At 38.7% G+C, this 113977-nt stretch overlaps 1 protein-coding gene and 1 long non-coding RNA gene across 5 annotated transcripts; one reads left to right on the top strand and one right to left on the bottom strand.

Annotated features, from left to right (window-relative positions):
* Positions 1–7614: 7614 nt before the first annotated feature.
* Positions 7615–25402, bottom strand: LOC126298387 (uncharacterized). Of its 3 annotated transcripts, none has more exons than XR_007552602.1 (3): positions 25216–25402; positions 10875–11062; positions 7615–7914 (listed from the first exon to the last, which is right to left on the bottom strand). It is a non-coding gene; the product is annotated as an uncharacterized LOC126298387 (long non-coding RNA). The 3 variants fall into 3 exon arrangements; XR_007552601.1 differs by having other exon boundaries at positions 10875–11057; XR_007552603.1 differs by having other exon boundaries at positions 10979–11057; positions 25216–25401.
* Positions 23905–87829, top strand: LOC126298385 (inactive phospholipase C-like protein 1). Of its 2 annotated transcripts, XM_049989692.1 has the most exons (7): positions 23905–24149; positions 29948–30045; positions 45772–45864; positions 62520–62606; positions 72463–72648; positions 80072–80386; positions 84532–87829. In XM_049989692.1, the coding sequence occupies exons 1-7, from the start codon at positions 23957–23959 to the stop codon at positions 84841–84843; spliced, it is 1284 nt and encodes a 427-aa protein (XP_049845649.1). In that variant the 5' UTR covers positions 23905–23956; the 3' UTR covers positions 84844–87829. The 2 variants fall into 2 exon arrangements, with proteins under 2 accessions (XP_049845649.1, XP_049845650.1); XM_049989693.1 differs by lacking the exon at positions 45772–45864.
* The last annotated feature ends 26148 nt before the right edge of the window (positions 87830–113977 follow it).

The following is a 113977-nucleotide window of genomic DNA, read 5'->3' as shown; positions in this document are numbered from 1 at the left end:
AAAAGAAGTATTAATGTTAATTTACTGCTTGCAAAAGGGAGAGCTTTGGGCTCAAGTCTTAGTCGGAGACAGAATTTGAACTTGGTATAGGTGTTCATCAGACTAGAGCCTACGCAGTTTTAGTTTTCTTTCTTTTTGTAGGCTGATGCTGTTTGTTAGCACCCCAGTGCCACTCAGCTGGTACATCTGTTAACAGTTGCCAATGAGATTTTATGAGACAGTCTTGATGATTGATTTCCATTCAAAATGATACATATTAAAGTATGAGCAAATGGTGCAGTTATACTGAATGAAGAACAGTTGCTGTCATAAATTGTGACACAGTGTCATAGATTCTTGTATTTATGTAAATTTTGAAACAATTCCTTACTGTTGATTTAGTTTTGCTTATTATAAATATATTCACTTTATGAAGACCGAAATGACCAGCATAATCACTATCGAAACTCTCTTTATCTTAAAAATGGTGTGCTATGGTGCTTCAGACCTGTCTGGTTCACACTGTGTGATGTCCATTGTCATTATTATCTTTGCCAAATGTCTTGCATTTGGGCTGTTGCTTGGTGTTCATTTAGCTGCATCTTCTGTCTCATCCTCATCTGAAAGCTTTCTGGAATGCTGGTAGTGGCGACTCCTTCTGTTAAATAATATATAAATATTGAGGGTGTATATTATTCAGATACTTATTCCTAACTTTGAAGCTCCTCTGAAATGATTTATGATACTGGCAAACCCAAATGGATGTTACAATGGCTTCTCGACCAAGAATTACATCTTTTTTCAATAATGATGTTTTTAATATTCAACAACAAAAGATATGTGTCACTTCTGTTTCACCTCAGTTGTTTGCTGTTTCTTCTTAAATAAATGTACAAAATAACAAAATACATGCTGTTCTCTATGTGTTGGTCAATAAATTAAATCAAGAAATGAAAAAAGTCTGTTAGTAGTTAAACACATACATTTGGGCCACATACTGCGGATAATTATTTGATTCTGAAACTTCAGCATCCACTGTAATAACTATTCACTCTGTTTCAAGCAAATCCATTTTATGAGAGTTGTTTGAGAACTTCATGTACAATTCTTCCTTAGACTTCTGTACACTGACTGCTGAGTCACAGAGACATGGTGCAGTATTACACTATGGAGCAGCGGAACACTAGCATACCTTTCATCAATCTTTTTGGTATCATATCAACATGTATGTTTAATTTTGAACAATTTTTTGTGGACTTCAAATTAACAAATGAGTAGTTTTCATGGAATGATGGTTAACTTCAGTACTTTTATGAATTTATAAAGTGAATGTTGTAGACTCTCAAATGTCCAACCTGTCTTGCCTATCTGCAAGCACAATAGCACTTCCTTAGACAATCTTCAGAAACAATACTTCACTGTGAATAAAATTTTTGGAAGTGTACCGCTACATATTGTGCTCATAAGCCTAATAAACTGTGCTTAAGCAGCCTTCAAGACCAAAAAAGAAAACAATATTTGAGAATACAACTTTTTTCTGCCAAAATAATACTGTATCAGAAAGGTAATATTTATTTAACACAAGGTAGGCTGTGTCTTTAAGTTTTTGTACTTCACATACAATGTATATTACAACATCTGAAACATACAGTTTTTCAGTTTATTAGCTCAGTAATTCATCTGGATATAATGTTAAGAGTCAGAAAATTTAATTTTGTACATACTTTTTCACATTTATCAAAGAATCACTACAGATCCCTACAGACAAGAAAAAAATCTTTTTGTTTTTTGGCCAAAATTGGTGTTACTTTTTGTGAAATTTGACGTTTTTTGTCAAGTTAGTTTTATTTTTACCAAATCAGTTGTATTTTTGCCAAGCTTGTCGTAATTTCATTGACAGATCTGTTATTTTTCCCAAATTAGTTATATTTGTGCCAATTCTGTTATTTTCTGGCAAATTGTTTCTTTCCTTTAACGCACCAATTTTTTGCCAAAGCAGTGATATCTTTTACGCTAAAGCCTGTTTTATTTGTTGCCAAATTCCTTGTTTTTTTTCCAAATTCACTCTTATTTTTTGTCAAGTTTAGTGTCCTTTTCACAAATTCTGTGTTGCCTTTGCTCACAAAACCATTGATTTCGCATTATTTCGCTAAAAACTGTACAATTTGTGTTACCATTTTCATGAAATTTTTCTTCCCCTACAGATCTCCTATAAAAATAAGTATAATTAAATAATTGCTTTATATTATATACACCAATGGACTTGCAACAGTGGTAGCACTGGTTCTCATTAAGCATTTTCGGTCTTGGCTAACACATGGATAGGTGACCGTTCAGGTCTGTTGAGTACTGTTGGCAATCAGGGTGCCCTAGGCCCTGATGAGGCCAATTGAGGAGCTTCTTGACCAAGAAATAACGCCTCCAGTCACAAAAAAAAAGAAAAACAATGGCTGTGACAGTTGTGTGGTGTCCCTATGCATCTCCATACCTGCATCCAGTGACGTCTAAGGGCTGAGGATGATACGGTGGTCAGTTGGTTCCACTGGACCTTCAAGGCCTGTTCAGAAAGTTTGCTTTTTATACTATAGACTAGTAAAGATGCCTAGTACGAATAGGTGATACATGTTTGGCATACAAAAATAAAACATTCTGTTACAAAAGACAGATTTTTTTTTAGTTATATGATAAATTATACTGTGTATAGGTATGTAAAATCCATCTTTGCAACACCAGTAATTGCAAAGATAGATTTTAAACACCTTTAATAACTGTAAAACAAATAAGTATACTGTGTCCCCATGAATGAAGAACTTAATCACACTTCATTTCCAGTTATTTTCCCCCGGTCTTTAGAACTCTGCTCATAAAATCATAAAAATATTTTTCTTTTGTTTTTGTTCCTTATAAAGTTGTTTCCCTTTAAACATTGTTTAGGGAAGTGTTTCTTTCATTTAATTGTTCCTGAGCAATAGCCCATCATTAATAATTCTTTGTGAAATTAAATCTAAAAAAAAATGGTGCAGTCCATTTTTTGCATTCACAACTGGTTTCTTGGCACACTTTCTGTTTCAAGCAAAACAGTCATCTGTGCTGTAGCATATCATTCTTGGAGTGCTCTCTTACAATGGCATTTGAAAATTTCACCCTGTAAATAGTACAGGTTTGTTGCAGTCAGAGCATAATGCTCTCCCAGACTTCTTGGTTTTTGTTACATGAATTCCTACAGGTTCTCGTACCAGAAATTGATGAAACCCCACCAGTGATATACTGCATTCAGCTTGCACCCTGTGGAAAGTGTGAGGCAATAAAACATACATATTCAGAAAGTGAAAAATAAACTTTCTGTACCATTTCTCAGACTTGTGCAATGATCCAACTGAACTGAATAGAATTTCAAAACAGTCAACTTCTCACTTAGTTGGGTTTTAGCATACATAACAATGTGGCTTTTTGACGTTTCATTCATGTTAGTTTTTTCTTGTGCAAGAATTTCTGTTTTGTTACAGGTAATTAGCATTGCAAACAGGCTTTCTGTTACATCACTTTCTGTAAGGTGACTTCGCTGAATTTACATTGTAATTTTGGTATGTTGCACCTGATTGCAATCATACAACATGCATTCATTTTATGATACTGAAGCTACAACAACATTATTGCACTTCAGTAACAATTATTGATTTTCTGTCCTACTCCACATATGTAGAACACAGTTTATGGTCACTCACACTGCCATTGATGTAGAGACTGGTAGCACAAAGAGGCCTTTCCTTTAGTCAATCACATGGAGTTCATGAAGTGAATAGTTAGCCAGAAGCAAAGTCCAGAGCAAATTGAGAGTCACCATAAGCACGTGAAAAACAGTCCAGAGGGAACTGAATGAAAAACATCAACCCAGGAAGGTCAATCACTCTGCTATTAAATCACACTTATCATAGGCATCAGAGTATAGCAAGAAACGCTGGACAAATGTGGGGTCACATTAGTGACACATACTCTTGAGTCAGTGGATGGGCCCATGTGACGTGACCCTGATGCTACCATCCATGGGAGCAAGTTTCAGCCAAGCTACAAAGCCTGAATATATCTGATGTTACTTCCGTGTTGATACTCAGGCTTGGTGGAGAATCAAAATCGTTGTCAGATGCTCACCTCCTTCGCTCTTTAAACAGCATGTTGGGCTGGAAATGGCCTGGCCTGTGTTAACTTCATCAGCATCTACGTGATTACTCTGCTATTTACAATAAAGTGCCTTGCAGAGGGTTCAATGAGCCACCTTCGAGCTATCTGTCTACTGTTACACTCTCAAACAGCACGCGGGAAAAACAAGAACTTAAATTTTTCTGTGCAAGCTCTGATTTCTCTTATTTTATCATGATGATCATATCTCCCTATGTAGGTGAGTGCCAACAGAATGTTTTCGCAATTCGAGGAGAAAATTGGCATTTGAAATTTCATGAAGAGAACTTGTCACTACAAAAAATGCCTTTGTTTTAATGATAGCCACTCCAATTTTATTATCATGTCTGTGGCACTATCTACCGTATTTCACGATACTACAGAACGTGTTGCCCCTCTTTGTACTTTTTCAATGTCATCCATCAGTCCCATCTGATGCGGATCCCACACCGCACAGCAGTACTCCAGAATAGGGCAGACAAGCGTGGTGTAAGCAGTCTCTTTAGTCGACCTGTTGCACCTTCTAAGTGTTATGACAATGAATCACAATCTTTCATTGGCTCAACCCACAACATTATCTATGCAATCATTCCAGTTTGGGGTATCTGTTATTGTAATCCCTAACTATTTATTGAATTACATCCTTCAGATTTGTGTGACTTATTGCGTAATCGAAGGATGAGGAGAAAGTGGCTCCCACAGTATTTTGTCATCATGATCAGCCAGGTTCGATGTCAATTCTGTTTGTGGAATTGTCAGCAGATTGACGGTTTCTGGGGTAATGCTCTGTCCTGCCTGCAGGGGAATGTGTGTCAGCCATGGTTCAGGTAGGAAGAACCATTTGGCCTATGTGGGCATCTCAATACGGGAGCTCAACCTCTGCCAATTGTTTGGTGAGCCATCTCTGGTGCTAGGGGGAGCCTTACGTGCCTTAATGGGTAAAAATGGTTCCACCTCTATTGGTTCCCATTGCTGGTCATTATCCCCCACCTCCTTCTCCCTGTTGGTGCCCGAAAAGAGAGCAGAAATTGTAGTGGTGGCAGGCAAGCTGTTGGGTATGTTTGTCCCAGGCATGGTTGTGTCAAGTCATGCCCCGACAGCTGCTGAGGGAGAGGGGCTGCACTATGTCTCATTGTGGCTGGAGCTGATTTTAATGCCTGTCTATCTGCTTCTGGCTGGGCATAACCTCAAACATTTGCTATCTTGTTGCTGATGGTGACACCTTGGGTCCATGCATTGGAGCCCATGTGGTAATAAGACTGTTTGCATGGGTGATGGTTAACTGAGTCAGGTGCAGTCGATCACTATGACAGTGTTTATGTGGATGGACCCATAGGTTGCAAGGAGGGCGATGAGTGAGTGTTCTTAGGGTTGTCTGTTGTCATCATCTGGCATGTATGCATTTTGAAGGTCCTGGCCATTTGCTCAGCTTCAGAATCAGATGCTGTATTGAATGGGGCAGTGGTCAGGTGCTCAATACCATTGCAAATACAAAAATCCTGAAACAAACATGCCACAAAATGAAGGCCATTGTCATAAACCATAGTGGAAGATATAGTAACCAGAACTGGACATGGCCAGGAGATGCTGGCCTACTGGGCATCGATGGTAAGCTGTCAAAAACCACAAAAGACTACAACAAAGAGAGCAAGACAACATGACAAAATGATAAGCCCTGGGTGTAAACTAAATTTTGAGCCAAGACATAGCAATACCAAGAACCAAGCAACAACGAATACTAGGAACAGTACAAGAGCACAGTCAGAACATGACCAAGGTCAATGCTCCTGGATTGCTAGCTTTATAGAGCAGCCACAGGCAACATTAGTCTGGTACATGGGTTCTGGTCCAGGCCAAGCGCTGAGGCAGTGACAGCAACACTCGCAAATATTAGAAGCTGTTGTCTGAGTCCATGCATTCCAATAGGCTTTCCAACTCATCGAGCCGGGATACCTGAGAAGGTGCCACCTCAATTGAAAATACGGTGGAGAGGGCATGGGTGATAACTGCTGTGGTAGTGGTAGCACTCTGTGCTACATATGGAGAGTTAGAGAGGATGTCAACAGTTAGCTACCACATCACTCCTCAAAATGTTCCAACAATATAAATATGTATTCTTTGCCAAGGGTGGTGAGGGTGGAGCCAAGGGTTTAAATGCTGCACCAGGGTGATGGATTGTGGGTGAAAGCCAGGCAGCTGCAGACCACAAGTTCCATTGCAGCCTCAACATCAGGGCAGTACCCATGACACCATACTATTGCCTTCATTATGCACAGTCTGCTCCATTTATTTCCAGCAGCAGCATGAGCTTCTGCACCCTATTTGTTATTGCTGTTGGCATTGGGAAGATATAGTGTACACTGGCAGCTATTGTTGTTATCTTTCACTGGCCAAAACAGACATTTGTTAGATGCCCCAGTTTGTGGCATGAAAAACAGGTGACGTCACGGAACAGTCATGATATCCTTGATACCTTGGCCTGTGATGTGGACTTCATTTCATATCCTGGGACTCTTAGACAATCACATGGAGGATACTCATTTATGAGCTTCCACTCACTTTGGGACATACCTACAGTGAACAAAGCACTTTTTTTTGTGCGTGTCTACCAATGAAGATAGTAGTGGATTTCTAACTACTGAATCCCACTTTGTAAGTCTGCTAGATGGTCAGGTGCTTAGAAAATCAGATGATAACATTGACTAGTTGTCATCAGTTTACTGTACCATTAAACATAGCTTGTGCTGCTGCTTTTACTTCTTGAGCTTTGTCAGTGTTTAGCACATCATGTAGGGCTGGAACAAATGACTCTAAAGCCTTTGCACTAACTTCATTATTGAGAGACGGAGAGAGAGAGACATACTGTAATGTTTTAGACAGAATCAAGTCAAAATATGAAAGAATCATCATCACTGAAGTACCATATTTTGTACTGAAATCATGTTTATTACAAACACCAACTAACAGCCAGAGCCGAACAGAATAGTAATTCTGAACGGAGAGTACAGCTATTTATGCAAGCCCGTACACATCTTCCATACAGTTCTGATTTCTTCCCATGTGATTTCAAGATTATTGGAGCCCCAAAGAAAAACATATGTGGTTGTTGGTTTACTTCAGATGAAGAGGTCCATGCCTGGGTATGGTCATGGTTCCATATGCAGCGGCAAACATTTTTACATGATGGCGTTGACCATCTTGTCTCAGAGTGGGATAAATGCTTTGAAAGTTATGGTGATTACCTTTTAACTAGTGACCAGTTTACTTACTTTTTTCCATCTGTATCATTTTCATTTCACTGCCCTTTATAAGATAATAAAGTAATCTTTGATAACTGAAACTGCAGCAAAGGAGGAAATGAGATAGTTTTAAATCTAAAAATAAATAAATGAATACATAAAGGAATAGCTGGGATAATAGTGTTCAAGGGGAAAATCAGAAATAACCTGACAACAACACTGAAACAGTCAAATGAAGTCTGCACACTGTGCTAAGGCTTTTCTTTTTTCAGAAATTAAAAGGTAACCTACATTCATTGGCTACAGTGTTACAAACTACATTCATTGTTGTTAATGTCTGCCTTAGCATTAAAATACTGAGCAGGAAAACGTCCAGGAAGGTAATCATATAGACGTCTAAATAAGCATTTAACGGAGAAGAGGACTGGGTGGAGGTGAGAAGCTTACAGCCTTAAAGGGTGGAAACGGTTCCACCTCTATCAGTTCCCATTGTTGGTCATTGTTGACCCACTGTTGGAGCCTGAAAAGAGAGAAGAATATGAATTATATGTAAGGAACCTTTTACTGCATGAAAAGTGGCTAGCTCTACATAAAAATACCCAGTCACAATAGTATGAAAACTAAAAAACAACAATGATTGTTTTGGGGCCTTCATTAACTTAGTACAATTTGGATGATTTTGGAAACATTTTTTTACATAACCAATACTAAAATAAGTATTCATTTCAGTGTATGTTAATGGGATCATTATAATTCAACTCCTGCCATGTTAGCACCTTCTTTAGCTATGAGAAACTGTTTGACTGACATCATAGCAGAAATCATTATTAATTATTTATAAATAAAAATAATTTGCTTATCATTATTTAACTGATAACTATGAGCACAATAAATATGTTGTGTTATCATGGTGTTCAGTGAGAGAAAGAATGTAATTAATAAAATCTTTAATGAAGTTACTGTCATACACCCTAAGATAGAATTTACTATGAAACACGAAAACAACAATTCACAGTATTTTTTGGACATACCCATAACACAGAATAGTGGAAACTACTTTGTTCAGAAATTGTCAATGAGAAATCATGTCATTCACCACAGCACAAGCAAACTTTTTCTGTTGTATCATTTAAAGACCTTTGAAAATCTCTTTGGATAGAAATTAAGTGAAGAGCAAATGGAAAGTAACAAATCATGAAATGGCAATATAACTGAGTTATACAGGGTGTTACAAAAAGGTACGGCCAAACTTTCAGGAAACATTCCTCACACACAAATAAAGAAAAGATGTTATGTGGACATGTGCCAGGAAACACTTAATTTCCATGTTAGAGCTCATTTTAGTTTCGTCCACCTACACTCAATGGAGCACGTTATCATGATTTCATATGGGATACTCTATGTGTGCTGCTAGAACATGTGCCTTTACAAGTACGGCACAACATGTGGTTCATACACGATGGAGCTCCTGCACTTCTCAACAACAGATTCGGTGACCAATGGTTTGGTAGAGGCGGACCAATTCCATGGCCTCCACGCTCTTCTGATCTCAACCCTCTTGACTTTTCATTTGTGGGGGCGTTTGAAAGCTCTTGTCTACACAATCCCGGTACCAAATGTAGAGACTATTCACGCTCGTATTGTTGACGGCTATGATACAATACGCCACTCTCCAGGGCTGCATTAGCGCATCAGGGATTCCATGCGACGGAGGGTGGATGCATGTATCCTCACTAACGGAGGAGATTTTGAACATTTCCTGTAACAAAGTGTTTGAAGCCACGCTGATATGTTCTGTTGCTGTGTGTTTCCATTCCATGATTAATGTGATTTGAAGAGAAGTAGTAAAATGAGCTCTAACATGGAAAGTAAGCGTTTCCGGACACATGTCCACATAACATATTTCTTTCTTTGTGTGCGAGGAATGTTTCCTGAAAGTTTGGCCGTACCTTTTTGTAACACCCTGTATAAAACACTTAACAATGAATGTGCCATGGAAAAAATGTGAATAGCACGTTGGTAGCGCAAAAATAAAAACAAAACAGAATTTGATATAACACACTAAAATATGACGGTAATATTTCTCACAAGATGACGCTATGTTTTAAGAATTCAAAAGCAAAACTTAGTTGTAGATGAACAGTGTAGTAAGATACAAGTTTAGGCATAAAGCTAACCTCATTAAAGCAAAATTCACTCACTCTGATATGTGCAGCATATTGTGGTTGATGTAAAATATAGATGTGGGGCAGGCAGGTAGGAATTATCACATACACTTCAAAGAATATACTCAATCAAGAAGCTATAAAAACTCCCTCTGATGTTTCCTTCAGACATGAATACACTATACTAATAGCATTTATCAGCATATGGAAGAATTTCATGGGGGCACCTACAACTTATATTTTGAATGCAGAGATATCGTGCTGAACAAGTAAAACAAATATATCCATCACACCGATTTCAAGGATACTGATGAATTCCTTGAGTGATCTGCTTGTATGCATTCTGAATATAAGGTTACACCCTGTATTACTTGTTTGTTTCATTGTGATGTGCTTTGCATTCAATGATTGTGGCTCATGGAGGACATAATATGTGAGTGATGGTTCTTCCCCATTAAAGCATCATCATAATTGATCTTTTTTTTTTTGTTAATTTATGTGAGGCTGCTACACAATGTTGGAATTTTTGTTTTTGTTTTTTCATACTATTAAAAAAGGGTATTTTTAACATTGAATTAGTGAGTCTGTATGTAATAAATGTTCTCTATATTCAGCACTGGCTAATTATTAACTTAGGTACTTACCTCCCCTGGATGCAATCTCCTCCCCCCCCCCCCCCCCCTCCGAGTTTTTTATGCTTTTATAATGGGCACTTTATATCAGTCACGATTCCGTGAATCACTTCAGAACTGTGACAGAAATAAATAATTAGTTTTAAGTCATTAACAGTTTCTGTATCTCTGAAAGACAACATGCCTGGTCTCATCAAAAACATATGCTGTACGAAGGTTTTTAAATTTTACCATTAATTACAAGGGCTATTTGTTTTGAAAGATCCATTAGTAAGGAGACTGTATTTCCAATTGTCGTGATACAGTATTTAGTACTGTCTTTGTTGGCCACCAGTTCAGCAGATGTGAACATCTTCATGAATGAATGGAAAAAGGACTGAAAGTAAGTGTTTCTGTTAATCTACTCATAGCCTCTATTCCATTGTTCACCACACTGTTCAGCCTACATATTCATAAAATCAAGAATGATCTGTCTAGTTTTGTTCTTTCATTGTGTGTCCTATACAATTATTACATATTTAATTAGATCTCTGTATAGTAGTGATCTATGTGTGCATGTACATGGATGTTGTAAAATGAAAGTCAGTGAAAAAACAAAGCATTCAGTCAAGAGATATAAGTTGTTACCAACTACATACTTAAGTCAGCAATAATATTACATAAACAGATTGTATGTAGATTACCAGATTGTACGTAGATTACCATGAATTGACATGGATTCCTGTAGTTTTGAGTAATATTAACACTTCATGATGTTTCCTCTAGATTATAAGTGCACAACATTTACCAAGGCCTCGAAGATCTTCAGCGAAGGGTGATGTTATAGATCCATATGTCATCGTTCAAGTACACGGAACGCCATCAGACTGTGCTTGTAAGAAGAATATTTATTATGTTTCATTCATATTTCCATTATGTAGTTAATCATGTTAATGATTCAACTGCTGTAATCATTGTGAATTTGTAAGATATGTGATTATTTTAAGTCACGAGAGAGAGAGAGAGAGAGAGAGAGAGAGAGAGAGAGAGAGAGAGAGAGAGAGAGAGAGGTATGACGCTGCAGATAGAAATCCCATTTCTCAGTGTGATGTATACACTACTTTTACTCTTCACAGTTGACTATTGCATATGACTAATGCAGAGTATTGCCCATTTCACTCACACATCCTTGTATGAGGAATAGTTTGCTTTCTGATTTCACTATAGGTTACATTATTGGTAATATGTTAGATTATTAGTGGATACTTTCACTTCCCATCTTGGAACAATTTCCTATTACTGCCAATGTTTTATTGAGATTTATTATCATGAGAGAATACTGCCTTGCAGTGAACAGGGGAAATAACTTTTATTTAGTTATTTCTCCTATTGCTTGTAGACTATGTTTATACAGCAGTTCATCATGCATTGACTGTCAAGAAATGCACCTGGCAAAGCAAACGTTTCATTTGTTTCTCTCTCTGTAAGCTCCTTAATTATTGTCAAGCTATCTGACTATCTTTGCAACTAATCTGTTCTTTACATTGCTCAAGTTACATTCAGTTATCCAAAAGTGAATTACAAGAACTGCAAATGCGAACTGCTGCAGTACTATCATTGATTTTGAGATACATGTATTCAAAAACCTACTCACTTGCACAAGAGCACAAAATTGTGTAATCATTCCCTACAACTGTTCCTCTCACACTGAGTGAAGTGTGCTATGTCCAGGGACATTAGTGTCCAAAACCCTATGTGGCTGTCTAGATTTAGGTGTTGTGTGCTGCCTGAAAGTTGATTAATGGGAATACCAGTACAATAACACAGCTGATTTCCTTGTCCATCCTCATCTTTTCAGACCTTGTGCTTCTTTACATCAAGAGTGTGAACATCACTCTTCATTTCCCCCTCCCTCATCTCTCTCTCATTCCCCCCCCCCCCCCCCCCCCCGATCTCTCTCTCTCTCTCTCTCTCTCTCTCTCTCTCTCTCTCTCTCTCTCTCTCTCTCTGCCTATTTGTCTTTTACATAATGCATACATTTTAAACTAAGGGTAGCTTTCATTGTGTTACATAAGTCTTTTGCAAATGTCACTTCTCCCTCTCTCTGCCTCTCTCTTCCATGATACATGCAATGCAAAACTTACCATCTGACAGTTATTAACTGTGTTGTTATTTACTTTTTCCCCTCTGTAATACCAATAATTTCATTATTCTTAAATGGACAACAATGTACATATTACACATCACTTATAGACCACATAGCCATGTGTGTTAAGAGCATTCCTTCTGGGATGGGGAAGTGTGTCAGCCAGCCTAGATGTGATTTATAGATCATTTTTCACATCCCATTCAGTGAATATTGGGCTGATACCCAAGTTACACCTCAGTTACAAGGTTTTCAAACATTTAGAAAACTCTTACTCACTTTCACATAAATAACACCATCACCAGACAATTGGGGTACACACATTCCGTCCTGGAAGGGAATGGAGTGGTGATATGATGGGCAATTAGACAAGCTGCAAACTAACAGTACCAAATAATTAATATTCATGCCAATCCTATGACAATGCGGAAGAAAGAAACAAGAAAAGGAAGATTACACACCACTTACAGAGTTGTTAACATACAGGTGAAATTAGTTTCAAATAATAGATATCTCATTCCTTACACACCATTTCTGTGTATCATCTTTTATCCACTTAAACTGGAGACAGTGCTTTACTAGTGGTACATTTTGCACTGGACTTGATCCCAAAGATGACCTTGCTGTCTGGTCTCCTTCTCCAAACAACCAACAAGTTAGTCCCAAAGATTATGTTAATGTTACAGGCCAGTAAGTGTAAGCTTCATGTGATCTCATAAGCATATTACCTGATGGAACAATCATCCAGCTTCCTGATATGTTACTGCTAGGTCTGCTCTACTTATGGTATTGTATGTTATTGGTATACAGTTTCAGTGTATGACCACTCATTGTATGACCACTCATTTTTACTCTCAGAAGAGAAAGTTGAATGGAAACTGCAAATATATTTCTATGCAAATGAACATCGGTTGTACTGGTTGTGAAATATATCCTCCTTCCCTCTTATTACTACAACAGGACTTGGTGTTTAGCTTCACCTTTCCCACTATTTTTCCTTTACTATCCCCGCTACTTTCTTATTCCATTGTCTCAGTCCCTTCCTATTTTTGATTTCTACTACTGTTGTGTTTAGTATTCTACAAAGTTTTTCATGTTTTATCCTTTTGCTCTTTGCATTTTGTGTCCTTACTGCTTTAATACCAGTATCTCTCACAAATTTCACACTTTGCTCTTGTTTGTTTGTTGTTGATGTCTTCAATCCTGAGACTGGTTTGATGCAGCTTTCCATGCTACTCTATCTTGTGCAAGCTTCTTCATCTCCCAGTACTTACTGCGACCTACATCCTTCTGAATCTGCTTAATGTATTCATCTCTTGGTCTCCCTCTACGATTTTTACCCTCCACACTGCCCTCCAATATTAAATTTGTGATCCCTTGATGCCTCGGAACATGTCCTACCAACCGGTCCTTTCTTCTTGTCAAGTTGTGCCACAAACTCCTCTTCACCCCAATTCTATTCAGACCACCTCATTAGTTATGTGATCTACCCATCTAATCTTCAGCATTCTTCTGTAGCACCACATTTCGAAAGCTTCTATTCTCTTCTTGTCTAAACTATTTATCGTCCACGTTTTACTTCCATACATGGCTACACTCCATACAAATACTTTCAGAAACGACTTCCTGGCACTTAAATCTATACTCGATGTTAACAAATTTCTCTTCTTCAGAAACGTTTTACTTGCCATTGCCAGTCTACATTTTATATCGTCTCTACTTCGACTATCATCAGTTATTTTGCTCCCCAAATAGCAAAACTCCTTTACTACTTTAAGTGTCTCATTTCCCAATCTAATTCCCTCAGAATCACCCAACTTAATTCGACTACATTCCATTATCCTTGTTTTGCTTTTGTTGATGTTCATCTTATATCCTCCTTTCAAGACACTGTCCATTCCTTTCAACTGTGCTTCCAAGTCCTTTGCTGTCTCTGACAGAATTACAATGTCATCGGCGAACCTCAACGTTTTTATTTCTTCTCCATGAACTTTAATACCTACTCTGAATTTTTCTTCTGTTTCCTTTACTGCTTGCTCAATATACAGATTGAATAACATCGGGGAGAGGCTACAACCCTGTCTCACTCCCTTCCCAGCCACCGCTTCCCTTTCATGCTCCTCGACTCATATAACTGCCATCTGGTTTCTGTACAAATTGAAAATAGCCTTTCGCTCCCTGTATTTTACCCCTGCCACCTTTAGAATTTGAAAGAGAGTATTCCAGTCAACATTGTCAAAAGCTTTCTCTAAGTTTACAAATGCTAGAAATGTAGGTTTGCCTTTCCTTGATCTTTCTTCTAAGATAAGTCGTAAGGTCAGTATTGCCTCACGTGTTCCAGTATTTCTACGGAATCCAAACTGATCTTCTCCGAGGTCGGCTTCTACTAGTTTTTCCATTCGCCTCTAAAGAATTCGTGTTAGTATTTTGCAGCTATGGCTTATTAAACTGATCGTTCGGTAATTTTCACATCTGTCAACACCTGCTTTCTTTGGAATTGGAATTATTGTATTCTTCTTGAAGTCTGAGGGTATTTCATCTGTCTCATACATTTTGCTCACCAGATGGTAGAGTTTTGTCAGGACTGGCTCTCCCAAGGCCGTCAGTAGTTCCAATGGAATGTTGTCTACTCCCGGGGCCTTGTTTTGACTCAGGTCTTTCAGTGCTCTGTCAAACTCTTCACGCAGTATCGTATCTCCCATTTCATCTTCATCTACATCTTCTTCCATTTCCATAATATAACCTTCTGTTATACAGCATTACAAATAGTGTTTAAAAAGGTTTTTTTTCACTCAAAAACAAGTTCAGAGATGTTCAATATGGCCCCCTCCAGACACTCGAGCAATATCAATCCGATACTCCAACTCGTTCCACACTCTCTGTAGCATATCAGGCGTAACAGTTTGGATAGCTGCTGTTATTTCTCGTTTCAAATCATCAATGGTGGCTGGGAGAGGTGGCTGAAACACCATATCCTTAACATACCCCCATAAGAAAAAATCACAGGGGGTAAGATCAGGGCTTCTTGGAGGCCAGTGATGAAGTGCTCTGTCACGGGCTGCCTGGCGGCTGATCCGTCGCCTCCGGTAATTGACGTTCAGGTAGTTATGGATAGATAAGTGCCTTTGTGGTGGTGCTCCATCCTGCTGAAATATGAATTGTTGTGCTTCTTGTTCGAGCTGAGGGAACAGCCAATTCTCTAACATCTCCAGATACTGTAGTCCAGTTACAGTAGCACCTTTGAAGAAAAAGGGGCCAAAAACTTTATTGGCTGAAATGGCACAGAAAACGTTCACCTTAGGCAAGTCACGTTCATACTGAGTTGTTTCCAGCGGATTCTCAGTGCCCCATATACAGACATTGTGATGGTTGACTTTCCCATTAGTGTGGAAAGTTCCTTCGTCACTAAACACAATCTTTGAAACGAAAGATTCATCTGTTTCCATTTGAGCAAGGATAAAATCACAGAAATCGATTCTTTTAATCTTATCAGCTGCAGACAGTGCTTGAACCAATTTCAGACGATAAGGTTTCATAACTAACCTTTTTCGTAGGACTCTCCATACAGTTGATTGTGGAATTTGCAGCTCTCTGCAAGCTCTGCGAGTTGATTTTCCTGGGCTGCGAACAAATGCTTGCTGCTTGTGTGCTACATTTTCATGACTCGTTCTTAGCCTTTTCCCTTTGCACAAACACCCATTCTCTGTAAACTGTTTATACCAATGTTTAATACACCACCTATCAGGAGGTTTAACACCATACTTCGTTCGAAATGCATGCTGAACAACTGTCGTCGATTCACTTCTGCCGTACTCAATAACACAAAAAGATTTCTGTTGAGCAGTCGCCATCTTAGCATCAACTGACGCTGACACCTAGTCAACAGCGCCTCAAACGAACAAATGTACAACTAAATGAAACTTTATAGCTCCCTTAATTTGCCGACAGATAGTGCTTAGCTCTGCCTTTTGTAGTTGCAGAGTTTTAAATTCCTAAAGTTGTGGTATTCTTTTTGAATCACCCTGTATTGTCCTCAAGTACACCGCTCTTGTATAGACCCTCTATATACTCCTTCCACCTTTCTTTTTTCCCTTCTTTGCTTAGAACTGGGTTTCCATCTGGGCTCTTGATATTCATGCAAGTGGCTCTCTTTTCTCCAAATGTCTCTTTAGTTTTCCTGTAGGCAGTATCTATCTTACCCCTAGTGAGACAAGCCTCTACATCCTTACATTTGCCCTCTAGCCATCCCTGCGTAGCCATTTTGCACTTCCTGTCATCCTCATTTTTGAGATGTTTGTATTCCCTTTTGCCTGCTTCATTTACTGCGTTTTTATGTTTTCTCCTTTCATCAATTAAATTCAATATTTCTTCTGTTACCCAAGGATTTCTACTAGCCCTACTTGATCCTCTGCTGCCTTCACTACTTCATCCCTCAGAGCTACCCATTCTTCTACTGTATTTCTTTCCCCCATTCCTGTCAATTGTTCCCTTATGCTCTCTCTGAAACTCTGTACAACCTCTGGTTCTTTCAGTTTATCCAGGTCCCATCTCCTTAAACTCCCACCTTCTTGCAGTTTCTTCAGTTTTAATCTACAGTTCATAACCTCTTTTGTTTCTGCTCAAACTTATTTCTTCTTTTCCCAGTGTCTCACCACCTCATCTATTTCTTGTTGTTTCCTTTTATGCCATACTCCTCTTATTATCTGTCTAAGGTTTAAATTGCATGTAGCGTACTCAATTTCTTATTTCCATTCCATTCTGCTCTTTATCCAGAGAATGCACTAGTCACACCCATGTACAATAAGGGTAGGAGATTTGATCCACAAAACTACTGCCCATTGTTACTGACATCCATCTGTTGTACTGTAGAACCTTAAAACATATTCTTAGCTCAAACATAATGAGGGACCCAAAACAGAATGACGTCTCCATGCTAACCAGCATGGACTCCAAAATCTGCCTGTGTAACCTACCTCATGCTTTTCTCACATGGCATAAGGTTTTAAAGTGATGGAAAGGTCAACAAATTGCTTTAAATGTTCAGAAATGTAAAACTCTGTCCTCAAAATGCAAAAATGATAGTATCCTACGATTACAATATCAGCGAGTCATGACTGGAATTAGTCGGCTTATATGAGTAAGTGGGTGTCACAACGTATGGGAACATAAAGTATAAATGTCACATAGTGCAGCAGCCTATAAAGGGTACTGCTACAGAATGCTGATGCAACCCATCTCATCACAGAATATTTCTCAAGTGGGTGTAAGCGATATAAAAAAAGTCTAACATGGGCTATTGAATGTATACAAAGAAGGTGGGCATAAATTGTTAAAGATTTAACTGAATCACAGGAGAATGTCATGTAGATCCTTAAAAACCTGAACTGGCAGACCCTTTAAGATAGAGACCAACAATCCTATGAAAAGCCACTTGCAAAATGTTAAGAAACGGCATTGGATGAGGAGTCTGTGAGTAAACTACAACCTCCTATGTATCCTTATGATAGCCATGTGCAATGTGGTTACTGTACACTCTTACACACCCTGAAGCACTCATTCTGAATGAATTATGAACTTGTGCAAACACACCTGACTTTCCACAGATTTTATCACATGTGAAAGACCCATGCTTCCCTAACATGTACACACTGCTGATGGGTGTGACCTGCACCAATGCCTTTCAGTGTGTCTACAGCCAGAAACAAAGAGTATTAAGATCAGGTGATTGGAGAAGCTGTGCTATTGGACCTCATCAACCAATCAATTGCACATTACACATCTGCGTTAGGTGCAGCTGTATGCGGCACATAAATTGGGTGGCACTACATCAAATGACTTCATGCAAAGATAACATTGTACAGTAAAGTAGGTAATTAGTTGCAAAAAAAAAAAAAAAAAAAAAACTGGTGGTAAACAGTACCTGTAAATTTTTCTGACAAAAGTGCGTGACCATATGAGGCTGTCTCTGTCACCCAAAATTCCTGCCCACCCATTGATGCTAAACTGAACCTGATGCAATGCTTTGATAAGGCTCAAGGATCTGTATCTGCCCACAAATGGTTATTTTATTAATTTATTACGAGTGTAATCTCGTCTTCTTCTTCATCACTCACACAGTGTGAATCCCATCTCTTACTTAAAAAATGCAAGCTATAAACTGTAGATCTTTACTGTTCAAATTTAGATTCCATTAGCAGAACTGTAATCTGGTATGGTGGTCCGCTGACGTGAGAGATTGTTGTAAGGAATACAGATAAAGTAATTGATCATACAAGAATATGGTTTATGCCTTAGGAACTCCAATTTTTCACAGAACTACAAGAAGTACAATTTTCTACTCTTACTACTTGTTCCTCCATATCTGGTAGGCAACCTGTCCAAGGTCTACCATATTGAGAATGATGGCAAGTGTGCAAGTTATCGAGACACACTGCTGAACATTTTTCCAGATGGAACGTGTCATTCAGGATTTCATGTGGGGCAAACCTGATCCATCCGCCCATGAACCATGAATCTGGCTACACTTTGGGTGGCTTGCAAGCCTCGATGGTACAGATAGCCAAACAATACATGAAACCATATTGGAGGGGTATCAGTTGAGAGGCTAGGCTAAAATATGGTTCCTGAAGAGGCGCAACAACCTTTTCAGTATTTGCAGGGTAACAGTCTGGATGGCCTCGTACCATTATCCAACATGACATTGCAATGGAACGCTACAGCCATTACATTACCGGAGGAGGAGGAGGAGAAGAAGAAGAAGAAGAAGAAGAAATGAATTGGTTGAAGTTAGATACAGTGGCAATTAGTGAAATGCAGTGGCAGGAAGAACAGGATTTCTGGTCAGATGAATACAGGCTTATCAACACAAAATCTAATAGGGGTACTGCAGGAGTAGGGTACTGCATGAAAAAAAAGAATGTGGATGAGCTACCATGAAGAGCATATTGAATGTATAATTGTAGTCAAGACTGATACAAACCCAAGACCCAACATAGTACTGCAGATTTGTATTCCTACTAGCTCCCCATATGTTGAAGAGGCTGAAAGAATGTGTAATGGGATAAAATGAATTATTTTGATAGTTAAAGAAAACAAAAATTCAATCATAATGGTGAATGGTACTAAATACTAGGTAAGTGAAGAGAAGGAAAAATAGCAAGTGAGCATAGATTGGGGGAGACATGGAGATGGAAAGCTAGCAGAATTTTGTGCAGAGCATAATGACAGGTTGCATATGTGGAAGACCCGGAGGCACCAGAAGGTTTCAGATATAATCATAATGGTAAGACAGTTCTAAACCAGATTTAGAACTGTGAAACATATCCAGGGACTGATGTCGTTTCTGGCCATAATTTAATTATTATGCACTACAGCACTACAGATTGTAATCGGAGAAATTGCAGAAACTTAGGAAATTAGAGTTGGGACCTGGATAAGTTAAAAGAACCAGAGGGGGCTGAGAGATACAAAGTTAATGTTGTACAACAATAGACAAACAGGAAAAAGAAAGACAACAGACCATGAATGAGTAGCTTTGAGAGATGAAATCTGAAGGCAGCAGATGGTCAAAGAGGAAAAAAGAGCATGTCCAGTAGAAATCCTAACATAAAACAGGAGATAGTGAATTTAATTTATGAAAGAAGGGAATATAAAATGCAGCTAATGAAACAGGGAAAACAGGATACAGACAATGAAAAATACGATTGACTGAAAGTGTAAAATACCACAACAGGAATTGTTAGCTGTAGAAGCATGCATAACAATGGGAAAGATACATGCCACATACAGGAAAATTAATGATACATTTGAAGAAAAGAGAAGCACCTACATGAATAGGGCCTACTAAGAGTTCAGATGGCAAGCAAATGCTAAGCAAAGAAGGGAAAGCAAGAATGTGCAAGGGGTATACAAAAGGGCTACACGAGAGAACCAAACTTCAAACTGGGGATGAGGAAGAAGATGAAGATGAGTTGGGAGATGTGATGCTGCAAGAAAAATATGACAGAGCACTGAGGCACCTAAAAACAGTGCACCTGGAGTGGACGAGATTCCATCAAGATTATTGATAACTTTGGAAATGCTAGCCACGACGAAACTACTGACGATGATAACAACAATGATGATGTCATTGATGATTAGTGTTTTAGGGTGCCAAACAGAGAGGACATCAGTGACCTATCCAGTATGCAAGTATATGAAACAGATGGAAAAAAACCCATATTTCAAGAATGATGTTTTAATTCCAGTTCCAAAGAAGGCAAATGCCAGAAAGTATGAATGCCACAGAGCCATCAGTTTAGTAATTTCCAGTTGCAGGATAATGACATGGGTTATTTCAGGAGAATAGAAAAACTTGCAGAAGCCTACCTCAGGGAAGATTAGTTTGTGTTATATGGTTAACTGTAAGTGAAAAAAGGTAAGTTTAAACTTATAGCATTTGTAGGGTTAGAGTAAGCTGTTTACAATGTAGTCTACAACATACTCCTTGAAATTCAGAAGATAGCAGAGATAAAATACAGGGAGCAAATGATTATCTACAATTTGTATGGAAGTAGACTGTAGTTGTAAGTGTTGAAGGGCATGCAAAGGAAGCAGTAGTTGAGAAGGGAATGAGACAGGTTTGCAACCTCTCCCCAGTGTTGTTTACTCTATGCATTGACCAAGCAGTAAGGGACACTGTGGAGATATTTATGCAAGGAATTACATTTCTGGGAGGATAAATAAAAATTCTGACATTTGCTGAAGATATTGTAATTCTGTTGGAGATTGCTAAGGATGTGGAAGAGCAGCTGAACTGAATGGATGGCGTCTTGAAAAGAAGTTGTAAGATGCATGTCAACAAAGGTAAAAAAAGAGTAATAGAACATTGTTGAATTAAATCAGGCATTGCTGAGTGAATTAAATAAGGAAATGAGACACTAAGAGTGGTACATGAGAGTTTTAGTATGTTGCCATAAAAAAATATGATGGCTGAAGTAGCGAGTATATACATTGACGACTCCAAAACAAGAAAAGCATTTCAGGCAAAGATGAATTTATTAACATTTCATATAAATTTAAGTGTTAGGAAATCTTTACTGAAAGTATTGAACCTTGTATGAAAGTGAAATATTGTCAATAAACAGCTTAGAAAAGAAAGACAATATCAAATTTTGGAACGCAGTGCTACAGAAGAGTGTCGAAAAGTAGATGGGAAGAATGGATAATTCATGAATAGGTATTGAACTGAACAGGGGATAAAAGAATTTTATGGTGCAGCTTGACTAAAATATGGGTTCAGTTGATAACAGACATCATAAGGCATCAATAAATAGTAATTTGGTAATGAATGGAAGGGTATGGGATAAAAATTGAAGAGAGTGACTAAAAGTTGACTACCATCAGTACATCACTATTAATGTTGTTCATACTCCATTGAGTCAGAGGCATTCATCCAGTTGTGGTACCTACACAACATCCACATGGTACATATACAATGAGTTATAGAGGAGACTGTTGTAAGTGCCTTGTCTGATAAGTGTCATGTTCAGATGGCTAAGCATAGAGAATAACAAAATCTATAACAAATAGACAATGCACATCAGCAAGAAGGCATTGTGCAACACTCAGAACTGACTGTTCTCACTACTAGTAAAATTTCTCACAGCTCAATAAGTGTTCTTTTTTATTTTTAGACTGATGTTTTAGGACATTTCAGTTTTGACCATTATTATCTCCTGTAATATAGTACAGTTTCATAACCATTAAGTGTAGATGTAATGTTGGAAAATAATACTTTGAAGTATACCATGTGATATGAAGTATCTCATCATAATTACATCAAGTGTATTGTGCAGACACTGCTAAAGCTATGTTCAAAACACTGTGTTTACCTCCCAGAGACAGCAGATGTCACTTGTGTGCCATGTTCGGTACAACATAAATTATTGGTCAATTCCTTAATTTTTCACAAGTTCATGTATGATATATTTGTCCTCTGCAGTCCTCGTGGATGAGAAATACTGCATTTCTTACACTCACTCACTTTTTACAAACAGTATAAATTCACTCCACTGGCCTCCAAGTTAAAGCCACACAGTAACGGCCACTTCTCGTATAATGAGTGTAAGACTTTCATACATGTACAAGGCATCACCGAAGTACAATAGTAATTGCAAGTCAACAGTAAGTCTTTGTATCAATGTCAAAATGTCCCTCATCTATCGTGTAGGTTCCCATGAATGCAGATATTTTCTTATTGTGTATCTTTAAGTAAATACACTAGTGGAAAAGTAACATTTGTAGGACTGATGTAGTTATTTCATACTTGCATGGGGCACTAATACCTGGTGGTAAAGGCAAACATTTACATTTCTAAGCTGTGAGTTGAGTAGAAACCACACCCAAAGTATTAAAGTGCTAAGCACATAACCACATTTGTCTTGGTGCAAATTTGCTCTCCTGTTTTGAACTGAGTTACGTGTCAAGACAATGTCAGTGAGTTCAATTTATACTATGAACTGAATTTTAGTATGAGCATATTATGAGGACATAGGAGGCTGGATTATTGTTCTGAAGAATTGCCCTAGTTATTGAATGTGGGCTGCAATTTATCTATCAGTGTTGTTATTGGTGGTGTAAAGAGGATGCACATGTTTATCATTCACTTTCTAAAAGGCAGCAACATATAGATTAACTTTGAGTCCTACATTTTCGTAATCACAACACAAATTACAAATTCATACTAATGTTGCACACTGGGAGACATTTGATGGAAGCAACAAACGACTAATATGAGTCCACTGTCAACTATTTGAGTGGCAACTACTGGAGTGTATCAGGTAGTGTCAATAAGAATCAGTTTGTGTCACAGCGGGTGCTAGAAGGCAGAAAGATTACAGTTTAAAATTTCACAGTAGGTGCAACCACTGTCTACAAAGACTGTACTACTCTAGAATTTGCTGTAGTAATTCTGAACAGTGCTAGAAATATCCAGTATATTGTATATTCTTTGTTGCCATTTCATAAAATATCGTGGAGATGTGCTCTTTCAGCACAGCAGAGAACATGCACACCCCTCTAACATTACTTAATATGCCATCTGAGTTTATTAATCAGCTCCCAAGGTCAGCAAAATCACGAGAACACTTGAGTATTTAGTCTGTGATATTATGGGATTGTGTCTAAAGTCATATGCATTACCATTCCTTGACCAGATAAAAGAGATGGGGATCACTATTTTCCAGGATGACATCTGAAACCTATTTGGTTGACATTGTGTGTGACTGCAGGATTGCTTGTTGCCAAAGGAAGCTATAAGAGAAACAAAAATTGTTGCCCAGGACAATACACTGTACAGCTGTAATATTATTAGCATAAAAATTCATTTATGTGTAACAATTACTTTAAGGTCATCATTCTCCACTAAGGTATTCATTTTTGACATTGGACTGTCTCGTTCTTGGGTTTTTTTTTTTGTTTTTTTTTTTTGTTCCCTGGATCTTTCTTAACAACTTTTATCACTCTGAAAACACTTAAGCTATTCTCTAAGTGTTCCTTGTAGAAAACTAATTATTATAATTAATTAATCTCAACATCAACTGCTCATTTGGATTTTAACATTTTATTTTTATATTGTGAAATAAATAACAAATATTATTTATGATTTGCTTTGCAGTAAAGAGGACTAAAACTCTTACAAATGAAGGTGAATCTCCAGTATTTGAAGAAAGTTTTACTTTTTACTTGGCTCTGCCAGAAGCTGCACTAGTGAGATTTATAGTTCTTGATGATGAGTTCATTGGTGATGATTTTATTGGACAATATACAGTTCCTTTTACATGTTTACAACCAGGTGAGGACTAATCAATAATGCCTTAAAGTGAATGTTTTAACAGTATTTACTGAACATTGATAGTTAACTAGATTGTTCAATATATGAGCATAGATCACCAACTACCAACAAGAAAATGAGGCTGGGCAACAGGCTGACAAATAGAAATGCATAGCATAATAATATAGGCCTATGCAAAGTTTTCAAAATGTTTCTTCTTCAGAAAACACAAACACACACACACACACACAGACACACACACACACACACACACACACACACACACTTCCTCCAGTCTCTATCTACTAGCTAAATTTTGGTCCAAAAGCTTAGCAAAGTAGGATTCCTCCCTGTGTGCCTGTCTGCTATTCACAAGGAAACATCGCCTACTTGCCCCCATGTTTTAACGAGAAAAATAAAAACACAGTTGCAAGATACTAGCCTCAGTAATCGATTCCGCGTGAAAAACGAAAATTTGGGTCACTATTCTGATAGTATGCATTTATGACCTTTTGAAAGTAGGCTACAACTTTTAAACTTTCGCGCGCACCGTTTATTTGACAGTCGCACCGCCCCACTGAAACCGCCAAATGTCCGAGCGCGAAGTGAGAATGGGGTTTATGAAATACTGTTTTCATATTGGTAACATGTTTTCTTCATTTTGTCATAGTGTGCGGTTTCTAGCAGGTGCCAGAGGTCTCTTTGCGTTGAATATTTTGATGTTGCGATTCACAAGTACCGTGTAAATGAACGAAATGAATGGTTGTGTCATTAAATAAGTAGCATAGCGCTATTTAGTTATTGGCATCGCTACTGTGCGTTAAGTCCCTCGGACTTTAAAGCTGGCACTATTAAAGTGAAGTACCTTTGCCAGAAATGGACTATTCTTCATCGTGATTGGCACGATTAAATTGTTAATCGAAAATCATTAACTTGATTCCATAATTATACTTTGGTTATTTAGGTTTATTTATTTTGATTCTGAGGCGCATATATAGCTGCAGAACATTAGTACGAGAATATTGTTAAAATAACACGTTACGTATATGTGCGTGAGGTTGACACATTACACACGCATATTACTTACTATTTTTCGCGTAAAATAATATGACAGTTCTCCAACAAGTTTTCGAACATGTTCCGGGGAAGTATCGACCTCTCCCCTCCTCTTCCTTCACTATGAACATCCTGCGAATAGGAGAGCTATGATCTTCATTCCGCTGTACGGTACTTCGCTCTCGGCCATTAGGCGGCTGCACTGGGGAGAAGCAAGAGATAAACATCCGGTGCGCGCGAAGTTTAAAATTGCACGTTTTGGTCATAATTGCCTACTGTTACAATTTTGGCCCAAATTTTCGCACGGGATCAGTTGCTGTGGCTGGTATCTTCCAAGCGTGCTTGTATCTTTAAATTATAAGGTCGATTTGCTGAGGTTTCCATCTCACGATTTCTATTTTGTAATTAGTAAGGTATCAACCTACAAATAATTCTACTTCATCCTGAATTTTCTGTTAATTTAGCCAGAATTTTCGTATGTTTTTCAATGTGTCAATATTTTTGAGTTGTTCATAGACTCCATGGGAAAGGAACACTCTCCTTTCACTTTTTGTTTTCAGGCAACCAGTCTTATTCCTTCAATTGTTACATAACATTTTCTTTTATCGGATAAGGCATTGTAACTTGTAAAGTGGGTTTTACACCAGCAGCGTTTTCGCAGATTATAAACTAAAATTGATAATAAGTCCTATAAAATGTTCTTAAGTAATAGTAAGTAATATTCGTGTGTAATATGTCAACCTCACGCACAAATACGTAACATATTATTTTAACAATATTCTCATACTGATGTTCTGCAGCTATATATGCCCCTCAGAATCAAAATAAATAAACCTAAATAACCAAAGTATAATTATGGGCACACTACTGTTCCATGTTGACTTGATGCATTTAAAACTTGTTCCTATTTTAGGGGATGTGTTTTCCTGTAACAAATAGTAACTCTAATGGTCTGTTATGTTGTTTTAGTTCAAATATTAAGAACATTCATGGTAGATATTAACAATTTATTTTAAACTGTATTCAAATAACAGAATGGAAACAGAATATTTTCACAGTTTTTGTCTACATCAATTTAAATATGCAAATACTTGAAAATTACTCATAATGTCATGACAGAATCTTGTATTTTTATAGCAATATAGTAAAATCAAAAAGTTTTGTGTGCAATATGATGTTTTCTGTACTGGTAAGTAAGTAAGAACAGATAATATACAGTCAGTATGTTGCCATAGTCTAATGTAGGTCTTCACTTTAACACACATTCTCCTAAGGTAAACTTTACAATCTGTGTAAGTAAGTGTGTTCTGTTTAGATATCTACAGATCATTGTTGTTGGTAGACTGAGCTTTGCATCTGCGGAACCACAAAAAATTTTAGCAACACATTTCTTGGAAACTGGTTTGTTACACATTACACATTTGTATGAACTTTTTCCTAAATTGCAAATTTTTGCACCTGGCAGAGTTGGTAGCTTTCACCTACATCTAATGATTCAATATGAATAGCTGGAGCTGTGACTCTGGCTTCTGCATAATCTTTGGCAAGTTCCTCTTTGATCTAGAGAAAAAAATCACATCTTGTTATTTAGATGTTTGTTGCTTCTCTGTAGGTTACCAAATTACTGACACCTTCTGAATCCAGAAAATTACAAAAAAGTATCAACAGACCACATTCTTTCACCAGCTTTCACTGAGTACCTGTAGATCATCATGCTAACAACCTCTATCTATTCTGGCTTTCATTAACACACTGTAAGGATCACATCATCATTTTTGAAAACTAAAGTCTTGTATAGGCCCTTGCAAGCTTTCTGAATGCACTCCAGCACTCCCTTCTAATTTTGCATGTTGTACAAAGCCAGCTTGTTCAGTTTGGTTGTTCCAGATGCTATGATTGTGAATGCAGTGTAAAGAAGTTGTCACCTGTAACATTCTTTCTTTTATTTAAGTATGAACCTATAAGCTTCTTCACTACAAAGTCAGTCTGTGATTCACCACAAAGATGAAACTCATCTTTACCATGATATGGGAAAGCATTTAGCATATATTTGCAACCCTTATTAACAATATTTCTGTCTATAGTATTCAGGTTTTGAAACCATGAACTGAAAGAACCAACATATACACTTGGATAGGAATAAGAGCACATCAACACAAATATATAGGCCAGGAATACACAAGCTGTGTGTCATGGTCTTCCTGAAGTAATTACATGACATCACAGACTTATAAAACTGTATTCCACATTTATCTGATCAAAGAAAGTCCACTTCTTCCTTTGGATTCAATGGCATCCGTGACATACAAAATAGCATAATATGCATCTAGCTCTTCTAACAATAATGATTACTCTTCAGCTTCCCACACTCTACATGCCTTGTTCCAATGCATTTTAGAAAGTGAGAAGAGGTTTGTCCATAAACAGATGACAAGCATTCAAGGGAAAATCACTGATGACATATCTCTTTGCATATGAAGATGGACGAGTAATCTCCCAAAGAACATTTTACTGTCCACACCTTGGAAGAGTTCCAATATTGGTATTAACTATTTCACACTTTGTTCAATCCTGAGGTTCAACCCCTGTACTGACAATCAAGTTACTGAGAAAACATCTTTTACCTAATCATCTTTTACCTAAATTACACCAAAGTTTAACTTGTGCATTTTCAATTCAGCATTATTTACATGAGTCACCATGGCTTCTAGATGTACTCTGTTCATCATTCTTATCTTTCAAAATGCCAACCTTAGCATCTGTGGCATCATCACTATGAATCATTATGCCAGAACCATGTCTACTATATTTTCTAGTACAAGTAGTTACTATTTGGGTGAGACAGCACCTAGAGAGAAGTGAAATCAGCGTTTGTCATGGAATGAACACAGCTACCTTTTTCACTACTATGTGCATATAGAGATTCACCAAAACGTTTATAGTTGCCCTCTTATTCATCGGAGCTCCCTACTATACTCTGTTATGCATCAAAATCCATATGCATATTTTCCTTCAGATTCAACTTATTCATTGTTATTTATCAATGCTAACATCTGCTCATCCAGTCACACATTGAAAAACATATGAAAACTCTGACTAAATCAATAGAAAATTCAGAATGGAGTAGAATTATTTGTAGGTTGATAACTCACTACTTACAACAAGCCATATTGTACTGCACTGCCGTATGTGTTTATTCTATGTATATAATTTTTTATTCCACCACATATGTCACCCTTACCGTTTCATATCTTTTTTGCAACAGCAGACACAATTAAGGCTATCAAAAACTTGTAGCAATCAGCAGCACTTAGTTTATTCAATGTGGCCAAAGTGTTACACGAGTGGTTTCAGTTATTTATTGTTCCTCAAAAACTATGCACTTGTCAGCATTTACTTTTATTTCCAGATTAAATGTACTAAGAAATATTAAAGATTATGAACTCTTCTAAAACAATCAGAAGAGGAAAGGGACTCAAAATTTTGCAATGGGACAAAAATGCCCCGTTGGCACTTCTAATATTAACCGATAATTAAACTATGACAGATTTTAATAAGTGACTTGGTAAAATACTGTCATTATTATACAAGATAACATAGTTTTACTTATGTTTTGCTAATGTTAATTGGACACAGCCCAGGTTTTGGTTTCTAAGCCAGTTTATAGTGTATAGTGTTATACTATTGCGCCTGTGTTACTGGTGCAATTTGTGGACTGGAATAGCAACTGGGTATGAATGTAGCCTGTTCTACTGACAAATAATTTGGAAATTGGTGTCAGCAAGCTTCACCGTTGGGGTTAATGAATAGCATTTATTGTTATCATTCCAATGAAACTTACATCTCTCAATAACAGTGTCTGACATAATACCTTCCATTACCTAATATATAATAAAACCTGTTATATTACCTTGCACCTCATAATGTAAATCCCAATAATTTAATTTTAGATAGTAAATGTATGTTATATTGATGAAATATATTAGTTCACTAGCAAACCACCACGTCAGTGTCCAACAGACCACATAAAGTGCCTGTAGGGCGTTGACATCTGGCTATTCACCCATTAACTACTTCATTATGAAGTACACTAGGAGAAGCTGAAGAATCACATATACTATATTGGCTCAAAAAATGAGAATATTTACATTAGCAGGAACCATCTGTTGTTGCCTATTGGTGCATTACTGTTTTCTGTGTTCTTAAGTGGTGACAAGTTTTATCAAAATTGATCAGCTTCATTGCAATAGATGAGCAGTTTACTATGAATGTTTACTTTTGTTTCACCAGAAAATGTCAAGTAGGAGATATGAGAAAAGAAATTAAATTAATGCTGAAAATTTGTGCACTTAACAAATATGCTGAGTTACTGGTGGTTGCTTTCAAATCAGGATCCATCTAAGTTCTGCATACCTTCACAGTGACTCCTCCTACTGCCAAAACACTTTTTAATATCAGTTTCTGTAAGGCTATTCAAGGGCTCTGCAGTTTTTTACTTCTGGAGGAGCACAAAAAGACACCTGTAGCAAACTTATCACCAACTGACCAAGACTGGCTCAGTTTTAATGAAATTCTTCAGAATGTAAGTACAAAGATCCAGGTAGAAGAAGAACCATGAACAACAAATAGTTCATAGCATAGTGAATAAATTAATTACTTTTGTATCGAGGTAGTATTACATAATCTGCAGCCATTATGTTTCCTACAGTATGTCATGTAGCATCATCATTGTGTAAAGTCAATCTATAATGGTCTTTCAACAGGGTATCGTCATATTCGTTTGATGGCCTCAAATGGGGAACTGATACCAAATGCACTCCTGTTTGTCCACATCTCAGTGACTTATAAAAGATGTTTTAGGGTAAGTACAGTGTTACATCTTTTAACTACATTGAGTGAATTTCAGTCTTCCCATAGAACATGTTTGTTTATTGTTCTCTGGTTTCTTAAGACTTTTTAACTTCATTAAAGCAAGAAGATATTTGTATGGTACTCAGTGATGGAATATTTAATGCTCAAGTACCTTCAGTGAAGAAGTGTGAACATAAAACTTGATAATATCTAGTTGTTCCCACTTTAGCCAGTATATGACTTGGAGACCTACCTATATGTATTTTCTGACACTTAGTCAACCCCCATTAGTATATACGCAAGTCCACAACTGCTGAAGATAGGCTTATACTTGTTGAATTCATTGTTTCCAGAGTTATAACGCCATGGCTTAATTTGATGTCTGAGATGATACTGTAGTTTGAATAACAAAGAAAATTTATTTTTTAATTACATTCAGTAAACAAAACATGCTTGAATAACATCTACCAAGATTCCTGCCATCGATGTTGCCACCACACAATTATTTAAATAATGATCTCAAGTGCACATCTCTAGTCAGCCCAATAATTGACTGATACATTAGATTTCAAGCATCCAGCTGTGGAAAATCCATTTCTTTAAATGATGTTTCAGTTACATACAATTTGGCCATCATCTAAGTGAGCTGACACACTGAAGCTAGGGCATTCACATTTTTCATTATAAACATGAGATCCACATAACTGCACTCACCACGATACACAAGGGCCAGAGATGTTTAGCGACAAAGAGTTTTGTGTGAACTGAACCTGTGGTTAGATGCTTAAGTGATGCTGAGTTATCTATGTATCAGTATGAGCTCCACTGTAGCAACTTTTTTGCGAGGTGATCAAATAATGTGCCATATTCCAGGCTTTCTCCAGGCTGAAACTTCTACCTCCATTAATTGATTCCTTTGCCATCCAATTTCCCATCTTCCTCCACTACTGAGTCCCAGAATGGAAATGTTGACACTAGCACAGTAGACATTCTGTAAGCTACTCACTTATTGTTATCTCACTTTATCTTCTTCCTGACAAGCAGGCTGAGTAGTGAGTGAGCTCAGAAATGTAATTGATAGGATCCTGTACTGCCAGATTCAGGAAAGATCTTGGTAGTTGCAGGTTAATACATACATTAACAAACTCTGAACAAAGACAACATTTATTTTATCAGTTCCCCAGGACATCAATCATAACAGTTATTAATTTTCTTAATTACCATGCACCACTATCATACAGACTGTACTACATGTAACATAAATCATACTACTCAAAAAAATGCTCCAGACTTGTGTTGCCTGCTAAATAGTCATCCATGCACTGACTCAGCTCTCACACATACTAATGCACGGCACTCAATGCATGCTGGTGCATGCCAAAGCAAGCCCAGTTTTTAGTCGAAAAACAAAGAGTGATGCTCTCCCACATCCAATAATGCATAATTCAGGAAAACCGCACTCACAGGTACACCATTCTATAAACAGCCACAAAACTGGAATACCTGAGCAGCACATCTATCTTGAATGTCCCTGGAAATGGAAACCTTTTTTATGTGTAGCTGAATGAAAATGAGGCTACTAACATGAAAAGAAAACAAAAGAAATAGAACCCCGTACACTCAAAAATATTCACAAATATTCTTCAGAGATATAAAAAAATATCATATGAATTCACTGCCTGAGAAAAAAGTTAAGCACCCATAATGAACAGCCAGATGTCAATGTAACTTCGTACAAACATATACCATGGGTGGGTATGTAAATGATTAACAGTTGCAATTCTTGTGACAGAACAATCACTAGAGAGCATTAGTGTTGGTTACGTTTAGCATTGAGACCATGCCTGGTATCATATATAAAGGTGCACTAACAGCATCATCTATTTGAATGATCACTATGTAGGACACGGAGATCCTATTCTCTCATGTGAGACAGTTAATTAGTTAGCTTGTTTCATGTTCCATGGATAACTTGTACAATTAATGATAATTATTCACATTAAACATTCATATATAAGTACATTTTGTTTTGTAAGTCTACAATGCCTTTTTGAGTCCACTTATTTTCCAGTTCTTCTCTGGGAATGTCAATGAGATCCCTTTAGGTCACAACACCGTTTCTGTAGTTCTGCAGTTCTGTCTCTATTGCATACTCCCCAAGACATCTAGCTGTTTGGAGGTTAACTGCTTGTGGGGAATTAGAAGCTTCCACTAACAATGTTCCATTTTGCAAATGTTTGACTGACTTGACAGAGCCACAGATTCCCTCTAAGCTAGTTTTGATATAGAAGGGTGAAACCTTCTCAAATTTCTTTTTCTGTTTGACTATGAGAAACACATTCTGGCCAGTGGCATGTATTCTGTTACTATAAATACAACCACTCTAAATAAGCCCAGAATCAGGTGGACTTGCTACACAAGCCCTGCCCCTTTCCTGTCTCTTTCTCCCAGCTGTCGGCTACCATTCCCTCCAACTTGCCCTCCCCCTCCCTGCCTCCTATCTCAACTCACCAATGCCAGCCAACACAACCCCACTCCAGAGATGAGATGCACTGTTGGTACTATGTAACTATGTAATTAGCTGATACAATGTATCTGTGCATGGTTTGTGTGTGTGTGTGTGTGTGTGTGTGTGTGTGTGTGTGTGTGTGTTTGTGTCAATCCTTCCACCATAAACACAAATTTATATCCAGCCATGGTGGATATGTATATGCCTTGCATTTACCATCCCTGGAAAAACATTTTCAGGCAGACTTGGTAGGATTTTCAAAATTAATTGCTTAGACATTGTGTTTGCGGTCATAGAAAGGATGGCTCATTGAAATATACAAACATGAATGCTAGCTAGTTGCATAATGACAACCAATGGTGACACGATTATTAATAGATCTATGTCTATATTTACATCTGCGTATGTACTCTGCAAGCCACTGTACAGTGCATGGTGGAAGGTAACCTGTATCACAAGTAGTCATTTCCTTTCCTGTTCCATTTGCAAATAATGCAATAGAAAAATAACTGCACAGATACACTGCATCATTACTAGTTATATTCAATTCTTCAATTGGTAAGTTGTATGGTTACAAGATGAATTTTAAAGTAAACTAGCCACAATATCTGTTATCATATTCAGAATGCACAAGTATGTCATTTTTCAAAGAATTGTTCTCATTCTCTTCAACTACCTCCTAGTCCTCCATCAGATTGATTAGTTTTTTAAGAATTCATTAAAGCTGTCGAAGAACAGCTACTGCAGTAGTTTAAAGTTATGGAGCCTCAATATTAGGTAACTGGATGATAAAAGCTGGAACTTATAAAAATAGGCATTAAAACTGTCAGAAAGTAAGTTATGACCACTACTTTCCCGAACATGGGGGCTTTCCTCTTATGAATTACAACAAACATTCAACAGAATCATCATGCTTCCTGCTTGCTATTTCTCACATGTTACTGCTGCTCTGAATCATCCCAGATACGTGGACGACTGGGTAAATCAAACACTTTCTAAAAAGAATTGCAAATAGAGTCTTGCAAGCAGAGCCTTCTAGAATACATATGATGATCATATTTTATGAGTGGGGACCAGAAATTGTAGCATATATTTTTAGCAAACTTTGCATTTATTTTTTGCAAAGTTTCCATCTATTTCCATTGAAATTTGTGATTTGTTTGAGTGATTAGACACACAAATTTAAAAGATTGTAGCACTACATGAGTGAAGATGAACAAAGTCTTAGTTCTTTGAAACTGACTATTAAAGAAAAGTTCTGCTTGGGAACTTTTTAACTGGAATGTTCACTTTCACAAAAACTTCAACACCATTTTCTACCAAGATGACATTTATTTTCTTTGTTTGGCTGTATTTAAACTTCCAAAATGATTGTTCTGTTGAAAAGCAGTAGCATTTTCCCACTGGTGAACTGAATGCATCTCCAGTTTAAGGTGTTTCTGGACATTATTTGTGTCTTGCTGCCTTTTCTATAAATACAAAATCTGCAGACTTTTAATTTTGACCTTTCAAAGGCATTCATAGCTGTGCAACTCATGCTTGCCAATGGCTACAGACAGAACTGACAAGGCACTTAGCGTAGGAGTAGAACTGAATGTATAGTAACTCTCTTTGGACTTTTGGAGAAAAATTTTGGTGCAGTCAAGAAATGTTATAGACTTTGTTTTCCAATCACTATAGCACAGAATGTGGGCACTGTAGGATATAGTGGTAGATGGCTGCAAGCGTAAAGAAACTACAATTTTGAGTGCCAGAGGAGAGAGAAGTGGTGCTGGGAAACAAACCCCATGTCCCTTTTGCAGTGCAGCAGCTTACAGCAGAAATAATGCATTGTCATAGGGATCACAACTCTCTTCTGGTGTCACTTTTTTTGTTTCAAAATAAGAAAAGAAGACAATGAGCAACACACAACACAAAGCATCTGGGGACGGCTACCATGCAAGTGCTTGTTGAAGCTCACAGAGTATTGTTGACAACGTAGTTCAGGCCTGACCTCTGGCATTATAAGGTGCAACTACAGTTTAAAACATCTGCCACCTAATTTACCACATTAAAAGTGTTAGCATTAAATAGACTATTCAACTTCCCACAGTTGGTGTGGCTCCATATCATTGAGCACATTGACACATCATTGTGTTTGTACTCTTAGAGACATTATCTACCAGATGATGTGCAATACCAGTAATTGAAAACTGGTAAAATGTTTTGTATTTATAGCCAGAAAATAAAGCTCTTTCATATTGTCTGTAATAAAATATTTCATCTGGATACAGTTCACTATTAAATAGTATCTATCAAATAATTTAACATTTTGAGGCAGAATTCACATCCTTCTTGCATTTATTGCAATATGTGAAGTTTTCCAGTCCCTAATTATTGGTTTATAAGGTACTTTCAAAAATCTGTCATCATTTTGGAAGTGCTAATCATGCTAGATTACTTTCCATATCATAAGTGTGTGGTCACCAGGAAAGATTTGTTGTAAATGTCTGGATAGGAATCATTGGTGCAAAACTGACTGAATGTTCTGCACCGCACCCTGGTTAAATGGAAAGCACTATTTACAATATTTGCAAGTGGAATTTCCCATACCACTGTAGAGTGTTCTTCTCCACATTCAATGCAAAACATTGTTGTTTCAACAGCAAATTGAACTACCATGTTGCCCTCAGGCAGTCAGATGACATCTTACAAAAATGACTGAGTTTAGGTGAATTAGGTGCATTACTTCATAGAGTGGCCTTCCAAGCCATCTGTCACCTGAGAAAGAAAATGATATTTAGAACCTGTTAAATTTTTCAGTTATGTCTTAGTTTAGAATTATTTATGTATTTATTAATTTTTTCATATATTAGCAAAAACATGGAACACATTGTTGTAAGATTTCATTATTAACAACATTGTACATTTGCAGTTCTATCTCATTGCAATGATATATCTGTAGTGCAGCTTGACTAATTAATGGCATAACATTCCTAACCTATATAATTTGATGGTCAAACATTACCCAGTGAATATCACAGAACAATCTGGTATGGCATTTTCCTAGCTTTCGTTGTCCATCTTAAGACATTCCATTAAGCTAATATACCCACAAACTGTTTCTATAGATTACCTGCCACTAACAACCTAGATGTAAATGGAGCATTAAACCCTAATCTTCCTTCTCTCATTCTTTGGAATAACATAGAACTAGAAACACACCCATTGTTGAGTGTATCTTCTGTAAGGGTAATAAGACAGTTTTTATTGTCATTCTCTGTAAATATCACATGTAAGTACGTATCATCGGGAAAATGTATACTCCAGAAATTCCCAAAAATGGGCATTCTTGACCGTTTATTGTGGCTCACAGTACCTATCAGAAAATGTAATTAATTATTAGTTGTTTGCATGTTCTGTGGATCAAAATTGTGATGTCTCACTACACGGTGGCTACAGCTGGTAGTGTTGTATACACAACGTATAAAATGGCACTGCATTGGCAGAGCTGTCATTTGTACTCAGGTGATTCAGGTCATAAGGTTTCTGATGTAATTATGGCCCACGTCGAAAATCAACAGACTTTGAATGTGGAATGGTAATTGTAACTAGATGCATGGGACATTCCATTTTGGAAAACTTCAAGGAATTCAGTATTCTGAGATCCACAGCTCAAGTGTGTGCTGAGAATACCAAATTTCAGGCTTTACCTCTTGCCATGGACTATGCAGTGTTCGACGGCCTTCAGTATGACCAAGAGCAGTGTCATTTGTGTAGGGTTGTCAGTGCTAACAGACAAGCAACACTGTGTGAAATAGCCACCAAAATAATTGTGGGAAGTACAGCAAATGTATCAGTTAGGACAGTGTGGCAGAATTTGGTGTTAATAGGCTATGCAGCAGACGACTGATGCGAAAGCCTTTCCTAACAGCACGATGTTGCCTATAGCACCTCTCCTGGGCTCATGACAATATCAGCAGGGCCCAAGATGACTGGAAAACCATGGACTGGTCAAATGAGTGCTGATTTCAGTTGTTAAGAGCTGATGTTAGTGTCCAAATATGGCACAGTCCCCCTGAAGCTGTGAACCCATGTTGTCAAGGAGAAACTGTGCAAGCTGATGATGGCTCCATAATGGTGTGGGCTGTATTTGCACAGAATGGATTGTGTCCTCTGTTTCAACTGAACCAATCATTGACTGGAAATGGTTATTTTCAGCTACCTGGAGACAATTTTCAGGCTTCATAGACTTCATGTTCCCATGATACTGCGTCATGTTACCGGGCCCCGGTTGCTCATGACTGGTTTGAAGAACAGTTTGGACTATTCAAGCAAATGATTTGGTCACCCAGGTTGCCTGACATGAATCCCAGAAAACATTTATGGGACATACTTGAAATGTCAGTTTGTGCACAACATCCTGCACCAGCAACATTTTCACAATTATGAAAGACTGTAGAGGCAGCATGGCTCAGTGTTTCTGCAGGGGACTTCCAATGGCTTTTTGAGTGTATGCCACATTGAGTTACAGCACTATGCGGGGCAAAAGGAGGTCCAACATGATATTAGGAGATATCCCACGACTTCTGTCACCTCAGTGTATATCTTGAAACACCAGTTTATATCTTAAAACACACACACACACCATACTATGCACATCCTGAAACTCTTCTGTGGAGTAGGAGGAGTTATCAAGGAGATATGTTTTCAGTTCATGTTTCAAAATGATTTTAAACAAATTTAAAAATAATACATTTAAAACACTTTTAAATTTTTTACAACATTTCATAGCTGGTCAAAGATTTTTGTAGCTGAATACCTCATTTCATTCTGCACTACACTAAAGCTCATTCACAGATAGTGTAATTTATTTCTCTTTCTAATATTATATTTATGAAATTTACTACTGTTCTCAAATGTTGACTGACTGATCATTGACAACAAACAGCCCAAGAAAGTAAGTGTATCATAAGGCTGTTATCAGTGTATCCTCAAGTTTAAAGAGCAGTTTTCAGGAAGTTCTAGAGTGGATACCATGTACACCTTACACACTTCCACACTACAAATTCTTCTATACAACACACCTTTTTTGGTTGATGACTGGGTATCCCTGATGAAGCTCAAGTTGTAAGTGAATTAAAATAAAAAAGGTAGGTTAAATTTGCAATACTTCTAGCTTGGATTCTTGTCAGTATAAACACATAAGAACTTAGAAAATTCTATTTGTTTTATTTATTTAAATTCCTGCATTATTTCTAATGAAGTGGTCAGACCTTGTGCTGTACTGGATTGCATGTATTGTGTTTTATGTAAACACAGTGATCATCTGTCTGCAAAGATCCAATCATTAATTATTTTCAAGTGTAGAAATTACACACCATCCAGATAGCAGAGTGTAACACTGCTTCTGGGATTCAGATCAGGAACTGGCCCCAGATCAAAACTGCCTAGTGGATTAATGATGACAGTAAGTGTGCCTGCCAACTCGGATATGATTTATAGGTGGTTTCTTACATCTGATTAGGTGAATACTGTGCTGGTACCCAAGTCCCATCTCAATTACATTATTTGCAAACATTTAGAAAATGTTTACTGTCTGTCACATGGGTAACACTACACCCAGACATTTGGTGTACACACATTCCCTCTGGGGCAGGGGGGAAAGGGGGAGTGGTGGTAATGAGGTAGCAGCAGGGAAGTCATGTGGCTACCTGTTCAATTAAACATGCCAAATCCAAGAGTAATCATGTTGACCCCATATAGGACGTAGGACAAAGACAAAAGAAAAAGAAGTAGTGTAGAAGTTACACCACTAGGCTTGCTCATAATGCTTGCATCATTATTAAAGAGAAATATTCTGCTTCTTTAATAGACAATGTCTGACAAAAAAAGTGAAGCATCCAGAGGGGGAGTAGGGTGAAAATGAATCTATGAGAGGGAATGTAATGTTATTTCAGTGATTCCAAAATAGAGTCCACTTTACAAAGGACTTGGCAGTATGATGTTGCACACCCCCTTATTTGGATGCATGTATTGATTTACTTGGGAAGCATGTCCTAGAGCCATGGTATCCTTTGCTGAGGCCAGCTGGCCCATGACTTCTTATCTAGTCCTTGATATCCTGGATCTGGCACTTGGATGGAGCTGCTCCGACATGTGTTTTATCAGGACTGATCTGAGGGTGTTGCTGGCAATGGGAAATAACTGAGCATTATGCAGAATGTTCATAGAGACACATGTCATGTGCACACAAGCACTGCCTGGTTGAAAAACGCCACCACAATACTGTCCCATGAGAGATAACACAAGACAATGCAAGATATCTCTGACTTATTGCTGTAATGTCAGTTCCCTCAGTCACTACCAGCCATGACTTGAAGTCAACCTCAATGGCTCCCAACACCATGATGCCAGGAATAACACTACTGTGCACCTCTAAAATGTTAGAATTGGGCCTCTCACCAAGCTGCCATCTTACTCACCAGCAATGGTCATCCAGGGTGTTTCAGAACCACAATTCACCACTGAACACAATGCAACACCATTTGTCAGCAGTCCATGATTCCTGGTCATTCGACCATCCAAAACATAGCCATTTGTGTTGTGATGCTAACTACAGCCTATGTGTGGGACAGTAATTTTCTAGTCCAGCTGCTGCTAGTCTTTGATCAATGCTGCAGGGTGACACAGAAAGTTGTAGGGAGTCTGTTACTTGTTCTTGGAAGGCAGACTTAGATATTAAGGGGTTATGGTGTGCTTGGTGTGTGGTATGAAGATCCTCTTGTGTGGTGATCAGTTGTGGTCAATGAGAACATTGACCATAAAGAACAATGTATGATTATCTCTGTGAAATTGCTTGCATGTTATGAGGCTGATTGTGACAATTTTTTGTTGGATATCATCACATACGATGGAAGGTGTTCATCACTTTGAACCAGAAACCACATGGTAGTCCACGGAGTGGCAATGCAGTGTCTCTCCTCTTAAAAAAGAAGTTCAAAGCTGCACACTCAGTGTGATGCTTTTCTGGGACTCTGAAGGGGATATTCTACTAGGTATCCTCCATCATTTTGCAATAATCAACTCGCAAGTGTATTATGCTATGCTGAGAAAATGGAAGAAACAATTTCAATGTGTTCGTCACCATGGAAATGCAAATGAACTTCTCTTTCTCCATTAATACACGAGGACTCGCATGAGTCTGCATACCCAAGGGGAGCTCACAAAACTCATTGGACTGTTCTTCCTCATCCATCCTACAGCCCAGATCTTGCACCTCCTGTCTTCCATCTGTTTGGCACAATGAAGGATACACTGACCCTTAGAAGCCATGGACCCATGTGTTAGCTGGTGGTGGCTCCATTGTGGTGTGGGCTGTGTTAACATGGAATGGACTGGGTCCTCTGGATGTTTAGCTACTTGAAAATCACTTGCAACCATTCTTGGATGTCATGTTCCCAAATAACAATGGAATTTTTATGGATGACAATGCACCATGTCACCAGGCCACAATTGTTTGCAATTGATTTGAAGAACATGGTGAACAATTCAACTGAATTGTTTGGCCACCCAGATCACCCAACACAAATCCCATTGAGCATTTGTGGGATGTAATTGAAAGGTCAATTTGCACCAGGAACACACTCATGATTATGGATCGGTGTATTGTCAGAATGGGACAATATTTCTGCAGGGGGCTTCCAATGACTTGTTGAGTCCATACCACATTGAATTAACTGCAGTACACCAGGCAAAAGGAGGTCTGACGTTATATTGGGACGTATTTGTCACTTCATTGTATGCATCTAGAAATGGTTCTTCTGCTAATACTGGTAAACATCCTAATTTTATGACATCATATCAAATAATGGAAATCTGGGTGGTGGCAACATCATACAGACTACTGTATGCTATGGTGCATACAGTAGACTGTTGCTTCATGGCAGGGCAATTTCCTGCTGTGTTTAATTTAATTTTTTGCCTCAGGTTATTGTGTAGTCAATGCTCATGCCGCTGGTGTGACAATAGTTGTTAGTGTCTTAACTTCATAACCTACAGATCCATTGCAACTTCTGGTAGGCAGTCTTCTTGTCATTTTAGTATTTATCAAGATATTGATTTTAATAAAGTCACAAACACAGATAATGCAAATAATAATCTGTGCAGAATGTTTATTTCTGTCGGAAGTATTTTACCTTCTAGTGAAATTTAAGTAGATAGTTCCTGTAAGTTAGTGTGGTTAGAGATAATACTCGACAACAACAATAAATAAATAATTGGTTTCTTTTACTGACCCTCAACTTGATGATACAGTTTCTGAACACTTAAAAGAAAACTTGAGTCTTGTTACAAATAGGTACCCCACTCTTACAATTACAGTTGGTGATGATTTCAATCCATCCTCAATATGTAGGTGAAAATACATGTTTAAAGTAGTCAGTGGCAGACAAAGAACATCATCCAAAATTGCACTGAATGCTTTCTTCGAAAATTATTTTGAACAATTAGTACAGGAGCCCACTTGAAGTGTAAATAGTTGCATAAACATATTTGACCTTTTTGCAACAAATAATCCTGAGAAAATATGGAGCTTCATGAAGGATACAGGGATTAGAGACTACAAGGTTGTTGTAGCATAACTGAAATCCATAACATCCAGATTTACCAAAAATAAATGCAAGATATATCAATTTAAAAAGCAGATAAAAATTGACACCATCCTAAGAGCCAGACTCCACCTCTTCTGATCTGACTATGTAAGTATAAACCAGGTATGGTTTAAATATAGAGAAATAGTAACAGTGGAGGAGGAGAGTAGTGTTTAACGTCCCGTCGACAACGAGGGGTGAGGGAAGGAAATCGGCCGTGCCCTTTCAAAGGAACCATCCCAGCATTTGCCTGAAGCGATTTAGGGAAATCACGGAAAACCTAAATCAGGATGGCCGGAGATGGGATTGAACCGTCGTCCTCCCGAATGCGAGTCCAGTGTGCTAAATAGTAACAGTGGTAATTGAGAGATTTATACTATATAAAGTACTGATAACCCATGGTACACAAGACAGATCAGAATGCAATTACACAAGCAACAGAAAAAACATGCCAAATTTTAAAGAATGCAAAATTGCCAAGACTGACAAAGTTTTGCAGAAACTCTGTCTCAAAATCTGGCAGAAAACCCAGAGAGACTCTGGTTGTATGTAAAGTACACCAGCACCAAGACGGAGTCAATACCTTCCGTGCACAATAGCAATGGTAATGTTATTGATGGCAGTGCCACTGAAGCAGTGTTAGTAAACATGGTTTTCTGAAGGTCCTTCTCCACAGAAGATAAAGTAAATATTCTAGAATTTTAATCAAGAACAGCTGTCGACCTAAGTAATTGAGAAGTAGATATCCTCAGCGTAGGCAAGCAGCTTAAATCACTTAATAAAAGCAAGGAGTGCTGGTCTAGTTTGTATTCCAGTTAGGTTCTTTTCAAAGTATGCTGATACACCAGCTACATACTTAGCAATTATATATAACTGCTCACTTGTTGAAAGATCTGTATCTATGGACTGGAAAGTTGCACTGATCACATCAGTACCCAAGAGAGGAAATAGCAGTAATCTGCTGAATTACAGACCCCTATCACCAGCATCAATTTGCAGTAGGATTTTGGAGCACACACTGTGTTCAAACATTACCTCAAAGAAAACAATTTATTGGCAAATAAGAAGCATGGATTCAGAAAATATCATTCTTGTGAAATTCAACTAGCTCTTTATTCTCCAAAACAGTGAGTGCTATTGATGAGAGATGTCAAACTGCTTCCACATTTTTAGATTTTCAGAAGGCCTTTGGCATATTCTTCACAAGTGACTTTTGATCAAATTACTTGCATGCAGAGTATCATTTCATTTGTGTGACTGGATTCACAATTTCCTTTCAGAAAGGTTACTTTTCATATTAACTAATGTAAAGTCATCAAGTAATATCTGGCATTTCCCAAGGAAGTGTTATAGGCCCTCTGCTGTTCCTGATCTATATAAACAATTTAGGATACATTCTGAGTAGCCCTCTTAGATTACTTGTAGATGATGCTATCATTTACCGTCTTGTAAAGTCACCAGATGATTGTGTGAGGGCGTGTAGGTCCCATTAAGCTAAAATGTTAAATAAAATTCTTAGTCAAATGCTTTAATAAGCTACTTGCATTATCTGCTAGTTAAGTAAAATTCTTATTCCAATACTTTAGTGAAATCTGTTACACCTATGTAACATTTCAAAGACAGTTTCAGTTAATTATGTTCTGCTATTCTTGCCACACCAAATAAGCAAGGAAAAAATATATTGATAGTTATTGTTGAGTCAGCTGTAAGTACTGAGTTTATTAGAAAAAGTACTACAAGAATGGTAAACCTTTATAAGGAGAACACAACTACAAAATTAAGTTTTATCAGACAGATAACTGTCTGACCCTTTACATTTACAGAAACGAAATTGTAGGATTGGAAAAATTGCTAGAAAGAAAGCATAAGCTTATCCATGTGCTTCAAAAGAACTTTAAGGTTGTGAGAGGCTAGAGTAGTATGATATTTTGTTTTATTCTATTTTCTGTACTAAATCCAATGAGTTATTGGCTAGTACACTTGACTACAATAATCCCATTACTCACTAGGGGCCTTGTTATATCTGGCTTTATTGGTCTTAAGACACAAACAGATTTTAACTATACTGACACTTCCACACATCCTCACATTGACAGGATCATCTTTCATGATCTGGGTAAAGGACATTTTTTAAAGTTACTGAGATACAAGGTTATTGATTGGAAAATAATTCAAAAAACAAGTTTCCAATCATTTACTTCATAATGGAACTGACTTAAGTAACTGAGTTGTGTTGAGGGTTATATTCTATATGTACTAATAATATGATTTCATTCTCTTCTACATGGAACTATAAGTAATCTCAAAAAAAAGAGAAAAGAAAAAAATGATACTCCTCTTTTCTGCTTGTAGCATTACTGATATCTTTGGAAACTTTCTCAGAGACTGGAACTTGTATAAAAATTTTAGAACCCAGGATGTAGTAAGAATGAGGGTAGGAAACCCCCAACCTGTCCCTTTCTCATTCACAGTGAAGGAACTGTTAGTTCCAAAAGACAGAAAGTGTATCACATTTACTTTCGTATGTGTCTGTTGGCAGAACTACACATTTTCCCTCCTGAAGGTATGTAGTGGGCAGCAGTTGTGTATCATAAATTATAAGTTTCCTCAAATGAATTTTCCTTTCATAAAATTAATTGGGCACAGCATTTCATTGTCTATAATGGTGTACACACACTGTGCAACTTACAATAGCAGAAGAGGCCAAAGTATTTTTATTTTGTGGAGTGAAGCAATTGTACATTTCACAAGCAGATATATGTATAGTAGTATAGAAGGAGGAACTTGTGATTCATCTTTGCACCTAAAAGCTCCTACAAAAAGTCTAAGAAAAAGTTTTTTCAGGCTGTGAGATCACAACCATTTATCTCTATAACGTTGCTCATAGGCACCATGAAAATGCAAATGGTTTTCTAAACTTGGGCACCAAAATTGCTATGGTGAGCTGTTCTGTCACTGGAAAGAAACAACACTGTTTTCAGAACAAATTGTGCAACAGAATGGCAGGAACTTAATATCTGTTTTATTATTTGCATAATTTGTTTATCATTTCTTGTCGCCATTGGTGTAAAGCTTGACACCTGGAAATTTATTTTAATATACATTCTTGTTGCCCACACCAATCTGAGCTCACAGGCACCCTTACACTTGCCCCATATTAGTTCAGTGTGAACATTTGATAAAGTAGGTATAGTTCATTGAGCTTTCATTTCCATAAAATTATTTTGACAACATAATATTTCAGAAAAATAAAGTGTGTGTGATATAAAGTAAATGTCAGAATTCAATGACTTGCAAACAACATAGTTGTACTATCTGCTTAAAGTGTTAGTTAATTCATACAGTGTTGAGCACAGTATACAAGTAAGAAACTCTAGATAGCTTGGTTGCAGTAGTTTCCAATGAACAATATATTAACAAAGTTAACCATTGTTCTGCCAAGGGTGTATGCTTTTGTCAAAAATTAAAGTTTATTGATACTTTGTGACTGGCCAGTTTTGGCTTTACAGATTGTTTCCATGTGATGTCAAGAAGCTACTAAAGATGTGTGCTTTTATAATTTTGGGAGACTGGACATAGCATGTGTGCCAACATAATGTTTAAGTTTGTCAAATGCATCAGATTTTATAATTTTGGGAAACAAGACATAGCACATGTCTCCAGTACTTGTTGGAAATATGAGCTGCGCCTGTTTCCTATGATTGTGACAGCTGCATTTAGTGGCAACTTGGAACCACATGATAATGGCCAACTGGCCATAGCTGGATAGTCTTCCAATAAAGCAGAACCATATGTTTAACCTTCATCTGCAGAAACGTACATAAAGAAGTTGATTAGATGTATTTCTGTTATATTTCTCTGCTAGTTTTAAATTATGGCTCCACTTAAAGTACAGGCATTACCACTGAGTGACAACAGTATTACAATTTCTTATCACTTATTTTGATTATTGACTTCACTTAATAAGATGGGATAAGTAATAAAACAGAAAGCCTTATATTTGTATACACTTTCTATACTGGATGCTGAATCAAGTTAAAGAAATTGAAGAGCAGAAGTGTGGAATAATCACTTCATTCTCATCTGACTCTTAATATCCTCATACTAATTAGTCCATGTTATTCTTTCTGACATGGGACAGTTTGCTTTTGGGATCACTTTCTCAGATATTTCAAGGAAAATTATCTTCTATTATCTAACAGTTCATCTACAGCACTCTAGTCATAGTTGGTGAGGCTATTTCATACCTAAGATTGTACTGTCACTGACTGCAACTTAGAAAAACATTACAAATAGTACACAAAGTATGTAACAATAAAATGTCAAGTTATTTTGTGTCACCTTCATCATGGAGAACTTTGCCAAAATGGTTTGATTAAAATTATAAATAATATTTTGCTCAAATTCCTAAATGTATTAAGATTTGTTCATTCTCAATGTAAATAAAATCCACTTAAAAGACATTGCAATTAAAGTTCTCACTAAACATTACTGTATTCATACTGCAGAACCATACCTATTTGTAATCAGAGCAGAAGAGTACATTCTGAATTGAATTTGTTAAATACATGATGATTTATCTTAGTTTCCTACATAGGAGGGTGAAAAACCAACAAAAAATGGATGTTGTGGCTGCAGAGACAAGCATTTTAAACTGTCTGTCACAAAGTGGCCACCAGGGAAAGCAGTGGTATGTACTGAATGGTTTTGTGCCACAGTACCCTTAAAATCCCAGAGTATCCTTTGCTTTGGTAGCTCAGTATTACCGTGCTAAATATGCTGCTTTATGGAAAAAGATGTATGTCGCTCTATTACCTTTGCATATATTTGCTACTTTGAACATTACATAAAAATGAAATCAGAGGAATTAATGTAACGGTATTAGAAGCATTTTGAAAGCTGAATATTAATAATATATGTGTCATAAGAGAAGCTTCTGCTTAATAGATGATAAAACAGGAGCAACAGCCCACAGACACATACAGACACACAAATTGGAGAATATGATTGAATCTCTGACTTTGTAAACCTTTGAATACTTATTTTGTCAGGAACAAACGACATTGATGAAACAGGAAAACTAATTGCTGGAGTAGGTTAAACTGTTCCAAAACATTTGTCCATGCAGAAACAAGGAACAGCAAGGGAGGTAAAAGTAGTAGTGAATATCATTTTCATTGTTATCTTAAACTTGTTCTTTGCATTCATCTCTCATGAGTGTTCAGGTATATGGAACAAGCATCCTGCGCCTTTTTTGATGTGTAGTTATGAACAACTTTACCTTCATCCCAACACCTATGCAGCACGTCCTTCCTTTTTGTTATCTCTAATCCTTTCTTGTCTCCTGGTTATAGAAAAACTGAAATAATTGTATGTGTCTGTTAGCATGGCTCCATTTATTCTTGGTTTAGCAGCCGATAAAAAAAAGCTCCTCTTTTGTGTCAAAATGGTGTCATTTGTGTAATGTGACCAACAACAATAAATACTGACAAAAATCTGTTATGCTATCAAAATAACTACTGTCGTTTCGATCATATATTTCTCATGACACTTGCCTGTAATGCCATCACCAAAATTTAAGCTTTCTGTTTCTGCTTCCTTTTAGTATAATGTTGCCAAAATGTGTTTGAGGACTCTTAAAATTTAAAAAGCTAAATCTATTATTGAAAAAAATGTAAATATTAACAGTGCAAAATGTAAATCAGCTTTACAGACTGACTGTGTATAAGAACTATGTTTACTTGTAGGAAAGTTTCTAAAGATTGTTATTCTGCATATTCAAGTATAATTCTTTAATTCCATCCCAGGGAGATGCTCAATACATAGTAATGTTTAAGTGCTGTAATACTTGTTGTTGGTACATGTCAGGTAGTGCTGTTTACAAATAATACAATTCATGCACTGTGTTGCCAGTATCTCCATATGAAGAAAGCATATTATTGGTATTTCACCCTCCTGTTTTGTGTTAGATTTGTACAATGTCAAAGAAATGTCATTAATCACAGTAATATAATACAATTGTCCATCAAAGAAAAAGAAAGTGATGAATGTAAAGTGTGTGAGGTTGGCCCTGTATTCATTCATCATCCTCACCATCTTCCTCCTTGCACTCCTCCCTTTCGAAGGTTTTTAGACAATCTCATATATTCAAGCTGCTATCATATACTGAAATATTTTCTTTGTCTACTGTCTTATCTTTAGAGAAACTAAGTTGTTTACTCTGGTGAACATTTATTTTAAAACTCTAAGCTGTTGCTAACACATTGTAATGTAACTTGTCCCTAACAGCAATTTTTAACAGGAATTAGTTTCACTTCATTGTTTGTCATCCTTATTTGGCTTCCATAATAGAGTACCACATAATCACAACTATACTAAATTTCAGTTATAACTGCTGACAAATAGTTAAAATAACATATTTTCTTATTGTTCTTATTTCAGAAAGATGTTTTATCAAAGTTAAACACTGAGCATATTGCAACATTTTAAACTAATACTTTTTAACATCATCTGCATTCTGCATTGACTGAAAAAGTTCATCTTTAATGCCAAAAATGGATAAGCTGAACACTGGAAGATATGTTTCATGGTTTAGTCTTTGCCACATTTGCATTAGTTCTGCTCTGGCATTTATAGGTTGTCTTTGGGCATGTCCACTTCTGTCATTTGTCTGTCTAAGGATGCCATGTTTCGTAATTTCCATTGCAGTGAGGCAGGAACACTTCCATAACTGCCATCTGTCCTGGAATGTTAGGGACCTTGACTTAACACAGCTGTCTGTTTTTCACTTCAGGTGACACAATTAGTTCTTGTGTTGTTTTCAGCAGGCTGTAACCCCAATTTGATCTCTGAACTGGAGGTGCATTAACATACAGCGGATAGGTATTTACATATTCTAATCTCATCCTCTCCTTATTTACAGCTATTTTTTTCTGTGAGTACTAGGTGGGGATATCCCTGCAAGCTGATGTGGACTGTCAGTTGGAATGAACTTTAAACAGCCTGCCACTAGCCAACAGGTCTCATTGAGCAATATGTCCATTTGGTTAGGATGCAATGATGACTAGAAACTGCGTGTGTATATTCTGTGACAGAGTAGCAGGTAGCAGAGTAACTTCCCTGTTTGTATTGTAACAGCTCATTAATCATAGTTTTTTGCTGTATCCAGAAGTGCGATAGATATGTAGCACATTATATGAAATAAATTAATTAAATGAAGTATTGCATAAACACCTACCTTTTGTAGTCGCACCATAACACATAAATTGTTATTTCCATTCTAATTCAGCCTCACCTACATGATAAACACCTTTTTAATTTGATCACTAATCAGTAGAAATTCAATAAATAACTATCTTTGAACCACAGTTTTTTGAATGAACTCATTTTATTTATGGATTTTCATCACCTGCAGATTACACCCACTTTCCATGAGCTGTTGTATACTACTTCCTCTTCAGAATAGTTCTAACACATAACTGGCCTACAGTTAAATATTTACCAGCAAAATTGGTCCACAAAATACGTTTTGAACTTCAGCATAATCAATTTTTCATTGAAATAAAATATTTTATACTGCAAAGCAAATTAGTTCATTTAATTTTTTTGTTTTGAATCAAATGTAGAAAAAAATTCAATTTTAATTGAAAACTTTATTATTACAAAACTGAATAGATTTGAGAGAGCTATACTCAGCTGTAAGGGACACGGTACCTCACCTCATGAAAATTATAAGTGAACTAACTGATACCTCATATTGTGAAAATCACAGACTGTTCTGTATGATGCCTCATTTTGAAAGTAAGAAATTAACTGATTGATATCCTCTATCTTTAAATCCTGTACTGAAGAGACCACTATGTTTGTTAATGTACTGGCCAGTTTGCACAGGAAAGTGATTTGTGTGAAACCTTTAAGCACATGCAGTGCTTTCTAAGAGTAAGGAAATTGTCAAGCATTACTCACAAATATTTCAGAGTGTCACAGATCTGTAGTTGATAAATATTCATGTTGCTTTCAGCTTGCAATGAGCTTTCTCAGTAGGCATGCTAACACTGTGTAACGACATTTGCCTGGTATTTGGGATACTTGTGATGCAGTTCTTCCTATGACCATGCAGATTTATGCTTTCTGTGGTTCCCCTTAAGTCTTTAAAGGCAAATTCTGAGATGCCTCCTTTGAAAAATGCACAGACAGATTTCATCCTCATTCCAAACTTGTGCTCCATCTCTAACAATTTTTATGTCAACAGTATGTTAAACCATAATCTTCCTTCCTTATGAGCTTCCTCATTTCTCAGATGAGTCTTTGCAGAATTGGCCTTAGTGATTCATATTAGTCATGGACAGTAGACAGACTTCTTTGCACTACTTCAAACTTCATGTGGCTACAGTAATGTCATCAGCAGACAATATTCTTATGGTGTCTGAGAATACTTCCTGCCTGTTTGTGTAGATACTGGCAAGGTTTCGAGCTAATATGCTTATCTGGAGAAGACTATTTTTCTGTATCTTCCACCAGCTGTTTTGTCCTTTGAAGATAGAGAAAAATTTACAATTCTGGAGAAGTGTAGCAAAGGAGTGTAGTTAATCCACTATCCTTTATTAAATTATTCACCTTTTCAAGAAGCTGTTCATGCTTAACAGTCTCACACATTTCTCACAGGTCCACGGAACCCACATCTTGCAAAACTTAAATCTTGACAGATTCTTAAAACCTTCACCTTGTGAAACTCAAAACTACTCTCTACAGTCTGCATTCATTTTAGCAATTGTCGACTGTAGCTTTTGTCAGGAGCTGAAACTGAGCTTGCTCTTATGCATGCAGTGAGCCAATCACATGTAGAATTTGATTCAGTATCAGTCTTTCCAGTATTTTTTGGAGGTGGCACAAAATTTCAATAGGTCTGAAATCTTTTGAACCCTTCCTTCTTTCTTAGGACTTATCAGTACCATCACTTTGGATCTGAGATCTGTCCAAGCAGGTCTTGAACTGTTGTGGATACCATTCCTTGCCCTTAAGTTCAAAGTTTTAATTTATTCCGATTGACTATCATCCTAGCCTGCTGATTTCCCAGTTTTGTGTTCTTTAATAACCGTATCATTTTACTACATACTGAAGGGTATTATGGGTTCATGCTTTCTTCTTTTTTCTTTCTTTGTGTTTTAAGCAGCTAGACCTTATAGATTACCTTTGGGGGATGTACATTATGTATGTGAAGGATTTTTTTTTTCCTTTCAAATTTGAACCACTCTCCCCCTTGGTGATATTTGGTAATTTTTAAATAATTAAATTTATTTGATATGTTCATGCATTTGCTTCATACAATATAAAATACCTAAAGCATATTTTCTGCCAAATGGCTCTCTACATACCATGGTTTTTGAAAATTTTCATAAACAAACAAATACAAAATCTGCTGTGACACCACTTTCCCAGATTCGTTACTCACTCCATGGGCATTCATTCAGAATCTGTTATGGAAAAAGAGATGGGCAGAAGTAATCGTACAATATCTGGGAATAGCCTCACATCTGAGATACACCACGAGAGACTGCCAAAGCAGTAATGGTGCGAAAAACTTCCCACCGTGGTCCCAAGGTTTTGGCATGGTCAACAATTCTCAGGTCACTTGGAGGATCAGATGAGGTAGAGGCACAAAATGTCTGTTACCCACAGTATGCGATGCACTCCTCAATGGCTTGCAGTTTATCATGAGTTTCGTACTTGACCACCTGGAAATACAAACTAAAATTAGAGTATGAATTGGAGATTGATAGAGGCACATTTAGTAGGTATTGTAGCATGCAGTACATATATATAACCAGCAGCAAATACTGGCTACTGACATCTTCTACACATCACTGTTCAGTGGACAAAAAAGGTCCATGAAAATAGTATTAACTGTTTTAAAACTGGCTTGTAATGGATATATCATACATTAAATGTCACTGAACCTTTTCTTACTTTGCAGATGGAAGACATTTTTGTACCTTCCATTGAACTGTAGTTTTTGAGTCTCTTGATTTACATGATCACTTAAAGAATTCTTGTCAGTGAACTTCAGACAGATCACTTAGGACTATGAATACCAGGAGTTTATAATATACCTTGCCAACATGGCATGTTATACATTGGCCAAACAACTAAGACAGTGGATATCATATGTATAGAACATCGGAGACACACCTGACTAAGATAGGCAACTAAATCAGCCATTGCTGAGCACTGTCTGGAACTCATTCATTCCATGAACTGTTATGAAATGAGGCTTTTGGCACAGACCCCCAGGTACTGGGGCATTGTTACAAGATAATCTATAGAGGTAAAGCTGACAGGGAGCCTCATGAATCATGACAGTGGGTACCAACTCAGTAGAGCCTGGGATCCTGCACTGGATTTGCTGAAAACTCAATGAAGTCAGCATCAGAGCTCGACAAAAAGAAGAACTGAGGCTGTAGACATGGGAGAGTTAGTTAGTTAATTTCATGTTCCAAGGGTAATTTTGCCCGATATATTGTAATGATGTGAAAACAGTCATTTTAATTCACATCACAAATTAATTTGTAAATATGATTATATTCTGCACATTTCTAAGTTTTTTTCCAGAAAGAAAAAAACGTACACAGTTGTTACGAGTTAATAAGTCCTACCCACCAACTTTTACACATTACAGTAAAAGAAATGCTTCTACAGAATAGTTGATGTTGTCAAGGACAAACTCTCTGTTTGTTTTCAAATTTTACTTTGCTGTCTGTCAGACATTCAATATTACTGGTAAGTAATCAAAAACTTTTGTTGCAGCATTGTGCACCCCTTTTTGTGTTAAAGACAACCTAAATGTTTAATAATGAATATCATTTTTCCTTCTGGTATTGTAATTATGTAGATCATGGTTCCTTTTCAACTGTAGTGGATTATTTGCAAAAAAACTTCAGGAGGGAATAAATATACTGTGAAGCAGCAGTCAGAAAGTTCAACTCCTTAAACAGATGTCAACAAGGTGGTCATGGTTGAGCACCACGTATTATTCTTATGGCATGTTTTTGTGCAATAAAGACTTTCTTAAATATGAGTTAGCTACCCAGAACATCATTCCATATGATTAGTTTTTGTAGTGTATGACTACTGCAGGATTTGTACTTGTTCTTGGCAAATTTCCTTTTTCTTTCCACAAAATACTTTTAATTACACTAGTGATCCATGGTTTTTACATGGCTGTTTAACGTCCTTTTTGATTAGCTTATGCAGAAAGCAATTTTCAAATATTAATTTATCGTGGAATAGATAAAATTTTATGTTAGCATTTGGTTAACTATAAATTTCATCCCAGGTCATCTCCTGCAAACTATTCTTAAAAACATTTGTGGTGGAGTCATTAATTATTCTAACTTACATACACTGAGTAGTCTAAGGCACTATCTTATGTATCCTAACTGTGTATCACAATCAGAGAAAGCATTTGTTGCTGGGTAAACAGTTATTTTGTTAATTTGAGCTTCACCAAAGAAAACATTATCAATTAGGGTCCTACAGATTTTAATGACCAGTATTTCAAAGTTAATTACTGAAATCAAATTATAGGATCCAAATAAGGTTTCCAGATCATTTCATATTGAAACCCTCCAGAAAATCTATATTGAAGTCATTGCTGCTGTCTGACAGATAGCACAGTAAAAAAACCAGACTACTCATAAACAGTGCAAAATTTCCCAGTGGGGATCTGTATATAATTAGAATTAAAAGTGAACTATGTTTCAGTATCGTTTCACAAGCACATACTTCCATGTGCTTATCACTACAAAATCTGCTTGTCTCAGTATTTCTGAACTTGTGTTCTGTCTCAATAAGTGCAAAACTCTTCTTTTTCCCATATTACTTCTGCACAAGTAAGCTGCTATAGTGTAATCCTTTATATGTAACTTAACTAACCCAGGGGTTATGTAGTGCTCAGACAGGCAACAGATGTCTATCATTCCTGAGCTCTCTAAATGTTCCAAAAAGTATAGAAGCTCTTCTACTTTATTACTCTGTCCTCTAATATTTTGATGAAATAAGCTCACCTTTCTTTTCTGTGAATTCTTAAGCATTTAGTGGGGCTCTTCTGTTATTTTCACTTCTTTCAAAACAGCATGACTGAAAACTGATTCTAATCTAAAAAGAGTGCCCCTCTGACACCAGTAACCACAGGGATCTTGCTATATACATGGCAGTAGCTCCCCATATATCAGCTGCTAGAAGTTCACTCAACCTATCATTCCCTCTCCAATTCAGGTGTAGGCCATGTCTAGTATATCACCATCTCCCAATTGTAGCAATAGGAACTGCATTCATACGAAATTTCATTTCAGTCAGCAGTAGTCTGCTCAACTGAGTATTCATATGGCTCACAGTGGTGTTCACACAGGGCTGGTCATGGCGCTGCAGGACCTCCACAGAAATTGCTTTTGTGTGTCTAGTTTCTACTCCTAGTTCATCCACATCACCCCTAATCCTGTAATTACTGTTCTTAGCCAGGCTGTTCCCTGCTCCACTAACTATAATAACCTTTGCCAAAATCTCTGCACAAATACGTTCTCTCCTCTGCCACCTAGCTAAGGCCAGCACGTGGCTTCAGAGTACTTGTGACCTGGTATCCTGTTCCTCAGGATTCTTTTCTTCGTCCTCTCTTTTGGTATGGATCTAAATTGGCTTCTTTGCCAGAAGTTTGCCGCACCCTACTGTGACCTACAGCTGGATGAGGCTCATCCCCTGATACTTCAGGTGACAAATCAAATTTATTCATTACTGTTAGCTCAAGTGTAGATGAAGTTGAAGAGCTGTTCCCCTTTCACCCATTGCTTATTACCTTTATGCAGTTCCCAAGATCTAGTTTCTCCTTCAACCTACCTAGTTAAAATTTTGTGTCATCTAATTTAACCTGAAGGGCACAAATCTCCTGCTCAGCAATGCCCTTGTTTTCTTCTTCTTCTTCTTCTTCTTCTTCTTCAAAGCTTACAGTTTCATGGGAGAGCCTAGCTGAGTTCCTCATTCAGCTCCTCACTACAGTCAGCCCAATGAAATTCCAACCCATAGCCAACATATACTACTTACTAACTCTTTGAGTATCCTATGGCAGCATCCAAACTTATCACACATTGCAACAAAGATTACACACTTAAAAATAGAACTAATCACTTAATACACTTTACCCTAGATGAATTTTTGTCATTTATGAGCAGCAAACATTAAACCTGTAGTTTAATGTTCAGACCTAGGATATTACATAAAAAGTTATTTACTTCTGCTTACAACAGGAACTTAGCACTTGCTTAGTTACAATATCCATTAATTATTTTAATCACAACAATATGTAACTTTAATGTACAAAAACTGCATGTAAACATATGATTAGTGTGAAAGATTCTAAATCAAGCAACTTAAGACTTGTCCCACTTTTCGAAAATATGAACTTAATAATGAATGGACACACTCAAATTAAACTGATGGAAAGAAAACAGAACAATTAAGTAGGATTCACTAAGTTAACTGTGTTAAAATGTAAACAAGTACGCAACTGCAATCTGACCTTATGATAAACAATGCTTGTCTTTAAAAAAATAGTACATACTGTACTACAGAGAGAGTGAATTTGCAGTTACAAGACATGATATTAAACCTCTTAAAAAGAAAAACATGCACAAAATTTTAGAAATATACTGTGAGGAAAACACAGGAAACAATAAATATTCAACTTTCTGCTCTATAAATGTGTACCAGCCAAGAGCTGCTCAGCTAGAGCACAAGGTGCACCAGACCAAAGATGGAATGTCACAGGCTGGTTCTAGCAGGATCAGACTGCAAGAGAACACTTAGGACCACACCAGACTCAAAACAGAACACCAGCACCCAGAGGGGTGCATGGAGGGAAAACAAAACACCAATGCTCGGGTTGGCTCACCAGACCAAAGATGGAATGCTTAAGAACATTTCTAGTGGGTGCGGATCACATAGAGAACATCTATAACTTCAGTGGACTGAAAATGGAATGAAAACCCACAGATAGGCACTTTGGACCAAAGAGGGAATGCCTAATGATGCTGCTAGTGGGAGCAGACCACAGACAGACCACCAGAAGCCCACCATGGAGAGGTAAGGAGTGTAGGCATAAATACTGGTCCTGCCCACTCAAAGAGTAGTCTGAGGTATCACCTGATGAAGATAACGAGTCACATTGTTGAAATATTGTGGAAGAATGACACTGATATTGGGCAGAATACATGACCCCTCAAGATGTCAACAGGTAGCTGGGAAAGTCTGAAGAATTGCATCAAAAGGTCACACCTGCCTGCAAGAAGGGTAGCAGAACTGATCCACAAAACTACTGTCCAGTATCCTTGACATCCATCTGTTCAAGACTTTTACACCAGTTTGTAAAAACTACTTTGGATTCCAGGCAGAGATGTGAAGTCTACATACAAATTACTTTTACTCGTAGTAATGTGGCCATGAGGTGCATTTTTCATCCTAAATTCACTCTTATTGTTAAGCATTAATACTTTTAAGGAGTAATTGTATTGGCACAAAAGTGTAAGAAGCTAGACTTCTTGAAGAGGTTTCTGCAATATTTTTGGTTAAGACTGGTGCAAAGTTTTCAGTCTTCAACTTTAAAAAATATTCTTATTACTGTAACTCCACCCAAACAGGCCTCAGAAGGCCCAACAGTACCAACAGACCACCGTTGTCTCCTCAGCGAATAGATGTCACTGGATGTGGATATGCAGGGGCATGTGGTCAGCACACTGCTCTCCAGGCCATTGCCAGTTTTTGTGATCAGAGCCACTACTTCTCAGTCAAGTAGTTCATCAGTTGAAATCCCAAGAGCTGAGTTACCCTGTTTTTCAACAGTGCTCAGCAGACTTGGATGGTCACCCATTCCAAGTGCTACTGAAACCTGACTGCTTAACTTCAGTGATCTGATGGGAACTGGTGTTACCACTAAGACACAGCCATTGACATTCTTATTACTAGTTTCTGTAAGTTAAATATTTCTTTCACCTTAGCTGCATAGCCCCAAAAATTTATACCGTACCACAATACTGAGTGGAAGTATGCAAATTGCACTAGGAATAACAGCTAAAAGTGAATACAGTGAGAAAGATTTATAAGTGTAAGGCAAACAAAGTTCAGCTTTTAGGTTGACTTGTGCACATGCTTGTGAACCTCAGTTTGTTATCCTTCTGGATGTCTAGGAATGAGACACAGTATTTCATTTACTGTGTATGGATTTATCTATTCATCTGGTACCAATAGGTCTTTTTTTTATATTCCTTGAATTGCATATATTTAGTTTTTGCTAGATTAAGATTTGAGCTGCAATTAATAAGTTTTTTCTAGCATATACAATGAATGAAAAGTTCTGAGGGGAATAGACAGAACTCATGGTGAACTGCATAATACTCCAACAACAGACCAAATTGTCATCATATGATAATAAACAACTCAGTCTCTTGGTGAAATATTGTGCATGTTTGCCAGGACTATCTGGTCGTTTGTCTGAGAACTTATCATTCAATGTTAAGATGTTTCCTCTAGAACTGGTTGTTGCCCTCTCCTACTTTTCTCTTGGCTGCGTCTCATGTAGGTGTGTTTGTGCCTTTTATCTCTAATCAGCAAACATCAAAATTTCTGAAGAGGCCTTGAATTTTTTTGATGAATCATTTATGTAGGTGAAGGAAAGGAGTGTGCCAAATTCCAAGTCTTCCAGGACAAATGTTTTCATTCCACTACACTGAATTTAGTTATAATCCCATAGTTTTGTTTGTTAAAGTGACCCTCTGTTTTCTGTAGTTGAAGGACTAACTGTTCACTGTAAGAAGATTCTTGTCACAGTGGACAATGGGGATATATGTTTCTGTAGAAGTGGAATGGCACCAGTAAATACCTACTGCTCTCTTGACACAGCCAACCTAGTCAACTTTGGCTAGCAGATGCCACTGTACTTATTGCACCTACATACACCTAAACAAAACTATAGTATTAGTTTCAAATACTGAAAAGTGGATATCCTCTGTATAAGATTACAATCACAGGTGACATTAACACAGGAACAATGTGGCTACTACAATGCTAGTGTACTAGCATCCTGTATTGAATGTATTGGTTGTGACTATAAACAATTGAATATCAATCTGGAGTCATAAACCATTTTCTGTCTTCTTGCAAAACAACTACTCCTATATTTATAAATGATAGAGTGCAGCAAATCCTTTTCGCCAGTTTCATTACACAAATCCAGATTTTGGCTTGTGCCTAGACATTAACAATGCACTATTTCTTAATTCCGATGCCTGTTAGTTCCCCGTTGTTCAGGTGTCAGTCACGGTTTCTAGAATACTACTGTAGTATTCTAGTAACTGTGACTGATGCCCAAACAACAGGGAACTAACATGCATCAAAATTTTAAAAAAACAGTGCATTGATAATGGCTAGGCACTAGCAGAAATCTGCTAGCCTATCCCATGCATGTGCTGAGTCTCCCTCCTGCATTCATATCTCATGTGCCTACTCCCTCTTGCTTCGCATTTCCTTTCTCCCTTTGTCCATTCACATGTTGAGTATCTAGAAAATAAATTATGCAGTTTTTCATTTTCATTCCATTCATTATCCAATGCTGCTGACAAGAACACAGGCAAAACTACATGCCATAGTGAGTTTCACTATGTTATAAATATGCTATTATTATCTGGTGAATCCGAAATAGCATATTATGCATCATGGTGCCACTAGAAGTAATCAGGAACATGTGTACTCTGCTTCTGAGTTAGCCAATGACCCCCGTTATTTACAAAAATGCAACAATTGCTGTCCCTATAGATAATTGAAACTGTAATTTTTTGTGTATCAATTTGAAATCATTCAAGGAAATTGTGCTTACAATACCATAAACTGGGTAGTTTTTTGCGTTATATCACTGACTGACATTATGGGTCCAGACTACACAATATAAGGGAATGATAATTTACAGCAAACAAAAGTGTGAGAATATTCTGCACATGAGCTAGGCCCACTGGAAAGAAATAAATATATGATGCTCTGACGTAGGGAATTGTGGAAGAGTTTATGAAAGATATAATGATGATTTGAATGGGGTGTAGATTATCATTAATAATGTCAAGTAAACAGCTGTTTATCACAACAAGACACACATTAATATTAAATTAGCTTTAGTTTATTATGAGTTAGATAAGATTATAATTTTTTGTAGAACTTATCTCTCCTACTTTAATTAATTAGTTATTACTAAATGTAGACATATATTCAAAGCTGAATAAATGACAATTGCAGTCATTTATCATCTATTGAATTATGAAATTTAAAATTATTTCAAACTAAATTTTGAAGAAGCTCCAGAAGCATTTTCAATGGGAATGTTTGATCTCCCACAATAAAGTGCCCAATTGGCTCCCTCTGAGTATCAGTTCTGCTCACAGGAACTTCTGGCTATGAAGGCAACATTTTGGCACAGACAACAAGCTATAGAATATTATAGAGATTTAGTGGAAAGCACTGAGTGCTGCCTTCTGTGACAAGGGTATTTGAAAGTTGGTACAATGCTACAACAGATGTCTAAGGCAGAGCAGTGACTATGTAGAGAAGTAACTGGAAGGTATAGATAACTGTTGCAAATAAAATATTTTTGATTTTCACAGTGGTTTTGATTTTGCAACCAATCAAGCCTTACTTTCCGAACAGCCCTCATATAACATAACTCCAGTATGATACACTCCTCTTTTGCATAAGTTTGTACTTAACTGTGCTTATGAGAAAGTTCAGCTTTTGCTTTGTTTCATATGCATGTTTATCATAGTCATGTTTGAATAAGTTTTCTTTTTTTTTAAGATGGCCCCTTTTGTAAAAATTATTATTTCATAAATACACAAACAAGGAAGAGAAAGTCTTTGCAGGCTTTTAGAAATGAATCTCCAAGAATCACTGCATTTAGCTTTCATTATCAACCTGATAATGTATGTGTGTGTTTAATTGAGGAAGTCCCACAAAAAATTATTCCATACATCAATAGTGATTATATATTACAATGGTACATTGATGAGCAGCTTGTATTTTGAGTGTGAATCCTAGCTGCATACATTTGTGTATTCAGTTATTTATTTAGACAGGTAAGATGCATCTCCCACTTCAGATCCTTCTGAAAGGGTATGCCTCAAAATTACTGACTTTTGAGACCTTTTTTCCTTCAATGGTAAAAACAGGGTTTGCAGGATGGAGCTTTTGCATGGCTTGAAAGTTAACTGCCACAGTTTTTATAAGAATTTATGATGAGGTCCTGAACCACTGTACTAAGCTGTGCATAACTGATGTTTCCTGCACACTTTCCCTCACTGTGTGATATAATTAGAATATTACAGTTATCCGCAAAGAGTACTGTGGTTCCACCATGTATTTTATCAGCCAAGTCACATACATAAAGCAGAAATATGACATGTCCCAGAACAGAGCCTTGTGGTAGAACATAGTAGCTCACTGCTGCAAAGACTAAAAATGTGTTGTATTTCACTGTCTTTGTACTTTATTTCTGTTATTCATTCATCTGTAGAACTGAAAGAATATAATAAATCTTACAGTTTGTATACAGAAAAAATGTGCTCATCAAGCTACCATATTATCATCATAAGTTTTAGACTAGAATAGGATCTTTATTTGCCTGTCAGTCATTGTGTTGAATAGTACATGTGCAGGACAAATAGATAAATATGCTACAATAATTGTGATAATACAATAATCAACAACACTGTGGTACTATACAGTGTTAATATAATAATAACAGTAATAATACATTATGTTAATCACATATTATATGACAGTATCGTGTATAGTTATGTATTACCTAAAGTGCCATGTTGAAAAAATGTAAATGCTTATAAATTATTGCCACATACATATAGGCATACTTCATAATGTAGTATGGCATGCACTTTACTACACTTCTAAGATATGCTTAAAAATATTCATTGGTAAATCTCTCACTGTCTTTAGGAGTTTTTTTTGTAGAGTTTTGAACATAGTTACTTATGATTCTTATGTGTTAATGTCAGTCTTGAGTATGGAAAATCTAGGTTCCTATTGTTTCAGGTATTGTGGATGTGGACTTAGGATCTTAAGTTAAAGCTGCTCATGTTTTCTTTAGCATATGTTAAACACTTGTTGATATAAATACTAGGCAGTGTCATTATTTTGATTTCTTTAGAGTGTTTTTTGCAGCTTCGTCTTGGTGCTAGATCTCATATATGCATCTAACTGCCTTTTTCTGCTAGTTGAAAAAAAAATGGTTCAACTTTTAAGGTCATCAGTCCCCTAGAACTTAGAACTACTTAAACCTAACTAACCTAAGGACAGCAGACACATCCATGCCCAAGGCAGGATTCGAACCTGCGACCATAGCGGTCACGCGATTCCAGACTGTAGCACCTAGAACCGCTCAGCCACCCCGCCCGGCCTGCTAGTTGAAAATGGTACTTGAACTCGCTGAGTTACCCCAAAGTAGTATTTCATATTGCAGTTGTGACTGAAATAAAGAAAAGTATGCTTAAATTAGTAAATTTTTACTAACAGTGTGTCGCAGCTTCTGCAGTAGGAAGTGTGTATGAGTTAGTTTGTCACATAGATACTTTATATACTTACCCATGTGAGTTTTTGATCTAAATCCAATCAGAATAATTTAATGCTTTTTGTATCTTGTTTAAATGTTTTCATGGCAAAGTAAATTTCTTCAGTTTTTATTTTATTTGTAGATAAAAGACCGGCCCTACACTAGTCACTGCTCATTTCAGTTACTACTTTGTTGTATTCTGAGACATCTGACAGATTTTCTTCATATGTAATTAGTGTCATGGCATCGGCATACAATAAATTGTCCCATGGAATGTAATTTGGCAAGTCATTGGTATACACAATGAACAGGAAAGGACCAAGCAGTGATCCATGGGATTCCTCTCTTTGTTTTCATTGTTGTTGACATGTTGTTGTTTGCTTTTACTAATTGTATCCTGTTGCTTAGGTATGACTGAAATAGTTGTAATGGCTTATCTACAACATCATAATGTTGCAGATTTTATATCATTATGTCAATTGTGACAGATTTAGAGTCTTTAGTTATGTCTAACACTGTTGCACAAGTGAGTTTCTTGTTCTCAAATCCTTCATGTATGTTACTGAGGACACACTCGACTGCATTTTTTGTTGGTAGCCGAGATCAAAAGCTAAACTGGCTATTACTCACTAATTTATTACTTTCAAAATAATTGTAAATTTTCATTTTTATACTGTTTTCTATGACTTGATATAATGGGAAATGTTGATATGGATCTACAGTTGTTTGGCATTTTTCTTTCATCTTTTTTATAGACTGGGAGTGTAATTGTCATTTTCAGACATTTGGGAACACACCTTCATCGAGAATATGATTTGCCAGATATGTTAGTGGCTTCATAATTGCTGAGACTACATATTTAATACTACTGTTACTATCCCCATAGCAATCCTCTGTTTATGTGTTTTTAAGTTATTTTTTGGTTACTGATTTTGGTTGCTTAAGCAGAGACACAGCTGCTGAACGAGTAATATAATTATATGTATTAAATGTAGAATGGGAGCTGGCACTGTCTATAGAGTATTTCTTAAGGGTATTGCAGTCTATTAGGACTGAGGTTTGCCCTTTGACCATATTGATCTCACTTTTTACAATATTCCAAACTATTTGACAACTGCTTTTTGATACTGTGATATCTTCATCATTTACTTTAGATGTAGCTGATTTTATTTCATATTGGTCCAACTTCTTAAGGGTTATATAGTGCAGTCTGGCTTCTTCACTATTACCACTCTTATTTTTGTGCATAAGTAGCAGTATCCTTATTTTCTCATGCTTAATATCAGAGCATATACTGTGTAACGTATTAGTGCTGACAAATATTAGTGGATTAATTTCAGAATTGTAGTCACTACAAGTGTCATCTTAGTATATGACTATTATGGAAACTTTAAAAATAACATAAGGCTACTGCCTCCATTATGTGGGAAGGTGTTTGACCAAAAATAGAGAAAATTCTGCAATGAGTCTTTAAGATGAAAGAATTTCTTGACATTTCACAGTAAAGCATAGTATCATTTGAAGATGAAAGGTGATTTGGGTTATTGTTTACATTTATAGTTGTGCTGTGTGTTGAAACATTTGTCAATGTGTGCCAGAAATGTATGTATAGAAAATGTATCATAAAATGAAGAAATGTTACATTAGAACTATGTGAGTTGTTAGGTGAGAAATAATACTCTGCTTTTAAATTTTAGAAGGAAATGAAGAAAAGAGCACGATATGCCAGAACTCTTGCCACCATACTGAAGTTTGGAATAAAAAACTTGGATGACATATTCAAGGTAAGCATGTTACCATGTTATTCAAAGATAAAAAGACTTTTATCACTGAATATTTTCAGTATGCAAACTGGTAACCCATAACACACATTTTATCAAATAAAAGTGTTTTTAATGCTTTTGCTTGAGAGATGTATTTACCGTGAATTTATTAGCATGACTGTCTCACAAAATCATATCTTGGACACGAATTTCTCATTACCACTAATAATCTTCTAGTAAACTCAACCTCTTTTCCTTAATATAGGATTTACAATGATTATCTCATTACTATTGCTTAATGCAATCCCAGAAACAAGAGCATGCAACATTAGTGGAAAGCATCTCATGTCACTAGATTACATATCAATTCCAACTCCTTTGACTTTCTAAAGATCACCTTCTTTATACCCATGAAGAATCGCATTACTAACTGTAAACCAAACTACTGAACACACTTGTAGACTAACATCTATAGCTGTTTTGTCTCTTTTGATTCTCAGAGCCTAATGTTCTTTATTTTATCCACTATTTCCTCCAGTTGACATGTGGTCAAAATACTGCTGTAGTTTGATTTTCCTTGTGATGAAGCAGCTATTAATATGAATAAAATGTTCTCTGGTTTTCAGCTACATCAAGTGGTTTGAACACCATGAGCTTTCAACCAAGCACTCCCAGGCCATTTTCATGTGGAATGGCTGTTGTTGGACTGCTTGTTGTTGGACTGCTTGTATGCTGTTATATACTTTAGCTGCCAGCTGTGATGTCATTGGTGCTCATGGCACCAACATATATTGGTATACATTGACTCCATATTCAAGGTGCCTGCTTCAGCCTCACTGTCCTTGGATCCCACACTGCTCTGAGCTGCAGGCTGCCATCTCTATTAAGGATGTTGCCACTGATTCTTATTTCAATTGATTATTTAATTACACAATCCCAGGAGCCATTAGTGAGAGCCACCACAGACATTTTGTCAAATTTGATCTGGTGACTATTCTAGAATGTGTTCAGCTATAGTGGATTTTTCAGGATATTGCCAGTGATAAAACCTATCATTCTCCTTTCTGCTTTGTCCTACAGAGCACACTGTCTGTTTTAAGATTGATCACACTGTCAAGGTATCTTGTAGGTCCCAAGCATTCTGGGACTTGTCTGAAACTAGACTCAGTAGTTACTTGATTTTTGACAGAGGCCTGAAGATTGATTTGGTTGTGTGTCTTTTTAGCAGGTAGTTTACCTTGCCTGAAATAGAACAACAGAATGGCAAAAAAGCAAGTTTATTTTCATGCTCTTTGTATCATAGTCTGTGTGTTGCATCATTGCATAGTGCATGAAGCCATTGTACTCAGTCCTGGTCACTGTGACTGCTGATAGCATTGTTATCCTGAGAATCAGCCAAATTAACTGTCTTTGACTTAGTGACATTATGGGCACTTTCGGAATGGTAGCACTGTTTACAAATGTGCCTATGAAAGACTCTTTGGATCTAGTATCCTAGTTGTTTGATAGTAATGGTGTCAAGCTCTTTAGATACACTCTTATGTCATCTTATTTTCTGTCCAACTGTATTGTGATCAGATGGTTGACATTGCAAAGGGAGGCACATTAGCTTCAGGTGTCACAAAAAATTTTATGGAGAATTTTGAGGACATTTCTTTAGACATGGCCTCATTAAAGCCTAGTTGTTGCTTCTGATATTTTAACAACACATTGATCATTGGCCCCATGGACTTAAAAAATTTGAATTCTTGGATTATCTCAGCAGGATCAACAACAAAATACAGTACACTGTGAAAGTAGAAAAAGATGATGCACTGCCATTTCAAATTAAATGAATGCCTTGGCCACAATGTCAACAGAACTCCTATGCACACAAACCTGTATTCACACACCATCAACTCTGAGCTGAGCCATCTGTCTGAGGACTTCAGGAGCAGTGGCTACAACAATAACCAAATAAATAAATTGATCTCAAATAAGAATCATGCTGAGACCACCGATGAGAAGCAGGATAAAAGACTTGCTTTTTTGCTATTCTGTAGCTCCATGTTTGGCAAGATAAACTGCCTGCTGAAAAGGCACAAAATCAGATTGAACTCCAGGCCTTCAACAAAAATCCATACCTTGTCAGTTTGGCCAGTCTTATGTTAGATATAGAGTGTACACTGTAGTACACTGACAGGAGGAGCATAAGAGGTTTTATCACCTATGCTACCCCAAAAAATCCACTTTAGTTGAGGAAGCTATTCAAAATTATCACTGGAACAAATTTGATGAAACTTCTGTCATGGCACACACTAATGGTTTCTGGGACTTTTTAGTTAAGGAAGCAATTGAAATAAAAATGAGTGACAACAACTTTGATAGATATGGTGGCCTGCAGCTCAGCACAGCTTGATACCTTGTAATAGTGAGGTTGAAGCAGGCGCATTGGACACAAAGTCAACATGTGCCTAAATGTGGCAATGAGATGAGCACCAGTGACATCATAGCCAGTAGCTAGAGTATATAAGGGCCTACAAGCAGCCCATCAGCTGTCATTTCACTTGACAATGGCCAAGGAGTCCATGGTCAAAATTTCATTCAATTTTAACCACTTGGCATAGCTGGAAGCTCGAGAACATTTTATTCAATATTACCATTGTGGAACTCTACATTCATACATTAATCATAATAAACATAAAATTCATCTGAAATATATTTCAGATTTTCATTTATCATACTTTACTTTAGTTTCATTAAACTTTAGTTACCTTAGTTTTTGTACAGTAACTTGCAATTTCATTGTTGTAATTGTTATTATAGCTATTATATGGTATTACTAATCTAGTATGACTAGGTGTTCAAGAGCTAAGTTTAATATAGCAAACTTGGAAGAGTCAGGCTTTGATTCCTAATTAATCTTGGACTGTCTATTGCCATGTAACATAATCTTCTCCTAAGTCAGTGCTTTAAGTATGTGAAATATGTCATATTGTACATTGAAGTAGAAGTCTGTCTATAACTCACTGGATTGATAGATTCTTAGGTTGGAGGAAAGCAAGTGTGTACCCCTTTCAGTAACGCAATGCCTAGAGAAGCACTGTGGTGGTCAAAACAATCTTGGAGTAGTGGCAAGAATCATACCTTCATACCTACAGGTATATCAGAGCAATAAAACTGAACCACATTATTTGTGAAAATTAAGTTCTAAGTTTGCAAATAGTGACAGAGAAATGACAAGTGACTATGAAGACATTCAGTTGAAAACTACTGATTTTGTCAAGTAGCATAGTATATTCTGTTGCAGAATATGAAGAACCAACCACTATATGCAGTTGTTCTCTGCTGTCTGCATCCATTCATCCAATCTGAGTGCATCTTGAGTCCTAGAGATGTGTACTTCCTGTTTATACTATTTACATGTTCCTACTTTAATAATTGCCTTGTCATTTTCTGGTACTGAGTTGACTATAAAGAACTGTTGCAATGAACCAGTTTATGTAGCAGATATCTCAAAAGTTAGTGGAGCCTAGTTGCAGTAATTTCACTGCAGAAGTGCTATCCAGAGCACTCCAAAGGAAAAAAAAAATGAATCACAGATCTCATGCAGCATCATTCAGGAACCACTGTTCACAATTTAAAAAAATCATGGTGCATGCACCTGAGGGTATTGTTTGTAGCCAGCCATCCTAGTTTTGATCCTCTGTTGATTTATTCTTACAGAACATGAGCCGTATGAGCAGTTAACTGTATGTGCCTCCATTGCTGATAACTGCACTTCACTGCTACACTGTATTTCTCTTGATTAGCTGAGTAGGCATTTTCTAACTAGTTCTATTGCGTTGGAAACCCCATAGGTCAAATTGGCTCACAGGATGTTGGTTTACTCATCTTTCATACAGTGTTCCATATCTAAATAGTTCAGGAAAACAATCTTTGTAATTATATAACAGTTTTATGTTTCTCTCTATCCCTCATCTTTGGCATTATCTGTTGCTGACTAAGACTTAATAAAATATTTATCAGATCTAAAACACTATATTGTCCTAAATATAAGCTGTACTATTTCCCTAAAACTTGGACACAAAAAATTAGGATGTCACTTATCTGCACAGCCCTAAATGTACTGGTATATTTTCAGATTGTAAAATCTTCAAATTCAGTGCTCATTCCTTAGTTTGAAGTGATGTGACTATTATTGTGCTCAAAGTTCCATTACTTTTCATGACAGGACAGGTACACTTACCTCTAAGTAAAGAGTTAAATTTTACTATCACATGGTAAAGTGAAAAAATTATCAGCAGTCTTTGGAATTCAGGGCAGTTATGATGCAAATTTTAAACTCATAGTTATTTATAATGTGAAGAATACATGTCATACAGATGCTGATAAAAAGTATGGTTTGTATCAATAAAATGTGCAGCATTGGGGAATAAGCTGCAAATCATCATGTTACCAAGGAAACCATACTGAGGGCCAAAATCTGCAAAATATCATGAAGCTTGGGTTTCTTCTTTTGTAGAAGAGAAAAGAAGATGGGATACCTGTCTATTGACAAATAATCCAGTTGAAGGCCTCTGGAAGTTGTGAAGACTTTAAACATATTACAGACACAATTCCTTGAGAGTATCAGTTGGTACCACAGATGAAATGATCTTTCTGCCCAGTGGAGAACTTTATTAGCATAGAGACTGCCATAAAAGTTTACTTCCAGTGCAAATAATCTAAATGTGATCATGGCAACAGCACTCTGACCATTTACACCAGACTGACGTCACCAATGAAGCATCTACCTTTCAGGATATCTGGAACAATGTGCTAGTGGGCCATAAAGGGATGAAAAGTATCTCATTAAAAACAGCTGGAAAAGAAAAACAAATTAGCATAATATTAGCAGTTATGAGGGTATGCTGAAAAGTAATGTCCCTGAATTTTTTTTTTGTGAAAACTCTTAAAGCTTTCAAAAGAAAACAAATGTTACTAACATTTTGCATCTTTATTCTTCATGTTTATATATTTATTTCTCAATGTAGTGATCCTGGCAACAAACACATTTTTACAGTGGGAGACTATTTTTTTGATACTGTCACTGCAGAATGTTTGACTTTGCTGATGGAGCCACAACCTCAGCTCTGCATACAACGTTTCATTACCAAAGTGAAGTCATTGAAGGTTTTCTCTAAGTATTGGAAACAAACGAAACTTGGATGGTGCCAAGTCAGGATTATATGGAATGATAGTGAACCCAAGGCATCGGATTGTTGCAGGTGTCACAGCACTTCAGATTCAAAATTTGATTACAGCACACTCTTTCTCACACACTAACATAGTTACGTTACACACTGCCAAATTACATGTGACAATTTAGAGCTGTCTAGTGACAGAGGGCTGCAAATATGTAGACATGAAGAATAAAGACATAAAATATTAATAACATTTATTTTATTTAAAAAGCTCGAAGAGTTTACATACAAAATGTTTAGAGGCATTACTTTTTAGCATACCCTTGTACTTTAGAGGTGGATAGCTGCCTCTTCCCCCATCCCAAATATTATTTTGAACTGTAAAACTTGTGCCAAGGAATACTTAACAAATGGGTTAGTGATGTGTTGCCAAGAAACAACTAGATGGCAAAACAGAGCTAATGATGAATTGCTGTCTTGAGCTGGAAACATGATGTAATGCTTAGTAAGATACCTATGCCAGCATTGGATGCCTTCAAAGGTCACATCACACCTGAAATAGATATGAAAGTTACTGCATTGGAGACATATCGAGTCATTATATCATTATAAAGAATCCTTTTAAAGACTATCTCTGACTGGCTATTAGGGGGTAATTATGCATTCTGTCCATCTCTTAAGACTAAGATACCTCCAGTGAGCCTTGTATGTTGGAGAATTCTCGTCATGGCTCTCAGTAATATCAATACCATAATTACCCATGGAAAAAGGAAGACATTTACAGTTATGTAATAATCAATTAACAAAACTGAACATAAATAAAAAAGCATCTTGAATTTGAGGTTAAATAAGAAAAATTGAAAGGAACATCTTGAACCTGAGGCTAAAGGAGGACAAGTATACTGTCAAATGAAATATAAACCATAATTGTGTAGAATGTGTAAGAAACATATTTTTTATGCTGAATATTTGGTGTACATTAAGAGTTATCAGCACACAAACATATCAGCAGAGAGAATGTCGTCTCTGTTTTATGCCATTAGATGCTCTTCACTACTGTGTAACAGGCAGGGCAAGTGCCTCATAGTTAAACAATATTTCAAATTACACTCAATCTTTTACTATGAAAATATGTTAAATATAGACATAATTATGGAACTTCAGAAAAAGTGTTAAAAATAATAATTAAAACTAATAATCTGGTTCTTTGTGAAAGTATGTTTAAGAACTTGGGCATTGTAACTGCATCATGGAAGTATATGCACCAGTCAGTTATATTAGGAAAAAACATCAGTAAATATGATCATAATACTTCTATCTTCTTCCATGGAACAAGAGATAGGATTAATTTACCTTTACCAAAACAGTAAACAGAAAAAAAACTCAGGCATATCAATGTTTCTTATACAGGATGTCTCAGGAGGAATGACCAATATTCATGGAAATGAAGAGAAAGGTGTTTTGAATCAAAAATGTCTAGTAAACATGGGCTCTAAAATTTGTAACTTCAGGGCTTCTTCATCTTCAATACTTTGAAAATTATCTCTTTTACTATAAGCTCTTTGCTTTCCATATTTTAGGCAAATGCAATATAGATTAAAACATGAATAACATTGTTTAGTAAACACTGGCTTTGGAATGCATATCTTAAGAGCTATGAGTACTTGTTCAGTGCAAGTAATATGTTTCACAGTAGTGAAGATGAACAAGTGTTCATAGGTCTCAAGGTATGCACTTTAAAGCCCATGTTTACTAGTCTTTTTTCTTCGAATGATCATTTCTGTCATGCTCCTGTTACTGACCATTCCTCCTGGGACATCCTGTGTGTGTGTGTGTGTGTGTGTGTGTGTGTGTGTTGTGATTTGTGTCCACATCTACATCTGTACTCTGCAGAGCACTGTGAAGTGCATGGCAGAGGGTATGTCCCACTGTATCTGTTATAGGTTTTTACCCATTCCATTCATGTATGGAGCACAAGAAGGATGCTTGTTTAAATGCCTTCATATGTGTCATAATTAACCTAATCTTGTTGTCATGATTTCTATGAGAGTGATTCATAGGAGGTTGTAGCACATTCCGAGAATCATCAATTAAAACTGGTTCTTGAAACTTCATAAGTAAGCTTTCTTGGGATAGTGAGTCCTATTTGCCACAGGTCCCACACACTTGAGCAATATTCTAGGATGGACTGTATCATTGATTTGTAAGTAATTTCTTTTGTAGATTTATTGTATTTATCCAGTATTCTATCAATAAACTAAAGTCTACCACATGCTTTATCCATGACTGAGCCTATATGATCATTCCATTTCAAATTCTTATAAAGTCAACTTCAATTCCATAAGGAACCATTGTGCACAGTGACCATAGACTTAAAGGAAGGAGAGGCACACAGCAATCAGTTGCAATAACATAAGTTGTTATTCATCTACATCTACATGACTACTCTGCAATTCACATTTAAGTGCTTGGCAGAGGGTTCATCAAACTACAATCATACTATCTCTCTACCATTCCACTCCCGAACAGCGTGCGGGAAAAACGAACACCTAAACCTTTCTGTTCAACCTCTGATTTGTCTTATTTTATTTTGATGATCATTCCTACCTATGTAGGTTGGGCTCAACAACATATTTTTGCATTCGGAAGAGAAAGTTGGTGACTGAAATTTCGTAAATAGATCTCGCCGCAATGAAAAATGTCTTTGCTTTAATGACTTCCATCCCAATTCGCGTATCATATCTGCCACACTCTCTCCCCTATTATGTGATAATACAAAACGAGCTGCCCTTTTGGTGTCTTCCGTCAATCCCACCTGGTAAGAATCCCACACCGCGCAGCAATATTGTAACAGAGGACAAACGAGTGTAGTGTAAGCTGTTTCTTTAGTGGGCTTGTTGCATCTTCTAAGTGTCCTGCCAATGAAACGCAACCTTTGGCTCGCCTTCCCCACAGTATTATCTATGTGGGCTTTCCAACTGAAGTTGTTCGCAATTTTTACACCCAGGTACTTAGTTGAATTGACAGCCTTGAGAATTGTACTATTTATCAAGTAATCGAATTCCAACGGATTTCTTTTGGAACTCGTGTGGATCATCTCACACTTATCGCTATTTAGCATCAACTGCCACCTACCACACCATACAGCAATCTTTTCTAATTCGCTTTGCAACTAATACTGGTCTTCGGATGACCTTACTAGACGGTAAATTACAACATCATCTGCTAACAACCTAAGAGAACTGCTCAGATTGTCACCCAGGTCATTTATATAGATCAGGAACAGCAGAGGTCCCAGGACGCTTCCCTGGGGAACACCTGATATCAGTTCAGTTTTACTTGATAATTTGCCATCTATTACTACGAACTGTGACCTTCCTGACAGGAAATCACGAATCCAATCACACAACTGAGACAATACCCCATAGGCCTGCAGTTTGATTAGAAGTTGCTTGTGAGGAATGGTGTCAAAAGCTTTCCGGAAATCTAGAAATACGGAATCAACTTCAGATCCCCTGTCGATAGCAGCCATTACTTCGTGCGAATAAAGAGCTAGCTGCGTTGCACAAGAACGATGTTTTATGAAACCATGCTGATTACGTATCAATAGATCGTTCCCTTTGAGGTGATTCATAACGTTTGAATACAGTATATGTTCCAAAACCCTACTGCAAACCGTCGTCAATGATATAGGTCTGTAGTTCGATGGATTACTCCTACTACCCTTCTTAAACACTGGTGCGACCTGCGCAATTTTCCAATCTGTAGTTACAGATCTTGCAAATATAGATTTAAACTATAAATAGCCATAGTCAGTGTATCTCAGTCAAAATTCAACAAGTGACAGTGCATGTCACTGTATGTTCTTACAGGTGTATAGGCAGAAGGAAAAACTCTAGATTTGCAAGAATTAGTAATGGGATTGTGACTGATTACTGTGTGCCCCTCCTTCCTAACAAAGTGTCACACTCAGGTGTTTGTATGAGCTGACGCTGCCTCACTGATACTGTAGTCATAGGCTACTATGCATTTTTGTTTATTTTATGAAATATTACTTTATTACAGTTGGCTGTATCATCTGCAAAAAATCTGAGGTTACTATTAATATTGTCTGCGAGGTCATTAATATACAACATGAATAGCTAGGGTCCCAACACACTTCTGTTGGGCATACCTCAATTTACTTCTACATGTGTTGATGACTCTCCATCCAAGATAGCTTGCTGCATTGTCCCTACAAAATAATCCTCAGTCAAGTCATATATTTTGCTTCATACTCCATATAATTGTACTTTTGATAATAAGTGTAGAAGTCAAATTTCTTTGGAAATCGAGAAATATTGCATCTACCTGACTGCCTTGATTCAAAGCTTTCAGTATTTCATGTGAGAAAAGTGTAATGAGAAGGAATGGTCAATATCATGGTGTAAGTCATCTATAGTCACATGTTTAACTGTGGGGCATTTCTTTCACATCCATTCACATTATGAGGATTATTGTTGCCACTCCCCACAGCCAGCAGTCTGATTGCCTCACATGTTGCTATTGGGTTTTAATGAGCATCCAGAGCATTTATCATTAAGCATAGTACCAGTCCATTCAAATTTGTTCAAAAGGTAGCTAATATTTCTCTTATTGGTGCCATTTCCATAAATAAAACTTTTTAGTGATATTTTCCAACAAAATACATGCTTTTCTTCCTTCTGTGATAGGATGTAATTCCAGATATGGAAGATGCTCTGAGGCTACGCACTGAAGCAGAGATGGCGATGGACGAGTTACGCTATGAATGTGGTGTAGATGAAACAGCAAATATGAGTCACTGTTTGAAAGTGCTGTTACAGCGATATGAAGCAACCCCACAAATAACTAATGTGTCAATTACATCTCAGAATGGGGTGAGTGTTAAAACAATTTCATTTTTTAAAGCATTTCAGTTTTAATTAAATATAGATTTATGACGTTATAAACTAAAGTCATTGTCCCCTGCATTAATGATTTAGACCTCCACTTGCCATACACTATCAGAAATTTTCAAGTGATATGTGCGTGTATACTGTAATGCGGCAGACAAAGAAATACTACATATAATGAAGTGATTCATATGGAGACTGATGTATATCCAGATCCATATTTACACCTACATCTACATGGTTACTCTGCAATTCACACTTAAGTGCCTGGCAGAGGGTTAATCAATCCATTTGCATACTTCTTCTCTACCATTCTGCTCTTGAATGGCGTATGGGAAGAAGGAACAACTAAGTCTTTCCATTCAAGCTCCGATTTCTCTTACTTTATTATGATGATCGTTTCTCCCTATGTAGGTGGGTGTCAACAAAATATTTTCGCATTTGGAAGAGAAATTTGGTGATTGAAACTTTGTAAATAGATCTCACTGCAAAGAAAACCGCCTTTGTTTCAGTGACTGCCACCCCAACTCACATAAAATATCAATGACACTCTCACCCCTATTGTGCGATAACATGAAACGAGCTGCCCTTCTTTGTACCTTTTCGATGTCCTCCGTCAATCCTATCTGGTAAGAATCTCACACCATGCAGCAACATTCCAGCAGTGGACGGACAAGTGTAATGTAGGCTGTCTCTTTAGTGGGTTTGTTACACCTTCTAAGTGTTCTGCCAACAAAGCACAGTCTTTGTTTTGCCTTCCCCACAATATTATCTATGTGGTCTTTCCAATTTAAGTTGCTCATAATTGTAATTCCTATGTATTTAGTCGAATTGACAGACCTTACATTTATGCAATTTATCATATACCCAAAGTTTATCAGATTTCTTTTAGTACCCATGTGGATGACCTCACACTTTTCTTTGTTTAGTGCCAGTTGCCACTTTTCGCACCATACAGAAATTCTCTCTAGATCATTTTGTAATTGGAATTGATCATCTGATGATTCTACTAGATGGTAAATTACAGCATCATTTGTAAACAAACTAAGGGGGCTGCTCAGATTATCACCTAGATCATTTATGTAAATCAGGAACAGCAGACGGCTTATGACACTACCTTGTGGAACACCATATATCACTTCTGTTTTACTCAATGATTTACCATCTATCACTATGAACTGTGATCTCTCTAAGAAGAAATCACAAATCCAGTCACACAATGGAGATAATACTCCATATGTACACAATTTTATTAATAGTCACTTATGAGGAATGGTATCAAAAGCCTTCTGGAAATTTAGGAATATGGAATCAATCTGAAATCCCTTGTTGACAGCACGCATTACTTCATGGGAATAAAGAGCTAGCTGTGTTGCACAAGAATGATATTTTCTGAATCCCTGTTGGTTATGTATCAGCAAGTCATTTTCTCAAGGTGATTCATAATGTCTGAGTATAGTATATGCTCCAAAATCCTACTGCAAATTGAGGTCAGTGACATGGTTCTGTAATTCAATGGGTTACTCCTATTTCCTTTCTTGAATATTGGTGTGACCTGTGCTACTTTCCAGTCCTTAGGAACGAACCTTTTGTCAAGTGAGCAGTTGTATATGACTGCTAAGAAAGGCGATATTGTGACTGCATACTCTGAAAGGAACCTGGTTGGTATACCATCTGGACCAGAAGACTTGCCTTTCTTAAGTGATTTGAGTTGTTTTGCAACACCTAAGGTATTTACTTTTATGTCACTCATGCTTACAGCTGTTCTGGTTTTGAATTCTGGAATATTTACTTAATCTTCTTTCATGAAGGAATTACGGAAAACTGTATTTAGTAACACCACTTTAGTGGCACCTTCATCGGTAACATTTCCATCACTATCGCACAGTGATGGTATTGAGTGTTTTTGCCACTGGTTTACTTTACATATAACCAGAATCTCTTTGGATTTTCTACCATATTTTGGGACAATGTTTCATCATGAAAACTATTAAAAGCATCTTGCATTGATGTCCGCACCAAATTTTGAGCTTCTGTGAAACCAGTCTTGGGGATTTTGCGTTCTTCTGAATTTGGCATGCTTTTCTTGTTGTTTCTGCAACAGTGTTCTGACGTGTTTTGTGTACCACAGTGGATCAGTCCCGTCTCTTATTAACTTTTGCAGTGTGAATAAATCTATTGCTGTTGATACTGTATCTTTGAATTTGAGCCATATTTGGTCTACACTTACCTAATTAGCTTGGAAGGAATGGCAACACTCTCTTAGGAAGGCATCAAGCCAATTTTAATCTGCATTTATTTTTAGTGGATTTGGTTGATATGGTTTTGAGCCTCGCTACAATGACCTTGTGTTCACTAATCCCTGTATCCGTCATGACACTCTCTATTAGATCAGGATTATTTGTGGCTAAGAGGTCAAGTGTGTTTTCGCAACCATTTACAATGTGTGGGGGCTCATGAAATAATTGTTCAAAGTAATTCTCAGAGAAAGCATTTAGTACAATTTTGGAAGATATTTTCTGTCTATCACCGGCTTTGAACATGTATTTTCACCAACAAATTGACGGTAGATTGAAGTCTCCACCAATTATAACTGTATGAGTGGGGTACTCATTTGTAATGAGATTCAAGTTTTCTTTGAACCGTTCAGCTATTAGCCAATTATTATTTTGGTACGGCTGTTAAGTATAACATCTACCCATAGTAATTCGTAGGAACTAACTATTTCACTACAAGATAAACTACTACTAATAGACACAAACACACCACCACTGACTTTACTTAATCTATCCTTTCTGAAAACGGTTTGTGCCTCTGTAAAAATTACAGCAGAATTTATCTCCATCTTTAGCCAGCTCTCTGTTCCTATAAAAATTTCAGCTTCAGTGCTTTCTATCACCGCTTGAAGCTCTGGTACTTTTCCAACACAGCTACAACAATTCAAAACTACAGTACCGACTGTGGCTTGCTCAATTCGTGTTGTTTATTTGCCCTGTACCCTTTGAGACTGGAGCCCTTTTTGATCTTTCCCAAGACTGTCTAACCTAAAAAACCATCCAGTCCACACCACACAGCCCCTGCTACTGTGTAGCTGCCTCCTGTGTATAGTGGACACCTGACCTATTTAGCGTAACCCAAAACCCCACCACCCTATTGAGTAAGTCAAGGAATCTGCAGCCTACACAGTCACAGAACTGCCTGAGCCTTTGATTCAGACCCTCCACTCAGCTCTGTACCAAAGGTCCGCAATCGGTCCTGTCGACGATGCTACAGATGTTGAACTCTGCCTTCGTCTTGCTAGCAAGACTGGCAGTCTTCACAAACTGAGATAGCAGCCAGAAACCAGAGAGAATCTCTTCAGATTGATAGGGACACATGTCATTAGTGCCTACATGAGCCACCACCTGCAGTTGGCTCCAATCTGTACGCTTCATGGCATCTGGAAGGACCCTTTCCACATCTTGGATGACTCCCTCCAATATGCACAAGGAGTGCACATTGGCTTTCTTCCTGTCTTTAGCTGCCACATCCCTATGGGGCTCCATCAGCTGCCTAACATTGGAGCTCACAATAACAATCAATCCCACCCTCTGCGCTTGTCTCGTCCTCTCAGGAAGACCGGCCACTGCCGCAACAGTTGAGGCCACCCTTGCTGGCTCAGAAGTACTTTCAGCAGTGGGCAGTACCTCAAACCCATTATGGAGGCATATGGGTACAGCCTTGAGACCAGCACCAGCTTTTGCCTTCCGCCGAGGGATTCGCGACCCTGCCATGGTCCACCAATCACTGTCAGGCAAGTGTCAACTGGCAGGGACGTCCAAATTTGAGGGCACAGTGGCATCAGAGATCCCAGGTCATGTTACAGGTTCCAGAGGCACCAAAGTGCTCGTCTCAGGTGCCCCAATGTCACCGTGGCCCAGGGCAACAGCCTGGAGCCTGTCGACCAAGGCCAACACAGCTTCCAGCTGTTTACGGATGGTGACCAATCTCCCCTGAAGCCATACACAACAGGCGTAGTCCCTATCCATCCCTAACAATTTTTCCCCTTCTCTTTTATCTCACAAGCTGTTCAAAACAAACAGATGACTGACGACTATGCAAATTTACACTATACAGGTACTAAAATGCGATGCTACATCTCTCAAATATTATAATACACCCAAAATTTGAGACTTAAACTATGGAAGTACCCAAAAACTTGCAAAGAAATTAAGAATAAAACTATGACACAAATAAGTGAGCTAAGAGTGCAACTTTCTGCTTATCCAATTGTGGCAGGGAGCTCAAATGTTTGCCAGTTACTGTTAACTTTTCCATTCTTAATTTTACTGGGACGTGGGTCTATTTGGGACATATCATTAAATTTTCACTATAAATCTACTTCTATTGCAATTTTGTTTACATGAAACATGTCAGTACATTTTGAAAAGGAAAACAGCATATCTGGACTCCTACAGAATCATAAATTTAAATCATAAATCTGTTTCCTAAATCATGTTAATAATGTCATACAAAAATGAAATGCTTGTGATTCAAAGCTGTCAGCATTTGTATGTTAAAAGTCAGTGTCAGTCAGTACTCAGTATTTTTCAATGCATTGTGAAAAGTTATTTTCAATATAGTGCCCACCTTTTTTATTTGATTAGAGTGCAGGAATGAAATCCTACACAGATAAGACCCATTTTATTCTCTCTGCAGCAAAGCAGTTATGAGAAAACATTGACAACAAAGGAATCAGAAGTTAAATAACAGCATCGTAAGTATGAGCTACAATTTAAATCAGCAACTGTGAAAAAGCTTCATGAACTATTTGGAAACAAATAACTTGGCAATTTTAACATCAATTTTTTGTATCATCTGTAATTGATTGTTACAATGTCTATCAAGGATATGCACATAATGCCCAAACATCTGCACAAAAACATATGAGCTATCAGTATATATAAGAGTTGAAGGTTAATTTAGCAGTAAATTATGTGTTTCTGTATTCAGTTATTGTAGACAAAATGTAACACACACACACACATTTGCTAGAGAACACTGGGATAAAAACTAAGCTTACTGTTGTGAAAAAGTCACAAAATGTGACTTTGAAAAGTAATAAATGAGCTTATTATTATTAAACAGTCACAGTTTGTGACTATTTCCTAGTAAAAACCTGAGTCACTATTTCAGTGTCACATAAACAACATGTGTGTGTACGTTCTTGTAAGGAAGTGCTCTGTTTCCTGAGAAATTAACCTCAGAATCCATGAAGGCATCTCACACATTTGGATACAGATGGAAATAGTACTGGACATTAAAAGTGCACACTTGATTCACAAATTGATCACTTGAGAATTGCCGTTTTGGCTAAAATCAGCTGTCTGAGTAGGGGAGTATTCCATTAAAGGAATATATATATACACTCCTGGAATTTGAAATAAGAACACCGTGAATTCATTGTCCCAGGAAGGGGAAACTTTATTGACACATTCCTGGGGTCAGATACATCACATGATCACACTGACAGAACCACAGGCACATAGACACAGGCAACAGAGCATGCACAATGTCGGCACTAGTACAGTGTATATCCACCTTTCGCAGCAATGCAGGCTGCTATTCTCCCATGGAGACGATCGTAGAGATGCTGGATGTAGTCCTGTGGAAAGGCTTGCCATGCCATTTCCACCTGGCGCCTCAGTTGGACCAGCGTTCGTGCTGGACGTGCAGACCGCGTGAGACGACGCTTCATCCAGTCCCAAACATGCTCAATGGGGGACAGATCCGGAGATCTTGCTGGCCAGGGTAGTTGACTTACACCTTCTAGAGCACTTTGGGTGGCACGGGATACATGCGGACGTGCATTGTCCTGTTGGAACAGCAAGTTCCCTTGCCGGTCAAGGAATGGTAGAACGATGGGTTCGATGACGGTTTGGATGTACCGTGCACTATTTAGTGTCCCCTCGACGACCACCAGAGGTGTACAGCCAGTGTAGGAGATCACTCCCCACACCATGATGCCGGGTGTTGGCCCTGTGTGCCTCGGTCATATGCAGTCCTGATTGTGGCGCTCACCTGCACGGTGCCAAACACGCATATGACCATCATTGGCACCAAGGAAGAAGCGACTTTCATCGCTGAAGACGACACGTCTCCATTCATCCCTCCATTCACGCTTGTCGCGACACCACTGGAGGCGGGCTGCACGATGTTGGGGCATGAGCAGAAGACGGCCTAACGGTGTGCGGGACCGTAGCCCAGCTTCATGGAGACGGTTGCGAATGGTCCTCGCCGATACCCCAGGAGCTACAGTGTCCCTAATTTGCTGGGAAGTGGTGGTGCAGTCCCCTACGGCACTGCGTAGGATCCTACGGTCTTGGCGTGCATCCGTGCATCGCTGCAGTCCGGTCCCAGGTTGTCGGGCACGTGCACCGTCCGCCGACCACTGGCGACAACATCGATGTTCTGTGGAGACCTCATGCCCCACGTGTTGAGCAATTCGGCGGTACATCCACCCGGCCTCCCGCATGCCCACTATACGCCCTCGTTCAAAGTCCGTCAACTGCACATACGGTTCACGTTCACGTCCACGCTGTCGCGGCATTCTACCAGTGTTAAAGACTGCGATGGAGCTCCGTATGCCACGGCAAACTGGCTGACACTGACGGCGGTGGTGCACAAATGCTGCGCAGCTAGCGCCATTCGACGGCCAACACCGCGGTTCCTGGTGTGTCCGCTGTGCCGTGCGTGTGATCATTGCTTGTACAGCCCTCTCGCAGTGTCCGGAGAGTATAGGTGTGTGTGTGTGTGTGTGTGTGTGTGTGTGTGTGTGTGTGTGTGTGTGTGTGTGTGTGTGTGTGTGTGTGTGTGTCTCAGTTGACTTTTTTGTGAAGATATGGTCTTACTAGTAAGGAGCTTGACTGTGGGTGGGCACTACTCATTGTCTCCAAAATTGGTGCTATGTTGTCACAATGAAATTAAAAGACAAACTTTAAAAGTGGTGACTCAGGCCCACTTTATTCACTAGAGTAGCCTAGTTCCTCAACTTAAAGCAATTAGAAGCTTGCATGTACCCTAAAAGCTATTGTAATATCATTTTTTTTTGGGGAGGGGGGAATAGTTCCAAAGCGATTTTTTTTCTAACCTACAGAAAAATCAAAATATTAAAAACTCATAAATTGCTAAGTACTTCTTGTATGTTAGAGAGATATGAATGGCGCTGAAACCTGCAACTATACTTATGAAAGTAAGCTCTATAAACAGTCATTACTGACCAATTTGGAAGAATGATTTGCATTGTATCTTGCAATTGTATCATTTCGGGGTTGATACAGAATAAATTATTGTTATTATTTGAAACTATTATAGAACATGGTATGCTAAATATGCCAGAAACTTAAAGAATTGTTGTTTGTTTCTGCAGCTACAAATGGTGAGAGTTCAAGGGTCGGACATACCAGAATTTGTTGACCGAAGTCTGGTAATTTTGGAGAAAGCACTTAAAAGTTCACAGTACATTTTAGAGCATAGTGATAACCTGGTAGCTGAACTTGAGAGGAAACTGGATGTCATTCAAGTAGATTATGAGGATTTCCCACAGTTAGCAGTGTCGGTTGGTGCCACAGGAAAGAGACTAAATACTTTTGTGGAATATTTTGTTGTGAATGTGCGGAGACTGAAGGGGCAAATTGACCTACTAAAGACATGTAAAGAAGACTCCCAACTCTTCTTAACACAGGTAATTCCAGCTGTAATTTATTGTTCTTAATATCTGTGCAATCAACTGTGAAATCTGTGGAAAAACTGTTTCAGCTTAAATTAACTGTCTGAAATTTATATGGTGTTATGACAATATGTATGAATGATCAGTGACTGTTACTTATTTACCCTCATAAATGTGATGTTACTAACACATTAACTGTCTTAATTAAATACCAGGTATTGCTCTTAGAGCTATTACACATCTGTTCAGCAGTATTCTGGAAAATGGAAAAGTGTGTGTGTGTGTGTGTGTGTGTGTGTGTGTGTGTGTGTGTGTGTGTGTGTGTGTGTGTGTGTGTGTTTTTCGTGCAAATGTCAGTGACTCCCATAAAAACCAAAATGTTGTTTGAAGTGTGTGTATGAAATTGATAAATTGGCTTCAGATAATTCTAGCAAAATATTCTGTTAGAGGATTCTTAAGGATAAAGCCAGCAAAATATGAGGAATAATTACTAGTTCCATTAGTCTCTTCATTTCTAACTCAACAGTCTCTACATGATTTCTGAATGATAAAATCATTTTAAATGTGTATCACAGGCTGTTAAATTCTATGTACAATATGACCTTTATTGCATCATGTAATGTGCTATATTACTAGCCAGTTTTATCCTGTGGCCATTTTCAAGGGCAGCTGTATCAGTGATGTGTGTGCTATATTTAAAAACCAGTTAGTTCTACATGGGAACAGAGATGTGTTCCCACTCACACATGTTGAAAATCTGGATGTCTATAGTCTTGTACATCAAATACTGCATTTGGGGGCACATTTTGAAACACATCATATGACTAAATTGCTGTTAACAAGTGGCTTCTAAGTCCTTACTTAATGTATTTAGCAGCACAATAAGCCCTTTAGCTTACAAAGACATAAATACATTATGCAAGGAATTAGAAGCTATTTGTTAACAGCAATTTAGTTACGCAATGACATGTTACAAATTGTGTTCCTGCATGCAGTACATGATGTGCAAGACTACATATGCAGATTTTCAACATGTGTGTGTGAGAAGAAGTCTCTGTTCCTACATAACATTAAACAGTTTTTGGATATGAAACACACATCACTGACATACCTACATTTCAAAATAGCCACAGGCTAGTAATGTAATGTGTTACACAATGCAATAAAGTTTATCTTGTATAAACAACTTGACAGCATATGGAGGACATTAAAAATTGTTTTATCATTGAAAAATCAGCAGTTCCACCATCAACTGAGGAAGGCTGCTGTATGATAGGTCTACAAGAACAGCATATGATGGTATTAACCTGGTAGTCTCACAGCAAGACTTCAGTGGCACATGATGAATTGAAGTCTTGTACTCTGGAACCGTTTTATTTGATGGTCTCAAAGTTCAGTAACTGATGCAATACTACTCATATAGGTTTGTTATTTATATTAAGACTCACTTTGGTGACGAGCAGCTAACTCTTATTCTTTACATATTGCTAACAGTTGATCAACAAGAAAATCATTAATAATTCTCATCTGATCAGTTCAGTTTTCTCAAAGAAAATAACGCCAACGAACCACTTTAGTAAGTGCGCATAATAGGTTCTAGACAGTGGCAGTTTGTTGAAAACACAGTCCCAGGTTGAAGTCCTCTCTTATCTTCCCATAACATCTGAAAAGTCTTTACCAATAACTAGGAGAAAGGAGTCAGATAATTACAAACATTTCTTGGAGTCAGTCACTGGATCATCATTAGTATATCAACACAAAAAGCTACATTGACTTCTGCAGCCAGGCTGTTTTTACACTCAGAAATTTACATGATAATGAACTTTAACTGCAAAATTTTCCATTGATATGCAGATTTTGATACAGATCTGTTGACAGAGTGATTCTTAGGCATAAACTCAGAATAAGTTCACAAATATTATAACACAAGTTGCTACATTGAGACAAAGATATGAACCAGGTGATGGCTTAGGTACACACTGTCAATTTATTGTATGATGGAGGTATGTCCATAGATAAGCATAAGGATAAGTAACAAAATCAGTAATTACAATTTGCTTTATAATATAATGATCAAATTTAGTAGTGGTGTCATTCTCTTGAATCAAGTAAGAGTTTAGTTTTACTGTATATTAGACCACTGTAAAAATAATAAATATTTGTGTACTGTTTGGATGATACATTGTAGTGGTTTAATAGTTTCATGTAAATTTCACAACTCCCCAATTTTTCTTAATTTCTTAATGAGCACTTTGTTCAGGTAATCAAATTTATTATCTGGTTCAGCATAATTAGGGCAATAAAAGTATAGCATCAGATCTTAAAATTTCAAATAAAAAGTACTGTTGGATGGTTTAAAACTTCAGTTATGAATAGTTTTTGAGTTAATGGCTTAAGTATGAAATTGGGGCTATCAAATGGGATATGTCTTCTTGTAAATAAACAGTTGTTAATTCACTACATTTTCCTGTAAAGGTAAATGAACCATTTCAATGAGCGTAGTTTATCCTTCCCTCACTTCCAAAGCAGTGTGCCACAAAGCACTCTTCTTCTTGTCGATCCCTGTGATCCTTTTGCTCTCAATCTTCTAACCCTAACCTGAAGGTCCCAAGAATCTGCCTATGGCCTCCTGTTGCATTTTTTTTTACCCACTCCCCCTCAGAGGCAGGCCCACCTGTAAAGCATCTGCATGATGTATTAGCCTCCTTGCAAAAAAAAAAAAAAAAAAAAAAAACAAAAAAAAAAAAAAAAAAAAAAAAACCACTTTGATGAATAAGCACCACTCAATCAGGAGCACCAACTGGACCACCTGGTTACAAAACATTCTGCTCAACAAAATGTAGTTAACTTAAAAGGCTGCTTTACAAACCACCTCACCTAAAGTCAGCTTTTCTTTATTCTGCAGATAGAAATCCTATGTGTAACAGATCCCTCAGGCCTGTTTCTTCAATGTCCTCCATCTGCCTCTAATCTTCTCCCATTTCCAACTGTTTCTTCCCTCCAGGCCAGTCTCTCTCTCTCTCTCTCTCTCTCTCTCTCTCTCTCTCTCTCTCTCTCTCTCTCTCTCTCTCCACTGCTACTTTCCTATTAAACTCTGGCTTATTCATATTTTTCTTCCTTTACATCTTTCTCTCAATTGTGATCCTTTATCTCCGCCTTGTACTTATCAATACATTTCCCCTTGTGGCTTCCAGAAGTGTTCCTCGAGTTTTTTGCATACCCTTGCATGTTTCACATCATCTTTCCTAACCCTGTCCCTGACTGTTATTCTCTTTCTGAACATCTCTTTCTTTCACCCACCTTAGCCATGATATCACTCAGGTTGCAGTACTTGTGTTGGAAAGTTCTTCCCAGTTTTTGACATCTGGTATAACAGTTGTGGGTAGTATTTTGGAACAAGAACAGTCTTGGTTGCAGGGGAAATAATAATTTTATTGATGTGTTTGGCCTTCTCAGGTATGGTTAGAAAATTTTAATATATTGCAAAATTTGTGTTTACCTTCTCTCTGGAGACCATTGTGTGTACCTTAAACACACCAGGGTCAGTTGAAAAAGCAGTGCTGGCAGAGGACCACACTTACAGGTTCTGAAACCATGCAGCACAATCTGTACACTAAGCAATAACTCATTTCAATCAGACTTTCCTCATGATATGTGGAGAGTTGTGTGTATCTGTTGAGTGAAGGTGAAGGTAATGATTGTATGTATAGTATGGTACCAAGCTTATATTGTATTATTATCAAACAATTAATTAGTGAAACCTTTGCAATATAGTCATCTGAAGCTATGTTGAGTCTCACTAAAAACGAACACATAAAAACTTGTAACTTTGATTGGAACGGATCATTGCTTAGTGTACAGATTATGTTATAGGTTTTCAAAACCTGTAAGTGTGGTTCTATGCCATCACTGTTTTTTCAACTGAGCCCAGTGTTTTTAAGGTACACCCAAAAGTCCCATCAGATGTGACAGTTCAAAATTCTGCAGTATACTAAAATTTTCTAATGATGCCCCTGAAGGGAGAAATGCCTCAATTAAAGTATTGTTCCCCCTGAAACCAAGACTGTTTTTCTTAATCTTATTCAAGTGATTAATTGTTTCCTACATTATATCTAGCTTATGACAGGCAAAAAAATTAATATGCAATATTTTCCTTGCAGATTGCTGATGCTGCAGCTGTCATGGAGAGATTAAACATTGGGAAAAAGCAACTGCATACTTCAACTAATGTTTCCAAAGTGAAATTAAACAAGAATTTATCTGTGGAAAAACAGTCCTCAAAGCTACATTCAGATTCCAGTATCGCATCTACTGCACAACCTAGTTCATCAGGATCTTCATCTGGTGAAATAAAACTAAAGAGTATTTTGAAGAGACCGACTAATAACAATCAGCATGAAAGTGTGGACTGTGAAGAGGCATACTTTGGTAACAATGTAACAACGAACAGTGCTACAGGGACATGGATGTAGAGATGTGTTACCTCTGTATAGACGGTCTATTAATTCAAAGTAATGAAATCGTTGCCAAAGGAAGGAGATAAACATTCTGTGTTTTTCTCCTGTCACAGGTGTGTGTGTGAAAGAGAAAGAGATAGAGAGAGAGAGAGAGAGAGAGAGAGAGAGAGAGAGAGAGAGAGAGAGAGAGAGAGAGAGAGAGAGAATTACACTAATTTTTCCACAGTGTTTGGTGTTCATTCAAGAATTTCTAGGATAATGTGTGTATGAAAGGTTTGCTATATTATTAAAAACATGTAAAATATTATTAAGGCACAGTAAACTGAGCTGAGCTTCTTGCATGCTTTTGTTGTTGTATGAGAGAGAGAACTCAATTAATATGAATGCAATATATAAGGCCATAAGTGAAATGCCTTGTGTACATGTGCGATTCATGCTGAGGTTGAAATTATAAATTTATTTTTGTTTTTTATTTTTATATGGTGCCAAACTATTTTAAGAACTTGAAAGTTACAGGTACATTAATAAATACAGTGTACATTGTTTGATCAGCTGCATATTAAAATTATTTGTAATGGCATAAAAATACTTCTGTGCACATACATTACACCTTGCATAGCTATTGCCTTGTGGAATATTATCTACTGCTTCTAAAAGAACAGCAATTGCATACTGCAGACATTTATGAAACTAGGAGAAAGATAGCTATTTCTCACTTATTGTACTACAACCTTCTCATATCAGTTAATCACCAGTACACAAAAGAATTGTGCAAAAGTTGACATATGCTTCAGATAGATTATAAATTATTTATGTTAAGAATAAATAACAATAACATGTTTAATTTTACTGTGACTAAAAGTCTGACAATGTGAGCTGCAACTAAGAAATTTAAAAAGGTTAAAAACATTCTACTTATTGTTAGAGAGTTAAAGCAGTGAGGTGTTATTGGGAAAGGCAATAAACATTGCATAAGTCCCTGCTTTTGATAAACAGAAAATGTGAATTTTTAGTACATAAAAAACTGAGTTGAAAATAAAAAGGAATATTTCTTTCAACATTTCAGGGAAATCTGAATCATGGTATGACCAAGTCAATTATTTATAGATTTTTGGATCCAGTAACAGACTAATGACCTGAATGAAATAATAGGTTGTCAGATGTTTACAGGAATGTTCAGTCACTGTAGACGTATGCATTGTCAGAAATTTCAGTTTTTTTCTCCACTCCAAAGAATTATTCTCCATTCCCAGACTCCAACAAATAAATATTTGTTTCTAACATTTTTACTCATTTTACTGCTCTTTTAGGGATTCTCAGTGAAATATCCTGAATATTTAGTGAAATATCAAATATTTTCATTTGAGAATAAGATTTTAAATTTTATAACCTATCTTTCTTAACCTTACTTAAAATAATAACAAAATGATGAGCTTCCAGAACAGTATTTTCATATGTACATATTTTAATGATCTTTAACTGATGTTATGTGATTGCACATCTATAGACAGCATAGCAGAAGGAAGTGTTTCTTGTGTAGAAGCAGCATGGGACTATTTTAGCTGTTTTATTTGTGTTCTTTCCTGGATATTAAAGTTTAGAACATTTTAGTTTCATTCTTATAGTTAACAGTTAGTATGTTCACAAAACAGACCAAAATGAAATGAAAATATTGGCTGTGGAATAGTGAGACTTTATTAAGCAATTGATACATATCTACATAGCTTCTAACAATGTTCTGTTGTTATAGTGGAAACTTTGAGTGAAAATCAGTATACACTGATATTTTACACATACATACCTGTGTTCACTATTTGTGGAATCAATGTTGTTAATTTGTTGGTTGTTACTTCCGTAAAAAGCTATATTTTTTAATAATTTGTTGAAAGAAGTATAGTGTAATTGGTTAATATATTAGCACTTGAATCATTTATGTATTATGCAGAATTTTAAACTTTGTAGTTCCTTGTTTAAAATAATTGTTTTTTTAGTTGTTTAAAAAAAAAAAAGAAAGAGGAGAATTTTTCTGAGACTTTTGTGTCTTATTTAAATATTCTGTGCAGCATATAATTTCACTCTTTTGTACAATTTGCCATCCCCATTAAACAATGTAAGGTATTGGCAGGTACAGTTCTTTAATGTATTTGAGTGAAGTCATTGTGAAAGTTACAAAATCTACTACCATCGAATTCTTTGCTGTGATAATTTTTGGGTCTCACTAAGTATATAACATCAGGTATTTACTAATGACTGATTTCCTTATGCTTTGACAGTCTCTTCTTCACAACAGTGTATTATTATATTTAACATTTTCTTACAGAAGACACTGTCAGGGATGCCAAATAATGGTCTAAATAATTTAGGCCTGTAATCTGATATAATATTTTCTTACACTGTATGGATCCAGTAATGGTACCACATGTAAAAATACTATTTTCAAGACACATAAAATCTATAATGAAAATAGTGTCAAAAATCTAAACTGTTTATTGATCCCTAGTAACCTAAAATCTTGACACTGTAAAAATATGTCATGGTAATAATTTAAGAAGTACAGGGTCCAGTATGTGAAGATATTTGATTTCTAAATAAACATCATACAGCATTTTTTCATACTATCTGTTTTACTGCTAGCATGTACAGAAGGTAAACTGTGTTTAAAAGATTTGTTTATACGAAGTAAGTGTTCTGTGAAAAACATGTAATCAAAATGTTGAGAGTATTGTGTGCAGCAATGAGTGAATAATCAGCATTCGGTGTGTGAAATTTTTGTCTTGTATGGCTTGAGAATTCTCTTCAATCTTGTACATAACGTATATTTTTCCACTGTGTAAATATGTAATAAAATTCTTTATGATATTGTAAAGTGTGTGAGCTGGAGATAAATATCAAATATGTTCTTTAATAAAGAATGGAAATGCACAGAAAAGAGTGCACCATTTACAAAATTGTAATGAACATGTAACTGTTTATTTGAAATTTAAAATAACAGCAAGTTGTTTCATAACTTTCATAAATTTTATTTATACCTAGCCCCAAAATTTTGATTTCAAAATGGCATTGTGTGCATTTTTCTGAAAAGTGACACTTCTCTTTATATTACATCCACAACATGGCACTAGTGCTTTCTTTTCGGTCTCACAAAATATAATTATGTGCAGAAATATCATACACAATTCACAACACTGTTGGAAAATCTTTTAGTGATAAAGTCTGAAGAAGTAATCTGTTTTAGGATAGCTTTTATACAGTATGTTGTTGTAATGTATATTTTTTGCATATTAATGCCATCGATATATGGTTCTAACAAAAGTAAGCTGTAGAAATTTTTCACTGTGATCACATGGTTACTACCCTAAAAAAAAATTGTAGAATGTAGATAGTCTGTCTGTCAATTATTCCAAGAAAGTCAACCAAGTAACTAAAATTTGCAGAACCTTCTTTTGATACTTTTCTTTATTCATCCATCGATGATTTTGTAATGATGTATAGGATTTGTGGCTCAGTGGGAGGGAAAAAAAGAAAAAGTGGTTAAATGTCAGACTACAAATCTAAAGGTCTTGTGTTCAATCCACAGTGAGTACTAGATTTTTATTTTTTACTTATTTCTTTCACCCATGGAATACTTGTTGGTGTTAAAAATGCTGAGTTGCACCATGATTCAGAATCCATGTTAAACTTTAGGTCATCCAGTAACTGGCTTGATAAATGAGTTCAAAGGTTGAGGGAAGGCAATAGCATACCACCTCCAACAATACCATGCCTAGTAAAGCATAGAAGTGTTCAAAACTATCATAATATTCATGACTGCTTTACTTTTTTAGGATATGTCATCGTAATACAATGAAGATAAATAGCTCAAAAAATTATATATATACTCATAGAATATGCAAGTATGGTTTTACGAGGATAGGACATGTGGTCAGCAATGGCTTTGATGAAGAAGTCATCCCTGCATTTTCGTGTAAAAAAAAAAAAAAAATTGTAGAACCACAGTATAATAAATCAGATTGGCGAGACAGAGAAACCCAACCCTTCCATTTATCAGGTCAATGTCTTACTATCTGCACTACCTCATTCATTTGGTCCCTATTGTTTAATTTTCTTCAATTTACACACAGTTTGCTGCAGGCAATATGTTATACAAAATATGAAGCACAGTTTTGACCTCAATCACCCACTGGTGGCTCCTGAACCATCAACATCTTGCTACGTCCTTTGCACTAACTTCAATCTGTTTACAAAACTGTCTGCAAGTGCATAAGCATGCTAATATGTCCCATGCTCATCTTCATGTAGTCCTCTCTGTCCACCTGAAATATTGAGTGAGCATCCCACCCCTCTCCCAAAATGAGTGAGATGTTGAACTTGGGAGAATGACAAGACATTTCCATTGTGCACATGGCTCATGATTTTCTTGTGAAAGTATTACACTGTGTTACAGTATTGTAAATTGTTCACTATTCTGCATGCTCTACATAATGTATAATTCTATAGTGTGTGTTATAATGAATATTTTAACTGCATTTTAAAAAGACCTGTATTTGTAGTCTTTTTCATCTTTGGACAGTGTATTGTACACTGGCTCTTGTTATATGATATAGGGAGAACTATTAGTGATGGTAAAGTTTTTCATAATTTGCATAATAGATTGTGAATTGCACTCAGTTGGTGCAGTAAGAACACCCAGTCTTTTAAACAGTTCTTTAGAGTGAGCCTGACTACTATTTCTAGTTATTATTTGCATTACCATTTTCTTCTGTTTAAGGATTTTGTCAGTGATTTGTGCCTTTAATTTCTGGAAAAGAATCCCTTAGCTAAGCTGACAGTACATAAGACACTGGCTGTTACAAACTGGTCATGGAACCCTAAGAGCACAACATCCTAATGGCATTCTTTATGCTATAACCTATGTGTCCTCATTCCAGGTTAAATGACAATTAACATTCATCCCCAAAAAAAAAAAAAAAAAACTCTGCATTTGTCACACAATCGATAGTCATCATCTATGTGTAATGTGACAGAGTATTTTCCCCCTTTATGCTGAAGTGGGTATTGCATGTTTTCTTAATATTCAGTGTTAATTTATTGCATATTGTCTAACTGCAGATATCGGAGATTTTCATTTGATTCTGGTGTTTTGTCACTGATTATGATGTTGCTATCATCAACAAATACATATGTAAACAAAATGACAGATACAAGTCATACCAAACATTTTTCTGAAAATAATGTCAAGATGCCAAATCATCACTAGTGTGAAGAGAAAAAGACACTTGAGTGCTATTTACGTCAAAAGGTATGTGTAAAACTGTGTGTGGACTGTTCATTATGAGAGTGAGTTCAGTATGTAAACAAGTCAGACCTGGATAATGACTATTGGAAGTTTAGTGTATAGGTAACTCTCCAATGTAATAACCACTAAATGTAATGGAAAAGTATAAAAAATATGAAAGAGACAAGAAAATATCAAAAATTCCATTAAAATGATCAAATACACTAAAGGAAAAAATTCCAACATCAAAAATGATTAAGGTAGTGTAATGAATTTTCAGGAAAACATTTATGTAGGTAACACATTTCAATGATTAATCTTGTAAAATGACAGGTTAATGTAAGTGTGACATAAACCATTGCAAATGTGAAATGCTGGTGCATTAATAACCAGTGTAACTGACAGAATATTGAATGCAAGCATGCATACTTGCATGCATTATGTTGTACAGTTGCTGTCAGTCAGTTTGTGGGATGGAGTTCCAGTCAGTCAATACAGGGATGATTAATGCTGCATGTGACTGATTCTGGAGTTGTCATCAAATGTCATGTATGTGATGGAATGGGGTCAGATGTGGTGACTGAGCAGGCCAAGGCAACCTGTCAACACTCTGTGGAGCATGTTAGTTTACAAGACCCGTATGTGGGTGAGCTTTATCCTGTTGGAAAACACCCCCAGGAATGATGTTCATGAATGGCAGCACAATAGGTCAAACCACCAGATTGACATACAAATTTGCAGTCAGGGTCCCCAGGATATCTGCAGGAGTGCTCCTGCTGTTATATGAAATCATATGCTAGGCCAAAACTTCAGGCATAGGTCCATTGTGACTAGCACACAGACAGCTCGGTTGCCGGCCCTTAGCTGAACTCCCAACAAATGCACAACCATCGCTGGCACCAACGCAGAACCAACTTTCATCAGAAAACACAACATACCTCCACCCTGTCCCCCTAACAGCTCTCACTCGATACCACTGAAGTCACAAATGACAATGGTTTGAGGTTAGTGTAATGCATGCTACAGGGCGTCTAGCACAGAGATGTCCTTGAAGTAACTGAACTGTAACCGTTCCTTGTGTCACTGTGCCACCAGCTGCTGCTCAAATTGCTGCTACAGATGTACGATGGGCCAGAGCCATACACCAAACACGACGATCTTCCCCTTCGAGTTAATGCCACATGGCCACCAGGAGCCTGGTTTTCTTGCAAGCTTTCATTATCGTGACCTCTGCTTCCAGCAGTCATGTATAATGCCTACATTCCTACCAAGTCTTTCTGCAGTATTGGAGAAGGATCATCCAGCTTCTTGTAGCCCTATTACATGACCTCATTCAAACCCAGTGAGGTGTTGATAATGGTGTCTTTGTCACCTCTAGGGAATTCTTGACTAACATCAACCTACCGCATCCAATCTCAAAGGTAAGTAATACTCATGACTATTACAGTGTATATTTAAATCAAACCTGATTTGTATCCTCATAGTGACACTGCCAGCAACACACTAGTGGAACTGGCATGAAATCTGAATACATATCATCTCCTAGATGTAGAAACATGCCTACCAACTTTTGTTTATGTCACACAACTCCTGTTTGGTGTCTACATATTTTTCCGTAAGTATAATACATTTTGACAAGCAAATTGATCTGGCATACAGTCCAGGTTCTGGTTCTTCCCAAAGACATCTGATGTGGTTAATCATCAGCCTGTGGGAAGTCCAGACCATTTTTTTTTTTCTTTCTTATTGAAAATTTCTGCTTGTTAACTGGACAGCTGAAATAGGCTTCACAACCCACTTATTTGTGTATAATAAAACTAATTAAATAATTAATATTAATAATACCACAAAAAAGGAACATAAAAAGAAAAAATAATTTCCACTATTGCAAAAACTGTTATTGACCTACGAACCAATTAACCAGCTACTATTAGTACTACTATTTGTAGTACTGCTTTCAGGACCACTATCAATACACTACTTTCATTTCTACATTCATTAGGGTCTAAAGTTGTTGTGGAACTACTACATGTAAGGTTGTCTGTACAGGCTAGTACATCTCCCTAGTTTTCTTCAAATACACAGCCTCGCAACAAAAAAAAGTGAAGCATACAGAAGAGTAGAAAGGAATAATGGTTCAAATGGCTCTGAGAACTATGGGACTCAACTTCTGAGGTCATTAGTCCCCTAGAACTTAGAACTAGTTAAACCTAACTAACCTAAGGACATCACACACATCCATGCCCGAGGCAGGATTCGAACCTGCGACTGTAGCGGTCTCGCGGTTCCAGACTGCAGCGCCTAGAACCACATGGCCACTTCGGCCGGCCAGTAGAAAGGAAACAAAATGAAACTTCACAGGTTGAGAAGGTAGGTAATGTTATTTCATTGATTACAAACTTGAGTTAAATTTACAAAGAACTTGGCAGTATGAGTCCATCAGTATGATACTGCAGTGACTCTTGCCTGAATGTATGCAATGACTGGGAAGGGTTTCATAAAACCAGTGTATCGTCAGCCGAGGCAAGCTGCCTGCTGTATCTGGTCCCTGATATCCTGGATACTGGCACTAGGAGGGATTTGACATTCAAATTGGTCCCACACGTGTCATGCAGACAGTTCATAGACACATCTGCCATGTGTGGTCAAGCATTGTTCTGATGAAAAATGGCACCATGACACTTTCATATGAGAAGTAGCACATGAAGACACAGCATGTCTGTGACTGACTGTTGCACCACCAGACTTTAATCAGTTATTACGAGCCATGACCTGAAGTCATACATGATGGCTACCTGTGCCATGACACCAGGAGTAACAACACTGCCTCTCCAAAACAATGCAAGAATTGTACCTGTCTTCAGGCCACCACTGACTTGATGATGGTCATCCTGGGTAGTGCAGAAGCATGATTCATCACTGAACACAGTGCAGTGACATTCATCAGCAAACTATGCTTACCAGTGATGGCACCACTCCAAACTCCCAGATTTGTTGTGTTGTTAACAGCAGCCTATGCACGGAATGGCATTTCCCTAGTCCGGCTGCTCCCAGTCTCCAACCAACGGCATAGAATAACACAGAATATTGTATTGAGTCCGTAACTTGTTCCCTGATGACAGGCACAAACGTGAAGGAGTTACGATGTTCTGAGTGCACAATACAGAGATCCTCCCTTATGGTGGTCAGACGTGGTCAACCAAAACCTGATGATTCGTATGCGTGCCTCACACTTCTGTGCAGTCCAACACTGAGCCACTGTCACTTCCAAATGCCCCACAAATTTGGATATTGCTTTATTTGACCAACTTGCCTAATGGAGACCCCACAATGAGCCTACTTTCAAACTGTGTCAGTTGCTGATACCACTGTCTTGCACAAGCATGTGGCATCCTCAGCCCTTCACAGTGATCACACAACATTTGATGCAGTTCTCTCCCCTTATAGACCCTATCAGGTCTAGTAACAACACTAAACATGAACAACAGTAACGTACTCTAGTTATCATTCTGTCGTGGAGGATGGCAAGTCTGATCATTTCATACCCACTAATGGTGTGTGCATGTACAAAATTGCGATGACAGATGATCGTGCCTTGCTGCTGTTTCATTTCCTTTGTCAGGCAGTGAATCATATCACTGACCTTTGTGACATGACCAACAGCATTATCTTACTAATACTGAAGAGGGAAAAATTCAAAGTGTTGACACAGAAAAAAAGACCCAGAAGAATAACACCATTTCCACTGAAAATTCATTGTCACCACAACACAAACAGGTAAAAACTATTTCATAGGCACTTTCTAGGTCTGCAAATACCTACCTAAATTTGGCATTTAGTACACTAATATCTGTAGGACAATAAATGAACTTGGTATCATTATAGTACTGTGAAGACTAAATAGAGTTGATATAATACACAAACACCTGCCATTCATGGAATGCAAATGGTAGATCATTTAATGATCCTGTAATAGCTCTTGTAGAAAATTTTTGAGTACACTCATTCTGACTGTGTGTGGCAAGCAGTATTAACATTGTTTACAAGGCCTTTGGGAAGCACAATGGCAGAGTAAACACATTTGCATAACATTATAGTAGCTACAAATTAGGCACATTAGAGCCTAGTTACAGCTAAGCTGGGTTTCCACATGTAACAACAGCAATGCCACATCAAGTGGCATGACCACTGATATGGTATTGTTGTTATTGATGCCATGTGCTGTTGTTCCCAAAAGCTCCTGAAAAAAATTCAGTGCCACTGGTTTCCAATATGGCATCAGCTGGAGTTATTCATACAGACATCATTGTTGTCATTGAAGTTATGGCAATAGAACTGACAGTTATGCTTCTGTGGGGGTTTAATTTCAGTACAGCACGGTTCATGACTACTTATCCACATGCAATTTCTAACACTGGAAATGCATGACAAGCACACTGAATTACCAGTACATTGGTAATGCACAATGCCACATTCCTGCCAAACACTGGATCATGAATCTGGACAAAGTTACTGGGAGCTTTCACCCAACCAGATACTGTTTTTAGTGGATTACATAGTATGACAAACAATATGGAGCAGATTATTTGTGGGTTGAAAAGTGAGGGTGATTATGTTTCTCCTCCCACATGGGTTGGCAGACCATGTGGAACACTTGCAATGAATCACTATGGCACAACCCTTTGATCTTACTAACTTCACCAATGAGACAGATCTACAATTTTGGTACAAAACTATTCACTTGCTGGACCAGATTGTCATGTGAAACTTTCTCATTACGACTATGGCTCACATGCTTTCCATTTTGATTCTGGACTGGAAATTGAGTAGATGAACAAATTTCTTCCCTGAGTCACTCGAGAAGAATTACAGTTTATCTCCCACATCATGCAAGATCAATGGGGTTCTGTATGATGACACCCATGGATCACATAACCTAGGGCCATATGAACACAATTTTGGTGATGTTCCCACACCATAGTTTGCCATTGCAGAGACTGTTCTGATTACTCACAGTGTTGTTGATAACACATCAAAATTTTCTGCTTTGATGTGCAATACTGCTGGCTATGCATATATCATCAGTGATGTCATGCAATGGCCTCTGATCATTTGCAAGTTTGAAACTGCAAAGGTAGCCTTCCTGCAAAGGTTCTCCAAATTGCCAGAGCAACAAATTCATGAGGCAGTTTATACAAAAAAAAGTTAAATGGCAGAACACCTTCCCAATTCTGGCAACATCAGCCATTCACACTACTCTTATGTCTGATGATGCATTGTCAGTGATACGGCAAAAAGTTTCCTCCTCAAATCAAAGTTTCTTTGATTTCAAATGAGGGAGATATGTGTGTGAACTAATAACAGATGACAGACCTGATATTTGCACTTCCAGATCAATGGCATTACTACATAGGAGCCAACAAACTCCGCCTGCAGTACTGATGGGTGGACTGAGTAACCTGAAAGTGCTGCTGTCGGTCCCAAGCCTGGATAAAAGAGGAGGGTAGGCACCCAAATAAGCCGTAAAAGAGAAGCCAGGTCACATCTCAAGGCACCTCCGAGGCTCACTACCTCAGTTGTAGCCCTGTCAATACCTAGGTGTTGACCCCAACATAAATCATTAGATTAAGCATGATGGCAAGTTCACTTATAGAAAGCACTACCCCAGGTGGTAACCAATCCACAGTTGTCAATGACAACATTAGTGAGACAACAGATTCTGGGGAGCTCACACCAACATGCAAGACATCGAAAAGTAAGAAAGTAACTTTACTACCTTCAATGATAACTCACTCCTCAAAACTTTGGCCAAGCAAAAAATCATTGTAACTGCATTACAAGAAACAATATATACAGCTGAATCAGCATTTGAATCTGAAGGACATCACATTATGAAGAGAAAACCTGGCAGGAGGGTAATGAAGAATATACCTCAACTGGGCACAGGCTTTATAATCAATTAACAAAATGTGGGAGCCACCACTGACTTCATCTCCAGAAACAGTAGACTTTCAACACTTACCTTTAGGTCTACAATTACCTTTAGGGGAGCAATTAAGGTTTATACACTGGCCAATGTACATCCATCCAAAAATGAGACTAATAGAACTGAACCAGAGAAAGTAGATGAATTCTAGTAAGACCTGGAGGAAACACTATCGAAGATTCCAACTATAATGTTATCATGCTAATTGGTGACTTCAATGCTCATCTAGGGAAAGAGAGGAGGTTCAGAATCATAACTGAGAAGTATCCAGCCCACAACAGGACTAATAAAAATGCCGAATGACTAGTGGAAATTTGTAAGGCCTTTGATCTGATAATGAAATCAACAGCGTTTAAAGGCCTTCCACGAAAGCCAAGGCATGCACAAAAGGAAATTCAAAATATCAAAGTCCTCAGGTGTTCAAATTTTGACTCAGATTACTGTATATCAAAAATAAAAATTAAAATTCTACCAAGAGGCCCCCCCCCCAAACAAATACACTACCCATAATGTGAAATATGTTACAGAGAAACTTACTAGCAAAGATTTAGAGGCGAGCTTGAATCAGAAGAACTATGAATGTTCGAAACGTAGCAGGAGATATCGAAAAGAATTATTATCGACTTATCGAAAACATACGACCTATCGAATATTATCGCACAATGGAAAATTATCCAACTATAAAAATAAACGATATCGAGAGAGAGACAGACCTCTCGACAAATACAGCTCCATCGAACAGTATCGAACTCTCAAAGAGTACACACTTCCTGAAAAGTATAGAACACTTGAAAATAACCTCATGAAAAACAGACGATACCGATTTAAAGGAACCGACATACATCAATCCGTCGAAAATATCGAACCATGTAAAAATAACGATCTCTCGAAAACTATAGATACGTCGATAAATAATGGACTCCCGAAAAGTTACGACCTACCAAATAATATCGAGGCGTCGAAAAGTGCAAAGTACCCGTGACGTCGCGGAAAGCGTCGACGTTGCGGGTAACGGCGACCTCGCGGGTGAATCGAACCCTCGTATAAAACCACACAACAAATATATCGAACTCTCGTGTTAATCGGCCTCTCAAGTTAATCGACCCAACGAAAATTAGCGCCCAATAGTAAATTTTCGGCCCCCCGTAAAAGATCGACCCGTCGAAAAACGTCGAAGCCCTGTCGAAAAACGTCGAAGCCCCCTCGAAAGACACCGGCCCCTCGAAAGACACCGGCCCCTCGAAAGACACCGGCCCCTCGAAAGACACCGGCCCCTCGAAAGACACGGGACCCTCGAAAGACACGGGACCCTCGAAAGACACGGGACCCTCGAAAGACGTCGGCCCCTCGAAAGACGTCGGCCCCTCGAAAGACGTCGGCCCCTCGAAAGACGTCGGCCCCTCGAAAGACGTCGGCCCCTCGAAAAACGTCGACCGATCGAAAAAAATCGACCGATCGAAAAAAATCGACCGATCGAAAAATAATGACCGATCGAAAAATATCGACCCATCGAAAAATATCGACCCATCGAAAAATATCGACCCCTCGAAAAATATCGACCCCTCGAAAAATATCGACCCCTCGAAAAATATCGACCCCTCGAAAAATATCGACCCCTCGAAAAATATCGACCCCTCGAAAAATATCGACCCCTCGAAAAATATCGACCCCTCGAAAAATATCGACCCCTCGAAAAATATCGACCCCTCGAAAAATATCGACCCCTCGAAAAATATCGACCCCTCGAAAAATATCGACCCCTCGAAAAATATCGACCCCTCGAAAAATATCGACCCCTCGAAAAATATCGACCCCTCGAAAAATATCGACCCCTCGAAAAATATCGACCCCTCGAAAAATATCGACCCCTCGAAAAATATCGACCCCTCGAAAAATATCGACCCCTCGAAAAATATCGACCCATCGAAAAATATCGACCCATCGAAAAATATCGACCCATCGAAAAATATCGACCCATCGAAAAATATCGACCCATCGAAAAATATCGACCCATCGAAAAATATCGACCCATCGAAAAATATCGACCCATCGAAAAATATCGACCCATCGAAAAATATCGACCCCTCGAAAAATATCGACCCCTCGAAAAATATCGACCCCTCGAAAAATATCGACCCCTCGAAAAATATCGACCCCTCGAAAAATATCGACCCCTCGAAAAATATCGACCCCTCGAAAAATATCGACCCCTCGAAAAATATCGACCCCTCGAAAAATATCGACCCCTCGAAAAATATCGACCCCTCGAAAAATATCGACCCCTCGAAAAATATCGACCCCTCGAAAAATATCGACCCCTCGAAAAATATCGACCCATCGAAAAATATCGACCCATCGAAAAATATCGACCCATCGAAAAATATCGACCCATCGAAAAATATCGACCCATCGAAAAGTATCGACCCATCGAAAAGTATCGACCCATCGAAAAGTATCGACCCATCGAAAAGTATCGACCCATCGAAAAGTATCGACCCATCGAAAAGTATCGACCCATCGAAAAGTATCGACCCATCGAAAAGTATCGACCCATCGAAAAGTATCGACCCATCGAAAAATATCGACCCACCGAAAAATAACGACCCACCGAAAAATAACGACCCACCGAAAAATAACGACCCACCGAAAAATGTCGACCCACCGAAAAATATCGACCCACCGAAAAATATCGACCCACCGAAAAATATCGACCCCTCGAAAAATATCGACCCCTCGAAAAATATCGACCCCTCGAAAAATATCGACCCCTCGAAAAATATCGACCCCTCGAAAAATATCGACCCCTCGAAAAATATCGACCCCTCGAAAAATATCGACCCCTCGAAAAATATCGACCCCTCGAAAAATATCGACCCCTCGAAAAATATCGACCCCTCGAAAAATATCGACCCCTCGAAAAATATCGACCACTCGAAAAATATCTACCACTCGAAAAATATCTACCACTCGAAAAATATCTACCCCTCGAAAAATATCTACCCCTCGAAAAATATCGACCCATCGAAAAATATCGACCCATCGAAAAATATCGACCCATCGAAAAATATCGACCCATCGAAAAATATCGACCCATCGAAAAATATCGACCCATCGAAAAATATCGACCCATCGAAAAATATCGACCCATCGAAAAATATCGACCCATCGAAAAATATCGACCCATCGAAAAATATCGACCCATCGAAAAATATCGACCCATCGAAAAATATCGACCCATCGAAAAATATCGACCCATCGAAAAATATCGACCCCTCGAAAAATATCGACCCCTCGAAAAATATCGACCCCTCGAAAAATATCGACCCCTCGAAAAATATCGACCCCTCGAAAAATATCGACCCCTCGAAAAATATCGACCCCTCGAAAAATATCGACCCCTCGAAAAATATCGACCCCTCGAAAAATATCGACCCCTCGAAAAATATCGACCCCTCGAAAAATATCGACCCCTCGAAAAATATCGACCCCTCGAAAAATATCGACCCCTCGAAAAATATCGACCCCTCGAAAAATATCGACCCCTCGAAAAATATCGACCCCTCGAAAAATATCGACCCCTCGAAAAATATCGACCTCTCGAAAAATATCGACCTCTCGAAAAATATCGACCCCTCGAAAAATATCGACCCCTCGAAAAATATCGACCCTCGAAAAATATCGACCCTCGAAAAATATCGACCCCTCGAAAAATATCGACCGCTCGAAAAATATCGACCCACCGAAAAATATCGACCCACCGAGAAATATCGACCCACCGAAAAATATCGACCCACCGAAAAATATCGACCCACCGAAAAATATCGACCCACCGAAAAATATCGACCCACCGAAAAATATCGACCCACCGAAAAATATCGACCCACCGAAAAATATCGACCCATCGAAAAATATCGACCCATCGAAAAATATCGACCCCTCGAAAAATATCGACCCCTCGAAAAATATCGACCCCTCGAAAAATATCGACCCCTCGAAAAATATCGACCCCTCGAAAAATATCGACCCCTCGAAAAATATCGACCACTCGAAAAATATCGACCCCTCGAAAAATATCGACCACTCGGGAGATATCGACCCCTCGAAAAATATCGACCCCTCGAAAAATATCGACCCATCGAAAAATATCGACCCATCGAAAAATATCGACCCATCGAAAAATATCGACCCATCGAAAAGTATCGACCCATCGAAAAGTATCGACCCATCGAAAAGTATCGACCCATCGAAAAATATCGACCCATCGAAAAATATCGACGCCTCGAAAAATGTCGACCCATCGAAAAATGTCGACCCATCGAAAAATGTCGACCCATCGAAAAATGTCGACCCATCGAAAAATGTCGACACCTCGAAAAATGTCGACCCCTCGAAAAATGTCGACCCCTCGAAAAATGTCGACCCCTCGAAAAATGTCGACCCCTCGAAAAATGTCGACCCCTCGAAAAATATCGACCCCTCGAAAAATATCGACCCCTCGAAAAATATCGAACCCTCGAAAAATATCGAACCCTCGAAAAATATCGAACCCTCGAAAAATATCGACCCCTCGAAAAATATCGACCCCTCGAAAAATATCGACCCCTCGAAAAATATCGACCTCTCGAAAAATATCGACCCCTCGAAAAATATCGACCCCTCGAAAAATATCGACCCCTCGAAAAATATCGACCCCTCGAAAAATATCGACCCTCGAAAAATATCGACCCCTCGAAAAATATCGACCGCTCGAAAAATATCGACCCACCGAAAAATATCGACCCACCGAAAAATATCGACCCACCGAAAAATATCGACCCACCGAAAAATATCGACCCACCGAAAAATATCGACCCACCGAAAAATATCGACCCACCGAAAAATATCGTACCACCGAAAAATATCGGCTCCTCGAAAAATATCGGCCCCTCGAAAAATATCGGCCCCTCGAAAAATATCGACCCCGCGAAAAATGTCGACCCCTCGAAAAATAACGACCACGCGAAAAATAACGACCCCTCGAAAAATATCGACCCCTAGAAAAATATCGACCCCTAGAAAAATATCGACCCCTAGAAAAATATCGACCCCTAGAAAAATATCGACCCCCCGAAAAATATCGACCCCTCGAAAAATATCGACCCCTCGAAAAATATCGACCCCTCGAAAAATATCGACCCCTCGAAAAATATCGACCCCTCGAAAAATATCGACCCCTCGAAAAATATCGACCCCTCGAAAAATATCGACCCCTCGAAAAATATCGACCCCTCTATAAATATCGACCCCTCGATAAGTATCGACCACTCGATAAGTATCGAGCCCTCGATAAATATCGAGCCCTCGATAAATATCGAGCCCTCGATAAATATCGACCCCTCGATAAATATCGACCCCTCGAAAAATATCGACCCCTCGAAAAATATCGACCCCTCGAAAAATATCGACCCCTCGAAAAATATCGACCCCTCGAAAAATATCGACCCCTCGAAAAATATCGACCCCTCGAAAAATGTCGACCCCTCGAAAAATGTCGACCGTTCAATAAACATCGATCCCTCGAAGAATATCGACCCAACGAAGTATATCGACCCAACGAAGAATATCGACACACCGAAGAATATCGACCCAACGAAGAATATCGACCCAACGAAGAATATCGACCCAACGAAGAATATCGACCCAACGAGGAATATTGACGCCTCGAAGAATATCGACCCTTTGAAAAATATCGACCCCGACACAACATCGTGCAGCCCGCCTCCAGTGTGTCGCGACAGGCGTGAATGGAGGGACGAATGGAGACGTGTCGGCTTCAGCGATGAGAGTCGCTTCTGCCTTGGTGCCAATGATGGTCGTATGCGTGTTTGGCGCCGTGCAGGTAAGCGCCACAATCAGGACTGCATACGACCGAGGCACACAGGGCCAACACCCGGCATCATGGTGTGGGGAGCGATCTCCTTCACTGGCCATACACCTCTGGTGATCGTCGAGGGGACACTGAATAGTGCACGGTACATCCAAACCGTCATCGAACCCATCGTTCTACCATTCCTAGACCGGTAAGGGAACTTGCTGTTCCAACAGGACAATGGACGTCCGCATGTATCCCATGCCACCCTACGTGCTCTAGAAGGTGTAAGTCAACTACCCTGGCCAGCAAGATCTCCGGATCTATCCCCAATTGAGCATGTTTGGGACCCCTCTTAAAATATCGACCCCTCTTAAAATACCGACCCACTCCTCCAAAAATACCGACCGACCCCTAGAAAAATATCGACACCTCGAAAGATATCCGCCCCCTCGAAAGATATCCGCCCCCTCGAAAGATATCCGCCCCCTCGAAAGATATCCGCCCCCTCGAAAGATATCCGCCCCCTCAAAAGACATCCGCCCCCTCGAAAGACATCCGCCCCCTCGAAAGACATCCGCCCCCTCGAAAGACATCCACCCCCTCGAAAGATATCCACCCCTTCGAAAGATATCCACCCCCTCGAAAGATATCCACCCCCTCGAAAGATATCCACCCCCTCGAAAGATATGGACGCCTCGAAAAATATCGACCCCTTGAAGAATATAGACTCCTCGAAAAATATCGGCCACCAGAGAAATATGGACCCGCCAAAAATATCGACCCACGAAAAATGTCAACTACTCGAGGAATATCGACCCCTCGTATGTATTCGACCCATCGATTGATAACTGGTCCCTCCATAAATGTCGACCCCAAGACACCGACCCCTCGAAACACATCGACAACACGCAAAACATCGACAACACGCAAATCATCGACCGCTCGAAATATATCTAGCTCTCGAAAAAAATATTGAGCCCTCGACAAATGGCCGCCCGTCTGAAAACGTCGGCGCGTCGAGAAAATTCGACCCCTCTAAAGACGCCGACCCACTGAAAAGTGCCGACCCACCGAAAAGGCCGCCGCCGCGAAAATTATCGACCCATCGAAAAGTATCGACAAACAGAAAATACCGACAAATCGAAAAATGTCGGCATGTCGAAAAATATCAGCAAGTCGAAAGGTGTCGACAAATCGAAAAGTACCCACCCACCGCAAAGTACCCACCCACCGCAAAGTACCCACCCACCGCAAAGTACCCACCCACCGCAAAGTACCCACCCACCGCAAAGTACCCACCCACCGCAAAGTACCCACCCACCGCAAAGTACCCACCCACCGAAAAGTACCCACCCACCGAAAAGTACCCACCCACCGAAAAGTACCCACCCACCGAAAAGTACCCACCCACCGAAAAGTACCCACCCACCGAAAAGTACCCACCCACCGAAAAGTACCCACCCACCGAAAAGTACCCACCCACCGAAAAGTACCCACCCACCGAAAAGTACCCACCCACCGAAAAGTACCCACCCACCGAAAAGTACCCACCCACCGAAAAGTACCCACCCACCGAAAAATACCCACCCACCGAAAAATACCCACCCACCGAAAAATACCCACCCACCGAAAAATACCCACCCACCGAAAATATCGACCTATCGAAAAATACCGACCCATAGAAATATACCGACCCATCGAAGTCAAAGCAGAAGGCGACATATAAGCAAATTTACCATAGTCTTCATTAGCAAGTTCGGCCATATAGTAGGTGCGGAATGCAATAAAGTCTCTGTCTCTGTCTCAAGGTCACGTGTTATCGGACTTCTATAAAAGCGAGCGAGCGCCGCGTAGCGGCTCAGTCGCGCTGCTGCTGCTGCTGCACAGACAACTGCATTGAACGCTGCCAAGATGCGTACAGAAGATACCGTCGCCGTTCTAAACAGACAGTGTACAAAACCATCGAGAACATTGAGTTTGCTACAACACCTGGAGACAAGAAGAATCGTATACCAGTCAAGTCTGTCGTTTCTGAAGCCTTGCTGGACAGACCTTCTGTTTTCTGTGGTTGTCGACTTAATTTTAGTTTAGATATTAATGATTCATTTGGTCATGGTAACGGATGGTTTACTGTAGCCATTGTCCGTGGAGGTTCTGGAGTACCAAATGTTGGTGGACTCGAAAAATATCGCCCCACCGAAAACTATCGAACGTTCGGAGAACATGTCGAACCATCGAAAAAAAATGCCGTACCATCGACAAAAACAGACCCCTTCAAAATATAGACCCATCGAAAAATATCGACACCTAGTTAATAATCGACTACACGTAAAACATCAACCCCTTCCAAAATGTCGACACCTCGAAAGGTATCGGCACCTCGAAAAGTATCGACCCCTCGAAATATATGTACATCTCGAAAAATATAGACCCTCCGATAAATATCGAACCGAGAAAAATATCAACGCCTCGAAAAATATAGACTTCTCGACAAGCAGCGACCTCTCGAGAGGCACCGACCCGCTGAAGTCCTTTCAAAAATATACCGCGGAAATATCGCTGACATTGTGCCAGTTCTTTCCATGTAAATCTGGCTTAGAAATATCACACAGTAACGTAGCGAAAAGAGGTTTCTGCGTGGAAGCTGGAAGAATTTCTAGCACGAAAATGCTTTTCTGTCTGCAGAAAGAAATCACGGACGTCATGAAAATTTCTCTCTGTACTCGGGAATACAAATTTCGTATACAAACACGAACCCTCGAGAGATGGGGCGCCCCCCCCGAAAAAAAAAAAGGGCCCCCCCCCCGAAAAAAAAAGGGCCCCCCCCCCGAAAAAAAAAGGGGCACCCCCCCGAAAAAAAAGGGGCACCCCCCCGAAAAAAAAGGGCGCCACCCCCGAAAAAAAAGGGCGCCACCCCCGAAAAAAAAGGGCGCCACCCCCGAAAAAAAAAGGGCGCCACCCCCGAAAAAAAAAGGGCGCCACCCCCCGAAAAAAAAAGGGCGCCACCCCCGAAAAAAAAGGGCCCCCCCCCCGAAAAAAAGGGCCCCCCCCCGAAAAAAAAGGGCCCCCCCCGAAAAAAAAGGCCCCCCCGAAAAAAAAGGCCCCCCCCCCGAAAAAAAAGGCCCCCCCCCCCCCGAAAAAAAAGGCCCCCCCCCGAAAAAAAAGGGCCCCCCCCGAAAAAAAAAGGGCCCCCCCCGAAAAAAAGAAAGGGCCCCCCCCCGAAAAAGAAAGGGCCCCCCCCGAAAAAAAAGGGCCGCCCCCCCCGAAAAAAAAAGGGCCCCCCCCCGAAAAAAAAGGGCCCCCCCCCCGAAAAAAAAGGGCCCCCCCCGAAAAAAAAGGGCCCCCCCCGAAAAAAAAGGGCCCCCCCGAAAAAAAAGGGCCCCCCCGAAAAAAAAGGGCCCCCCCGAAAAAAAAGGGCCCCCCCGAAAAAAAAGGGCCCCCCCGAAAAAAAAGGGCCCCCCCGAAAAAAAAGGGCCCCCCCGAAAAAAAAGGGCCCCCCCGAAAAAAAAGGGCCCCCCCGAAAAAAAAGGGCCCCCCCGAAAAAAAAGGGCCCCCCCGAAAAAAAAGGGCCCCCACCCCGAAAAAAAAGGGCCCCCCCCCGAAAAAAAAGGGCCCCCCCCCGAAAAAAAAGGGCCCCCCCCCCGAAAAAAAAGGGCCCCCCCCCCGAAAAAAAAGGGCCCCCCCCCCGAAAAAAAAGGGCCCCCCCCCCGAAAAAAAAGGGCCCCCCCCCGAAAAAAAAGGGCCCCCCCCCGAAAAAAAAGGGCCCCCCCCGGAAAAAAAAGGGCCCCCCCCCCGAAAAAAAAGGGCCCCCCCGAAAAAAAAGGGCCCCCCCCGAAAAAAAGGGCCCCCCCCGAAAAAAAAGGGCCCCCCCCGAAAAAAAAGGCCCCCCCCCGAAAAAAAAGGGCCCCCCCCGAAAAAAAAGGGCCCCCCCCGAAAAAAAAGGGCCCCCCCCCGAAAAAAAAGGGCCCCCCCCGAAAAAAAAGGGCCCCCCCCGAAAAAAAAGGGCCCCCCCCCGAAAAAAAAGGGCCCCCCCCGAAAAAAAAGGGCCCCCACCCCCGAAAAAAAAGGGCCCCCACCCCCGAAAAAAAGGGCCCCCCCAAAAAAAAGGCACCCCCCCCGAAAAAAAAGGGCCCCCCCCGAAAAAAAGGGGCCCCCCCGAAAAAAAAGGGGCCCCCCCCCGAAAAGAAATAACCCCCCCCCCGAAAAGAAAGGGCCCCCCCGAAAAGAAAGGCCCCCCCCCGAAAAAAAAGGGCCCCTCCCCGAAAAGAAAGGGCCCCCCCCGAAAAGAAAGGGCCCCCCCGAAAAAAAAGAGGGCCCCCCCCGAAAAAAAAAAAGCCCCCCCCCGAAAAAAAAAAGCCCCCCCCGAAAGAAAAAAGGCCCCCTCGAAAAATATCGACCCCTCGAAAAATATAGACCCCGTGAAAATTATCGACCCGTGAAAATTATACACCCGTGAAAATTATACACCCGTGAAAATTATACACCCGTGAAAATTATACACCCGTGAAAATTATACACCCGTGAAAATTATACACCCGTGAAAATTATACACCCGTGAAAATTATACACCCGTGAAAATTATCGACCCTTCCATAAATATCGCACTGCGAAATTTATCGACGCCTCGAAAAATATCGACCTCTCGAGACGCAGCGACCTCTCGAGTGGCACTGACCCGCTGAAGTCCTTTCAAAAATATACCGCGGAAATATCGCTGATATTGTGCGAGTTCCTTCCCTGTAAATCTGGCTTAGAAATATCACACAGTAACGTAGCGAAAAGAGGTTTCTGCATGGAAGCTGGAAGAATTTCTAGCACGAAAACGCTTTTCTATCTGCAGAAACAAATCATGGACGTCATGAAAATTTCTCTCTGTACTCGGGTATACAAATTTCGTGTATAAACACAGACCCTCGAGAGGCACCGACCCGTGGAAAAGCGTCGACCCGTCGAAAGATGGCGACCCCCCGAGACAATCGATCTCCCGAGACATGTAGACCACTCGAGACATATCGACCTCTTGAAACGTATCTATCTCTCTTGAAAAATATGAATCTGTTGAAAGATATCGGTCTCTGAAAAAATGTCGATCCCTCGAAAGAATTTATCTATCGTCAAACATGGACCTCATTAAAATATCGATCTCTCGAAGTAAATAATTCTAAAAATATCGATTCCTTGGGAAATCGCCATATGGAAGCAACCGACCTAACGAGAAAAGTCAGTATTACTGAAAAAATCGACCTGTCGAAGTATATCGACTAGGCGAGAGAAATATCGTCTGATCCAAAAAAAACGAATCATACAGAAATACCTCTCGATAAACGTCAATCTCTCGACAACGTTGTTCTCGAGTAGTCATTCGAAATCATGAGAACAACTGAGCTATCGAGAAAAGTCAGTATTACTGAAAAAGTCGACCTGTCCAAGTACATCAACCTGCCGAAATATATCTATCCATAAAAAAACAGACAAGTCGAAAAAAATCGTTCCTTCGCGAGATATCGTACCCTACAGTAGCGTCGGCCCCTCGGCAAGCGTCGGCCCCTTGGCAAGTGTCGGCCCCTCGGCAAGCGTCGGCCCCTCGGCAAGCGTCGATCTGGAGAAAACAATGGACAACACGAAAACAAGTGACCTATCGAGAACATGTTGGTTAATCTGAGAAACTGCCGAAAGACGTCGATATCCCAAATTATAACGACCTCTCTAAAAAAACTGGTCAACTGTAAAATTCGACTCTCGAAATATATCGGTCTGCCGAAACATGCCGATCGCCCGGAAAAGGTCGACCCCACTTATACTGTTGGTCCCACGAGAAACATGTCGGTCCCCTGAGAAACATTTTCATTCGAAAATATATACTTCCCTTAAAAAAGAAATATCCCTCGAAAACTTCGATCGCTCGGAAATCGTCCATCCATTGAAATATATCTACGCCTCGAAAGAATTCGATACCTCCAGAAATATCGATCCCTCGAGAAATATTGATTTCACATAAAACTATGAAACCTCCAAAAATAGAGACGTAGAAAAAGATAGACATCTCTATACATAACGATATCTTGAAAAATACCGACATCTCCAAAATTCGTCGATGTCTGGGAAATACTAATAACTCGATAAATATCGATCATAATAACTATACATCTTTTGAAACATATATCCATCGAAAAAACCTATCAGTAGACAAATATCGAACTCTGTATCAATACCGATCACTCGAAAAAATATCGACCATTGGAAAATACCGATCCCACGAAATACAAATCACTCGAAACAACCGATATATCTAAAAATATCAATCACTCGAAAAATATCGGTATCTCCAGAAATACCGGTATCTGGAAACGTATCTTGATAAATGTCGACCTGTCTAAATATGTAGACTGCTCAAGAAACGTAGACCACTCGAGAATTGTCGGGCTCTCGAGAAGTGTCGGCCTCTCGAAAACGTCGAACACGAGAAAACAATCGACAACACGAAACCACCGACCTATCGAAAAGATATCGATGTGTCTGAAAATTCTGGATGTTAAGTATATCGGCGTGCCGAAAAATATCGACATCCAGAATTATAACGATCTCTCGAAAAAATGGACCACTTGAAAAAAAGCGGCCCCGCGAAATATATCGATACCTGACACTTGCCGACCCCCGAAAAACGCCGCACCCCCAGAAAACGCCTTCCCGTCCCAATAAACCCCGCCTGCCCCCCCCCCCCGCGTAAAACCCTGGCCCCCGGCCCCGAAAAACGCCGGCCCCGCCCCCCCGAAAAACGCCGGCCACCCCGTAAAACCGCCGACTCCCCCCGTCCCCGTAAACATCCGCGGCCCCCCGCAGAAAACGCCGCCCCCCCCCCAGAACACGCCGGCCCCTCAAAAGGACCTATCAATCGACAAATATCGATCTCTGGACAAACACCGATCCCTCGACAAACACCGATCCCTCGACAAACACCGATCCCTCGACAAACACCGATCCCTCGACAAACACCGATCCCTCGACAAACACCGATCCCTCGACAAACACCGATCCCTCGACAAACACCGATCCCTCGACAAACACCGATCCCTCGACAAACACCGATCCCTCGACAAACACCGATCCCTCGACAAACACCGATCCCTCGACAAACACCGATCCCTCGACAAACACCGATCCCTCGACAAACACCGATCCCTCGACAAACACCGATCCCTCGACAAACACCGATCCCTCGACAAACACCGATCCCTCGACAAACACCGATCCCTCGACAAACACCGATCCCTCGACAAACACCGATCCCTCGACAAACACCGATCCCTCGACAAACACCGATCCCTCGACAAACACCGATCCCTCGACAAACACCGATCCCTCGACAAACACCGATCCCTCGACAAACACCGATCCCTCGACAAACACCGATCCCTCGACAAACACCGATCCCTCGACAAACACCGATCCCTCGACAAACACCGATCCCTCGACAAACACCGATCCCTCGACAAACACCGATCCCTCGACAAACACCGATCCCTCGACAAACACCGATCCCTCGACAAACACCGATCCCTCGACAAACACCGATCCCTCGATATAGAAAATATCCATCTAACGAAGAAAATTAGTCTGCTTCACGCTACGCGCTGCGGCGCGCTTTTCAAAGCTAACTTTTCTATGGCTCAACCTCCTCCCCTCAAACTAGACACTTCAGACGGACTTAAGCTGGCTCAAGTGGACACGGGATTCCCTCCCTGTCTGATCGTGTCTCACTAACAGGTTAACCGGCCCCAACACACGAAGCACCGTGCATGGACCTATAAAGCGGGGTGTAAACTTCGCTACTCTGCCTCCAGTCCTTCCTGGGCCCTGAAAATTCTTAATATAGATCTGATCATCCGGTTTTCCTTGATAGGAGCGCCTATTGCGGTTGTATCGCACGGCCTGGCAACCATGAGTGGGCACTACATTGCGATGTGCCCGCTCAGGAAGCAAATCTTGGGTGTGTCATAAATTAGGCAAAGGCGAATTGATAGGACAGGCAAATACGAGAGAAGCCAAAATAGCCTTCAGTGCCTTATGGACCGCAGTGTTAAACGCAAAATTAATCCAGGGGAAATTAGCATCCCACCTACTCGGTTTAACTTGATCGGAAATTATTAGAGCTGATTTTACATTGCGATTCACGTGTTCAGCAAAGGACCCCTGAGAACAATGCGGTGTTGTATTTCTAAGCTTAATGTCATTCCCAAAAGAAAAAGCTTTAAACTTATTCGACACAAGGGCAAGGTCATTATCACTGACCAAGCTCTTAGGAGCGCGTGCAAGGCTCTAGTACGATCTTGATCGATGCGAACTGCTGGGAATAAGCCAAGTAAATCGAGAAAAGGCATCAATTACCACCAAAATATACGTATTTCCTCTACTGGAACGTGGCAACGGACCCTCGTAAGCGATATAAAGACGATCCATCGGATAATTTTCACTTTCCGAAGATAATAGACCTTGCTGTAGGACTTTGCTAGGTTTCGCGGCCCGACACAAATGACAACCGGCATTATTCTTAATGTCACGCTCAAGATGAGGCCAGGTCACATACTGCTTAATTTTCTGAATAGTTTTATATGTGCCTAAGTGACCTCCCACCGAAGAGCAATGATAATACTCGAATATTGGCTGGATTAATGTTTGTGACAGACAAATTCGCATGTGGCGCTCTCGACCCACTGCCTTGCACAGAATACCTTTCCTCAGGCTGTAACCCCTGACTACCTCATCCGACCTAATGCGTTGTTTGATGGAACCCAATTCGACATCCTGTTCCTGGTTCTCTTCGAGATTACTCAACAGTTGGGGTACCTCCCCCAAAACCAAAAGCTGACCCTAAAGTGGACCTTGGTGGTGCTCCTCCGAACAATCGGATGGTGGATCAAACATCCGGCTGAGGGCATCATGGACCACATTCTCGGAACCCTTGATATGCCTAACCTTATGTTTAAAGGCTGACATTCTCACGGCCCAACGAGCGATCCGACCGGTCTTGCGTGGCCTAGCCAAGACTAAACTCAAGGCTTGGTTATCAGTCTCCAGCAATAAAAAGGTTTATGTTCAAGGTAAAATCGGAATTTATCTAATAAAAAGAGAACCGTCAAGGCTTCATATTCGTAAACTGAGTATTTCGTCTCAGAGTCATTCAAATGGCGCGAGGCATAGGCCAAAGGTTGCCTCTGGCCTTGCCATTCTTGTAACAAAACGGCTGACACTCCCGCACCTGACGTGTCCGTCTAAACCACAAAGGGCTTATCAAAATCGGGCACCTCAAGCACCGGTGGATTGGCAATCGCCATTTTGATCTGTTCGGAAGCCAGCTGCTGAGGAGTACCCCAAGTAAATTTAGCTCCCTTTTTACGGAGTTAATTCAAGGGGGCAGCTAAGGCCGCAAAATTCGGAACGAACCGCCTACAATAATTCACCATTCCAATGAACTTAGCAACTCCCCGATTATCAGTCGAGCGTGGGAGGGCGCGCAAGGCTATAGTACGATCTTGATCGATCCGAACCGCATCCCCTGAAACAATGTGGCCTAAGAAGGAAATTTGGGGTTTCGCAAGTGTGACCTTCGACAATTGAACGGTTAAACCAGTCTGCTGAAGCTTGGTAAATACTTGGTGCAAATGACTCAAATTCCCTTCAAACGATTTACTGTATACCACAAGGTCATCCAGATAATTACATACTAAGCGCAGTTTAAATTCACCCAGTATTCTATCTAATAAACGAGTCAAAACAGCAGCTCCGGTGACCAGGCCATAGGGCACCACCCAGTTGAACTCAAATAGGTTCCAATCGGTGCAAAACGCTGTGACATGTTTACACTCCTCTGTCAATGGGATTTGGTAATAAGCCTGATTTAAGTCAAGAACTGTGAACCAAGACAGGCCTGTAAACCAAGTAAAGGAATTGTTTAGATCAGGCAATGGGACTGATTCCAAAATAACCTTTTCATTTAAACGACGGTAATCTACCAGCGCCCTTAAATCACTACTTTGATCCTTCGGTACCAAGAATATCGGAGAGGCATAGGGAGAAGTCGAAGGACGGATAACCTCTTGATGTTACATCATCTGTACCTTTTCCCGCAATATTTTCATCTAACCGGAATATTGTCAGTCAAACGAATATAATATTCTAATTTATTCGTTACTCCAAGTTTATCACAAAATAGGCCAGGAAGCGCATACAACAACTCATGGACCTGTTGGCCCTGTTACGGAGAAAGATGACAGATCAATATCATTAATAGGAGTGATTGACAAGGAAGGAGGCGTGGATGTTAATGCCGCTAGACGTTCACAAAATCCTAACTTCTGATTTGGCAAAAACTTAAAAGAAAGCTTACCCTCGGAATAATCCAAAACGAGTTGAGTTTTAGAAATGAAATCACAACCCAATTGGAAAAAAAAACACAACAGTTTTTGCTGACTAGAAACAATATAAAAAATCCACTACGGCGTACATTAACAACCTTGCTTATTATAGCCAAATATACATAAACACACATTTACGTAAGTTATAGCTTCGACATGAGCAGCAACGAGAGAGAACGTCATTGGCCCCGAAAACTGTCCTATCCAAACCCTACCCTTAACCCACCCCGCCAGAGGAAACATCTGACCATTGGCCACACGACATCTCCGAAGCCGGATTTTTTCAGGTATCAGTTTAGTAAGATTGCCAAATTCCAGAAACCAAGCCTCATTAAGCAAGAAATATGTGCCACCCGTATCTAATAAAGCGCACAGAGGTTACTGTTTCAAATTAAGACTAATATAAGGTAGGCGTACCGGGAATCGGCAGGTACCCTCACTAAACAATAAGCTACTACCGGAAACGTGCCGTCTGCCCTTAGGTCATTTAGTATTTCTTACGCCACGTGAAACCGCACAAACCTTAACTAAATGCGTAATAGCACGACATCGAAAACATTTCCTAGGTATGCCCTGATAACTTCTGCTTGGATTGTGTCTTTCCACTTCAAAATTTTCCAACTACCTGTATAGAACACATAAGCACGTTGAGTAAAAGCCTTAAAGGGTATTGAATTGGAAAAAAAAACACAACAGTTTTTGCTGACTAGAAACAATATAAAAAATCCACTACGGCGTACATTAACAACCTTGCTTATTATAGCCAAATATACATAAACACACATTTACGTAAGTTATAGCTTCGACATGAGCAGCAATTCGTTATGCAATTGACTAGTTCTTACCACGAGGCAAAAGGAATTTTTCTTCTTTCTTAGAGTAGCTTTTACACGTGAGTGTAGTAATACTAGTTATGGCAGGCGAGAGAGTGGATCAGGTCTTAGTGCCTTGCATTTTAAACAGTACAGTCATTGGTGCCTTAGACTTTCACCGACATGGGAGAGGCTAACAGTCGAATAAACCCGTAGGTAAGCTGGGAGGGAAAAGAAGCAATCCGAACCACAGATTAACTCTGACTCCCCCCCTTTCGTCCTCAAAAGGGGACAAACGGAACACCCTTTCTAATAGTACCACCTTCCCGCCGGTGGGCAGATGAGAATTATACGGCTGGTATAATTAACAAGAAAAAGTAAATTGAATTCAATTAAACTTCATAAAATCTGTTAACAATCGATACTCAACTTCTGGTGCTTTACGACTCCCTGGACTGAACCAACTCAGCACCTCCCAATGCTCTGCCGAGCCGCCCGCTGCCAGCCGTTTCAACGGACGCAAGAAGGCGCGCGCGAACAGTTAACGCGCCATACCATATCACGGAGCCGCTGCTCGGGTCGTTTACGCTGATGCCGCCGTCTGCTTGCTGTCCCTCTAGCACCGGCAGAGAAGTCGCTTCTTGATGCCCCGACTGCCAACTAAGCCCATACAGCCACTTCTTAAACCCACGCGAACAGACCACTTTTCCCCTTTCCCGCTAGAGGGAGTCATCGAAACCTTCAATTGCGACAAAGGCGCCACTGGCAGAAAACGGAGGGCGACTGCTTCAATCTACACGCTGCGGCGCGCTT

This window comes from Schistocerca gregaria, chromosome X (assembly GCF_023897955.1).
Source record: "Schistocerca gregaria isolate iqSchGreg1 chromosome X, iqSchGreg1.2, whole genome shotgun sequence".
Taxonomy (NCBI): Eukaryota; Metazoa; Arthropoda; class Insecta; order Orthoptera; family Acrididae; genus Schistocerca; species Schistocerca gregaria.
Note: the sequence above shows the minus strand (reverse complement) of the source record. Positions and strands in the feature narration are given on the sequence as shown.

Excerpts from the sequence above, each read along its gene's own strand:
- LOC126298385 (XM_049989692.1), top strand. The coding sequence starts at position 23,957 with ATGATTTGCTTTGCAGTAAAGAGGACTAAAACTCTTACAAATGAAGGT. Across the intron at positions 45,865-62,519 it reads GGCCACCAGGGAAAGCAGTG|AAGGAAATGAAGAAAAGAGC; the intron begins GTATGTACTGAA and ends TTTAAATTTTAG. Across the intron at positions 72,649-80,071 it reads CAATTACATCTCAGAATGGG|CTACAAATGGTGAGAGTTCA; the intron begins GTGAGTGTTAAA and ends TTGTTTCTGCAG.